This window comes from Oreochromis niloticus, linkage group LG4, assembly GCF_001858045.2.
Source record: "Oreochromis niloticus isolate F11D_XX linkage group LG4, O_niloticus_UMD_NMBU, whole genome shotgun sequence".
Classification (NCBI taxonomy): Eukaryota; Metazoa; Chordata; class Actinopteri; order Cichliformes; family Cichlidae; genus Oreochromis; species Oreochromis niloticus.
The window spans coordinates 32,623,818-32,737,408 of record NC_031969.2 but is presented as its reverse complement, the minus strand read 5'-3'; the positions used below and the strand labels follow the sequence as shown (position 1 = coordinate 32,737,408).

Here is a 113,591-nt window from a genome sequence, read left to right as displayed (position 1 = left end):
ATCAAAAAAAATTATAAGTTTCTCTTTACTTTTATTGAAAAAAGCGTTACAGAAATGATGTCACCATTAAAATTAAAGGCATGCTCATTTTTGCGCTTTACTGACACTTTCTGCTGAGAAAATACACGTTTTTTATTGCATTTTATTACAGTTTAAAGTTTGTAATGAAGTATCTGCAGCGCGTTAACACAGTCCAAAAGCCATTAAACAGCCCCCTCTACAGGATAAAGATCATTTTTAAATTCCACATCCACCTCGGTCTTCTGGGACAAGTAGAAACTTGAAATGTTATCAGGTTAATGAAAACTACCATTTATTTTAATTTGGGAGATTTTATAAATTAAAAAGAAATCAGTATTGTAAAATGAAAGGAAACTAGTTCACTACAGGAAGGTCTTGCTTTGTTTCTTCACGTGATAATCCAGCTTCTTTACATCCTCTGCTGTGACCTCTATCTCTACGCCTTGGTGTTGTACCTACATTATCATAATAATGTTGATCAACATTGCAACTAATGAATCATGTTGTTGTCATAGTTTTGCAATATGATAGGATTTTTTTTTAAATTCCTTTGTTTATATAAAACTTTCTTCTGGAACAAATGGTCTGCAGTCCAAGTGTTTTTATACAATTTATACAATACAATAAATATATGATCAATTCTGGTTTAGTGTTAGCCACCGTCATTTAATGCTAACTGCACGCTCAGACAACATCACTGGTCAGTTGTGACGCTGATCTTGGACCACCATCGTTATGATGATGTAGGAACAACGCCAAGATGTCAGATCATGCTACTGTTACGTCCGTCTCCCTCATTCACACACGTGTAAAGCATTCCTCCCTACTCTCACTACAAATCACAATGTTGTCTGTAAACATCATAGTCCATGACCCTGTGATCTCCCCCACCTTGAATCTCATGCCTGCACACCTCAGGACCCCTCATCACTGTCCTCGTTCATCCTCTTAACATGTCACATAGACATAGACAGCATGAAAATAATTTATTCCAGCCTTGTGTTAAGACAGAAGGAAGGGGGAGTAACAGAACTGTATTGAACATTTTAAAAAGGAGAGAGATGCAGCTTGTCTTCTGTTTTTGGCACTCAAAGGACACAAACCTAGTTAGGCCTATAAGAAATTATGTTCTCAATACATTTCTCCTCATATTTTTGTAAATTCTTCATAAAATAAACTCATGTTCTGATCTATATATAAATAATGTCAAAGAGATTTGACATCCCAGGCTCATCTTTACCAAAAAGTGGAGTAAAAGGACTTAACATCCAGCTCCTTTATTGTTAAAGACACACTGAGTTTTAAAACAGAGTACATGATTTTGAAACAGTTAATGATTTATAATTATAATCAGAAAATAATCAAGTATAAGTCTGATCAATATAATGAATGAGAACTGTAGTTTGAGTTTAGCGTAATAACGTCCCTTACAATCCAAATTTCAGTTTTTGAGATGCCTGATTTTTTTCACCCAGATTCCAGGAGCATTGTTATGACTATGATGTATCCTTGACTCAGTGTGTATGTGTGTGTGTGTGTGTGTGGGAGAGAGAGAGAGAGAGCACAGTGGATAGAGTGTGCGTGTAAAAGAGTGAAATGTGACTCCGGCCCATCATCATGCATGATTCTGAACAAAACAAGTGATACTGAGTATACTGTGAGTCACAAATGCCGAGTCATGCAGAGAAAAAGTATTCCTAACTGAGTTAAAAAGAGATCAAGTTAGAATCATAAAGAGTGATGATGTTCATCCTACAACAACATAAAAACTGAATGAAAAGTAAAGTATAGTCATTTGTGACTGATAATGAAAGTGACTGAACTTTGCTTTAAATCATGTATTTGAAAGGCTGTAGAGAGAGAGCAGCATAGAGTGATGTAGGTGTCATAGATGTCTCGTGGAGATCAAGGAGGGGAGGATAGAGAAGAAGAACATGCACAAACACCCCATGCAGACGGAATAAGCTGTTCTTCCTCTAGTTTCAGTATCAGAAGATCTGGGATTGGGAATTCACAGTTGGAAATTACAGCAAAAAACGCCAGCTGATCAAAGTGCAATACTGTGGACTCACAAATTGGATTTATATATTTTTTGGCCTTTTTTCTGCTTATTTTTGTTGGATTATAACGTCAAAGCATTTGTCTGTTTCCTGCTGGATTGCAACTTCCAAGGATTTGACTCCCTTCCTATTTGGATTTTATCGACACGGAACGGATGATGACGGATGTGTCTGAAGGACTGCAGCTGACCTGCAAGGCCACCCAGGCAAGCACACCTTTAGAGGGAGCAGGATCGACATTCAGAGGACTATAAAGCTGGCTCCATCCAAGGTATGCAGTGCCTACTGGATGATACCCATAGGATCAGAGACTCGGACTTTGCAAACAGCCGGTTCCAGACTTTCATGTATTGGGGATAACGACAGAACGGTGTAGTTTTTGTTTTGTTTTGTGAATATGGTTCTGTCTTTCAGAACCTGAACGCGTCAGTCTTTATCCGCGCCTGCGTGCTTCTGACGTCACTGTGAGTCTCGTTCTTCCTGCGGTTGGAGACCAGAGGGGCTATCTGAAAGCTAACGGAGCTAGCAGCGTTTCTTTATCTCTGCATTGTTTTAAAGACACTGTTATTATAATCTAATTTCTGTGATCGTGTGATTGTAAGGGACCTTATTAACCGCCAAATTATCTCAGACGCCGTTTTCTCTTCGCCCCCGCCCGGAGAACAAGCTGGTACGTATCAAACACGTTAGCTATATTAGCTTCGCTGTGTGTTGAGAGGCCTTTAGAAACATGGCGTTACATTCGCCAGTTGGTAAGGAAACCAAATGTCAGAGAAGCTGCATTTACTCCTTTAATATATATATATATATATATATATATATATATATATATATATATCTGCGTATCACTTCGGTTCTGTTGGCGCTAGTCATCATAATTGAGCTTATTTAACAATCAGGCGCAACAGCGGGCCTGTTATGTCGCACGTGTTAGTGCGCCAAAAAATTACTGTTAGCGGTAATAAATTCAGATCAAATGAAGAAGAATTCACGTTAAACACGAGCGGAGACGCACACCGGCCCCCACAGCGTGTGGTAACCGGTTCAGAGGCTGCTCCAGCCTGCGGAGAACCGAAGCTTCAAACAAACCCGTGTCAACAAAAAACAAAAAGAGTGCGAGAAACGGATTTAATGACACACCTGTGACAGTCTGAGGCTTTAAACAGGTAGTAGCTAATAATCTTCAGACACTGCCAGTTTTATAACGTCTACCATTGCATCAGAATATTTGGTTATTAGCAGCGGAAGCGTTTTATGAGAAAAGTTCTTGTTGTCGAACCGTAACCACATCCTGAAAGATTTCTAAAAGTTATCTTACCTCAGTGAGAATTTCTTCAGCTGCTGTTCAGGATCAGGGAGCTGTCGGCATAATTGTAGGAACAAATACTGTCTGTACAGGTTTTCCTACTCCTACCTTTTATACTATTGTTTTATTTTTATTTATTGATTTTAACCCGTATAATAGTGTCTTTATTTTTACACTAATCTTGTTTTTTAATTTAAGTTAAAGTATTTTAAGATTATTTTTTTTTTAACGTAATTCTACATTTTTGTTTAATATATTTTTACTTTGGATCTTTACTTGTACAGTACTTTATTCCACACACATTTTTAAAATTTATTTAATTTTTCGATTTTTTTTTAAAATTTTATATTTACTTTAATTGCTTTTGCAGACTTTTATTTAAGCATAAAGAACAATTTAAAAAAGTTAAACATGCCTTCCAGCACTTCACAACAAAGCCAGAACATGGAAATGACATAGACAGATAGATCTTCTACTCTACGTGAGCACTCAAAGCACTTTATACAACAGACATATCTTAGTGTTTTCTATACATTCAGACTCCAAATGCATTAGAGAGCAACTTGCAGATCAGTATTTTGCCCAGACTGGAGCAGCCAGTGATCGGCCCAACCAACCTTCCTAATAGTAGATGACATGGTGAACCCTGTTCTGTTGTAATTGTGAGTTAATGGCTCAAACATGGCAGTGTGGTGGTCCTCTGGACAGCTTTACAGACAGTTGTCAGCACATTGTCTTGTTTGTGCTGCTGTTGGTCCATGAGTGACCCGTGAAGAAGAGCAGAGTTCCAGCATTCAAAGAGCTGAAGTGAAACCAAGTGTTAAGAACAATGAACAGTGTCCTTCGCAGCCACTGTTCATGTTTCTCTTTATATATTTGTTGGTGTTCTGGCATTTGTGGGGAACTCCACTGTTGCTCCCTTCCCTGTTCCAGCCCACTTTTCAACCAATCACCATTTGAGCTATTTGCATTTGTATTGGTCGGTATGGGTAGAATACACGCGTTTCAAAGTTTAAATCATTTATTTTTAGGTATTGTAGTTTCTAACACTGACTTTTCAGATGCAGGGAAAACACCAGGTGGCCTTTTTGAGACAGGAAACACTCATTCACATTAGTGTGGCAGTGAGTCTTTTTTTAATCTTCAGGTTATTATCTCCTTTCCAGAGCTCCATATTTGTTATACAGTGTTCACCTGGACCTCAACAGCATATCAGGTCCTTTCAACAATCCTGATTGTTGTTTGTTCTTTTTCTACTTGTGTTTATTACGTTTTACTGCAGCTGATATCTGATGTATAACCACTTGCTTCACGTCTTCACAGAGCCATGTACAATGGGATTGGCCTGACGACTCCGCGCGGGAGTGGCACCAATGGCTACGTGCAACGCAACCTATCGAGTCTGCGGGTCAAGCGGCCGCGGGATGAGCGCGGTGGCGAGCGGGATGAGAAGGACCGAGAGAGGCTGGAGAGCCAGCTTAACAGGCAGCCCAATGCCGACATCCTGGAGCACCAGCGGAAGAGGCAGCTGGAGGTGAAGTGTGCGGAGCTGCAGGACATGATGGAGGAGCAAGGGTAAATATGATTGTTGAACTGAAAATGAATCTCTTTATCTAAGCTGCTGTGTGTTTGAAGGTCTCTGGTTCTTGAATCGTGAGGATTCAAGAAGCAGAGAATGTTTTAAGCTTGTTCTTAAAAGCCAAGATATGGAGGACCTACCCCAACTTAATTTTGACCCAGTCCTTCTAAAAATAAAAACAAATATAGAAAAATGGGGCAAATTAAAAATCTCACTGTGGGGCAAAATAAATATTGTAAAAATGATCATAGCTCCCCAATTTAACTATGTAGTAATGATATTACCAATTGCGATACCGTCCGGTCTTTTTAAACAGTATGAAGACTTAATTAAGCAGTTTCTGTGGGATGGGAAAAGGGCAAGAATCAAGCTAAGTAAATTATATGCTCCTAGAGAGAAGGGTGGTTTAAGTTTACCCGATCCAAGATTATATTCAGTCTCATTCGAGATGGCAAAATTGGTTAATTACTGGGGAAAAAATCAAGCAGGAATGGCTAAGTATAGAGTCTGAGATTTATACTCCTTTTGATCCAAAAGGTATGTTGTCTCAAAGCTGCACTTCAACGAACCCAATTTTGTTTTATTCTAGACAGGTTTGGCTCAATATACATAGAATCCTTAAAATATCACCTTATGTGCAGTTTTACTCATCTCTTTGGAACAATCCAGCTATTCATATAGGGGAAAAAAGTTGTGTTTTGGAAACTGTGGCAGTCTCATGGCATAAATGTTATTAGTGACTTATTTATAGATGGGGAAATTATGTCTTATAAAGACCTTGTTCAAACATACAAATTGGAAGGGAAGGAAAATTTCTGGAGATATTTGCAAATTAGACATTGTGTGATGTCGAAGTTCAGAAGGGGACATGAAAATCTTGTTCTAAATTTTATAAATATGCCTCAGGAGCACCACACAGCATCATGTTTTTATAGATTGGTAAACGATAATAGAAGTGGGGAATGTTCGAACATTAAAACCTTGTGGCAGAAAGATTTAAATGCACCAATTTCAAACGAAAAATGGATGGGCATTTTGGCGGAAAATGGGAGTCATGTTAAGGAGGCGAGGAGCAAATGTATACAATATAAAATTCTGCATAGATATTATCATACTCCAACAAGATTACATTGTATGAAGCTTATGCCTGACTATCTTTGTTGGAAATGTAAAACTGAGGCGGGGACTTTCCTACATTGTTTTTGGGAATGTTCCCTTATAGCTCCTTTTTGGAAGGAAGTCGTCACACTCTTAAAAGGTTGGTCAGGATTAGAAGTGCCCCTAACTCCTGAATTGTGCTTGTTAGGAGACCGTTCTCATATTCCAAGAATTCATAATAATATTTTTACGGTTGTTATGGTCGGACTGGTAACTGCATCGAGGATTATCCTTAGGCACTGGAAGACTACAGTACGTCCTGAACTGAAAGACTGGATCAGAGCAATGGTAGAGACTGCTTCCTATGAGTCCATGCTGAATAAACTTAAAAATGATACAGAAGTCAAAGATGAACATTGAGACTACTTCTGGAGCTATTTGAAGCAAACGGGAAATCATGACCATATTATCGTAATTTGAAGGACTGTTAACTGTGACCAATTTTATTTGCTTATTTCTGCGTTTCTTTTGTTCGAACCCATTGTTACTTACCCTCTTCTTTCTTTTAGACTTGTAAGGGTAGGGGTTTTTGGTTGTTTTTTTTGTTTTGTTTTGTTGTTGTTGTTTTTTTTTTTTCTCCTTCCTCTTATATATAGGTTTAAGTATGTGTTGCAAAATCAATAAAAAACTGAAATGTCAAAAAAGCTTGTTCTTAAAACATTAACTGAGCCTTTTTTTTTCTTTTTTTTTTCCTTTTTTTCTCACAAAAATATTGAACCGTGTTTTTAGAAATGTGTAGTAAATCCATCCAGATTGCTTCAGTGGGAGAAAGAAAGTACTGGTAGTGCAGTGTGCCGTTACGCTGACTTCTGCATATTGCTAAATCCTCTTCTTTGTTTGGATGCTCAGGTATTCTGCTGAAGAGATTGAGGAGAAGGTGAACAGTTTCCGCATGATGCTGCAGGAGAAGGAGGAGCCTGCACCTGCCTCCACTGAGAGACCAACGTAAGCATTTATGTCCACATTAACAATTAAAGAAATCACAAATTGGTTCTTAGAAGCAACTTTGTTTGCCTGTTTTCTTTTGTTGGTTGCAAGAAACATATTTTTCTATAAACCAGCACCAGGCTCGTACTTGCTGACCTCATATACAGTTTGCACGGAGGATAATCACACCTGTCAGTTTGTCATTTCCTGTGGTTCTTTACTTACTGTCGGCTCATTTGACAGCAACAAGGTTGCAGCGGAAGGAGTAAGGCTAAAATTGTCGTGTGTTCATTCATGTAAAAGAATGTCCAGTTAATTACATATGTAAAATCCTGCCATGTCTTAATATTAGAGCCACAGTTTGGTGTTCAGGGGTACCGATGCTAGTGCAGCTCATTATTTGCAGAATTTACAGGAAGTTGGTCTGCACTTTCTACCCAGGTGCCTAAACTCTGGAAAACAGCATGACAGAAACTTCTAATCCTTCAGAGCATGTTGTTGGTTTTTACTGTTTCTTCTCAGGGTGACAGAGACGCATGCCCTCGCTGCAGCCAACCAGCAGAAGAATGACCGCCTTCGCGCTGCTTTTGGCATCGCCAGCGACTACGTGGACGGATCGTCCTTCCACGCCGACCGCAAGGAGAAAGAGAAGGAGAAGAGGGAGCAGGAACGACTGGAGAGGGAGAGGCAACAGCAACAGAAATATACGTGAGGAGCACATAAAAACACCTTCAGAGCCTGAGTGCACATCAAATTAATGATTAATTAATAATGTTTGGATTATTATTTAGAATCTGGTTGGTTTGCTTTTTTTTTTCTCTCTCAGGTTGCTGGAAGATTCAGATGAATCAGATTCTCCTCCAAAGAAGCGCAGTCGCAAGAAGAAAAAGAAAAACAAGAACAGAGACAGGTGAGACGATAAATGAGGGGAAAGCAGAGAAGGTTTTGGCTGCTGAGCGGGGGTCTGATGGTTTTATTTCTTCTCCAAGCAGCTCAGAGAGTCCCTCCCCATCACCTCGCAGAGAGAAGAAGAAATCTAAAAAGAAGAAGAAGAAACGGTATTATAACACCATTTATTTTTTCATTCATATTCATTTATATCATACAGACTGTCACTATTAACCTGAAAATCTGTTTTTCAGAGAGGTGTCAGAGGAGGAAGAAGACAGGTATGTGTTTATCAGACTCTCGTACCTGACAACCAATCAGCAGCGTTTGATTTTGCCGCTGTTTGAACAGCGTTGTGTCTAACTTTGTTCCTCGCCCTCTTTAAAGTTCCTCAGAGGAAAAGGAGATGGTGTCGAAGAAAAACAGAAAAAAGAGTAAAAGTGCGAGTCCTCCAAAAGCAAAGTCAGGACGAGGCAGGAGCGCTTCCTCCAGCTCTGCTCACAGGTATTACACAGGAGAGATGCAGTGCTAACTTTGAGGAACTGGCTATTCATAATTAACCTACTCTCTTACGGTGCCATGCTTTCTCAGTTTGACAACACTTAGCTTCCCTACTGTATATCATTTGAGGGGGGTTTTTCTAAGTAATTTTCTCGTTTTTATCTTTTTGTTTTTGTCTTTTCGAAAAAAAAAAAGCTTCGTTATTATATTTGGTAAAATCGTGTCCTCCTGGATCTAACCAACAAGGAATAGCTTTATGTTTCATGTCATTCTGACCTTGACTTAAAATGTGACATTCATGTTTTTAATTCCTAGTCATAAGGTCATGATCTTGTTTCCTTTTGACTTGATTCTGCGTCATGGATCATCACAAAGTATTGTTCTACATTTTTAGACTGAAAAATAGATAAAAGGAACAAATTGGGGGGAGAGATCATGTTTCTTGCTTATAGTTTCTCAGAAATGTGAGGATGTGAAGACTTTTTTGCCATGTCACAGAAACCCGGATAGAAAGTTTTACAGACAAAGAAATACATCAGTGAATCTGCATATTCACATCATCAAAAATGTGTTTTTCCTTAATGTTAAAAACAGCTTTGACATTTTGGATCAAATTATTAATTATTAAATTCCTTTTTAATCCCCCTACATTAGCAGTAGCCCATCTCCGGCGCCGCCAAGATCACGCCAACAGGACCAGACTGGAAGAAACGTTGAAGGTAGAAAGGGCAGTTCTCCAGACAGGAGGAGACGAGGCTATGAGGAGCAGAGCCCAGAACGGGGCGAACGGGTAAGGCTGAGCGTGTGTGGTCACTAATACTACTTAAATATTGATCAACACCTTAAAGTGACAGAAACACTATTTTCATGTCATCTAGAAGAGGCCCAATCTTGAGAGGGAAAAAGAGCGACCAAGCGAGATGGAGAGGACCTCCTCCAAGAGGAGACACGACTACTCATCCCCTTCTCCCCCACCACAGCTGGCAAAAGCCACAGAGAGAGAGAGAGGAAGGAGGTCCAGGAGCAAGCAGAAGGAGAGTGAGAAAGGGAGGCGCTCAAGAAGCAAAGAAGTGGAGAAAAGAAGGCGTTCCCAGAGTGTGGAGATCATGGAGAAGAGGAGGCGCTCAAGAAGCTTAGAAAATGAGAGGGAAAGATCACGACGTTCAAGAAGCAAGGAGAAGGAGAGAAGTAAGCGCTCCAGAAGCAGAGACATACAGAGGGGGAGACGGTCGAGGAGTCGGGAGATGGAGAAGGGGAGACGGTCGAGGAGTCGGGAGATGGAGAAGGGGAGACGGTCGAGGAGTCGGGAGATGGAGAGGGGAGACGGTCGAGGAGTCGGGAGATGGAGAGGGGGAGACGGTCGAGGAGTCGGGAGATGGAAAGGAACAGAGGGCAGCATTCAAGAATAAGAGACACGGAAAGGGTAAGGAGATCAAGGAGTCGAGAGATGGAAAGGGGGAGACTATCAAGGAGCAGAGAAAATGCAGGGGAGAGAACTAAGCGCTCCAGAAGCAGAGACGTGGAGAGGGGAAGATCAGCAAGTCCAGAGATTGAGAGAGGGAGGCGTTCAAGGAGCAGAGAACAGCGGGACAAAGGAAAGGAGAGCATCCCTCAGAGGACAAGACATGACTCCTCCTCATCCCCTTCCCCTCTGAGACAGGAAACCAGGATGGAAAGGAGCAAAGACGGAAATAAACTGGACAAAAAGTCAAGACATGACTCCTCCTCCACGCCTTCACCTCCCCCTGAAAAAGAGAGAAGAAGGAGGGAGAGGAGTAGAGAGAGGGAGCGCAGAACTAATGATCTGCATTCAACAGTGCCAAACGAAAGGGACAACAGGAAAGATGCAAGGAGACCTGAGAGGGAGACGCCTCCTCACCAGCAGAGAAATGACAGGAAGAGGGACGGACAACCATCCCGTGACTCCCTGTCACCTGCTTCCCGCTCTCCTGTCACCAATGGACGTCAGAGGGAAAAGGAGAACGACAGGAGAGGAGAAACAGACAGAGAGGGCAATAAGGAGAAGGACCGGCATCTGATCAAGCAGAGGGAAGAAGACAGAGTCCAGGAAGGCAAGAGGAAGCGGGACGAGGTTCGATTGTCCTCAGAAAGCAGGCGAGATGAATCGAGGCCTGCTGAGAAGGCGGTGAGTGAAAGACCGGAGGTGAAGCAGAGGGAGAAGGAGAAGCCTGCTGATAAACGGGAGAGCAGCAGCAGCAGCAGCAGCAGCAGTAGTAGTAGTAGCGAAAGCAATAGCAGCACCGACAGTGACAGTGATAGCTCCTCATCTTCTTCGTCATCTTCCTCCTCCTCGTCCTCATCCTCTGAAGATGAGGGCAAGTCAAAAAAGGCTGGATCCCCACAGAGGGAGAAGGACAGTCTAGGAAAACCTGCACCGTCCGCCATCGGGATTGCAGTCCAGAGACATTTAGCCAATGGTAAACAGCAAAGCTCGGCCTCTGAACGCAACACACCCAAAAGCTCCCAGAGGGAGAGAGGAGGAGGGGGAAGAGATGCACCCGAGAGGGAAAGACTGCCTCAAAGAGCTCCGACAGAGGAGTGCTCACGCCGCACCAAAGGTCAGGAACGCTACAGCCCCACGCAGATGGACAGTCCTAGCCCACCTCCTTCCCCACCCAGCAGAGCAGATACCAGAGGAGGCAGGAGATATTCTCCTTCTGAGGCTGATGGTGGGAGGGGGAGAGCAGAGGTGAAGGCTGGGGAGAAGGAGAGAGGGAGGGACAAAGACACAACCAGGGGGGCCACAAGGTCTAGCCCCTTGGTCCGGAGGTCACGCTCTCCACCCCAGAGGAAACCTACCGTCTCACCTGCCCATCGCACTCCACCCAGGCAGTATCAGGAACCTCCAGCCCGGTCCAGAAGAGTTTCTCCACCTCCTCCAGCCTGGTCAGACCGAGACAGGGACAGGCAGAGGCAGAGGGACAGAGACCGGGAGCGGGAGAGGGTCGTTAGGAGGACCAGGTCCAGAAGTCCAAGGAGGCGCAGCAGGTCTAGGTCCAGAAGTCCACGGAGACGCAGCAGGTCCACTTCAAGAGGTCTGAGAAGACGAAGCCCCCCCAACAGGTAAGAGAAAAACCTACACATATGTGTGCGGGGTCTGCAGGGCAGTGTTATCTCATGGGGCGGTATTGTATTTTTTTTTCTGTGACTTTGCTTGAGCTTGTGTAAGTGCAAGACACGGATACAGCACGCATAAAATCCTAAGAGTTCCAGTTGTCGGTCACAGAAGGGAAATTTGTACAAAGTAAATCTTGAGTAGGTAACAGATCACATGATGAACATTTAGGGGACAAATTTCCAACCACAGTTCCCTGATAGCTGGGACGCTGAATAAAATGTAATTAAAATAGAATGTAATGATTTGCAAATATCAAACTCATTTTATTCACAATAGAACAAATATCAAACGTTTAAGCTGTGAACATGTGCCGTTTTAAGAGAAATGTCACGAACGGGATGGCAGCTGCATTTCTCTGAATCAGTTTTCTCCAAAGATGCAGATGAACTAATGTGATCTCTGAGTTTCCTCGTTGCCTAAATGAAAAACGTATTACTTAAACTCAAGGTTTAACTTCTTTCAGTCTTTTTCTTTCCTAATATTAGTCAGTTTGCAGTGCTGGTGATCAGGTGGGGGTGGGGAATGCTGGCACACCTAAACCTTTAGTGAGGGTCCGCCGGAAACATGTGGCAGAGGCCCGGGTCTATGAGCTCTTCAAGGGTGGGTGCTGCAGGAGCTGCAGCTGCAAGGTGGTTGTTCCCTGTTGGGGTAGTAATCCACGATACCAGATGGTGGACACTGGAGGTGAAGAGATCCATCAAGCTAATGGAGTCCTATTGGACTTGGTTAGCCTGGGGTGAGGTCAGTGAGGCAGCTATCAACTCGTTGGTTTCTGGATCTCTGGGGTGGGTAAAGTTTTCCCCTGAGTTCCTGTCCTGGTTGACATGCCTCTACAATGTCACATCTGGGGTGGTGTCTCTGGATTGCCATGGGGGCGTAACCAGCTGGCAGGAGGCTTCCAGTTTGGCCTCAAATTCTCAACTCTGGTTTTTGCAGATGATGCTCTTAGGCTGGCTTCAGCTCACCTCCAGCTCGCATTGCAGCAGTTCACAGCTAAGTGTAAGCGAGGATGTCTCCTGGGCAAGGTGTTTTAGGCATGTCCTGTCAGATGAATGTACCAGGGCAGATCCAGACCATGCTGGAGAGATTACCTGGCCTAAAAACACCTCGGTCCTGATGTATGAACATCAGATCGGCCCCCTCTAATATTAATTAGGGTTCTGAACTCTTGTATGTACTAACATGTCGTTATAAATAAAAACTTTTACTTCAAATGGAAGTTTATAATCTGACATCATTGTTTATCATTGTTTTTCTGTTTAGTGAATTGTGAGTGGAGATCCAATGATGATTTCTGCCATGCTGACTCTGTGCAGAGTAACAGAGTAAAGCCTAATGCCTATTTGTTTTGTTTTTTTCTTTTCCCACCCAGGCCTCGGCGGTCTCCGTCTCCACAGCGGCGAAGGAGGACAAGTCGCTCGCTCTCATGCGAAAGAGAAAGAGAGAGGGAACGTGAGAGGGTCAGGAGGAGGGAGGTCGAGCAGGAGCGAGAAAGGGAGAAGGAAAAAGAAAACCTGCAGCCAAAAGATGTTCCCCAACCCCGCAGGTCCTCTTCCTCGTCATCATCTTCCTCCAGCTCCTCTTCTTCCTCTGCGTCCTCACAGTCACCACCGCCAGAGAGGAAAGACAGCAGAGGACCATCAGAGAGGGACAGGAGAGCCGATCAGCAGGACGAGAGGAGGGAGCAGAAAAGCCGACCCCCTTCCTCACAGGGCCCTTCTAGAGACTCTTCTCATGCTCCACCCTCAGGTGGGAGGGGCTCACAGTCGGATTCTCGCCGTTCTGAAGTGACCCCGCAAAGATCTCCAGGGAGGAGCCAACCAGACGCCAAGCAGCTGCACCGGGGTCAAAGCGGAAAGCAGTCGCCGCCAGCCAGCCGCCAGCCACCCGAACGAACGGGCAGAAGCGAGAACGCTGTAAACGGGAAGGAGACAGAGATGAAGAGCAGCCGGAGCAGCAGCTCCAGCTCCTCTTCATCTTCTTCCTCCTCTTCATCCTCCTCCTCATCATCATCTTCGTCCTCTTCAGACAGCTCAGACTCTGAAGCCGAGCAGGGGAACGGGTGAGCAGACTGATAATCTGAGCTTTGGGACGGTGGCGTTTACGTCACACCATTAATGAACTAAGACTGTTTTCTTTTCTCTCCAACAGGAAGGCAGCCAAATCTAAGAGCTCTGCTTCCTCTTCCTCTTCCTCTGACAATGAGAAGGAAGCAAAGAAGAGAAGGTAAGAAGGGAGGGCCACACAAAAACTAGCGACTGTTTAATACAGGGGTGTCAAACTCCAGGCCTCGAGGGCCGGTGTCCTGCAGATTTTAGATCTCACCCAGGTCAACACACCTGAATCAAATGATTAGTTCATTAACAGGCTTCTGGAGAACTTCAAGACATGTTGAGGAGGTAATTTAGCCATTTAAATCAGCTTTCTTTGATCAAGGACACATCTCAAACCTGCAGGACACCGGCCCTCGAGGCCTGGAGTTCGACACCTGTGGTTTAATACCTTCACCACAGCAACGACACCTTTACACCAGTGCTTGAAGTGAAAGTCTCCGGAAAGATGGGAAAAAAGAAAGAAACAGTCGTATAGGAGTAGAACAAGTAGAAACAGGAAGTTGCAAAATAGTTTTGTTGTTGTTTTTAATCAGCAGTTGTGACATGACTTTGGGCAACAGTGGCGAGCTGGAAGCTAGCTTAAAGATTTCATGAAAAATATCACACTGGTCCTGTAAAATGTTAAACTACATTAACAGGTAGATAAAATGAACTGTTGCCCAATTAATTTTTTCCTGCGTAGTCACCACTTCTCTGGAAGTTATGATTGTTTATTCTAGATGTTCTCGATACTCGCTGAGCCGTTAGGCGAGTACCGGCCTGTTTCAGATGTAATGGTTACAGTGATGTTTGATTATACCGAGGTTGCAGTGCGGTAGTCTGATGACAGATTTGTGTTTTGCTCGCAGCCCCGTCAGGCCTCAGCGGGTGCCGGCTGATTCGCTGAGAGATTCTCGCTCCCTCAGTTACTCTCCTCCACGACATGTGAGAGCAGTGGCGTCCTCACCGAGCCGCAGGTCTGTAACCACCCAGGGACATTTGAACTTTACATAGAGTGACAGTGGAAAAGGTTTGGAAATGATTGATTTTGGGGGTTTGTTTTTGTTGTTGTTGTTTGTTTTAACTCTTCTCTGGTAGGAGTGGCAGCAGACGGTCACCGAACCAATCATCGAGCAGCAGACGAAGGAAATGAGCCAACAGCAGACGCCTCCCTTCTTCTTCTGTGGTGTTTGAACTGGACTACAACACAAACTCCAGAGCCAGCAGTCAGCAGATCTGCGTCGTCGGGAGGTCTCCAGTGTTAGTTTTTTTTAAGCAGCGATGGCTGGAGGCTGGCATGTACATCTCTTTTTATGAGCTCAGTAAAAACCTCACACAGTTAAGTAAAGCGTAACTCTAGCACTGTTCCTCTGTACCTGTACTCTGTGTTGCGTTTCACTTGTAGATATGAGCTGTCTGTATTTTGGTTATCATGTGTTCCATTTAATGTGAGCGGAAACTGAAACGTGGTTAATTTCTTTGTTGCAAATGATTAATAATAATAATAATAATAAAAGGCAATTGTACATTTCATTTGTCTGGGAGTTTTCTGTTGCTGTGCTTTGTGTCACACTTTAAAGGTACTTTTGTAGTTTTTCTGCAATTTGTGACTTCAACTTTAACCACTGGGGGGCAGTGTTTGAGCAGCAGGTGTGTTGCTGTTCTTTTAACTTTTGGTTTTTCTTTTTAGCCATGTCACCGTTTTCTCAACAGCCCTGGTGCCCGCTGCAAATAAGAATGTGTTTAACAGCTAGCTCACTTGGTCCAATAAAGGTAACATCGACTCGCTGCGACATCTTGGTATGAGAACCGAGCATTATTTAAGTTTGCATTTCTTGACAGTAAAAAGATGTTTTGAAACTTCCTAGCAGTCACGATCTGTTAATGCCTAGTGTTACAGGAAATGCACCTTTTAAGTAGCAGTAGTAAAGGTTCAAAATAAAGCTCGTAGGCTTTTTGTTGTAGTGCAGAAAATTACTTCAGTTTGCTTCTTTTGACTGAGCAATTTAAAACTTTTTGTCCTCTTATTCAGAAACTGTAACAAGCAATTTTCATACATTTATCATTGTTTTTAATTTCCTAAGATGACATTTAAGGCTTTAAATTTTAAAGTATTTGTACTGTAGTAACAGATGTAATTAAAAAATATATATATAGCACGCGTTTATTTTTATGGTGGTGTCTGTTAACATACTGTCATAATTGCTCATTCAATTTTCACCGCAGTTGTTCTATAAAAAGCCACAAAAGTCTTATTATACTTTTATCATGAATAAAAACAGGAGCTGAGCAGTTGTTGCTCCATAAAGCTTTAGCAATCCATTTTCCTGAAAAAAAGTCATGTTCATTCAGTTGAGTTTCACTTCATGTTTCCTTCTTGTTGCCCACGCCCCAGAGTTTGAGAACCACTACAACACAGTTTAATAAAATGATGGTAACAGTATAAGTGTCATTGAGCAGTTAGATTGTATAATTACCCCAAGTTTTCCTGGAAAAACGAGTGACTCGTTTTATTAATGCAGTAATTTTAAATACGACAATCAAGGCCGCTTTCTGCCTGCTGTGCACAGATGATTCACCAGTGGAGCAATAAAACCTCAACACCAAATGCAACACGGTGTGTTCACGCATTTTTACATTTCTCACATAGTGACAGCAGACCAGCCTCTCACTCCAAAACATGAGCTCAGCTGGAGCTGCAAGTTACTGAAAACTACAAGTGTGAAGAAAAAAAAAGGTTTAACACAAAGTATTAAGTATGTAACAAGTGTAATGTTACAAAATAAAAGCTTTGAGCTCTGAATTTCAAAATAAAGAGTTTTGCAAGAGGATACTGTTACAAATCATTTACAGATATAGGGTCACATGTGGGTCACCCAGCTGATTTATTTCCTGCAGTCGTTTGTGACATTTTTCCTTTGGTTTCATTTCTTAAGCAGCATTTCAAGTGTCCGTAGAATTTCTTGTGAAATACCTTTTTGTTGGTAAAAAGTGATCTGCCAACGGAAGTCTTGGTGTGACCGGACATAAGCGCAAGCTGCTGTTGTAACACTGAAACTGGTGACACGCCAACGTTCAGTGTGTGTTTCTCACTACTTTAACTTCACACACGACACAGACACAAAGTTCTGATTCTGAGCTCCGTGTTTCACATATTTTGGTTAAAGTTCAAACTGTGAATTTCATTTTGTGGATTTTAGTTTTGGTTACACTTATTTAGCATTCAGTCTTTACTGATCACAGAGAGAAAACTCATTAACAGCGTGTCATCTCAGTGGACTTTTTCTGTTCCTTTCTTTTGGCATTTTCGTGTCTTTGTAGTTTTATTATATCCTTTTTACTCACCCTATGTCCTTTTAATTTGACATTTTTGTCTGAAGGATTTGAGCCTCTTTCAAGACAACTCCTTTCAGTAATTTTTGTAATTCTTTTTGTTGCTTTGGGGTCATTTTAAAGTGTCATAATGACTGGTTTGCATCTCTGTTTTTCACCATTGATAGTATGTTATTTGTCTTTCTGCACTGATTTTATTATTCATTTACTTCTCTCTGTCTCTCTCTTTTGAATTTTTCTTAATTGTACCCTTTCAAAAATAAATCAGTTAGCACTACTACCCATGTTTTCACTTTAACAAATAAATCTGTGTTATGTTATTACTGTGAAATTATTGTTATTATCATTTTAACTATGTTCCCACTGTAGAAAATGAACAATTCATTATACTGAATGGCTCATTTATAATGGGGGAAACATTAAGTATTTGTCAGTAAGAAGGCTATACAACTTATGATTATTCAGATGATTCAGATTTTTTAAGTTGTAAATTAATTTGTAAAAACCTCCAAGATTCAAGAATCTATTTGTCACATCCATAGTTATACGAGTACAACACGCAGTGAAATGTATCCTGACACGCTCCTCGGCTGTGCAGAAAGAGAGAGAACATTATATACATTAAGTGAATGTATACAGGAGGACATTATATGCAGCAAGTAAGTGAATTATGTACATTAAATGCATGAAATAAAATAGACAATCTGGAAATTTTAAATTGAGAACCTGAAAAAATACATTGTACAAGTGGGTGTTAAAGTGTCTAGCCCAGGGGGCCAGATTGGACCCTTTTGTGGCGCCGATCTGCCCCCCCCCGGTCGTATGCTGGACGCCCCTGTTTTATACCAATATGTTGCTTTGTAAATATTTTGTCTCCTTATCTCAGTACATGAGTAACGATGATTTTATTAGACATTAAAAAACGAAAGAAAGAGCAGCTGTAGTACTCTGTGTCGGTGTGCACTTTGCGGTTGCAGGCTGCAGGGTTTTCCCACATGACCGTGAACGCAGCGTCAGATGATGAGAGTGGGTCATCAGCTGCAGTCAGTCAGGTGTGGTCGGCGGGGAGACGGTCAGACCGTCGGAGCGGCGATCCAGCGGAATCAACGGGCACAAGGCAGAGTGTAGCACCGGTCTGTGAGCATAACCCACCGTCCGAGCACCGCGTCATGACCACAGTAAGTTCGTTTTTTAAATAAACGGCGGCTGGTTGAAAGTTTCTCCGAGCACTGAAGTTTCCCGACGTCTTGGCAGGCCAGCGTCAGGCCCGGACACCGTCACTCCAGGCTGGATGAACAAATCTGGAAGTTTGAACGTTTTCTTGCTAGTCTGCAGCTGTACACGCAGTACCAAATACACATTTAGCCTTTTAACGAGCTGTCATTGCTTTCTTCTTTATTTACACCCGTTGAATTAACGTTAATATTTATTTATTTGCCATTTTTGTCCCGTTTTTGCCTCACCACCTACAGGTCGGTGGTTTGGCCATCGAGCTCTAAACAAAACTACAGTTTAACGTCAGCACTGTGTTATTTTATTTGTGCCGTATTGAAGCACGTCCCTGATTCATTTTTACAATGTTCACAGAAGTGACTCTAAATTTGAATTGACATAGTTTGATTTAATTTAACGGAAAATGAATATATTTCGCATGGAGTCAGGCGTGTCGCTCCACCAAAACCTACAACGCTCGCGCAATAAGACTTTCGAACGTGTTGTCCCAGCAGCGGGTCAGAAACTGCCAGTAAAGGCCATTTAAGATTTTTAAAGCTGAATCAGTGACCTGAGGCCACCCAAAGACCTATAGCCATCTCTTCTAATGTTCCAGGGAATTATCTGCCAAACTGCTTCCAAAATCTAAGCAAAAACATCAGTTTTCTACGCCCAAGCGTCTTAAACCCGAGTCACACAGATTTGGGACTTCTTTGCTCCAACGTTATGTATTATATTTCAATTCGGCATGTATAGACACACAAGGTTGCACGTAATTTATACTTTTATTCAATAATTTGCGGTGCCTTACATGGTTGTCGAAGTCTAGTCTAAGGAGCCAGTCCGTTACTTTAAATTTAGATTTATTTTTCTTTATTCAATCACATGTAAATTTCGGTGCTTGGTGTGAGCCGAATGAAAGACGATCAGTCCAAGACTTTCCGGGGTGTGTAGTTTTATTGTTGAAGGCATTGTTTCTGCCGCCACATTATGAATATTTACATTTGCGTTTGTTGGAGTGGAGATTGGCGTCGCTCTACTCACGACAGAACAGCGTCCTGGGGCTGGATTAGCTCGCATTGTCGAAGTCCAGCCTTTCCTGTTTTCACGGAAAGCGAACCCAGCATTAGCCAGCTCAGCTCTACTGTTTTACCTGAAGAATTTAGAAAAACAAAATCTGGACGATGGTCGTCAGTGAGCTGCTGTTATTGCTAACACAGATAAGGCATTGGATGGGGGTGGATAAAGCAGGAATAGGAAGTTATATTTAGTGACTCAGCTGCTGTTTGAGTAACAGGCAGGGAGTTAAGGCGGGACACAGCAAGCAAAAAGTTGTGAAGTCTGATGTGATTTGGTCTGACTTCTCATTACCTTTTCTCCTTGTGTTTGTTTAGCTCCTTTTGGTGAACCCTCCTCGTGCAATGAAACAGGGAACGGGTGACTTTTTAGCCAACCACCAGAGGAACCGAAGGGATTGAGTCAAAGAAACCTGTGCAGATGTAACCGCTGCTGTTAAAAAAGAGGAACATCTTAGTTTCTTTCAAGTGCAACTACCAAAAAAAAACAAAAAGAGGAGGGGGTGGAATTCTGAGGAGTTGAGGGCAGTAACTGGATTTATGATCAGGACTACCACAAAATGCCAAATGTGTCTATCCTGGAACCGTACACGTGAAGACTGAGCATCCAGAGGAGGAGTGCTGGAGCTGCACTGACACAACTGTGGAGGAGTTGTTGGAAATCCCCCGCAGGAGTGTTGCTGGGTGGAACTGGAAGTAAGGTGGAACCACGGTGCTGGCCCTCGCCGTCGAGCGTGAATCATAAATGCAGAGCTCTCGAGAAGTGCCACCTACTCTGCCGGCTGCTGCGGTTTTGCTTTTAAAACAATGTGAACATCAGAACTGAAACTATAGTGTAACTGGAAATGTCCTCACGCCCAAAGGGGAATCGAACCTGTGATTTCTGGACAAACTCTTGAGGTGGTCAGCGTTTGGAGGCGGAACAAGGCGAGCGCCGCATGTGCACTTGGAGGGAAGGAAGCTCACCTTCCTCCTATGAAACTGGTTTTACTTGGAAATCCAAAACAAGGCCGTCCAAATGGCAGGGAAAGACTACAATCATCTCTTTAAGCTGCTCATCATTGGAGACTCCAGTTAGTACACTTTAACTTGTTTACATCTATCTGCAGTCAAAGCTTCTCTTTTTTTTCTTCTTTTTTTTAATGGAGCCCAGCAAGAAACAGATGTGTGAACAGACACTTCCAGTAAATTTAGGCTGCCGTCTCTGTGGCCCAGTAGAACCATAATAAACCTATTAATAGGAACGTTTCCATACTGATGAACTGGTGAGGTCTTACTGGTTGAAATCACACCATCACCATCCTGGCTTCTGGTTTGTTTCAGAATTGGTTTGAACTGATTTTTGCCGATCACCTGGTCTGGTTGTCACCTGTATGTGAAAGAAGCTTGATGAATGAATCTCAAAGGTGTTGGCGTTGTAGCCCTCAGGACCCCTCACAGACTCAGTGGCTTCTTACTGCCTGCTTTTATAGACTTGCTTTAAAGAGGACCTGTGTTCATTCCCAGCTCCATGTGTTTGTCCTTGCAGTTAAAGTAGCTTTATGTGATTTAAAGTTAGAAAACAGATTAAGATTAATTTTATTATATTGTGCACAGCTCATACAAATTAATCCTGAGCTCATGCCAGCCCAGATGCAGGGTTTGGATTAAGGACTAAACGTATGCAAAATATAAGTGTAGGCTACATGCATTTGAAAGACAACCTGTTCTTATTTGTAGCGCCATAATCTCATTTCTCGACGCAACTAAAGCAACTTTGCATGATTCACAGTTCAAAATAATCCTCCCTTAAATCATACTGAGCCTCGGTGCGGCCCTTCAGCTCATCCTCTGACTGAAACAAGCTGTTTAAGCCCCGCCCCCTTTTAAATCAGTTTTCTTGTGATTGGCTGCCCCCTTGCAAAGCAAAGGTTTGAGCTTTGGGTGGGTGGAGCTTTCCAGATTAGAGAGATCGCCTCTTTATGACATCATACAGATCCAACAGCAGAAAAAACTGTGAAACAGAGCTGTCGGGGATCACGTTCCACAGCAGATATTTCAAATTTTTCTTTGTGATGTTGTTTCCTAATGTGCTACAATGTCTCAGATATGAAATGTAGATAGAGCTCACTGCTCAAACCAAGCACAGAAACCAGAGACGTGTAAGACGTCACAGCTCGGGTATCGGACTCGGCTGTGGTGGGCGTGTCTGATGGAGTGCTGAGCTGTGATTAACACTAGCTAGATTGGTTAGGAAGCTCAATTCATAAACTGTACGGATGCCTCACATGGGCCCAGATATCTGCTTATAGTACAAAAATACATATATTAATAGATTTTCAGTCACTGAAACTTAAGCACAAACTTCTTAAACTGTCAAATAAATCCATAAAATGTGCTTTGAAGGCACCAGCAAACACCGCCCATAGGTTTGGGCAAAGGACGTGAATATTGAAGGCTGCAGACTAGGTCCCGTGAGGGGCGGGGTGCAGCTTTTAGTTTAAAAGGTCATCGGTAAAATAAAGAGTCCAGGACTGGGGTGGTGTGATATATCTGAAACCAGTAAGAGTGACTGAGTACCTAAATAAAAATAATGATAATTAAACTTCAACATTTCATGAATCCAGATGTTGTTCGAAAGCACAAAGTCCGAGTTCAAACGCTGCAAAGCATGTTGGGATGCCAGCACCGCGGGCCTCAGCAGAGCCTGGTTTTGTGTTGGGAGTGCGTTCCCAGGAAAACTCCGACTTGTTTAATGTCACTTTCTCAGCACGAGAACAAGAAAACAAACTGCCTCCAAGCTCGTAGTAAAACAAAGATGAGCTCCATAAAACAAATGAACCTGATACTCTGCTTTAGAGAGAGCAGGCTGCAGTTATTGATCGAATGTTGTAGTTTCAGGGCTTTTGGGGTCAGGCCTCCTGCAGGAGGTGCTGAGTCACTGTCAGTCACCTTCCCTGCAGGAACTTATTTTAGTGCAGTGGGTGGATTTCATCGCTGCACATGAGACGCGTGCCTGGATGGAAACACGGTTTCAGGAAGCTGCTGCAAGTTTTCAGCTTGACATAGTTCTCATGCCTTTAGTTGGCAGAGATGTTTCTGTGAGGAGTAATGCTGTCACATTTATCGTCCATCTGTTTGTGGCGTAGCAGGCAGAGGTTTTAGTTCCCGATAAACGAGCTTCGTCTCCGAGCCTGCTGAACAAGTCTAGTCGAGTCTTGTTTTGAAAAACCACTTAAATGATTGAACCAAGCAATGATTTTTCTTTTTTTCCTCCAGCTTCTGGAATCTGATTTTGATAGACACCACAAGTTTGAGCTGCAAACATCCAGCCTGCAAAGCAGATGCAGGACTTGTTTTTACAGGCGTGAAATCTTTAACGCGTTAATGCTCTGAGAATACTGACTTTCCCATCGATTTCTCCGTTTATTCCGACGTCTTTCTGCTTCATCGGCTCACCTCTGTCAGGTTTTTTTTTTCTTCAGATGAAACTCTGCTTTTCTCACATGTCCAGTGCGAGTTCAACCTTTGCCCTATTTTGTGTTGTTTCACTTTCCTTATCTCACCTCCTCCCATCTGTGTATTTTGCTGGTATGTGGCTGTCACTAAAGTTACAATGGAGGACATAATAGGCTTTACTCAAACAGATATTAATCTCGTCCGTCTGATCTTTTCCCTCCCTTTAGATGTGGGAAAAAGCAGCCTCCTGCTCCGCTTCGCAGATAACTCCTTCTCAGGTGAGTTGGTTACATGAAAGGTGATGCCTGCTCACACTAAACACACAGCAGACTCCAGTTATAGGCCGAGAATTAAAAGCATTTTATCAGGAGGAGTCATCTCATCTCCAGGAGTCATAAGAGCTGTCCTAACACGTCAGGAGCTGCAGGAGGGGCAGATCTATATCCTCATCAAACATTTAAATGCTTCATCCATTTCCTCTGAACGGTCTCGTGTGCTCGCACCCAAGTGTCAAACAATAACTGCACTCCTTTAGGAATAATAATAACCTGTGTCAGCATTTTGAATTCACTCTGTAGCGTGAGTACACAGCCAAGGACGTGGAACAGAAGCAGAAAGTTGCTGAACTGAAAGCAGAGGTGAAACTAGTGTAAAATGTCTCTCGTGAGCCAAATCTCAAAGTGATCAGGCTGTAAAGACGAGTTTGATCCCAGCAGAGGAAGTGACTGCGTCTGGCATTTTCTAACAAGAGTCCAAAGTTTATTTACAGTTTGTAGTTTTTTATTTGTTGACTGTTTCATAACAGGAAGCTCAGGTGTTGGAGAAATGTGGTTGTTGAATGTGTTATTAGTTATGAAGCGCTACCAGCAGCATTCTCACTCAGGCTTGTTTACAAAGTGTAGGCGGCTCCATGGAACACGCATCTTACGGTCGATTAAAGCGTGTCACTGGACGGTTTGTCCGGCCCTGACGGGACTGACCAAAAGTTCTCATGACGGCTGGAGGACGGAGCCAAAAACACACGGCTCAGTTTTTTCTTGCTGGAATCACAAACATGTAAGCTGGGGTGGTGGTGGTGGTTCAGTGGGCTGTAGCTGCGGCCACAGATGGTCAGTGTGACAGCCAGCTGTGATCCCGTCTGAGAGACCGTTTTGGAGCCTTGGCCACGTTTCTGTAGTCTGTGGGGAAATATCGAGGTTTTGGAGCGGAGTTTTTCCCACATACTGCTGGAATCAAATATAGTCCTCGAAGGCGGGGAGAGGATGTAAACGGGTGGAGCGAGTGGAACTGAGCCAGGCGCTCCTGACAGGACGCCAAAACATCTGAAGTGGTGGAGTTGGTGCGTGGGGGGGGTTACAGGGAACAAGGGCCTGCAGCTGCAACAGCAGGGAACACACACACACACACACACACACACACACACACACACACACACACACACACACACTTAAAGGTATTTAACTTTTAACTGACTCCACAGTGCACAGTGTGTTTTCCTGTCATCGCTGTTATTTGAGTACGACGCTGTGTGTCTGGACTCGCGTTGTTGAGCAGTATGTCTGCGTCACTCTGATGGCTTTTATTTTTTCTCTCGTGTCGTCTCGTGCAGGCAGCTACATCACCACCATCGGCGTAGACTTTAAGATCCGGACGGTGGACATCGATGGGGAGCGGGTGAAGCTGCAGATCTGGGACACGGCGGGGCAGGAGAGGTTTCGAACCATCACCTCAACGTAATGATCTCTGAAACTTTCTCCCCTGAGTTTCTCTGAATGACTGTGTGCAGTGCACTGCAGCATCATCGCTGAGGTCATCAGTTTATTCCGCTTCACGTGTCCCCAGGTACTACAGAAACACCCACGGCGTCATCATCGTGTACGACGTGACAAATCCAGAGTCGTTCGTAAATGTTAAGAGGTGGCTGAATGAAATCTCCCAGAACTGTGACAACGTCTGCAAGATCCTGGGTAGGTCGACCATAAACTCATCCTGACTATCAGTGTTTCAGTGTGAACTCTGACCCGCTCACAGGTGTGGCGAAAGCCGCTGAGAGGCTCCGTCTGCTTCCAGGTGACGTACAGTTTGTTAAAGATGCGGCTTAATTCATTCAGCTCCATTATCCGCTTTAAAACATATCCAAACTCAATTTTCCAAGTCTGGACATTAAAGTCCACATGGTGCAGTAAGCTGGAACTTTATTTTTTTAAACTCGAATATGTTATTTATGATATCATGCAGGCAGATTTCTGGTGAGGAGAGCCTCTTTGCTCTCACCAACAGTTTAAATTCCTGATGGTGAAATGCTGAAAGTACCGTCCGCTGAGTCTTCATAAACAATTTTGTCCTTTTGTTGATCCACTGTGAAATGTTTATTAAGACAAACTGTTGTTATTGCACTCATGTGTTTTTTTAGATTTCTCAGGTTCAGTAAATGTGAAAGTTTTTCTACTAATTTTAAAAAGCAAGGTTATTCTGCAGGTCTGACTCTGGGGAGGTGAAATTGTTTACAGCCCATTAACTAAATCAAGTTTCAATCAATCAACACTGACACTTAAAAGTTGCTGTGATTCATTTCAGACCTGCAGCATCAGTTATTAATATCTTATTTTACATATTAATTGCAGATAATTCTGCATGCTGAGTTTTTTATGGTGCATTTGAGTTTCACCCTGGTTGAGGAGAGAGGACGTCTGCAGGAAGAGTTTAAAGATGGATTTTCCTTCTTTCCTCAGTGGGGAACAAGAATGACGACCCTTCCAAGAAGCAGGTGGATACCCAGGATGCTTTGCGTTTTGGGGAGTCTGTGGGTGTCCGTGTCTTTGAGACGAGTGCCAAAGAGAACATAAATGTTGAAGAGGTGAGGCGAAGCTTCAAATGATTAACATCCTCTGATTTAAAATGATTTTTTTTTATGTGCAGTTTTTTCCCATTAAAAGGTTAAAAGTCTTTGTTCCTAATGTTTTGTCTGTAAGGTTGGTAGTGAATCCTTTAATGACAGGCTCGTAATGAAGATTAGAGCGTGGTGTTGTAGTTCTCAGTGTGACCTGATGGGTGCAGTGTTGTTTCACTGCTGTCATCCAGGCACAGTGACGCAGAAGTGTCTCGTAATGCGATGGCGCTGCAGGTTTAATGCAGCGGCGCTGCAGGTTTAATGCAGCGGCTTCCTTCATACCGGACGGTCCAGCCCTGCAGATGAAGATCATCTCATTATTACACTGCAGAGGGTAACGATGAGGAGGAGGGGTCTGTTTTCAAGCTGTTTAGTTTCTTTAAAAATGGAACGAAAGCACGCCAAGAGTTCCGAGCAGACAGAGGGAGACTTTGGTAACGGCAGAGATGGCGGTTTGTCCTCAATCCTGCTGATAAACACAAACAACAGCAGGGACACTGTGACTGACCTCAGAGCTCCAAGGTACAAATATTCACGATGGAAAGCTCAGACTAGACTCATGTCCTTACTCGTGTTTTAATAACCGAGACTAAAGTAAAGGCAGGATCATATGTGACTGTATGTGGTCATTCCTGTTATTTCTATCCAAGAGTATTTGCTTTATTTTTAAAATGTCTTCAGTGACACAAACAGTTTCGTGCACGGTTTCACTCCTGTTTGAGGGTCGGGGGGTGGGACATCGAGGCCGCGTCAGATAATCCTGAAGTCTGAGTGTGTTGTTTCTGCTGCTCTGCTCAGATGTTCATGGCCTTCACCCTCATGGTGCTCCGGGCCAAGAAGGAGAGCCAGAACAGAGTGGAGAGGGAGCGGGAGCGGGAGAAGGACACGGTGAACATCAACGCCCAGCGAGACCGAGACCGCAGGAAGAGAGGGAGGAAATGCTGCTGAGACGCCGCTTCCACCCACGGCATTCAGCTGAGACTGAACTCTGTGCCTTAGAGGCCGTCTCTCACTGCAGATATGAATGTTAGCAAGTGTGGAGCTACAGCACAGCAGGCTGTAGCTCTCACTGTACCTGAGGGTCTACAGTCTGCCAGCACTGAATGCAAGTAGCAGCCAGGAGGTCACATGACCTAAAGGATCATTCTGGTGTTTATGCTTTTTTTTTTTTCCCTTCCTAACCACACTGCAGCGTTCCATGTTTGTTAGACTGAAGCTAAAGAGTGACTAACGTGCAGGTTGGTTTGTGGATGCTAACCAGAAAAAATGTATTTTCTGTGACGTTTATTCATACGAGTGGATTCCTGAGCTCGCCTTAAATGACTCGTTCAGTCTGAGCTACACTGGTTTATGAGGAGGTGTGTGACGTTTGATCATCAGCACCTTTAAAACTGTCTAATTGAAGTTACACCACAAAACAGGAAGTTGGTCTGAACCTCTTGAGCGTACATATATCCCGCCTTCTTCTTCACCCCTAGTGACGAAAGATTACAATTTTCAAACACCTCAATGAGCAGGAAACAAAACCTAATTTCATCATTAAAACTGATTATTTTATGACTCATCTCTCCAAAGACGGAATTAGTATATGGTCACATGTAGCCAAAGAACTTTCCACCAACATGGCACCGATGCTTGAGCTCACGAGCCGGGGACTTCTGTGGTGACCAATCAAACACGTTCCACCTTTTTGCCGTGAAACGTGTTTGATTGGGCACTGCGTCAGTCAATAATGCGTCCTGATGGAAAACCCTGAGATTTGGTCACATGTCGAGTCTGTGCTCCCACCACAGCTGCACAGCTCTTTAGGGAGAATCCATTTTTATGTTAAAGTGCTGCGATTCTGCTCGTTTCCTCCATGTTTTTAAAGCAGCTTTGCATGATTGTTTCAGACAGGCTTCATCCTGTCTGAAACAAGCCGATAGCTTCTCCCCTGTTAAGTCAGTTTTTCTCTGATTGGCTGCCCCTCATCAGCAGAGGTTTTGAAAGTGGGAAAATAATGACCTCACGACCTTTCCTCCCCTGCACAATGACAGGTTATAATTGTATGTAGGTTTCACTGAAGCTAAAGTCAAACTGCAGGGATTTGTTTCCAGTTTGTTCCTGTTTACCTTCTGTGACACGTGGAAGATGAAAGCCATGTCACGCTCCACGTCTTTAATCGCCAGTTCTCATGTTAGTGGGAAAAAGGGAGAAACACTGAGAAACTCTACATGTGTGTTTGCAGTGAACTAAAACATGCAAAAAAACACCAGCATGGTCCTTTAACTTTGGTCTTAAACCACTGTTTAGTTTTTTTTTCTTAATACAGAACATGTATTTAACCAGTGAAAGGGAGCTGTTTGTTCAATTGTGACATTAACGTGTGTGATGAGTACAAACTGTCTGTATGCCTTATTTCAGTCTGAATGAGGCCAGTAATCCCAGCCTACAGAACGAGCCCAAAACATGTTTTAATGTAAATCTGATGCCAAGCAAATGTGTCCAAATACAATAAAAGCAATAAATTCAGTGATTCTGTGTGCAGTGATGAGACTATATGCAATGAAATCCTAGAATTTCACTTGCCTTTAGTATAGTGACCTCACAGCAGCCATATTGTTGGTTAGATGATGTCGTTAAAATGCCCCAAAAGGCTGCAGCAGCACAAACACGGCCCAGAGTTCCAGCTCAGGTGAAGCGTAGCAGACAGCCACAGTCACCTGTGCCACGCCCCTAACAATGCAAACCTAAACAGGTGAGTTATAAAAACATCATCCCCTGTACAGGTGTTATGAAGGGGGAAATTATCTACAGAGACCAAACAGTTGGTGTGTCAGACGTTTTTATTACATCATCAGTCATCAGTTGGATTTGGGCAGCCTGTAGACGTTGCCGGACATTATGAGCTGATGATCCCTGACCTTCCTCTGCAGGAACGCCTCAAGCTCGTTCACGTCCATCTCCGTGACGACGGGTCCAGTGGCGACGAACATCCGCAGCATGGTGTGGATGCGTTCCAGCGTCATGGTGTCCAGGTTGGTGAGCATGGCCTGGACGTAGACCCAGAACAGCTGCAGAGACAGAGACCCAGTGTGCTTACTGTAAGAGTTTAAGACTAGAACGAGCTGGAACTTTTCAGCCTGAAGCGCTCACTCGAGCTGGTTCCCCAGCAGAGAGGTGATGTTCCAGACCGCTAAGACATACGCCACGCAATTCACAATGTACTGAACCCCTACGGCCCCTCCCACAAGAGGTGGGCGGTCCACAGCTGTGCCTCAATGGCTAAGATCCCGGCTCTCAGGCGCTCTCCCATGAGCGACCTCCTTAGGAGACCCTACCAGGGATGAGTTACCCTCCTGGGATCATGTGGGTGCACCAAGTCCTCCACAACAATAAGCTCATGATTTATGGAGCACATGATAGCTAAAATAACTGTGACCAGTAATCCTAAAACGCTGACCGTCATTCATTATTAAGTGATTTTTATAATGATTGAAAAGAAGTGGCACATCACCAGGTGCCAGGTTTCAAGTATTAAAAGTAACTAAGTAAATAATCCTGAAACAGCAGGATGAATGAAGTGCGTGCGTACCTGCAGCTTCTCCTCCCTCTGCTCGGACTGCGTGGCGGTGTTGGAGTCCCTCTCCTCGTCGCTGTCGATCAGCATCACGCCTCTGTCCAGCTTCTCTTTCGACGAACCCTTCTCCACCACGTAGAAGCGGCCGCCCGCCTCCTCCCTCAGCACGCCCTGCTGCTGCCACAGAGCCAGCTTCCTGTGCACCAGCTCCTTCGGGGCGCCCAGCTTCACACTCAGCTCCTCCAGCGTCCAAGAACCTGAGAGGACGAGCAGGTACACAACGATCAAACTGCATCTCCCCCTGACTCCACGCAGCGTAATGATCGATGTCGGAGCCGATAGTTTACAAGCCTGACATCCACCATGTCAGGAAAACATCAGGGGTGATCGCAGAATTACATTTCACAGCATGAAAGCGCTCTGAAATGAGAGTTCTTACTCTTCTCTTGGAAGTACATGATGGTGGCAGCCTGGATGGGTGAGACCGTGAGGTTGGTGAGGACGCGGTCCTCCAGCTCCACGTCCAGAGTGACCGAGCCCAGGTGAGGCTTCCAGCTCAGCGTCCTCATGGCCTGAAACACAAACAGGACTCGAATCAGCAGATAAAAGCGCAGCTGTGCATTTGATTTCTACTGCAAACGAAACCGGAGACTCCACCTTCAGCTTCTCGTAGCGGTGGGTGTAGGCCTCCATGGCCTGGCAGACGACAGGAGGGAGCTCCAGCTTCTCCTCCTTCAGCGTGGGCCAGAACTCAGATGAGAGGATGATGGCCGACAGGGGCAGCGGCGGCTGCTCCTCCTCGCTCAGCTTCGACTCCTCCTCTCGGATGTTGCTGTTGATCCTGCGAGAGTCCGCCATGTCCTGCAGACACAGGCACCCATCAGGTAATCACGTTCTCAGAAATTCATGCTTTCAGGGAATGTCCTCAAATATGTGGTTAACGATCCATATTCCAGATGTTTACCTTCAGCATGACCTCGCAGTAATGCATGTGAGACTCGCCGAACCGCAGCTTCAGCAGCTCCACGTTACGAATCTCCCTGAAGACACAGAAAACAGGACGGGCGTGAGGATCTTGGGACAGTTTAGGCAGCATTTACTTTGCTATCAGTGACCCGACATGTTCAAAATACCAACACTTTCTCTCATCTTTAAGCCGGGCGCTGGTGCGGTCGTACCTGGCCGTGTTGTAGTTGAGCTGCTGCAGCAGCCTGTCGGCGAGCACGCCTCTGTACTCATCTATGAAGATCTCCTTACTGCCATAGATGCTGACCAGCAGGCTGATGATGTCGGATGAGCGGCGCTTCGAGCCCATTTTATCTGAGAACAAACACACGAGTAAGATCTTTCTCTTCATCTGCGGTCTCCTTCTCTGCGGTTAGCACGGTGCGTTCACTGACCGGGCATGGCATCGGTCGGGTCTGGAGTCCAGTCCTCGGGGTCGTTGCCTTCTTCATCGCTGTCCTGCATCTCCAGAGTCACCGGGTCTCCTCGGGACAGCTCAGAGGCAAGGTCGGTGCAGCCCTCTGCATCTCCAGTCAGACCGGCTACGATCTGCCTCACTGTGTCCTCCCGGGTCCTGAAACACAACACGGACGTTTGAGCCTCTGCTCGGGACGTCGAATTTTAAACTCATATACAGGGAGTGCAGAATTATTAGGCAAATGAGTATTTTGTCCACATCATCCTCTTCATGCATGTTGTCTTACTCCAAGCTGTATAGGCTCGAAAGCCTACTACCAATTAAGCATATTAGGTGATGTGCATCTTTGTAATGAGAAGAGGTGTGGTCTAATGACATCAACACCCTATATCAGGTGTGCATAATTATTAGGCAACTTCCTTTCCTTTGGCAAAATGGGTCAAAAGAAGGACTTGACAGGCTCAGAAAAGTCAAAAATAGTGAGATATCTTGCAGAGGGATGCAGCAGTCTTAAAATTGCAAAGCTTCTGAAGCGTGATCATCGAACAATCAAGCGTTTCATTCAAAATAGTCAACAGGGTCGCAAGAAGCGTGTGGAAAAACCAAGGCGCAAAGTAACTGCCCATGAACTGAGAAAAGTCAAGCGTGCAGCTGCCAAGATGCCACTTGCCACCAGTTTGGCCATATTTCAGAGCTGCAACATCACTGGAGTGCCCAAAAGCACAAGGTGTGCAATACTCAGAGACATGGCCAAGGTAAGAAAGGCTGAAAGACGACCACCACTGAACAAGACACACAAGCTGAAACGTCAAGACTGGGCCAAGAAATATCTCAAGACTGATTTTTCTAAGGTTTTATGGACTGATGAAATGAGAGTGAGTCTTGATGGGCCAGATGGATGGGCCCGTGGCTGGATTGGTAAAGGGCAGAGAGCTCCAGTCCCACTCAGACGCCAGCAAGGTGGAGGTGGAGTACTGGTTTGGGCTGGTATCATCAAAGATGAGCTTGTGGGGCCTTTTCGGGTTGAGGATGGAGTCAAGCTCAACTCCCAGTCCTACTGCCAGTTTCTGGAAGACACCTTCTTCAAGCAGTGGTACAGGAAGAAGTCTGCATCCTTCAAGAAAAACATGATTTTCATGCAGGACAATGCTCCATCACACGCGTCCAAGTACTCCACAGCGTGGCTGGCAAGAAAGGGTATAAAAGAAGAAAAACTAATGACATGGCCTCCTTGTTCACCTGATCTGAACCCCATTGAGAACCTGTGGTCCATCATCAAATGTGAGATTTACAAGGAGGGAAAACAGTACACCTCTCTGAACAGTGTCTGGGAGGCTGTGGTTGCTGCTGCACGCAATGTTGATGGTGAACAGATCAAAACACTGACAGGATCCATGGATGGCAGGCTTTTGAGTGTCCTTGCAAAGAAAGGTGGCTATATTGGTCGCTGATTTGTTTTTGTTTTGTTTTTGAATGTCAGAAATGTATATTTGTGAATGTGGAGATGTTATATTGGTTTCACTGGGAAAAATAAATAATTGAAATGGGTATATATTTGTTTTTTGTTAAGTTGCCTAATAATTATGCACAGTAATAGTCACCTGCACACACAGATATCCCCCTAAAATAGCTAAAACTAAAAACAAACTAAAAACTACTTCCAAAAACATTCAGCTTTGATATTAATGAGTTTTTTGGGTTCATTGAGAACATGGTTGTTGTTCAATAATAAAATTATTCCTCAAAAATACAACTTGCCTAATAATTCTGCACTCCCTGTAGAACTTTACTCACAAAAAACTGCACAATTAGAGCCAAAAGATCAGAGCAGGACTGAAAGCGAATCCCGTCGGCGCCTACTTGGACTCACCTGAGGTACTTGCGGATCGGCTGGGAGACGACCTGCAGGATGACCATGGACGGGTCGAGCTCTCGGAGCGCTTTGATGGCCGAGATGTAAACGGTGAGGATGTCCGACGTGTGAACGCCTGCAGACAGATCAGTCAGTTTCACAGACATTACCATGGAGACCAGCTTCCTCACACGATGATGAGGATGATCTGAGAAATTGCACGTGTGCACGACGAGCTGAGAAATAGCTTCAAAATGAGCAAATCAACAAATGCTGTTTTTAAACAGCTGCATCAGCTCTAATGTCTGCCTCCACCTCCTCCTGTCACACCGACCCTCTGCACGTCCTCCTTCACCACCTCGCTGAACCTCCTCTGAGCTTTCCTCCTCCTCCACCTTCATCTCGTTGTTGTTTTCTTCTCTAATCCTGACTTTAAATGTTGAATTGTGTTTAACTTAAAAAATCTCCCACAGCGTCTCATCAGATCAGAAAAATAAACCCCAACAGAAACTGACCCGGGTGCAGCAGGCGGCTTTCGAAGGCAGATTTGAGCGAAGTAAGGAGCTGCTGTCTCTGATTGGTTCTCTCCAGGCAGAACTTCAGATCCTCAATAGCAGCTTTGGATTCTGGGAAATCTGAAAGAAAGAACAAGAGTCAAAGAGAGTTTAAAATGAGAGGAAATTTAGGTGAATTATTATAATTATTATTGTTTATTACTGTGGCTTCGTTACAAACATAAACGTCTACACTGATTAAATGACAGAAAAACTAGAAGTTTTAAATGTTTATCTACTACTTTATTACTTTGTCGTAGCATGAATGACCACCGGGGAGATCTTTATACAAAGTCCAAACTTTATGCGCCCTCCTTTATTTTTTTCTAATCCTTTCAGTGGACCAGACTGGATTCTTTCCCGGGCCGATTCTGTCCCACAGGCCTTATGTTTGACGTCCCTGTTCTATAGCGGTGGCTAGCTGAAACGCTCTGTCGTCCTGACTCGAGCTGAGCTCTAAGCGATGAGAGGAAACGCTGCTGTAGAGGAAACGAGAGCTCCGCGGCAAAGAAGACTTTAAAGAGTCTTAGCTGTAATCACGGCTCAGAGGTCAGAGTTCAGCCTGGCGGATCTGTAAACCTGCTGCAGACTCTCACCTCTGATGATGCTGAAGAGCTCCTCGATCCTCATGTTGACGTAGATCCTGCAGAAAAACTGATGCATGTGGCACCTCCACTGCTTCAGCACTGAGCCGCCGCCCGGGACCACCTGGACGCCGAGACCGCCGGGGGCCACTGGGAGCGAAGCGGCGTCTCCGTCCACTTCACTGGCAAATACTTTAGCTAGCCAGCCCAGCACCAGCTCCAACCACTGCTCTCTCACACACACACACACACACACACACACACACACACTCTGTAAATAAAGAGCAGGTGACAGCGAGTTTCGGCATTGACAGATGCTGCAGATGTTTCACCTCCTGGAACTCCAGCAGGAAGGAGCGCTCGTACTCGCCCCGGCACAGCTGCTCCATCCGCATCTCGATGAGCTTGTGGAGGATGGTGGTGACGGCCTCGGAGCTCACCCACTCCAGCAGTTGCAGCTTCGACCTGGAAACAACCAATCAGACGTCAGTGTTTCAGACCAACAGAAAACAAACAGCTGATCCGAGCCACGCTTCAGCATCGTAAAGAAAACTGTTAGAAATAATCTACGATTTATTATATTTGTTATATAGTAAATTATTATTATTTTATTCACAACTTTATTATTATTTTTTTTTACTCTGAAAATTCAGAGAAATTATGCCGACTTCCTGCCTGGTTACATCAATTGTTTCAAATTGAAAAAGCCTGACTCACAGGATGTGGCTGAGCTCCTGCAGGTGTTCCAGGGCCTGCTGACACCAGCACTGCTGCAAGGGAACCCAGCAGCCCGGCAGGCCCCGCCCTCGGGGCCATCGGGAGCCTCGGTGGCGTCCTCGCTGCCCCCCTCCCGGTTCATGTAGACAGAAAAGGTCCGGCTGTAAAACTCCAGCACTCGCTCCTGGAGGACGGGAGCCGGGGAGAAGAGGAGGAGGGCCCTGATGGTGGTGAAGGCTCGCTCCTTGAGGGCTTTGGATCCTGGGCCACACAGACCTCCACGGCCCTCATCCTGCCACGCCCCCAGCTTCTCCAAGCCAGCTGTAAGGAGGAGGAGGAGAAGTCTGAATGCTGCTCATAGAGAAAACCCATTAACTCTCTGACGGTCCACTCACCCAGAAAAGGTTCGAGCCGGTCCAGCAGAGTCCTGAAAGCCGTGAGCAGAACCCAGACCCTGTCCTTCTCCTCCATCTCGTTCTCTGGCTGCTTGAGGCCAGACCAGAACTCGGGAACCACACAGGAAGACAGACGCATCTGCAGCGTCTCCAGCAGCCAGCTGCCCAGCAGCCGGCCCAGACCCTGATCATTCAGCAGGGCCAGCAGGTCTGAGAGGCTCTGCTCCGACGCCGAGCTTACCGGAGACACCTGAACGCAACCAAAACACAGAGTTACACAAACACAGCCTCACCTGGATGCACAGGTGCTGGTGATGGCTGACAGGGTTTCTTCACAGCGAGTTTCAGTTTGGATTTCTTAGACTGACCAATGACCCTCAACAGTCGTACAAAGGAGCAAAACTACGAGACTGGAGGAGACCAAAGCCGAGTTCGTGTCTCAGCTTTGGTCTTTTGTTCAATTTGCCTAATCTTTGTAGTTGTTTTGCTTCTTTTTGACCCGATCTGCATCTTGCTCCGTGTCTCTGTGCACTCCTTTTGTCACTTTGCACTTGTTTTATTAATCTGTGTTCATTTTACATTTATTACAGTTGAATTTGTGTTGCTTTGTGGTCTTTCTCTAACTGTGAAAGTTCGTTTTTTTCACACACTTGTTTCACCTTTGTGTTCATTTTTATTCCCTTTGTTTTGTAACTTGTAAGTTTGGCTGTTTATGGACATCACGTCACAGTTTACTTTAAATTTCTGAAGATTAATAATGAACTCAGTAGGAAGGAGACAGAGGAAACAACACAGATTAAGACCATTAAGAAGACATCGACACATACAAGCAGAATTTAACCGAAAACTTCTCCTGATTAATGTAACGTCTTAAAACCTCTCAAATTGAGAACAAACCACATCTACGACCAACAAAACGTTAAATCGAGAGATTTTTGAATGGAGTTCGGTTGCTCGTTATGCTACAGTCACTTAGCTGCAGGTGTCCAGAGTGGGAAGCCACTCACCAGCGCCGCAGTGACGGTTTCCCAGGCTTCAGCGACCCCGGAATTCGGTCCGGATCCAGACATCTCCACTGAGTCCGGTTCCATCGCACTTTCCTCCATTTTCTCAGACTTTTCCTCACAAACCACGAAGCAGCTTCTCAGTGTCCCACATTTAAACTGTGGAGGTTTTATCCGGTTATAACGTCGCTCCCGAACATCTACAAACACGCTTCATGTTTCCGGCGGGTATTACTCACGTCCAAGAATAATATTGCTTAAAATCAGCCCCAGTTTCTGTTATTACTCTGAACTAAAACTACGTTCTTCAGTATCGCGGGTTTACTTCTTCTTCGTGATCGCGAGCTTCTTCTTCTTCTAGCGATTGTGTCGCTAAGGCGCCGTATGCTGCCCTCTACTGTCACACAGTGGACATTGTAAAGCCTCGCTGATTTTATTTTGAAGTTCACAGGAAGTGTCTCTGTGGGCTGATGGTTGTCTTAACAGTGGCGAACTTGTCATGAGGATAAAATTGTCGCTATAACGTTTTAAAATGGCTTTTTACTCAGTTGTTTATATCCACAAATTATCAAAGAATTAATAAACACAAATAAAAACAGAAAAATCAACATTTTTTTTATGGAGAAATAAAAAAACCACGGTCACTTCATGCATAATGCACTTTCTATGTGTATGGACGTGTGCAGGTATATGTGTATGTATATGTATATTTAGATGCACACTCATATTACATGTGAGTATGCGTGTACATGTCTATTCTTATAGATATCTATTACTTATATAGGAATAATAGTGGTAGAAAAATTATGTTATAACTATGTAGTTTATAGTTTATGTCTTGCATATTGCTACAACCATATCCATAATCACATACTGTGTATGCTACCGTTGTATATAGTGTATTATCTTACTGTTTGTATTTTATTTGTATTTTCTGTATTATCCTTCTGCTATCTGTACCTGAGCTGAGGTAATGCAAAAATTTCCACACCGTGGGATTAAAGTCTTATCTTATCTTATCTTATCTTATAACAATTAAATATTAACACACAGAAAATTACAATCAGGAACTGCAACACAATTTACATTTATGGCACAGATCATTTTTATAAATATAAATACTCGATTAATAAAATTAATAATGAATATCAACTCATTGTAAATGTGTTATTAGTAATGTATTGCGGTCTTTATTAATCTGCTCTCCAGTGGTCAAACTGAGTAACTACAGCTGTCCTAACACGCTGACATAAGAAAGCTATAACTGATCAATTTTTAAAAATTTTTTTTTTTAAAACACTACAAATGATAAACAATACAGTTTTTTTTAAACACATTTTTTGTACAATGCACTAAACCATTAAAATTAAAATTAAACATTAAGAAGTTAAAATTTCTTAAATCTGCTATGATCATCTTGAATTTCTTCATAAATATAATATGTTTTGCATTATACATTAAATCTTGAGAGTTGTCTGCCGCCTGGTGGTCATTTGGGGAACTGCATACATCAGTTTACATTAAGTACAGCTGATCATAGATTTCGTAATGATATTACTAAAAAATAATTTCATCATTTAATCATACATTTTTTTCCCATTAAGCAGATATTGCTGCAATATTTTAATATTTTCAAAAGTTAACTGAATTTCTCAGTATTTGAAGTCACAAGTCATTCAGGAATTTTATGATTGACATAGAAAGTTATCATTATTATAAATGTTAATGTAAATGTTAATTAAAAAAATAGAGCTATAAATTCAACAGTACACCTTTAAAAAAAAACGGAAGAAGGAACCAAAAAAAAAGAAATAAAATTAAATGCAGTTACACCGGAGGGCAACAAAAACTCGTAAATCGTCACAGTCAAGTCAGACAAAACAGCATAAGTTTACTTCCGGTAGATAAATTTAAAATAAAACTAGTAAGATTAAATTAATAGCAGTTGTGTTCTGTGGCCACTAGAGGGCAATATTTACAGTTTAATTTACAATTAAAATAAGTACGGATTATTTGCATTTATATATGTACATTTTCAGTTTTTCTGAATTTATTTAGTTAAGTTAAAACGAAAATGTAAGATGTATTTTTATGAGTCAGTTTTGAATCAGAGTTTTGATTAAACATATTTTATTTCATAAGCATATTTTGAACACACTGACCCTCTCACTGTGGTTTCCTTTTTAGAATAGAATAGAATAGAATAGAATAGAATGCCTTTATTGTCACTATACAGTTGTACAATGAGATACAGAGCATCTCCTACAGTGCAAACATGCTGGGGGGCGGGTACAGTTCTGCAGCGCTATATGGACAGTATTAACAGAGGGGAAAAGATATATACAGGGCTCTAGAGTGCGACCAATTTGGTCGCAAATGCGACCAAATTTTTCAGTGGTGCGACTAAAAAAAAATATTTTCGGGTAACAAAAAAAAAAAAAAAAAAAAAAAAAAAATCTCTGCAACTCTCCGTGTGGTCAACAACAGACACACATTATGCCAATACTAAACCAATCAGAGATAGTCAGGGGCGGGACCTCTCTGATTGGCCGTGGTCCAGTTGAAAGTGCAGGTGGAAGAGAGAGGTGAGTAGCTTGAATAAAGTGACATCAATTCATTAACGGATTCCACACAAAGACGTAAACACAGAGCGACCCGACGCATCAGGATCAGCTTTGTCTTTCTCGGCTTTCTCACCCCACGGCCGAACACGGACACGCTGTCGGAGCTCAGCGATTCTGATGCGTCGGGTTGGCGCTGTGTTTCCGTCTTTTTTGCGCTGATTCTGAGCTGCAGGTTTTGTCTCTCCAACCAAAATTTGCCGAGCCAGCAGCAAAAGAAGCAGCAAACTACGCTTCACATTTGATAAACATCGTCATGAATTCCCTCTGACTTTTGCTGTTTTGCTTCCACCATGATAAAAATCACACTTCATGCACAGCTCTCTCTCTCTGTACTTCAAGAACAGTTTCCCGTCTCAAATCTCTGTTTTCTGCATTATTCATTCGCTTATTACCCACCAGTCTACGTTGTTTACAGCGCTGTCGGCCGCTGTCTTTTTCTTTTCTTTTTCTTTTTTTCACTTAAATGACCTCGGACAAGAAAGCCTAATTTCTGCTGTTCAATACTGAAGAAATTTAAACTTCTTAAAATTATGCAAAATTACAGAATATTGCAGAATATTTTTAAGGTTATCTGCTATAAAACGCCAGACCAGGAAAATCTCCTTCATGTTTTTCTGTGTTTTATCCTCAGTTACTTTGACACAAAGGCATCTGCTGTGATGTTCACAATTCTGATGAAGTCTCACATGTATCAGTGCTGATAAATGATCAGAATTATAATATTTCTGACCAATGTTCCCTCTAATTTTTCATGTGTCTGAGCGAACACACAAACTCCCTGAGCGTCCCTTGGACCACTGTGAGCGACAGCAGACGTGTGCACTGTGGTCACGCCAGCATCAAACCCATCCAAGTTACATGGTTTATTAAAATAATCAAATCACAGCATTTACATTTATGTTAGACTACTTTTAATTAACTGCTTTAGCCCACTTACAATGAAAATTTAAAAAATCTTGTTCATGACCTGTGTAGCATGTTAACACTATTGGAAGTAAAAATAACTTTAACTCCAATTTTGAAAACACAACTTTTTCTTTTTTTTCTTCATAAAGCTCTGACTTGTATTATGAGTCTGTGGTCTGGGAGAGAGTCTGTAACTCTGTCTGCCAAATACAGCATATAATGACCAATGCTGGGCAATTAATTATATAGTTACTACTTCAAAAAAGTAACTCAGTTTGGCAAACAACAAAGTTTTTTGCAGCTATTTATTTTTTTTAATGCAGCCAAGGCGTTTTTTAAATAAACATTTCAAACTATTTACAGAACAATCAGCTGTTCTGCATCAAATCTGATGCCACACAAATTATTTGTGCCACTCCAAAAATAATTTCTGTCCACTATGAGATAAAGGAGAACAACAGCCTGATACCTGCAGGCCTGACAGCAGGAGATGTATCACTGCTGTAACACCTGTAACATTCAGCAGCCGCCTCATTGTTCTGACACACCAACAAAACTATTGACTACACTACACACTAACTACACACTAACTACACAAGATTTGCGCTAAACGTCTCAAATCTCTCACATCTCAGAACACCGCCGTCACTCCTAAAACTTCCCCCCGTTTCTTAACAACTAGATGCCACGTTGCCATATCATTTTTTGATTGGTCGACATGGTACTTTTTTCGACCAATAGGGAAGGCTGGGGGTTTTTTGGTTTTGTTTTTGCTCACAGGCTTTCGAGCGTTTTCCTTATAAAACGCCGTTTTTACCGTTTCTTCCCACAGTAAATATAAACAACGACAGTATTCAGGAAGAAAACCAAACATTGCAGATATTTTTATCACAACTCTGGTTTTACGTGGCCGATCAACACAATTTAAAAACTGGTATAAAGTCCACACTTTTTCCGTCAACTGTTCCGTCTGTCCTGCTCACATCTCCAATGGTTGGACACGTTGTCATTAACGTGGCTTCACTGCACATCAGCCACGCCGCTTTGCTAGCTAAAACACCGGTGTCGGCACATAAGGACGCTGTCATAGCCTGTCAGCGACGTTGATTGGCTGCGTATATACGAATGTGAATCGCATTATTGGCTGGACTATAGGATAAGGTGGCATCGTTCTAATCCCATACAGGAGCAGCCAGTCACTCACTGACTAACACTGCAAAACAGAATTGTTAAAGTTTTAATTTTAATTTCAATTCAGGTTAGATTTTTTTTTTTTTGTGCGCAATGCAGATTTTCTGTGCGCAGAGACCGTGCCAGCAGTGCGCAATTGCGCACGTGCGCAGCTTAGAGGGACCATTGTTTCTGACTGTCTGAGGCTAAATTGAATCGAATCAGGACTTTGAGAACCGGAATCGAATGGATTATAGAAATCAGTGATGATTCTCAGCCCTAGTGAGCAGCCTAGGCCCCACAGAAGTGGATGTAGCTGTGGGTAATAAGAAAAGATGAAAAGAACTATTGATAACTTTTGTGTTAAGTTAAGGACTGATCCGTCTGAAATTCATAGCCAGCTCTGACACGGTGCCATCAATCTTTGAATGCTGAAAAAACAGCAGTGTATTGTTAAAATCTCCCAATTCTTTTAATCTTTGGGCTGAAGGAAGGACAATACTCGGTGTATAAATGCTCAATCAACACTTCTTTATTTCCATACAATTCAAGACTTATGAGCATAAACCATCCGGATGGGGAGAGATGCATGAAGAGGGTCACAGCAAATCTCAAACTGGTGGAGGGTTACTCAGCCTCTTATAGCCTCTAGTGGCCCCCACCTAGTCGTAAAAGCCTAAACATTCACATTGTTTCTCTCACACGGCGCCTAAGTTATGGCCTCGGCTCCTTGTTTTATCTCCTCCTGATGAGATGGGGCAGAAAACCTCTCTGGTATGTTCTGTTCTCTTCTAATCAGACAAATAAGGCCATGACTCTCTGAAAACGGTATTTCTTATAACTCAGCAGTATAATGCATCATAAAACAATATCATTCATTCACAATAAATCAGCAGTCTAATCTAATACAAATCAGATTAATAAATCTAATAGTTATCACCTCTTCAGGAGAATAAAGCAAACTACTACTACATAATAATTTCACAATCATTAATCAGGGGTATAACATGGCATAAGATAATATAATAATCTCACAGTATCCAGAAAACACATTATATGCTGCAATAAATGCACTGCCCAAGTGTCCCCTCTCCCCACTGCCTTTCAGCAGCAGGCAGCAGCAAACAGGTCGTCAGAGGAGCCGATGATGATGATTAAGTTTAACATTTTCTACAATATTGACAAAGCACTTTAAGCACAAGTTTGTTAGTTAATAATTTAGAAATGAATATTGTCTGTATGGACTTCCCCCCCAAAGAAAGTGCACATGTAAAACTGCGGTGTTAAGCGATGCGGTTGAAAAATTTGAGTGCGCCTAACTTTTGTGCCGGTATGCCTGAATTTTTAAAGTTAGGTGTACCGGTGCGCCCATGTCAAAAAGTTAGTCTAGAGCCCTGTATATATATATATATATATATATATATATATATATATATATATATATATAAATAAAATGTACAAATATACAAGCCGGTTTTAAAAAAAGTAATATGTAATAAATAGTGTTGTGTACATACAGTTGGGTTATTGTTATTGGGTTTTTGTTCGATATCACATGAAGTTTGTTGCTTTTTTCACTACGATCCAAAGGTTTCGCAGCCTCAGTGTAGTTTTTCATTATATGATGTTTATTGTGATAAATGTCTGAGAATCTGTCAACAAATATCTTGTACGTTGTATTGTGTTTAGCAGTCTGTTTTGCGATGCTTTTATTCTGAAAGGTCTGTGCATACGCCACCTCCGATTAGCCACAGCTAGCTGTTGCCGGCTCGCACAGCATCATGATGACGGCGGCCGAGTGCGAGTGAGTTTGTTGGCTGAGTGTGTGAAGTGTGACTATTAAGCTTCTCTAATGTCGTGTCAGCGTGTGTGTGACCCGCGGCTAACCCGCTCGGTGCCGCCGTACAGTAAAATCTGACCGCAGGTCTGCTGCTGTATCGAGCTAAGATGCTAGGGCTAATTTTAGCCGGTTACGAAATGTCGCAGAGAATCAGCCGCACACACTAACTGCGCTGTTTTCTTGTCCGCAGCGTCCAGTCTGAGATCGAGGTGCTGCAGTCCATCTACCTGGACGAGCTGCAGGTGGACAGGAGAGAGGACAGGTGAGCTAACAGCAGCTGGGTTTGCTTTAGTGCTGATTTGTGTTGGACAGGTGAGACTCGTACAGGTGTTTAATGTCATCAGAAAAGTCCTGCGGAGAAACTAACTGGACCCCACCCTTCAGTAGAACCTCCTTTAACAGCAGTGAGTTTCAGTGGGGGTTTCCTGTGTGACTTCATCAGCCTGTCGCGTCTCTGTGGAGGAAGTTAGTCCTCTCGGCTCTCTGAAGGTCCCAGCTCAGCCTGAGGTGTGGACTCTGGATCACTGCAGCTCCTTGTTTTTAAAGTTGGAGATTTGCTGCTGTGGGATAATCCAAAGCCCAGTTTGGTCCAAGCTTTAGCCGTGGGTCAGATGGCCTCACACTCTAGAACACTTTGGTGTGCAGAAGAGTTTATGGTCCACTCAGTAACTGCAAGGTGTTCAAATCATCATCATCATCATCACCCACCACGTGCTGACAGCTGGTCTGAGCTGTTTGTGGTCACATGCTTAGTTTGGTTTTGTGCACTTTGGTCTCGTCAGTCCAGACACGTTGCTCCTCAAGTCTCGTTTGTTCACACGCAGCTCTGCCATGCTGCTATGGCTTAGGGTTTCTCCTGGCAGCACTTTGGGGTGAATGTGCTGGGACCTCCGCTCCTGGAAGCCTGGCTGATATTTTGAATGTTTTCCATTTGTGAATAATCTCTAATTGCAGAATTCTTGACTTCATATTCTTTGGAATGACCTCTCCGGCAGCATTTGCTTGTCTGAAGTCATTGCTGACATTTGTCCTCAGTATGCACAAACCTCTGACCTTATAGAGGCGCTCACACTCGATCAGTTAACCTTGCTTTTGATTAGCAGCACCTGGCTGATAGTTCACCCTCTGAGTCTCATGAAAACTGTTTGTCACATGACCGTGTCTGTCTCACAGCAGGTATTTTGAAGCGTTAGCCTTCATTCATTTCACTTTTGATGATCAGAGGAGACACAACGTAGGTCCAGATGTGGACAGCAGTTTACCACATCTGGAATTGTGGCATTGATGATTATATTTGACACAGACGGCTACGTACCAAAGGCTGCAGGAGAATCACAAGTCTGAGTAAAACTCACTTTTTCTGATTTTGCCTGAGATTAGTTTAAAAAGTTTTTTTTATGAAAGTTGGGGGAAAAAAAATCATCTTTACATTTAAAAAATTTCACTCCAGGACTCTGAGAGTGTCCCGTCTCTCTTTCAATGCTGCTCACTGCGTTTGGAGGAAGTGATGTTATATTGACAGAGTTTTGAAAGGAGTTTGGTGGAGGGTGTTTGCACAGAGGTCTGTGATGGGTGATGATGTTTTGTTTTTGTTTCAGGGGCTGGGAGGTGAGCCTGGACCTGTACCCGTCCACGGCCGAGGACTCCGTCTCACAGTTCGTCCGGCTCACACTGACTTTGAGCCTCGATCAGCAGGTTCGCCTTCACCGGCTCAGCTCGCAGAAACATTTGTTAACACACAGAAGACCATTAGTGGATGGTTTTGTTAACAGTCAAGTGCTGTGAGGGATAAAACGCTCATTTTTACATTTTTGGTGTCAACAAATGTCATGGTCACGGTTCGTGGTCACATGACACCCTGCACTGATTGAACTATTAGCCATCGAGAGTCCAGCTGACATCCTTCTGCAGTTTTCAGTAAACTGAAATGAATGTTCTCTTCTTCTTCTGTGTTTAGTATCCCTCATCGTCTCCGGGGATCTCCATCCGGAACCCCCGCGGGCTTTCTGATGACAAACTCAGCAGGTGAGGAAGTGACTCATCTCCTCGCGTCAGTCCCTTCTGCTCACAAACTCTCAGCACTGAGTGTAAAACCCTCTGATTCTTCTCTCTTAGTGTCCAAAAGTGTCTTCAGCTCGAGGCTGAGTCCTGTCTGGGTTCGCCCATGTTGTATCAGCTCATTGAGGTTGTTATACGTGCTGTTTGTTTCTCATTAGGATAAAAGTGTCATTTTGCTGGGTTATTCTTAAGGTCTTGCTCTGATCTTTCTCCTGCAGAAAGCTAAAGAAATCCTGACTGAAAGCAATATTCCTCATGGGAACTGTGTCATTTGTCTCTACGGCTTTAAGGTGAGTCGCTTCCCTCCATCAGAGTTTGGAGTTCCCACTTTAAATGTGGCCGGATTCCTGTGTTAAATGCTTCCCACGAGGCTGTTTATACATTTGTGGACTTAGTCGCAGCTCTTTGTTGTCTAAGGTACCTCAGGTTGTGTTTTGAGGTCATTTCAGCTCTGACCGTGTCTGCTCGTTTCTCTGGTTGCCGTCTCCGTACGGCTGCGGCGAGAGTTTGGTTTGGACTTGACGTCGGGCTTGTTCTCGGCGGGTGTTGGATCCAGCAGTGCTGCCCTGTGTCACCTGTTCTGTGACGTCTATGGACGGATGCTTTGGTGGCCTCAGCGTAGCGGCTGTGCTTTGTGCAGATGACGTGGTTCTGTGGCTTCATCAAACAAGAACCTCCACCTGTCAGACAGAATCAGCACCTCCACGTCTGACACCATGATTCTCAGGGAAAAGGGTGGAGGGCCCACTCATAGGAAATAGGTTCCTGCTGCCTGTGGTGTGTGGGTGGGTGTGTGGGTGGAACTAGGCCATTAAAATTACAAGTAAATTATTTACCAGGAACATCTGTGGTGTGTGTGGGTTTTATGTTTTTTAATGGCAGCTGATTAAACAGGATTACAAAACACTCAGATAACTGAGCGTGCAGGTTAGCGTCCTGGTGTTTGTGCAGAACGTGGTTAAACACGGTGGCCGAGCGGTTATACACCGTTTACTTCAACACGGCGTCACGCTTCGTGTCTACATCAGAGCGCTGCAGGGCTGTGCTTAAAGCACAGCGACCATCTGCTTAGTCTCCACCTCGCATGTTTGCAGCCTGGTGTCACAGACAGAGCCGCCATCATCATCATCATCATCATCTAGTTAGCCAGCATGAGTAAACGTGAATAATGTGTTTAACAGGTCAGCATCTCTGGTGCTCGCTTCTGTGAAAAGTGACACAATCAGGACAAAGACTTTTGTTTTTGTCTTGAATTTGTTGTTCTGGATGTTCAACAATCCTCCTCCTGACCCAGAAAGAGACGCCTGAACATTTTTTGTGAGTGACTGTTTGGTCTGTAGATGGTTCCTGAAATAATACCTACTCGGATCACCTCGGCTCGACTCGGTTTTCCATTAGTACCTGTTCTCAGGTACTTCTTTAGTACCTACTTGGCCGGGGTTCTGAGTGATCTAAGAAAATCTGAAAATGTGACATCAGCAGGTTGCATGCTGTCGATTGGCCAGTCAGGAGCATCGATGAGTCATGAGAGCGACTCTTTCACAAAAATCAAACCCAGCAGTGAGAGAGAAGGTTCCACACGCGGTCCAGATGCTTACATCGCCTCAGCGACCTCCATTGTTGTTGTTGTTTGTGCCAAATACAAATGAAGTCACAGGACTTTGGGCCATGTTACTATAACAACCCCAAGCACATTAGATTGTGCTCAGTTGTACTGGAAAACGACAGAGATGTAGTAGAGTCTAGTGAAAAAGACTCATGAGTAAACTCGTTCATGCTTTTGGTTTTCAGGAGGGAGAGACGTTCACAAAGACCAGCTGCTACCACTACTTCCACTCCCACTGCCTCGGCCGCTACGTGAGCCACTCTGAGAGGGAGCTCCGGCAGAGGGAGAAGGAGCTGGAGGAGGACAAGACCAGAGACCGAGCGGACCACCAGGTCAGACGTCAGCAGCTGCACCGATGATTGATCGCTTTGATCAGAGACGTTCTGACTCTGCCTTTGATTCTTCTGACAGGAGCTCACCGTGGTGTGCCCGGTGTGCAGAGAGCCTCTGACGTATGACGTCACTCAGCTTCTGTCATCTCCCGCACCTCAGCTGCCCGAGGTAAAGCCCGTTTTTAATTCGCCTGTTAACGGATGTTTGTCTGATGACGCCAGTAAATGTTACCGTGCTGCGTGTTTGTTCTGTCAGCTCGACGAGGCAGCGATCGGTTCAGACTTCCAGCAGAAGTGGCGTGAACTCCAGAAGCTTTTGGAAAGTCAGAGGTCTAGAGGAGGGATCATTGACCCCGAAGTGGAGTCCAACCGCTTTCTCATCCACATCAACGAGGTAAGAATGTGTGTGAGGCTCTCGGTCCCTGTCTGCAGTGGTTTGCAGGGACGTTTACAAGTGTAAACGGGGGTAACGGCGAAGGATGCGTCCTGAGCCTGACCGCACATACCTGAGTTCAGAGAATGTCACAGTAATCCTTGTGGACCAAATGCTCAGTTTCACAGTTTTTTTTTTTTCTACTCTTGGCTCTGAGTGATGTCATATGGTCATGTCAGTCAGAGATATTGAGAGCAGCAGCCAATCAGAAGAGTTGAGTTAAAGAAAGAGGAACAAACACCACTTGGTAACTGGAAATAAGCAGAACAAGTCGACTTCAATGTGTAACACGATGTTTTGAATGTATTCAATGTACAAAAACATTTTTTGACATTCGTAGGCTCCACCTGCTGCTGAAAATGGAAATCTGGATGCCGATGACCTTCCAGGCCTTCCGATCTCCTCAGCCTCTAACGTTCCTGCTGAAACTGGTGACAAAGCAGACCAGTTTGTTCCCGGGCTTTCCCACTGTAAAGGTGTTCAGGGACAGAGGCATCAGCACCAGGTGAGGGGGCAGAGAAGAGGAGGAAGGTCCAGACCCCATCACGAGAGAGTCGCCCCCATCACAGAGGACTTGGACAAACTCTCTGTGTCTTCAGACTGTGCTGAGAAGCCAGCAAAAGCTAAAGCTCAGGGTAATCGTGGCCAACAGGTGCAAGGAAACCCAGAACTATGTCCCTCAAAGACGGACGGGGGTGTCAAGGCAATGGAACAAGAGGCGCAGGTGCCCACATGTCAGTCGGGTTTGGAAACGGAGTTCCCAAAAGATGCTGCAGACTCTGCAGGCAGTCGAGGCCATCGTGGACGGAGAAGAGGCCACTACAGACCTGCCCCACACTCCGGGCTGCCGGACCTCCACGGCACCACTGGGACGATCGTGGCTCCAGGAGCAGAGGAGGAGCCAATAACCTGTGCGGCAGAGGAGGCGGTCCCCGTCGTGGTCACGGCAGGGGCTTCCAGCAGAAGGTGGTGGAGAGGGGAAGAGAGGAGGTGCTATGACAAAGGGCGACTGGAGGGCCAATGAACAAACTTACATGTGCCTCCATTGTCAGTGTGCATAGATCAAAGCCCTGCAGCAGAAAAGACGTTCACTGTAGTGTCTCATCCTCCTGTCCATCGCCATCACCCTGCGCTTTGGTACGCACTTTCACGCACGCTGTCAGGTCCAGATGGTTGTTGCTTTATGTTGCGGCACTATATAAATTAAAAGAAGTACAAATCCAAATTTCTCTGGATGGCAACTTTGGTGTTTTTCTCTTAGTTCAGTAAATAACTTGTATGTGGACCCTCTGTGATATACTGATATTGCATTAAAGTGCTGCAACCAGGTACCAGAGAGAAAACTGAAGGCGGAGAGAGTGAGTGTCTGTGTTAGTATGGCTGCTGCACCGAACAGGAAGTCTGCCTTTGATATCCATTAACTGGATGTCTGTTGGCTGACACAGAAGTTCTGAAACACCACAGTGATAGCTGATGGGTTCCCGGATCGAGGCATGATGGTTCCAGAGACTTTCAGACCTGATAGGGAACACCTCTCAATCGAACATCTTCCTCAGATTGTCGCATTATACTGACACACACAGCGGTGTGTCATCTGCATCATAGCAAAGAAATATAGAATGAGTGGCTTAAAAAGTGCAGTGGCAGGTAGACGAGCACATGTGAAATCCAGAGGGTAACAGTGGGCAAATGAAGAGTTTTAAGAAGCATAAGAGGATAGGTTGGCTTTGCCTTTAAAATATGCAGCAAAACTTTGATCCACGTTAAACTACCAACAGAGCAGCAATACTGGAAAACTCAAACTCTTTCTGAAACACTGGCACATGACTGTTAAAGTTCAGGTGAACTCCAGCTTGACATCTTGCAGTGATGCGTGTTTGTCACCTGGCAGTTGAGAGGATGATCTTCACTCAGCTTTGATTTTTACACTGCTCAGCAAAACAAAAGAATAAAAAGATCTGTGAAAAGATCTGCAGTCACTGAGCAGGGCTTTTCAAACATCAACTTCACTGTTAATATGTCAGTTTGATTAACATATTACTATAATTTAAAACTGCATATATAGCACGATCACTTGGTACCATTTCATTTATTACATTTAAAGTATTTATTTACCTCTAATCAAAAACTGATGCAAAGTGAAAAAAACCACAAAGAAAACCCAATAATAGTAATAAGCTACTCTCACATTATGCTGCAGCCACATTTTAATGACAGACTTTGACCTGGGGCAGTTCTGAACCATCTTTTGTAGTGTATTCATGAGCTTTTGCTTAAATCAAGTCTCAACAAGCGAAAATGCATAAGAAAAAAATTATTAAATTGTTTTATTTTTTAAACTTTTGGCTAGAAATGTGTTTCAACAGCCTTTAAGCAGTGAGGCGAAGTCGTCAACGTCACAGCGCTAAGGATCATGGGAGATGCAGTTACTTTACCGTGAAAGAGGCGGATCGTAACCTGCGCCATCTTGGCAGTTTGTCCCGTTAAGGGCCAGCCCCTCTTTAAACTACGCAGAGGTGTGTGTGGCTGTTTTTAAACCTCGGAGGTTATGACTGGCGGGAGCGACTTTCACAAGAGCTACGCTAATAACAAGGACTCGGAGCCCACGATGGACGTGGACATGGATTCGAGTCATATGGAAGGCGAGCGGGGTGAGCTGGACGGCAGCATTCCGGCTGCGTGTTCCTCCAACGGCAGTGGCGGGGAGGAGGATGAGGCGGAGGCCCTCGGCCGTTCCAGGGAAGCCGGGAGTTCGAGTAGTCAGCACACCCCTGACGGAGGAGGGGTGCTCGGTGGGAGGGAGCAGGAGGTGTCGGTGGAAATCGGAGAGACGTATTTATGTCAAAGAGCCGATAAGACATGGCGTGAGTAAAGACCATGTTCTGCTTTTCCCTTTTTCTTTCGTTGGCATGCTAGCTGTCTTATTATTTTGGATATGGACTCAGTCCTTTTGTTTTGGTGAAAAACTGACATCAAACAGTTAAAAATGCAAAAGACTCGCGTAAAGCCCCAAACGGCTTTTGTACAAAAACTAAAACGATCTCTTGCTGACTTAAGGTTTTTAGGGCTTTCTAGAAAATTCTCCATGGATCTTTAAACAGTGACACTTTAAACAACAAACGGCCCACATCTAAAAGTTAGCATTGAAACTCAATAAACACACTAAGGTGTTTAGTTTTGCTTGATTATATGTTTGCCGAATTAAATAACGTCTCGATACACATAAGGTGAGATTTTAACAGACAAATCTATACAAAGTTTATGGCTAATGAAGGCAAGCCCGCATTTAAGTTCCAGAAATCTGAAGGGAGTTCGGCAGGAAGTTGCTTGTACTGGCGGTAAGGCCCATCAGCTGATGGTTGTTGCTCCTTTCACAGACACAGCAGAGGTTATTCAGTCCAGACTGAACGAACAGGAGGGCAGAGAAGAGTTTTATGTTCACTATGTTGGGTGTAAGTACAATAATACTTTATAATATTTTTAAATTCTGATTTATATTGCATGTTTCTAGTATTTAATTCATGCTACACGTTTATATCCCACTGCTGTTTCTACATCTAATTTTTCTCTGGGATTCTTGCAGTCAATAGGCGGCTGGACGAATGGGTGGGTAAGTCTCGCCTGGCACTTACCAAGACGGTGAAGGACGCGGTTAGGAAGAGCACAGAGATCGGTGGCGTTGGAGATCTGGGTGACCAGCCTGAGAGGAAGATCACCCGCAACCAGAAGCGCAAGCATGATGAGATCAACCATGTGCAGAAGGTATAGAGTGTGTGTAATAACACCAGGAGCATTGCATAACTTACAGTTTTCTAATGGAGCTTTTCTTTGCAGACATACGCAGAGATGGACCCAACGACAGCTGCACTGGAGAAGGAGCACGAGGCGGTGTGTAGTCACAACCACTTTTCTTCCACAATTTTTCGCCATTTCCAGTATTTGGTTAATAAGCTAACTGTTTCCCTCACTTTCAGATCACCAAAGTGAAGTATGTGGATAAGATCCAGATAGGAAACTTTGAGATCGATGCCTGGTACTTCTCACCGTTTCCTGAGGATTATGGGAAGCAGCCCAAGCTGTGGATCTGCGAGTACTGCCTCAAATACATGAAGTACGAGAAGACGTTCAGACATCACCTGGTCAGTCCAGCTTTCACCTCAGTTCAGGACGTTTGGTAGTTCATGTGTGTCTCATAGAGTCATAACTGCTTTTTTGTTTGAGTCAGTGAATGATGGCTTTATTTGTGAGACGTGGGTAAAGTGACAGAAGACTGTTAAAGGATTGTTATTCAGCCTGATGAGATTCTTATTAAAACGTTGTGCTATTATGATTCTGTCAGCCTTCGTTTTACTCAGATATAATGTCAGTCATTCCCAAATCTGATAAATCTGATCTTGTGAAATTGTGTGCTGCAGCCTGGTGCCACAAAATAAGTAGGTAAACCCTGTGCTCAGCAAAGCGAGAGAGGTGTGACGGTGCTTCTCCACAAAAACCAAAAAAGCCATGAAGTGATGCATCTTTGACTTTAGAGATGTGCTGTTAGCAAGCCAAAGCTGGGTGCTTCTTCGTACGGCAGCATGTATCATTGTGTTCGGGTACATTAGGTGTTAATTACTTGTGGATCTGTCCTGGTGTCATTAAGTAATTCCTGCCACAATAGAAAGAAAAAACTTGCTGGTCCTGGCTTTGAAATCCCATCTTCAGAAATGTAATCCATGTTTTTCGTGACAGCAGTTTGCCGTCCTGTCGCTTCACCTGCACAGCAGCTGTCAGTAACGCTGTAGAGCCGCTGAGCACACACAACAACTCACCACCATGAAACCACTAAATCACTACCACTCAGACTCACTGTCACCTCCTGCTGCACTGAGACGGAGGTCATGTTTAAAAGCACTGCTTTAAATCCACACTTTTCCACCTCAGCCTTGATGTCTTGGATTGAAACAGTTAACCCTGAGGTTAATCGCTAAGCCTCAAATCTGTTCTTTTCCTCAAAGCTTTGTGTTTTACTGGAATCTTTGCAGCAGAGGTTTAGAGCTCAACATGAACTGCAGAACAGCAAAAGACACGTTAAGAAGGAATACGTCAGAATCCTTTAATGGAAGAAATATGACACTCTAATGTTTCTGTCTTTGTTACCTGCCTCATTCATACATCCACAACTTGTGTTTTCTACAGTTCAGCATGTTTAGATCTTATATTTTAATGCTGTTCTACATAAACTGTCCTTATTAAATAAAAGTGTCAGACTTTTGTGTTAATCGAACCCACCAGTGTGAAATTCTCTCGTAAAAGCTGCGGTTAAGGCGTAAAACAAATGAATGTGTAATTTTATTCGTATGTATGTTTTTCCTCATTTTTAGTTTCACTTGTTAAATCAAACTCCTGCAGTGTGTATTTGACCTTTGACCTTTTCCTCCTCAGTCACACTGTCAGTGGAGGCAGCCTCCAGGCAAAGAGATTTACAGGAGGAGCAACATATCTGTGTACGAGGTGGACGGGAGAGACCACAAGGTGAGCCCGGCTGAACACCCGAGCCTGCTGACGTGGGTTCGTGTTCCTGCTGCTGACTGTCGCTCTCTGTCTGCAGATCTACTGTCAGAATCTGTGTCTACTAGCCAAATTATTTCTTGACCACAAGACGCTTTATTTTGATGTGGAGCCCTTCATCTTCTACATCCTCACTGAGGTCAACAAACAGGGAGCGCACATCGTCGGCTACTTCTCCAAAGTAAGTCCACAGCGCACGGCTCAAAGGTCGTTTCCTCGTATTCATTTCAGACTGATCATCACGACTTCTGTGGTTTTATTTTTCAGGAGAAAGAGTCTCCGGACGGGAATAACGTGGCCTGTATTCTCACGCTGCCGCCTTACCAGCGCAGAGGCTACGGGAAGTTCCTGATAGCTTTCAGTAAGTGAGAGTGAATGAATGATGAGGGAGCGTCCTGGAATACCAGAGCCTGGAGTTTGTAATCAAAGCTTTTTAAAGATGTTTGCAGAAAATTTTTTCAGGCGAAACAGGATTTCAAATGTTAAGTTGGCTGTTTCAGATGGACGCGAGATGACACAAATAAGTCTTTTCACATTTATAATAAAACTGAAAGCTGCAGTGACATCGACGGGAAGTTAGTAAATCTACAACTCCTGACCTCCATCAAAGAGCTGATGTGATTGGTTAAGCTTTCACATGAATGAATGAATGAATGAATGAATGAATGCACATCAGACTGAGAAAAGATAAATTAGGAGTCACTGTTTTAATCTCACAATGGTATCACAAGCTGATCCAGATCCAGGTGTCCTCCAGCCTGGTAACTTCTCAAGCTACAAAACATTTGCTGTGTTTTTTGTTTTTTGGCATATTTCTATAAAATATCTGATTTTTGGAGTTAAATTATCAGTTATCAGATTTCTGTCTCCTGTAGAGATATTCTTTGTGGATTGGGGCCCCAAGAGATCAAACGCACTGCAACTTAAGAAAACACCAGCAAATAGAAAAACCCTGCAAAAGCACACAAAACACAACAGATGTTGAGTAAAATACAGTGGAGATGGGAATAATGCAGCAGATGGATGGATGGCAGGGGTGTAGTCATTACACCAACAGAACGAGTGACTGAAGGAGAAACGCTCGCTGGCAGCAGCTCTGATATCGTCTGTTTCTGCTGCAGGCTATGAGCTGTCTAAGCTGGAGAACACAGTGGGGTCTCCGGAGAAGCCGCTCTCTGATCTGGGGAAGCTTAGCTACCGAAGTTACTGGTCCTGGGTCCTGCTGGAGATCCTGAGGGACTTCAGAGGAACGCTGTCCATCAAAGACCTCAGGTAGACACACAAACACGTGATTCGGCTTTGCTTTTCCACTGTTTTTGTAGATGCTGTGAAGGTTAAGAACAGAAAAGATGAAATGATTGTTTGGCAGCTCAGAGATGCACTTAGTGTGAAAGTATAAGCTCTGCTGTTTTCATTTTTACTGCAGACAAACTTTTATAACTTTACATGTTGATGTGAAAATTGGTACACGACGAGTTTCTGATCAGAACTTTAAAAAAAAAAACAAAACCCGGAATTAGAAAAAAGCCTCCCAGCCGTCTCTGATTTTAACATTCGTGTCCGTCTGCGTCTCCCAGCCAGATGACCAGCATCACACAGAGTGACATCATCAGCACGCTGCAGTCGCTCAACATGGTGAAATACTGGAAAGGTCAGCACGTCATCTGTGTGACGCCCAAACTGGTGGAGGAGCACCTGAAGAGCGCCCAGTACAAGAAACCACCAATCACAGGTACCTGCACACCTGCACGATTAACTCAGATGTTCTAAAGATCTAATTATTCTATCACAAACATGGCCTCAGTGTCGGGTTTTTACCCCGCAGCTGATTTGCTAACGTCAGGTGTGTTTGTGTGTCTCTCGTCTCGCTCTCAGTGGACACGATGTGTTTAAAGTGGGCGCCTCCAAAAAACAAACAGGCCAAGCTGTCCAAGAAGTGAGGAATGGAGCCGTGGACGTGTAATCATCACCGGGCTTTTCTGTCAGCGCTGTACATAATTTTTAGTCTCTCCTGTCTGTATTTTTCTAAATAAATCTCTAAAATAAAGCTTCGTCTCCTGATCTGATTCCTACATACGTTAAACATCACTGAGGAAACGAAATATTTGCAGCAAGGATGAAATATTCCTTTAATTAGAAACAGAAGATCTTTACGATCGAATAAAAACTCATCCTAATTAAAAGAATCCTTTTAACCTTTGTGTTCTTTTTAAATCACTTTCTCGCTCATCAGGAAACTAAACTAACGGTGATCACACTTCACTCTGGTTTCTAATGTTTCATTTAGTTTGCTCTCTTTACTTTCTGTTTAAAAGATATTTGAGGTTTTGTTCTTTCATAGGCTCGTAGGTTAGTGTGAGGGGGTGTGTGTGTATCAGGTGAGCCATAAGGTTGTTGGTTTGAATCTCCTGATTGGGGCCTCCCTGGATGTATGAATATGATTTATATAGTAAGGTAAAGACGCCTGTGACCACTCTGATAAGAAGAACCAGGCTGGGGACGGTTGGTTTGTGCTTCTTCTGAAGCCTTTTTTTTTTATTTTTCTCAAACTGAAATGTGTTTTCACGTTTTAAATATTTCTGTCGCTGTTTAGATTAAAAAACAAACAAACAAACAAAAAAACAGCAGTCCACGTTCCCAGCTCCAATCAGCTGGTATTTCTCACGATGACATGCTGGAGGAGCTAAATGGTACGCAGCCATCAGGACTAATGAGTTACACCTGAGCTCGGTGCTCAGGTACCGTCCCGCTGATGTGCTGAAGAACAGAAAAGGGTATTTTCAGACAGGTGAGTTTTACCTGCTGTCGCTGCAGCAGTTGGTTTAATGAATTAAGATGTTCTTGGTTTTATTTCTTGAGGCTTTCCGCCACTGCAGGCTGTAGCTGTAGTTTGTCACACGGCCCTCAAAGCAGCAGAAGATTTAATTTGTGAGACGCAAACACGTCCAGCCAGCTGTCCAGGGGCTGGTGTAATATCAGTGTTGAACACAAGAGGGCGGCAGTGCTGTTAGTGACTGATGACGGTGTAAAAAGGAAGAATTTTTGTCTTAAATTGAACAAAAGCTTTTTTTTTCTTCCTTTACTGTGTTTGGGATGTTCTGTGTTTTCACCCGACGTCTGAATGGTTGGTGCAAAATTTATACTTAAACAAGGTTATCACGTGATAAACTACAGGTGGGTGACGAAATAAAGTGTCCTAAATGGTGGACGGGAAGAATGAACTATTCCCTCCTTTGGTGTTTCGATGGTGGGACTTTGAAGAAGTTGCTCATTGTAAAGAACTTAGTTTTATTCCTACAGCACGCGCTTAAGAGATTAAATCGTTTATGTAAAAAGGGAAACATATGAATTAAAATGGTATTTATTAAAAATGTAAAAACTGCCTTTAAGCATAAATGTGACTTGTTTGAGATATAATCGGTGTCACGTGGTCACCCGATCATCAGGCCTGTCCTTCCGGCTGCGTGTCATCGATCAGCTGTGTTGTTGACTCCATCTCCTCTGACTGTTCTTCATTCACTGCTGATTTGAAATCCTCAACATCTGTGCTATTTCTGACCCTCACCGAGGAGCTCACGTGATTATTGTTATTAACAGCATCACTCAAAGTTGTATTCAAAGTGCTTTAGTAGATACTTGGACCAAGGATGAAACAATCCAGGAGAGCTGGGGCCTGTTCTTCGTACCTCGCTTACTACATCCAAGATCAAATGACACATCCAAGATCAAATCATCGCGCTAACTTTGAGCTCGCTAATCCGGTTCTCCGAACACACCTGTTGTTGACGATTAGTATAGCTGGCTGAAGTAATCTGAGATCACTGGGTGGCTTAAAAGGGGCTACGCATCGATAGTAGAAACATTGATCGGCAACCCTGTGATTGGTCGGCGAAGATGTCGAAGGAGCGCGCACAGTATTTCACGGCAGCAGACCAAGAACTCTTGATTGAGGGATATCAGGAGTTTCAGAGTTTAATTAAAACGCAAGGGAACACCGCAAAGGCTGCAAAAGCAAGGAGAGAGGGCTGGCAGAAAGTTGCTGACAAATTAAACTCGTAAGTGATCCGTGATATTACATTATATCATGTGATATTATATTATACCACATTATATTATATTACATCATATCCTCTTTCACATTAGAGCCACAACAGGACCCACTAGAACATGGGAAAAAGTAAAAGTGAAATATAAGAATATTCTACAGAATGGTAATATTTATCACTTATATTGCTTTTAGTCTATGACAAGAGACCCTGGAATAATCTGTTTGTTTATAACAGCAACCAAGAAAAGGGCAGAGCAAATAAAGACAGGTGGTGGTCCTGCACCCCCTCGTCACACCCCTTTTTGTACTGTGACATTTATTGACATTGTGGGTTTTTTTGTGTGTAGTTTGACATAACACTCCATCACTTTTACCTGTTCCCATGCAAGGGGTGACTGAAGCATGCACAGTAAGTCGGGAGTAAGTATATACAGTACAGTAAGTATATATATATATATATATATATATATATATATATATATATATATATAGAGAGAGAGAGAGAGAGAGAGAGAAAATAATACCCTCACGGGAGAATCGATATCTCTCTATGAGCACACCGTCGCGCTGAGCTAAAGGATCCCGTCTATCCCGCAATATCCGCTAAATTCTGTAAACTCTCCTTATCAATCTTGCACCTTCCTTGCTCGCGTACAAACGGACAGGACATGGCTGCGACAGACTTCCCAAATCCACCTTCGCTTTTTTAGCCGTGGTCTGTCATCTTGATTGCACGTAGTAATTTACTATTACTACTCTAAAATATGAATTACATCTGACATGATCTACTACATGTAATAGAATGATTAATAGTACATTTCCCTTTTTTTCGGAAATGACCTGTATGTATCTGTATGAAATCAATAAAAGAATCAAAAACATTATCTTTAGTTACATTGATAATATTTATTTATGGTAAAACAGTGGCGAAATATCGCTCTTGCTTTCATATAACTGCAGCGGACATACCTGAGAGGCCGCGATCTAATCCTGTTTACATAAAGTAAACCTGCTCCCGAGCAGGTTTACGCTTACGGATCTGTTGCTATGACAGCAAGTCCCAGATGAGCTTCGGAGAACCGAACGATCCAAGATCACGCGAAATCGTCAACATTCAAATCCGGCTAACTTACTTAGCGAGGTACGAAGAACAGGCCCCTGATCCCAGATTATTTATTCATTATTTTTTTTTTAAAGGCTTTTTATTTTTTAGATCTTGAAGGAGAGCAAAATTGGATATTGCAGTATATCAAACTGACAAAATACAAATAAGGAAACTGTTTGTTCAGGATCAGCACATCCTTCTGGATCCTGAGAAATCAGGTCATCTCTGGCAGGGAGAGGATTTTTATCTTGGCTTCTGTAGTACAGCAGTAATAGTATCTGTGGTGGTGAATTTGAGGAGGATGATAGAAGTGTCGTACCTGGAAGAGGAATTCTGAACTTTAGTGGTCATATATTAAAATGGCAGGATGTTTATCTTAAACTAGTGAGTAATAATTATCTTAACTAGTGATTTAGACCCAATAAAGTCAGTAATAACACAGTTTCACACATGTTGCATTAAAGCAGGGGTCCCCAACTTCAGGCCTCGAGGGCCGGTGTGCTGCAGGTTTCAGATGTGTCCTTGATCCAACACAGCTGATTTAAATTGTTAAATGACCTCCTCAACATGTCTTGCAGTTCTCCAGAGGCCTAGTAATGAACTAATCATGTGATTCAGGTGTGTTGACCCCAGGATGAGATCTAAAACCTGCAGGACTCCGGCCCTTGAGGCCTGGGTTTGGCCAAGCCTGCATTAAGGTGTAAAAGTATTGCATGTTTTAGTTTTGACTGTGAATCTGCGAACTAACAAATGCAGTCATGAAACAGGTGACATAACTTGTCAGTCGAAACCATCTGCCTCCACAGGGCGACGCAGCATCTAAGATCTACAAGTGTTTTCAATCAGCAAGCTTCAAATCCTGATTTTACTGAAGATCAATTCAACGCCATTATGTTCAACTAAGACTAGACTGAAAAAAAATTAGTTAAAATTAAACTAGACTGTAAAATTGAAACAATTCTTGTGACTTAGAAAACAATTTTAAAAAAGAAGAGTAAATATCGTTAGTTTTCATATGTTTGATAAAGTTATTACAATTTTCCTGATGAGGTGTTGGCGGACGTGTGATTCTGGATGTTAACAGACAGAAAATGTAAGTTTTTATTTATTATTGTAACAACTCTGATTTTCCTAAATCTGGGGTCTGACATGCCCTCCATACATTATTAAAAAGACTATAAAACAAAACTGAATTAAAAACCAAAAGAAATGAAAAACATTAGTAAATACAAAGCTGCACCGACTCTGGGCCACATGAACGTATGACATGAGCTCAGACACAAACTAAAGGGAGATTGTTTTTATTTTTTAGAAATTGTACTTTAAAACCACCAACATCATTTATAAGGCATTCGCAACAAATCTGTCTTTAATTTTTCAGTTTTTAGACATTACAGATGCTTTCAGATGCTTTCTGGAGGGTTTCCTAAAGACAGGAGAACAGCTAAGGCACAGCAGCACAGCTCCCAGCGAGAGACGACGATAAAGAGGAGACGGAGGGACAGGCTGGTCGGACATATGAACGGAGCCGCGGCGAAGCACAGCGGGACGCCCTCGGCTGGGACCGTCCTCCAGAGTCGGAACATCTCAGGAATGTTTTCACACCAGCGACAGGTCTTCAGAAACGTCACATCTGCACCTCTGCGTCACATTCCAAACATCTACATCTTAATACTCATTAACTTAAAAACTGTACATCATCTGTCAGGTTTTTACAAAATACAGCTTTACATAGATTCATTCGATATATGAAAAATACACACCGGATGTAAAAATGTCTCTGAATCTTCAAATTAGGTTTGAATTTGAATAGAAAAAAATAAATGAGTTGAATTTGGTATTAAACTGCGGAGGTTTTAAATTCAACACATGATGGCCGCTTAATGTAACCGTAAATAAATGTAACCCTTACAGAGCAGCGTGGAACCGACACGTCCTGTTCATGCCCCACACACACTCAGAGACTCTTCATACTCATTCAGAGCTGCTGGGCTCCAGCTTTGGTCCCATTTATGTAAAAAACAAACAAAAAGTGTTTTATACACTTTGCTGGTTCAGTTTTTACATGTTTCTGTGTTACAGTAATGAGTAATCCTAACAGTGCTGACACTTCATTGTTAAAACTCTGCAGTTTTCTGGACTCTTTGTTTACACTTGATTGATTTAAAACTCACGACTGCAGCCATTCATCATCATGGCATAGTTTATTTATCCTGTAAGGGTGATCTCTCAGCTCTGCTCTCTGACGTGTGCGATAGAAAAACCACCATCGTTATCAGCTCTGTTTAACTGGCAAATTTTATATAAGGTGGGCCATTTAGGCTGCTTTAGCGCACATCTGCAAGCTGCTTTGCAACCCACGTCCTGCTTTTTCTGATTTTATCACATTAACACTGATGCTAATCTTCTCCTAAACAGAGCCACAAATAAATAATGGAAATAATCTTCATAAGACTACAGCAGCTCTGACTGAACCCAAAACTAGCTGGAGCCAACATCTGTCAGGCTTTAGAAAACATTTCAGTCACTGACCCCGCCCCCGAAAAAACAAAACAAAAAAGAAAGAAAAGTTCTGAATAAATTAGTCGGGTAGCCGTTTGTACAGCAGAAAGTTTGTCGTTTTTTAATGTGTGCAGATTAAAGGAAAAAGGAGGCGGATCTCTTCCAACATAGCGGACGTCTCACTTCAAGTCTGAGGGATTCAGACATGGCACAGAAAGAAAACACGAATCGCACACAGAGCCCGAACAACTTAAGAAAACTCATTAAATATATTCTGTCCATAAATTAGCACTTTAAAAGATTAATCATAATTTCCCCTGATACCCAACTGGCTCTGTGTGAGAACATCTGTGGTTGCTGAGAACTGATTTTAGGCTCATTATCTCTGGAAAGGTGGTTAAAGGGAAAATCATTGGTACCGTCGCTGCGGTGAGATTTCCATCTACAGCTGATTCTTACTGGCAGCTGCTTCTGTGGATCATTCATACAGACACAGCATTGATGTAGAAAAAAGAACATTTTCATAGTTAAATGTCAGCAGTTATTGGTTAAATATTTCTAAATGTTACTTAAACCGATTTTCCTTTTTAAAGAAGCAAAAACACGGAAATTTTTCCAGCTAAACAGGACATAAAAAAAAAAAGCTTTCAGAAATCACATACTGTGCTTTAAAGTGGGCTGTTCTGCTCCCTTCCAGCTCGATATTTTTATTCTTGGACTCCATTAGAGTAGCTTTGCATGATTCAATGTTCAAAATAATCTGTTTATCTTACAGGCTTTGTGCATATCCTTTCTCACTGACGTCACACTGAGCCAAAAGGGAAAAAAAAACAAAAAAAAAAAACTGACACTGTTTAAATCAGATTTTATTTTTTAAGAGGTTGATTTTGGATTTTAAACTAGTAGCGTGGAGAAATCTCATTCTGAGGCGATCCTTAGAGGCTTGATTCAGGTTTATGTTGTAGTTTTTAAATAATGGGCCTAAAGAACGAGCAACCGTGTCTGTTTTCAGCATGTGACCCTAAACTCAGGGAGACACTCAGACAACAAGAGGTATAAAGTTCTTCGAACACTCTTAACACACTCTCACTCACTCGAGCACGCACAGCTTTGTAGTCCTAAATAAAAGTGAGAGCAGACCGAATGAGGACTGAAGGAGAAGATTTTCCTCAGTGTCTCTTCCCACCGTTCCCTCTGATGCTCCATCTGTCCTCTCTGTTCACGCCCACAGACTTTAAATAAATAAATACTGGACACAAACGGGACGTCAGCCCTGTGTTTTCCTTCATTTTCCCTCGCCTCGTTCTCCCTCAGTCCGTCCGCCTGCTACCTTATCCTCCCGTCCTCTCTGGGCAGGCTCAGTTCGGATTTCGGGTCGGGGCTGGCGGAGCTCCACGCGGTGAGGCGGCAGCGCTGCATGACCGGACAGGCGCTGGGGCCCATCGAGCAGACGTCCGAGGCGGACCAGTAGCCCTCCAGCAGCCTGTCCAGCCAGCGACGCAACGGTGCCCCCGTCAGACTGGCGTTGGCCTCGGCCTCCTCGACAGCACCCAGGCTCACCGGCAGCTGCAGGACCGGGTTGAGGCCGTGGAAGCTCTGCTCCATGTAGGAGTTCTTGGCTGGTCCACTGTGCAGACGCAGAGCGTCCTCTGGAGTCCAACAGCAGAAGGACAAAGAAAGTCTGAGTTAAACTGTAGTCGTGATGGGGGAACTGAGCTACCACAAAAAGTAACACTGTCTACGTAAGACGCAGGTAAGAAATAAGAAAACATCCAAAACAAGAACACAAACAGACAAATCAAACATTACAACAGTAAGCACAGAAAATGTTTATCCGAACATAGACACACGTTTCAGATTATTTACAGGTTTCACCCCAACCGGTCGCAGCAGATGGCCCCGCCCCTCCCTGAGCCTGGTTCTGCCGGAGGTTTCTTCCTGTTAAAAGGGAGTTTTTCCTTCCCACTGTCGCCAAAGTGCTTGCTCATAGGGGGTCATATGATTGTTGGGTTTTTCTCTGTACCTATGAAGCGCCTTGAGGCGACTTTTGTTGTGATTTGGCGCTATATAAATAAAATTGAATTGAATTCTTTGGTTCCCCTCGGCCCAAAACCAGACTGAGGTGGTCTGGTCCAAAGACCGTACTATTGCTTCCAACTCTTATATACAATCTGAATGAGAAACTAACAGATGCTGCACACGAGGTTAGCATTCTGTAAGCTTCTGCTTTATCATCCTTCAAGTCATGAAGAGGGTCTTTCTCAGAGTCAGTCTCACAACCAAGACTCGCCCCCTGCTGGCCATTAAAGGGAATGCTGGTTTAAGACTGGCTTCACTACAGAACAAGTAGCCATTCAGGAGTTATAACAGCTTTTTATCTTTTATACATTTTTCTGAATTTTAAAGGGTTTTTTTTGTCGTTATTGCTTAAAAATGTTTTGTAAGTTTCACAGTAAGTCTTCATCTTTTTAATTACGGCAACATGAGGCATATTTCAAGAGTAAAATTTAAGAAGCTTACAATACAAAGAGCCACTTTTTAAAGCCTGCTGACCCGCAGTCCTGTGCATATGCACCAAAGGCTGTGCGGACAGATCTGACCAAATCCAAACCACTTAACATTTTTAGTTTATCTTTAATTATAAAAACCATGCTAGGGTGGACATTTCAAACAAAAATGCAGCAAATTTTACTGTGAACTGTTTAGCTTTTTAATAAAGTGCTTAAATGTAATTAATGATTATTGGCGGAACAGTTCATTAGCGAGAAGCTCGAGGAGTCTTCTCTAAATTAATTGAAGGTGAATGCTGTCATTTTAAAGTACAGCCACCAGTTACAGATGCCTGTGCATGCAACAACAGTCCGATCGGATCACGTCACGCACCACCTGCACTTCATAGCAGCGCCCTGTAAAACCTCGGTGTCTATTCGTGCACCGAGCTTTACTTAGTCCTGCAGTTATCCCCTGAATACCCACACATGGCCCGAGGAGGTCAAACAAACCGAGCGTTAACCCGGGGCAGGCTAATTCGGACAGAGGTGACCCCGTGTGGGCGCGAGAGGGCGATTGGATACGACACTATAAATATATGTTTGCATGGTGCTGACAGCTGTGACAGGAGGGCCTCTGCTCTGTGTAATTTAAGTACTGGCTATTATCTGCTGTTGACATGAACAAGTATGAAGATCCTGCATATAATTTTAACACGTGTTTCCAGGAGAGTTTCTGAAGGCCGACACTTTGTGCCAGGTTTAAGCCTAACTTGCTGTGCATGTAAGTGAAATGAATCCAGTGGATAAAAGTACTCCGATTACTAAGAACACGTTTTCTTTTAACCAGCAATGAATCTCTACTAAAGTATGAGGCTGTAAACTTTAGTTTCTGTCCACCTAGTAGCCAAACCGATGAGAAAACTTGCAATGACGTGTAAAAGTCCACGTCTGATTACAAATACAAGAACAAAACAGACTTCCCATCTCAGGAAGGTTTTAAACCTGCACTTTTTCTTTACAGGTAGAGCTGCCTTGGTCCTGTATATTTCCTGGAAACCCTGCACTCGTGCTTCTAAGCAAGTCTGATCACCCACCTTGCTGTATCGGCCTTTGCCTGTGAAACTCCAAAGGAGCTACAATGAAGCTGGTCTGGCCCAGCGGGCTCCAGTGGTGCAACACCCTCAGTGTCCACACGCCAGGCCTCAGCGGGGAGGTGAGAGGCGGCCGGTAGTGTGTGACCTCAGCGGAGGCGTCCACCAGGATGTCGTAGGTGGCGGCGATGACGTTGGTTGGGTCGATCCAGACAATCGTAGCCGTCAGGTTGCTCTGGCTCCGGCTCCAGCGCTGCACGGCCACCGGCTCGTCCTCAGGTCCCAGGAGACGCCCCCAGTTCCTGAAGAGACGCTCCTTAGGATCCCAGTCGGTCCCCACCTGAAGAGCGGAAAGGTCAGAGTCGACTCTTAAAGCTGTCTACACGCGTGCGCTGCAGCTTGATCGAGTTTAGACATTGGTTAGAGAAAGGTGCACGGGAGACGCGTTTACTGGTAGGAGACCCTAAGAGCCAACCAGCTGTTCTCCAGCCTCGATTACTCCAACTCTCTCCCCTCTGGTATCAACAAAAAGTCACTCTCTCACCTCCTGTTAGGCCAGAATGCAGCAGCTCAGCTTCTTTACTGGTTTTAGTACTATGCTGGTTTTGACTTCCTGTAATTTTTTAGAGTTCATTTTAAAGTTTTACTGATCACTTTTAAAGCATGTCGTGTCTGGCCCGAAGCTACACAGCAGAAGTGTCGAGTCCTGGGCCTCAGAGCTTCAGGCTGGTCCCTCGTGGCTGACCCAATCTGAAGCTGGCTGGTTTTGCCACCAGGGCCCCCGGCTTTGAAATGACCCGCCCGATGAGATCGCGCTCACACAATCAGTGACCTCCTTCTATCCAAGAACTCATTTTTGTAGACTTGCTTTTACGTCACACTGTTACACTGATGTCTTTTCCTTCTGGCTGTGACAAAGGAAAACTTTACAAAGTATTCCAACTGGTTTCTCCTGAAACTGGCTGAAAATAATGTGTGAAAGCTGCTCTAGAATATGTCAGCGTCACTGAAGGGGGCTGATCTGTTACTGTTCACTGTTGGTTTGAGCTGCAGTTTTTAAGGTTTCCTGTTATGTTTAAGGTGTATCACATCCTGGGCCTGATGTTCATTTATGAGCTTTCTGCTTGTTTTACCTAGAAAGCCTGAGCAAAGCAAAACAATCCTGGTCAAGGAGAGAGGAAGAGGAGCTGCTTTTATGAACCTGTTCTAGCCGGTCATAAAACCACAACTTAACATTTCTGCAGCTGAGATATTGAACTGTTGGAGTCCCAGCATGGTACAACTGTCACATCTACAGCTGTTTGAGGCTATCTGTCGTGTGTGTGAGATGCTCTTGTTCACGTCTCTGCTGTCTTTCATTTCTCTGGGGAGTGTAATCCTGTGAGACTGGAGATTCACTCTAAATTTTTATATTTTCACTTATACATTATTCTATTTACCTGCTTTCTAATTTTTGAATATTTGCTTTTAGTCTTTGTTTTTACTTCCCTGCTGGAATCAATCGTTTCTTACGCTTAAAGTCAAAACATTAAAGCATCCTGGGACATTTATGTAACTGAGAATCTAACGAGGCATGTAAACTGAGGTGATAATAAACCCAAAACAGTGACTGCAGAACGATGTCCAGGTTTATGTTTAGTTAAGAGAGTCCTCATAAAGACACAAGTCTGACCTGGATGTGTTGGAGCCTGTTAGCGGCATGTGGGGAGCTGGTCAGGGTGAAGTGGTCTTTGGGGGCCACCCAGGTCTCCAGGGTTTCCAATTGATTAGAGGCTTGGTTGGTAGCCACATGATGGACTAGGTAGCCCTGGTACTGGTCGGACAGGAAGTAAAGGTGCACAGACACTGGGTGACTCACGCCGACGTACCTGAGAAAGGAGAGAAAAAAAAGATAAAAGCCCCAAAACGTATTTAAATCACATATACAATAAAGTAGATACAACTTCCTCCCCTGACCCCTAACTGGTCCCAGCAGATGGCTGCCCCTCTCTGAGCCTGGTTTTTCCTTCCCACTGTCTCCAAGTGCCTGCTCACAGGGTCCTCACCGTACAATATAAAGCACCTAGGGGCAACTGTTTTTGTGATTTGGCGCCATATAAATAAAATTGTATTGGATACACACTTTTATTTTCCCTGTGTTGTCCACTAGGGGCAGTCTCAAAGCGAGTCGGTTAAAATACCCAAGTCAAAGGAGTTTGCAAAGAAAAAAAGACTGAGAACCTTCACAGACAGACTGAGAACCTTCACAGACTTAAAATACCCAACTTTACAAGTAAGATGTTTACAGACTAACACAAAAACGTTTGTTACGTTAATTAATTTTTTAATTTAATTTTTCAGCCGGTGTTTATTTTAAGGACCAAAGTTAAGGATCTCACTAAGTTGACTGACAGGTGGATGGCACAAGTAACTGTAGCTGTGAGGCTTCACCTCACTGGAGTCCCTGAATTGGACCTCTGGACCATTTTAAGCATTTGTAATACATCATATGACCAATAATATTCCTGCTGTGGAGTTAAATGTACCGACATGCCACCCAAGAAGTCTGAGCTCCAGTTTTGATGAGTGAAATTCTAGGATTTTAATTGGATGTTATTCAGCACTAATTAGCAGGTATCTATATCTGCCTACATAGTCTATGAATGCAGTTTGCTAACCAAGCCGGCTAATTATCTGGCACTCCACCCGCTCGTCTACATATGGTAATCTCTGTTTCTGAAAAAAGCCAACATGGCTGAAGCAGTAATGCTGGGCCTTCCAAATGTAAGTGAGGTTTCCACAGATGGTCTGTGTTCAATACAAACGACAGGTACAGGAAACGCAGCCGAGATGGGGAACTCCAGGCCTCGAGGGCCGGTGTCCTGCAGGTTTTAGATCTCACCCTGGGTCAACACACTGAATCAAATGATTAGTTCATTACCAGGAGAACTTCAAGACATGTTGAGGAGGTCATTTAGCCATTTGAATCAGCTGTGTTGGATCAAGGACACATCTAAAACCTGCAGGACACCGGCCCTCGAGGCCTGGAGTTCCCTGCTTTACAGCGTATCGTCACTGGCAGCTGCTGGATTATGGCTCCAAATTACTCCAGGTTTTTTCCAAAAATATTTTTAAAAACTTAAACCTACATTCTCCTAAAAAACTCCTTATCCCGTTTTATTTATTTATTTATTTATTTTCTTTTTTTTTTTTCCAAGTATTGTTGGACAGGTAGAAATTCACACTCCCTAGGAATGATGCTGATACTCAGGTTCGCTGCCTGATTGGCTGTCGTTAGTCACATGTCCCCATCGCATGCCTCTTTTTCCAGAAGACAACAGAAACATCAGCTGTGACTGTGGTTAATTCAACATGGTAGCAAATTACAGGTATTGCTGACCTTGTTGTCTTTGAGAGCAGACATGTCCCCAGGATGTGACTGTTCTCAACATTAGTGCCAATCATTTGGATGCAGCCTCAATTACAACATTCAGAGCTTCTGATAATTAGATTTTAAGGCTTACAGAGTCGGTTATCTCCCCTTCTCCTGTTTCCAGGCAGTGTTTTCTGCATTTCCTTTTCTTCTGTTGTGTACATACTGTTGTAGGAGTGCTCGTATATAACAAACTCAGGCTTTAAACTCAGATTCAGACAGTTTTCTGCTCTTTAATCTGTACGTAAAAGAGTCCTTAATATGTTAATGTCAGGCCCCCTGCTCTGATTGTGAGCACGCACTTCACCCCATCCTGCTACGATTCAGACTTTCTGCTCTGAAGGGGAAGCCAGTCGCATTAAAGACGACTCAAAGAAAGAGAGAAGGGCGCTGAAACGGCTCGTGTCAGACAGAGGATGGACCGGGCAGTGTTCACTGACATAGATAAGGATTATTTTGAACCACCAATTATGCAAAGGTCCTTTGCTCCAAATGTGAAACCAGCTCTTTGAAGAATGACATCAGGTCAGCTGTCATTCATTTCCTGATGAATGGCCTCACGTTATTATCAAAATCGTCTTTCAGGTGTTTATGTCTGTTTCTCCTTTTTCATTCGGACTGGCGGGCGAATCTTTTTCCTGGAAAACTCTTAATGTGACAGCTCGTATCCCTGAATCTCTACAGAGGATGTGGAGAATCTCCAAGGATCTGTTAAACCAACTAAATAAATGCATCTGTGTTACTGCAGACATGGTTTTAGAGGTCTCTGACTGAAATCACAGGTTGAAGGAAACAGACTGGCCCTTTCTAACCACCCCCTACTTCCCCTTGCACACACGCACACTCCCATAATGCTGCCCCCACCCATGCCAGCCACCAGTCCCCACCCAAGCTCCAGCAACAAGTACCTCCTTGTACCTACTGTGAGAGAGACGGAGCTGGAAAAATCTAGCCTGTGCAGAAACTGAAGCCTGATTGTACAAAGGAACAAGCTCGCCTTATCTTCATATTTAATTTGGACTGCACAAACACCAGCGGTGGCCAGTTTGGTGGAAAGACATTTCATCTGCGAGTCCTCCCCTTTCCCCTGAGAAGACGACTGCACAGTTTCTTTCTCTGCGAAAAGCACAATTTACTGGTACGGCCAATAATAACAGTGTGTTACACAGAGAGTGATGGAAACTGATGGAGGTGATACCTGCACCTCTGCTCCAGCCTCTGACAGCCGTGCAAACAGTGAGCTGGACCTGATGAGACGAATGCTTCTCTATGTTGAGTTCAAACCAACAACAGCTTCATCTTCGTTTTACAGTTTCAAATATCTTGGAGTTCAAACCTGAAGGCTCTGCAAACACTGCACTGCATGGCCGATCACGTAGATAATAAATGAGAACGGTGGAAAAAAAGGGATCCTGCGGACACGATTTCACCCGTAGATGGATGCTCTCCCATGCAACACCTGTGCTATTCCCAGCCTGACTGCCCCTGATAAAGCCAAGGCTTTTATCTCATTTCCTGCCTGCAGGTGAGGAGCTGAGCTCGAAAAATAACCTGAGCAAAACGACCCCAAATTCCCTCTTTACAAACCAAAAAGAGGCTGTTTGGCCTCTTTAGGTAGGCCAAGTTTTCAGTATGATTTTAATTAAAGCTTGCACAGCGCTACATTTGATTAATATAGAGAAAGCAGTAAACCTGAGCAACATAACTCATTTTCACACATCCTTTCCAGTCTGAGCTTCTGTAAACATCAGCTGACAGAGGTGTGAGAGAACGCAATGCCTGATGCAGATGGATCATACGATCATACGTTAGCTGGTTTGAACCTGTCAGACTGGGCCAGTGTGCAAATACTGCAGCTCACAGTCGGGCACATTTACTGCTACTGAGTGGGCATTATTCCTGCAAGCTCCATTCATGCAGACCCCTCACCGAAACCACTCGGAGCATTTCCAGTATCGAGTGGCTCTGAAGTGGACCGATTCCTGCTGTGTGGCATTTGTGGAAAATATCCTCACAGAAGCGTCCATGTGTGAAACGGTGACAGTCAATAATCTGAGCTGTGAGAATCATTTTCTGCTAATCTGAAAATGTTTTTCTGTTGATGCCGTGAAGCAAAACACTTCCTGTTTCTTTGTAATCTACCGTGAAGTTACACGTCATGATTCGATGCACTCTTCCCATCAGTCTGTGTTAACAAAAGAACCTTTGGATGCTTCTGGGACAACCCCAGTGTGTGTACACACACACACACACACACACACACACACACACACACACACACACACACACACACACACACCTGGGATTTCAGCAAGTTTTCCATGTGGTTGGTTGGGCTCTGGTGCAAACACACTGCCACACATATCAAAGCACTCTTCATGCATCACAGCCCAGCACCCTTGTTCGTACCTGCAGCTGTTGTCGCTGGGATGTCCCTGCAGCGAGCTGGCAGCGCGGGACAGTCCCATACGAGCAAAGGCGTGGTAGTGGGTGAGCGCCGAGTCCGACAGGCCTGCGGGTCCGTCTGTCTCTGCCTCGTAGATGTTCTCCCAGTAGGCCTGCAGACCCGGTGTTCCCGAGGCGAGCGCTCCGAACAGGTAGGCGTCCAGCTGGCTGATGATCTCCTGACTGACGCTGGCCTCAAACTTCCGGGCAAAGAAGGTGGGTCTGGACGCTTGCTGCGGTCAGGAGAGACAAGATGAGGAGGGATGAAGATATGTGCACAATAAAAGGCAGTTTGATGGGTCACAAAGAAGATATTTTACTTCTTTCACTGACTCACTGGTTGAAATGAGTCCAAACACAAGGAATACAATCCCATGGTGCCTTGCTGTCACAAACAGGCTTATTCATGCTGTTTACGTCCAGCATACCTGCAGGATCACTGATGTTTACCAAGAAAAACATGAAGCACAGCAGCCTCAGTCACTGCTTTCTGCAGCTGTGGTGCAGTGAGATGAATGTTTTAATGAAATGCTGCAGTAAAAACCCTGAAATGAGTCAGTTTCTGCAGTGTGTTTACCACCAGCCTGTCCAATTATAGCCAACAGCTTCAACACTGAAGCAATTACTTTTACCCACGTTAACTTCACAGCTACCTCTGCTTTCGACCATTAAGTCGATGCTTCGCCTCTTTTATAATGTCTCCACTGTACTGTGAGCCATTTATCCATCAACTTCACTCACAGATAAAAGGATAAATGGTTGAAAATGTTAAGTATTTTAACAATTTATCCGTTTACAGTTTATGGCGTCTATTCAGATATTTTGTTTTCACTTGTTTTTAGTCACACAACGACATGTCCAGATGTTTTAGCTCTGGAATTTTTATACAGATAAATAGAAATTAAAATGTAAACAAACATCAACTCATCACTCGGCAGCTACAGAGTCACCGAGCTCATAATAAGGACAGTTTCAGTCAGCATATCTGATACTGATGATCATTATTTAAGTCAGAAGTCTCCAGCATGCAGCTTCACACAAAACTGTCATTGCAGTAAGAGACTCACCATCACACACATTAGTTTTTTAAACACGCACTGAGGGAAAAACATACTTTGCATCATTTCATTCTCAGTGACAGGACGACCGGGCACCTCCCCGGGAACACATTAGTCCATGTGAAAACCTCTGAGTCAGCACATTCCCAGACAGCTTACCCCGGCCTACACCTGATTCTAACCTAAAACCAAGTCTGGAAACCAAAAGCAGCATTTTGAAGGTCTGCCATATGATGTTCTCACTCCCAGGCTCCAAAACTCAAACCACTCCCAACAGACAGACACCAAGTCTGACATCATGTTGGGATCTCAAAGGAGACATGAACGGCTCCTTCTTTCCTAAAATAGCTGCGATGGGAAAAAAGACACGAAAATGATCAAATCAGACTGTAGTAATAAAAGTACCGAGCGAACATTCGCATTGACAGCTTTATGAAGTCGCCACCTGGACTGGTTTCCAGTAAAAAGGTGGATCATGTCAAATATTGACTGGTGAAATTTCTCGTCTCATGAATGTAATTTTTATGCCACAGCAGAGAAACAGCTGCTGTAATAATCTGTATTCTGGTTCAGCTCCTCAAAGGAATAAACATTTAAAACATTTTGAGGTTTTTGAAGGCACAGGCGGCGATGGGACGGCATCACATCAGGTCTGAGCTCTGCTGGTTTTCAGCAGAGACAAATCAGATCTTCAGGTCCTGCGAGGGCTATCGATTCATGCAGGTCATAAAAGTCTGGAGTTTAGGAGCTCTTTCATAAAGGTGGTCCAGTGTATCACCTGCACTGATAAACTGGATCCTTATTGAGAATTTAAAGACCTCTGCCGATCATGAAAAGCAGAAGTGCTCAGAACATGTGGGACAGAAGTGACAAAGAGGCTGAGAGGAAGAAGAAGAAGAACTCTTCCAGACTGCAGGAAAGAAGGGCGTGGCTATATGATGTCACCAGGAGGGTGTGACCTCACCACTCGGTGGGCTCCGGCTGCACCGGCAAGCCAGGAAACCCCAGACTAATGAAAAGGCCTGAGCAGCCTGCAGCGGAGCGCTTTGTTCCTCTGAGAAGTTATTCTGGGTGATTTGTAGCTAAACAACAGTGGAAACCACTAGTTACAGAGTCAGGGAGCCTTTTTGTTTCATCCATCATCAGATCAGAGAGAAATCATATAAATCTACCTTAACTCCATGCTCTCCACTGTGCCTACAAAGGTCAGACAAGACTCTTACGCTTTATTTAGCCAGGATTTATCATCTTTAACCCTTTTATCCTTCAGGTTATTCCAGGAGAGCCGTATTCCCTCATTATTCCCATTACTGATTATTGTTGGCAGCAGTTTGTCCAACAGAAACCAAACTAAGCCTTCAAACTCCAACCTGGCATTTAAAGTGACAAATAAAGCCAAACATACTCAAGCTTCCCATTAGAGGAACCTAATGAAACCACAGTGTTCACATTTCAGACGCTGGCACCAGTGAAGTCTTTGCTTTTATTTATTTGAGCAGAAAAAAAGCCTGAACATCATCTGTGAAATGGTTTCCAACTGATTTAAAGAAGTCAATAACTAAAAGAGCAGTAACTGATGAGAACTAATGCTGTATATGTAAACAGTTTGCTACAAATGACTGATTTTTCAGTGCATTTTATTGTGGCCCAGTCTAAAAAGTAAAGCGTATGTACATATATGTCCTGTGACCCTTACATCCAGGACTCTGAGCTGCTTTTCCAACTGGCAAACCCGACATTATAATAATGACAACCTTGAGAAACCTCAGCAGTGAGTTTTGGGGAGCTACCGAGCTCTAAAAATATTTTTGCCATAAGTGCAGAGCCGTTTCCAGGATCATCTCTCCTTATAGAAGCCATCAGCAGCCCCACCACAGGCGCTGTCCTCAGGTCTGTTGTTACAGCGAGCTGAGGACCGCCTGCTGGAAGTAAAAGCAGCACTGCTAATTTGTGAATGCGAAGCTATTCTGGTCTCTGGTGACCTCAGGAGGAAAAGAAGGCGGAGCTTCTGAGACATGATACGGCCACAACTTTACCAGATTTTATATCAGTAAATCTCAAAAAAGTGTCAAGTGTGGATTTATCCAGACTTCATGTGTTCTCAAACCACCAATAATAACTGTGACTGTGACAGGATTCTTCTTACAGTCACTCATAATGGCTGAGACTCTGTTTTCAGAGGTGGAAAAGTTGCATCAGTACAAGAGATATGACTTTAGGTCGGGAACAGCAGGAAAACGGGAGGCTGGGTGGGTTCCAAAGCAGCTTGCAAACTGTGAGCTTCACTCGTCACTGGTCTGTGTAAATTAATGATGTAAATCTGGTAAATATTAGGAGCAAAAGTTTCCTCTCTATCAGGGAACTATTGTTGAAGGGATTTGGTTGGTTGTTACGAATTTTTGAGGGATTAATTATTTGTTCACATCAGATCGGGTCTCTCTTTTCTGTGGGCATTCAAATTCCGTTCAAACAGATTTCTCTGTAGGGCTTCCCAAGGTTTAGGGGACAGTACACATTAATCAAGAGACATTAAAGAAAATGCTAATGTTTTAGCAGCTAATTCATTCACAGAGTCGACCTAAAATTCACAAGTTTAATTAAACCCCCCCCAAAAACAAACAAAAACAGCCACTCACACAAGTTTCCCACCAAAATGTAATCCACAATAAGATGTCGGAGTGAACCTTTCTGGTATTCAAATCAGGTTTTTGTGTAGTTCTGCTAAAAAAAAAAAAAAATTAAAATAAATAAAATAAACCCCACACACAAATGTCACTGGTGTTGCTGTGCTGCCTCTTGTGTGATAGTGTTTAAGTCACTTACAGACTAATGTTAATGATATTATTGATGTTCCAGGAATCATTAAAGTTGTATTAATATGTGAAAATGTAATGCAATGACTTATTTTCTGCAGTAACCAACAGTTTACAGAGAAAATCCCAGCAGGGAACCAGGCAATGCTAACGTCCAGGTTAGCCTACAAAGGACGTCTGTGCACATCATCCTGACAGAAGAAACAGGAAGTCCAGCTGTGTGCAGCTGGTTCAGGCTGAGCTAATTCTACTAGACCATCATATTTCATAGACACAGTCAGCAACTCATTAAACTCAGACTCAAGTGGAAAGTGTTTGCTGGGATGTGAGCCGGTGTTACAGGACTACTCATAACCACAAACACAAACCTGCGTTCACGCGTGTCTGTGCTGGTTTTACACCTAAAGTCTCCAAATATGTTTTTTTGAAATTATGTACATTTTATGCTGGGCCCTGATTGGCTCTAAGCCAGGTTGGATGTCACATGATGCTGCACATGAAACGTGGCGTCCTACCTGGAAGCGCGGCAGATCTGAGGGCTTGAAGTCGTTGGGCGAGCAGCCGCACCAGTCCACGATGTGCTTGTACTGGCACTTGCATCCCAGTTTGCGGTTCCAGTTGGTGAGCCTCAGGTTGTTGTCCACCATGGTGTCACAGTGGGCGCTGTTCTCCAGCACGGTGTGGAAAAAGGACTGCAGGAGGGAGACATACGTTTATCAATCATCATCGTTTTATGCATTTAATGCAGAAAAAACCCCAAAAATCTCATTTTGCTTTTTGACTCATCAAATATAAAAAACATTTTTTGTGATGATAAAGAGACTCATGTGAAAAATTAGAAGTGTTTCAGGTCAAAGTGAGCTGAAATAAAGCTGAAATATTGCCTCATTTTAAGAGAAGAGACTTGGAGGATGTCCCGGGATCATTTCTGCTGGAATACTTTATATGTTTTCTTGTTAAAATGACAGACTCTGTATCGGCGTGGCGTGTCTGAAGAGTTCTATACATATGTGTGCGTGTGTGTTACCTCGGCGGGCAGCAGCGTGTAGGCGTAGAAACGCTTCATGCTGCCGACCAGCTCATCCCTGGAGTTGACCACATAATCCACAAAGCGCCTGTTGAGCAGGAACCAATCAGAGCCTCCATCCACAGAAATGCCCTCTGGGATCTTTCGATCTCCAAGACGCCACATGTGGGTGTCGCACTCGTAGAAGAGACGGTCCAGGCCCTGTTTACGGATGAAACTGAGAGGACGCTTACGATTATTCAGCCTGAAGCGTGCTGTAATGAGGAGACAGCTAAAGACTTACAGAATAAAGACTTCTTAAAAAAGGCCCTAATATTGACACCCTTTAACCTTTAATGTTATTTATTTTACTTAATGCAGAGTAGACCAGTTTTTATTGATGTCCAGGTTCAGAAGAGTTGTAAACTTCTTCCCTCAGTCTATTCTCTGTCTGAAATCCCGTTTTAGCTCCCATCAGCTATTCTCTGATTGGACGTCGTCTGGAAGCCTGGAGGATGAGGGGCAGCACCCAGTGCCAACTGTAACCCTAACAGAGTGTGGTGTTTAGCCCACACGTTGTATTTATATCTGTTTCTTTTAATATGATATTTCATATCAGCGTCTGACACTGCGACACACACAGGCTTATGTAAAGAACCTGAAAGCAAGCAGTGTTTCCTTCCCACAGATTTCCTTTCTGTGAATCCAGCCAAAGATGTTTCAGTGGAACTGCGCTGGCCCCTCAAGGGCTTTCCAGGAACCGAGCTTTGGTTAACTTGGATATAATTTTGGGAAGCGCAGGAGCATTTCCAAGTATCTCCCCGCTCCTCGCTCACAAACGCCGAGAGCTTCAAATCCTTGTTCAAAGAATCAACGATTCAGGTTCACCAGCTCGGCCCGCAGCCCAACGTAACACTGAGTTATTGTGCAGCTTGTTTTTCACTTCATTGCACTGTTTTAATAAAGGCCCGTGGGGCACACAGCAGACTCTCTTACCGCGCGTTGTCTCTGCCGTGAGATTTGATGAAGTTCATGTTGCGGTATTTGGACAGGAAAGCCACCAGCTGGTCGTTGGTCCTGAGGAGAGACGACAGCTGTGAATCATCAGATCAGACTCCATCTGACCGGGAGGTGTGGGTCACAGAAACAAACACACCCCGGCCCCATGCTGCGAACACTGCTGTGACTTATGTGTTTGGACCTCAGTATCAACAGTTTCAGTCTGTTTATGTCTAGAAGACAAGCAGTTTGACAGCAACAAGGTTTATAGTCGATGTTCATGTTGTGACGTCACCATGAGCTTCAGTGCTGCTGTTCAAAACGTAAAATTACAACAACTACAAAGATGAAAATGAAATGCAGAGAAGATGTTCACATTTCCCCTCAGGATGATCGTGACACTCGGCGCCATCATCAGGTCAGAGCGGTAAAGTGAAACGTCTGCTGGTTTTTAATCCCTGTTGTTAGCAAACAGTTTAACAAATCTCGGCTAAACGCAGAACTCTGATCTCAACATCATGCAAGTTAGACTGCCGTGACGAAAGGGGAAAAAAGGAAAATATATCAGATATACAAAAACACAAAAACCTAAAACCAAACCTGGATTAAACAAGTCTAACGTGAGTCTAAAGCCCGGCCCACACCTCGTGCAAAACCAGCTGGAGCTTCATCCAAAAAAGAGTCTAGGTGTTTGTTTTTACAGTTAAAGTAAAAGCTGGCGTGTGAAAAGTTAACGTAATCAACTAAAATAATATAAAAGCTATCAGAAACAACACCGTGCTCTCACAAAGATAAAAGACAGTTAATTTTGTGTTACTCTCTAAATATCCCCCTTTAGAAGATAAAAACACTTTTAAACAGCAGCAGTACTAATCCAGGCTCAAACCAGGTGTAGTAATAACAACTCCAACATGTTGGAACAGCCCACCGGTCATGTGACCCCAACTCTAAACTCTTCATAGGACTATTTTTGAAAGCATCCAGACTTCAGCTGCTCGTAACACCAAATCAGACGGACACTGAAACAACACGGCAAGAAATTTTCATGCTTTTATTTCATCTATCGAGCACCTTTTTATCTTAGAGCTAATTTATTGTGTTATTTTTCTCATCTACTCTTTTGGTGTACTGTGCTTATTTTTATTACATATGGTAACTATTTATTCTTTTTTTGGCTTTATTGCACTTTTTGACCTATTTTACTTAATCGTTCTATATTCAGCCTTTACATGGTGTTCGATTGTTTTTATTTAGATTTTTACTGACTGCGATCATGTATTTAACTTTATTTTTCTATTTAATTCTTTTGTGTAATTTTTACCTCAGAGTTATTTTGTCATAATGAGCTGTTCTACTTAAAATAAAAATATGTTATTTTATTTCCTCCTATTCTATTTATCAAACCATTTTTACTCGAGTAACTCTACTCCATTAAGCTGTAACTTTATTTTTTTAAACGCAGGAATTTCCCAACTTTTGGAATAATCGGATTTTAACTCCTCCTGTGTAATCACAGCAGTGTCCTATTATGTAATAATTCATTCATATCTGATCCTGTCATGATGTCGTGAGCGTTTGGCCTCCTGAAGAACAAAAACAACACCAAACCAAACATTTAGGTGTCTGATGAGGACTTTAATTCCTTTAACGGCCGTACGTCTAAGCAGGATGCTGTTGCTGACGAAGGATGCAGCTCTTGTTGTAAACTGTGCAAAAACAATCGAGGTGATGCTGCGTGGCTGTTTTTTGGGACAGCTGCCCCAGTTTATTTACTTCCTCTTCCAGGCTCGGCTTCAGCGCGAGGCCCGAAGCGAAGGCTGCACGCTCACACAGACTCTCCCAGCACGCACAGCGTGAGCCTGGTGTCGGCCCGAGCTGCAGACAGGACAGCAGACGCACAGATCGCTTTGATTACAGCTGATTACAGTCGTTAAGACGAACCGCAGGCGTGCATGTGTGCAGTTGTGGCCGTGTTCGTGTTGCTGCTGTGCAGAGGCACAGCAATCTATAGCTGGTCGTATATCGCTAAAGATTTCTCACATGTACTTTGGTAAATTATATTTAGCTATGTTAGCTGAGGAAAACTTTCACTTTTTGACAGCTGGTGGTCGTTTAGTGACGTTTAGCTAAAAAATAAAAAACCTGGAAACAGGTTTGGATGCATAGAAGCAGAATTTGTAGCTTGGGGCTGCTGTGGATTCGGATGCTTTGACATCTATTAGAGCTGAAACTGTTTTGTTCCCTTCGTGTTGAGACACACGAATTCGTGTTTCTTTGCTGACTCACTGTTTATATACACTGACCTTTTTTTCTAAATAATGTGACCTTAACTATAAATAAATCATTTTAGAAGGAAACTCAACAATAACAGAATAGTTTCATGTTATCGTCTTATTGTTTTCTTACGTTTGTTTCTTAAATGTATGAACGACACATTTGTAACATAAACAGCTGGAAATCATCCGTTTGTATTTAGCTCCTAATCTGAGCTGATCACAGTTACTGGGTTGGCACATCTCTCAAACTGGCCAGCAGTGGTGAGTACATACAGTCACTGAACGACGGTGCGTCTGTGGACAAAGCACTGCTCTGTGGGATCATGTTTTTATCTTTGTTCTTGGACAAAATGAAAGAAAAAGGTGATTTTAGTGTTGTGTCTCTTCCTTGGGTGAGGCCTCTGGCCCACAGCTGGCCCACAGCTGGCCCACAGGTTTATGAGGGCCAATCTGACTACGTAATTATTCATGGAAACATACCTTTAACTTTTTATAAAACAAAAAACAAAAAACTGTTTGTTGCAATCTACATGCAAACACTACAACTTGTTTTAAAAAACATCTGATTAAGTTTTTGCCTGCAGACAGACGGGCCGTCCATGACTCCTGCCAACGTTCAACACACACATGTGCAAAGATAGCGTGACGATGAAAGCTAAAAGAACTGCATACGTTAAGTTTATTTCACCTTCCTCCTCAGCTGGATGAGGGCGTTCCCCTCTCTGCTAAATCGGAGCCTCCGTCGTTTAGCCGTCTCACTGTCAGAACAATATAGCCTTATTCTGCCAGTGTTCATCAGGACCAGCGATCAATAAACTCATTCACTACTTATCCAGATCTCCCAAAACCTTTCCTCACCCCTGCTCCAGACTCTGGACACTTCATGGCACCAGAAACTCCACAGTGGATCTTAAGACTGACTGCATGAGGCCACGAGAAAACAGGTCTCGAATCTCCTGATCTGTGACCTTCCTGATGGTTTTATGGTCTCAATCTCCAGTTTCAAGTCTGATTAAATTCAAAATGATGTAATCTTTATGAATTATGGTCCACATTAGGGTCCAAGAATCAGATTATGCTTTTGGGCGGGTCTAGTTATGACAGACATGTTGCAAACATCAGAGCATGTCGCACAAACACTCTGCTTACGAGGGGCAGCCAATCAGAAGGTGGTTTGCTTTAAGTGGGAGGGGCAAGAAGATGAGTTGAGGGGCTGCACAAAGAACCGTGAGAAGATAAACGAGGATTATTCAAAGCACCTCTAGTAGAGTCCAAGAATAATATAGAGTGTGACGGGTTCACTTTGAGCTCCTCTCTGTCCTGATTAACTGAACGTCGTCCTCAGAGAGCGGACTTCCTGACGCGCCCTCCTGCTGTGCTCATGCACATTTCTGTCTGCTGCTTTAACAGTTTAAGAGCTGAAAACTGCAGAGACTGATCTGCAATCTTACCGTTTAGACATTTGGAAGAAACGTTTGAATGTTTAAATGAAGAAAGAGAAAGCTGTGTGACCCCCTCTCCACTGCTGCCATCGCTCATGACGTCACAGCTATCGATGGATGCTGTGGTGCTAATGCTGCAGCTGTGTTATTGATTTTAGCCAGAAGCATGTTCAAACCATCGCTGCTATGGAGGACAGCAGGCCGGTGCTGTGTCTGCGTGAGCTCATGAGGACGGAAAGATGGAAAAAAAAAAAGACTGAAAGATGAACACGTGTCATCAGTCTGGAGCTCTCCACAGAAACAGCTTCGTTTAGATAAACGCTGGCTTTAAACAGTCCTCTCAGCATTAGGGCTCCAGCTCTGATTTGGAGAAGTAAATAAATTTGATTGCATCTGTGAGGCTTTTAGCTCTCGGTCCAGACTCCAGGGTGTGGAAATCTGAAAACATCACTTTGGAGTTTCACTGTGTACAAAGTCAACAATGACCTCAGCTGCTCAGCCGTCCACCAGTAAAGTTTAAACAACCTTCAGCCACCTTCAACTTTCCATTTAAAAGCTAATATCAGAGTAGCCTCAGGCCTTTCAGGGTGACAGCTTTCTCTTTGCTTTTCCATGCATGGTTTGTTTATGTTTGTATTTCTGCTGTGTGTGACTTAATTAGTTCATGTATAGTTGATATGTCTATTAAAACAGCAAACCAACCGCTGGAGGTAATAAAACAAATGAGTTACATCCTGAGAGGAAAGCAGGACGGAAACTTTCAAGGATTTTATCAGAGAAACTGATTGATGCATTACAAACGTTGTCTCTTCTTCCCTCACAGAGAAGAATGTCATTAGCAAGGGCCGCAGCCACATGCTAATGACATGTTGGTGTGCTGCGAGTGTGCACGCCATCGTGCTATGCTCATGTTGTGGACCGTGGCCGGTCACTGCTCAGAGACAAACATGCAGGAAATCTGGCTGATTGATCAGCTCTACAAAGAGGTTCACTCAAACTGTGAATGTGAAAAAGTATTTTTGGAGTGATACTTTTACCTGTTTTTACAGATTATAAAAAGTGGGAAAATGAATAAAAGCTCACTTGAATGTGAAGACTGTAGTTCTTATTTTGTCTCTTTCTGTTAACGACCAAAGGACAGATTATCTTTAAATGGTAAATGGCCTGGATTTGCATAGCGCTTTACTTAGTCCCTAAGGACCCCAAAGCGCTTTACACATTCAGTCACACACACATTCACACACTGGTGATGGCAGCTACATTGTAGCCACAGCTGCCCTGGGGCGCACTGACAGAGGCGAGGCTGCTGTCAGTTATCAGTTATCAGCAATAACTGATAAAGAAAATTTGGTTTCTCTCTTTTTCAGACTATTATCTGTACACCATAGATATGGTCCTGTGGGAAAATTCCACCAGAGCAGCAGATCCTGGAAGACTCAGACCAGCCACGCCACATCCAAAGTAGACACGGAAACTAATGGTAAATGGTAAATGGCCTGCATTTGTATAGCGCTTTTCTAGTCCATAGGACCCCAAAGCGCTTTACACTACATTCAGTCATTCACCCAGTCACACACACATTCACACACTGGCGATAGCAAGCTACATAGTAGCCACAGCTGCCCTGGGGCGCACTGACAGAGGCGAGGCTGCCGGACACAGGCGCCACCGGGCCCTCTGACCACCACCAGTAGGCAAACATGGGGTTAGTATCTTGCCCAAGGATATTTGGCATGCAGCCAGGATGCAGCCTGGGATCGAACCACCGACCTTCTGATTAGTGGTTGACCTGCTCTGCCACCTGAGCTACAGCCACCACAACTACCTGCGTTTCTGTGTCTACATCCCTAAATGAGTTTCTGTCATGCAGCTGAACAAGTGTACCTGATAAATTGGCTTTGAATGTATATATGTGTACACATACTGTTATGCTGGTCGGTGCAGTTTTTATTCTTCTCTTGTAACTATATGATGTCACAGAGAGTCGTTATAGGTCTCTGGAACAGAAGCTCCACCCACCTGCCGCGCCGACCCTCTGTCACACCAGCACATACTGTGGATGCGACGGGTAGAGCTAAAACCAATTAGAACAACTGTGTGATGTAGCTCTGAATGCCAAAACATTAAGAACAGGCTTGAGTTTGGTTTTGTCCGAGCAGCGTGGGTGGAAATGTGAGCTCTGAGATTCGTCTGCTTCCAGGATTAAACTTCTCAACAAACTGGCCTAAAACTTTAAGTCATTCATAAATATTTACAAGAAATAAGAATGTGGATCAGATAAATACTTGATGTTATTTTAGAGCCTTCTCAGAAAGAGCACAAAGACACTGGCTATTGATTTGTCTGAATGCAATCATACTTTTCTCTTAAGATTTGCACCTAAATTTGGACTCTGTTGAAACTGATTAGGTCACAATGAAATCTGATGAACTTAAACCAATATCCTGGCTGAGGTGCATTAAAGTGCAGTAGAGCTGATTCCTTTCACGTGTCACCCATGTGTGACCCTCTGACATCCCCAAAGCCAGCTCACACTTGCTCCTAAATTGCTAGAAGACCTGCCTGAGGCGTTTACTCAGGAAGGCGAGAAGCAGCTGGATTCTCAACATCCCTGCACCAGTTCAAACACACCGATGAGCCAAAACTTATCCTCCACCAGCCTATTTATGTAACCTTGTTACTGCTGAGCGGATCACATAATTCAGGACTTCTGCTGATCAATGCCGATCCCTTCACTCAACAAAAAAAAAGATCCCATCAAACTGAGACATGGGACAGCCAAGAAGAAATGCTCTGCTTCAAAGCTGCAGGCTCACGGCCCGCTCTGGTTTACAGTCGTATAGATCAAGTTACCAATAAACCACAAGAGCATCAACTCAAACAAACAAGGCCCACAGGACTGGGCAGATTAGTGGCTGTTAGCTGACATGGTGCTTTAACAAATCAATAACATGAGCAGCACAGCTTCCACAGCCATCTGGGATCTGTACTACGAAGCAAGCTCAACATACGCAGGTTATCTTCTCTACCTGCGGTACAGTCTGAAAGCTACACCTGCAGCCGAGGAAGCACGAGGAAGGAAGAAGCCAGCAAGAAACACTGGCAGAAAAAATGTGTCAGTTAACAGATTATCAGCATCACAGCCCCACAAGAAGAGCTGACTGTAATTACAACGCTGTTCGCTGCTAACGTTCAAATGATGACTGACAGTGTCAGGCTTTTACATTCAGGAGCAAACCAGACTGTTGGATCTGAGAGCAAACAACACATATACAACCTGATCTAGACCAGGAAGTAGCCTGACTTACAAATTTTATAAAAGGTCATCAAGTAATGACCTTTTAGACCAACTTTAGGTCTGAGACATCTTCCAGCATTGGGGCTACTGTTGTTCATGGGATTAACTGGTGAGTAGGTAGTTTTGGAAAAGCTATTAAAACCTTATTTTCACCCACTTTGTCCATTTAAACAGATCTGTGGTTTTTTATCCACCAAAGGCTGTTTGTATTTCTGCAAATCCACCTTTTCTTACATCACCAGAATCAGTCAGATCACATTTGCAAACGCGACATAAACTACAAGACACTTTCAGCTGGGGCTCATCTTCACACTGTCATCACATCAAGAAACACGTTTTAATATCAGGTGTAAACTTGAGTTCAGGCTCTTACCTGATGGGGTAGTCTGCAGCGCTGAGATTGATGAAGAAGTCCCAGGACCAGTCGGCCATGCTGAGGAGGTCCTCCATGCTGCGTAGGTACATGGTCAACAGGCTGGCCCCGCCCCAGATGGTGGCCATCCTCCAGGGAGTCACCCGCACGTTTGGATACCGGCTGGCCAGAGACACCACCTCTCTGTGGAGGTAGTTGGACCTCTGAGAGAGGGAAGGGATCACAAGTAAGAAATATGACAGGTGTGATAGGCTCCACCCCCCCGGGATCCACTGGAGATGGATTTTTTCAGCAGTTCAAACAGTTTCGTTGCTGTGGACATCGACAGAGCTTCAAAACTGCTTTCTCAACCATTTCACAGGATTTATAAAGCTCACTAAAAACGCACATTTAGCTCCATTTTTCAGACAGTGTTTTTTCGCAAGAGTGAAATCAAGGGTGTCGGATTCGTCCCAAGAGATGTAGACTGGGCGTCATACTGTCGACTTTGTAGTCACTGCTGCTAAATGCTTTGGTGCAGGTTTAAATGAGGCAACAAGCAATGTTGCCTGAAAGTGGCGTGTTATGATGTAAAAGTCTGATTATGAGCCGGTGAATGTGGCACAAAGTTTTAAAGCTTGTCAGCTGAAGACGTGAAGAAAATAACAGATTCAGATAAAGTACTGATGGACCGGCGGTGGGGCGCTCTCTAGGACTGTGGACAGCTTTGCAACAGAGCGTGCAAAGACTCATGGGACTGTTAATGTTATTTATTCAACCTTTATTGTAGCAGGAAGTCCTGCTGAGATGAAAATCTCTTTTCCCTGGGAGACCTGTTTGAGCCTGAAGCCACGCAAACTCTCAATATAATAAAAATGCAACAGATACAATTTATAGTGGAGCTTACACACCATGATCTAAAACAACAACAGCAGTCTTAAGATAACACACAGTCTCTGCATTCTTTACATCAGAAACATGTTTAAGTTTAGATGTTTTGCAGGATTAGTGTTATTAAGTATTCCATAGAAAACTCTGTCACGCCCAGACAAACAAAAATCCTTGTTTAAGTTGTTCCACAGCGAGTGTTCCATCATTACTACAGTTTGTTCTCTGATCGTTGTCTTAATTATCGCTGACGACAGTGTTGAGTTTAGGTAGCAATGAGCTACTAATGACTGAGGCCACTGTGCTGACGTTCATTAAGTGTAACTGTTCTTTAAAGCTGCAGTGTGTCCAAGTCATGCTGCAGAAGTGAGATCTCTGTCCCAGTGTTGGCATCAATTATTATTAATTACGTTTTCTTCCCTGTTTTATGCTTTCCTGCTTTTTTAAAACCACACATTTTAATGAGTTTGATGTCTCAGCGTAGCAGAGCGAAACATAACAGGTTAAAGGGGATTCCCGCCTCGTTCCACCGACAGGTTTGTCAACGAAGCGTGACTTTTTTATCAAGTTCATCTAAAAGAAATGTGACGAGAATTAAAAGCACCAAGGCTGAAACAACAAACCGAGCAGAGACATGGTTCCACAAGTAGTTTAACCTGACCCCAAGTTAAAACAAATCAGACCTTTACCAACCCAGCGCACTCGATCACACAAACAGGAAGTACCTGAGCAAAAGAACGAGGCGGTATATACAAGAAAAGTGAATTAATCTGTTTATACAAGAAAAAACAAAGAATATAAACCAACCACGCGGACTAAACCTTACATCTTTTCATGAGGAATACACGACTGAAAACTGAAAGCAGCAGCCTTTTCAAACAGCCGGGCAGCTGCAGACGCTTCAGCTGCAAACCCACGAGTGCAGCCATTCAGGGGGAAGCCTGCAGGGAGACCCTCCCTCACACATCATTTGAAGCCAGTCTCAAACTTTCTCCAGCATTCCCATTTCAAAAACTGGAAAAAGTTCAAACCCCCACAGAGGACACAGTCTGGTTGTAACAGCACAGCACTTCAGTCCCAAACCTGTAGCTGATGCCTGGTTAAGGGATAAAAGCTGGAACTCCCTTTAACCCTTTATGCTGGGCTCCTAAACCTCTTTAATGGGGGCAAAACAAAGTCCCCAACCATGACCTCTGTGCACCAGTGGCCCCTGGACTTCTGGTTCCACCACCTTCTTCTTTTGCTTATGTTTGCTGTTCAGAAATGTAAAAATGTTTAATTTTGATCAAGAAAAATTAAGATATTACAAAAAAACCCTGCTCTGGGTGACGGTCAGCAGTCCTACCTGGTCCACGTGGATGTAGTAGTAATGTGAGGTGTGGTAGATGGCTTTGAAGAGACGCTGGAACTGACGCGAGGCTCGGCCGTGGACGACCAGCACGAAGGCGATCCGTACAGGCGGAGAAGCATCGGAGGCGTCCTCGTCCCACTGTACGTTCACATTAGCTTTACCTGGACAGGAGGAGGTCGGTTAACATCTCGCTGATAAATCCATGAATCTCTGCCTGTGTGAAAAGTGTTGATCCCATCCACTTCATACTAGCAGGTGAGTTTTATGGTCTTATGAATAATAGTCCTTCTTTTTTAGCAATTACTGACAAACAAAATCCATTCTCCTACTTCTCTGCTTTTTGATGCTAAGATGGTTCAATTCAAACAGGTAAGGTAAAGAGGGCTAATATTTAACTGTCAGTCATACAAAGATAGACTCCAAAAATAAAAATATGGACCTGAAAATAAGCAGAAGGTTTCCTTTTTAAGACATCAGCGTCACTTCTAAGCTGTCTGCAGCTGGCTGCGCCAAATCTTGTACATACAAACGCTCTGACAGCCTAATGCCTCCTCTTCATCCCGCGGGTCTTGGCTTGCTTGGCTTTAATTAGTGACCTTTTTGGGCTGTGGAGCATGCTGGGATTGGAGTTTGAGGGGGGAATGACAGCAATCAGGCAGCTGAGTCGGACGCAGAGGCAGAGATGCATCAAATACGCCCAGGGACGTGCACAGAAACACCAAACTCCTTAAAAGACCAAACGCATGCCCAGCTTCACTCTGAGGATACAACCACTGGTGTGTCATCAAAACAACCTATAATCAAATAAATTAACCCTCAAACGGCCCTGAGTAAATCGTTAGTCAGCCTTTCCAAAAATAAGACTACAAACTGCTTGTTTAATTAGGGTGTAATTATGCTGGATGAGCATCGTCCTCCTCTGTGTCCATTCATGCTTCAAGTCCCTGAAAATAGAGCTGGCACCCGTGAGGGATGCCTCTTTGCATCTACGGCACGTGCTCAGTTAAAAATGTTTCTGAAAGGGTAAATTTGGAAGGCAAAAATCCCTTTTCCACTTACTGCAATCTGCCACTTCAAAGCAGCCACTTGTTCATGTCCTTTCTGTCTTTAAATCTGTCGCCCATTCATTTGCTGACAAATGAATCACTATGTTAACATGAAAGGATATTTCAGACCTAAAATCATAGGTTAATACATGCAGACTATGAATAAATCTCGAGGTGCTCATACACGTGGAAATTTAGTCGCGCTGACACCCAGAGCAGACTGCATCCTGCAGGCTACAAGTGATGGATCGCACCGCCACAGCTGTCAGCTACGCGAGGTAGAGCACATTACAGGACGTGCAATTTACAGATTATCAAAGTAATCTTTTTATATCTTCATGCCAGGTTCAGACAAAGAGGGTGGGCAGCTCTCATCTTGATGCCACCTACACATCCATCCTTCAGATGGTCAGTAAAAACTATCAAACTGTCTCGGTCCTGTGTTTCGTATTTTTGGACACTCGCTCACGTATTAAAAACAAAGACATGCACATCAACTTATCAGGTTTTTCTTTATATCTTCATTATGTCACCATTTATACTCAGATGGCATAAACGGCTGTTCATAAACACCAAACAATACACAATAATAAATACATATATTTCTTCTTCTTCACAAGCTACATGTTCATTATATAAAACACAGTAATCATTTACAGGCACTGTTACCGTCACCGTTTGACGAATACTTATTTCACAGATATGCATGACACTACATTCCTGGTACCCTCACTGCAACTGATCACATGTAAATAACAAAAATATTTTATCACCTTTGCCACATTAAAAATAAATAAATGCCTGTGAGACAGCTCACAATGTGAAAGCCGTCTGAAGTGACACATTTATTCGCCCCGTGCAGCCGTCTTTGGGTATTTTCTTAGAAAGATTTATCGTAAATAAGAAACGCACAGCTTTAGAAATCAATGAAAAATCGATCGGATGCTGTTATAAACTGCACAGCCAACATGTACTGTAATGTATGTGCATTAAATATAGATTAAATCTAGATGTGTATAATCCTGGTATCCAACACAGTTTATACAGTAAGTTTCATCCAGACTGAATAATATGTCTACATACGCTACAGTCATAGTAAGAGTAAGCATGTCTCCATCTAACGTCTCCATTAACGTCAAGTAATCTCTGTAATCTGATTCTGTTAGTGTTTAGCATGTCTGACTTTTTGGGTCTTCCTGCATCTTGCCGAGTCTTCGTCTGTGTTACTTGTTCTGTTTAGGTTACTTCCTGTTTTATTTTGACAGTAAAGTGTCTTGCACCTGCCTTTGATTAGTTTCAGCTGTTTTCAGTTACCCAGCTGTTTCCTCTCTCCTGTTTTGTGTGTTTCTCTGAGCTTCTTGGACTTGCTTTGTGTTACTTTGTGTCCTTCTGTTTTATTTTTGGACTTTATAAACATAACAGATTGTTTGACCTCTGCTTCATCACATCGATCGGCTTCTGGAGCCTGCGTTTGGGTTTTTCACCCTTCACATTCCAATTCATGACAGTAATGAGGATGACTATGACTCACTTTTTCAAAAAAACAATTTATTTGAGGTCCACAGTCATCTCCCTTTATTCTGATTGGCTCTCCCTCACAAAGAGAAGGTTTGAACAACATTTATGCAGCAGAAAATAAAGAACACGTTCCTTTAACCTCCTTTAACCTAAAATTTAAGGATGTTTATGAGTTTGATGTTTTTTGTTGTTGGTTCTGTGAATAATATGAAACCCGTCTGTTGTTACCTGCACACACTGAGATGTGATCTTACCTTCTGCGGGGCAGTAGCGAGGAACTTTCTGTGGCATCAGCGTCCCCTCTTTGTGTTTGCAGTACACCTCTACTATCTGCTGCCGGCACTCCCGGCTCTTGGCTCTGGAAAGAGCTGAAATGGCTTCTTTACCGCTGATCTCACACTGCAGCTGCTCCTTCCTCACCTCCAGACCAGGCGGCAGCGGAGGAGAAGCCGGCTTCTTGGTCTGGTAGAACGGTGAATCCGGATTGGACCCCTGAGCCGGCGCTGCAACCGTTGGCAGCTTGGGGTGGGCTTTACGGATGTGGGTGTGGTTGCGATTGTGGCCCAGCCCTCTCGGTTGGATGGGAGGGTACTTGAGGACCTCGTTGGCAGATTTTCCCAGCATGCTTTGCGCTTGGCTCTTTTCCAGCTTACGTTTGGCATTTCCGACTGGCACTCGCTGGTTATGTGATCGGGCCCCCAGGTTGCTGTTGCTGTCGATGGTGTCAAAGTCTTTGGGGACCGAGTTCTCATTATTGTTGCTGTCCAGGTGGACTTTCTCTTTGGGGCGGTGCGAGTGGTAAACGTCCTGCAAGGTATGACAAATATAAATCTTAAATAAGATCAAACCAAACTCTTCTTTAACAGTTACAAAGACAGGCTGTGTACCCATCTACAACTATATGATGCATTTTTCAAGAAAAAAAATTTGCATCATCATTTTGAATCCAAATACTAAAGTGATGGACGTGGACCAGAGCCAGCTGCAAGAAAATAAAAAACTTCCAGCTAAATCTCAAAGTGATGAGGCTAGAAAGGAAAGTTTGGACAGGGCGGGAGCAATGCTTAAGTCAGGAAGACCATTTGGACCCTTTAGGCTATCCCTACTTCACATACATGTTAAATGCAGCTTCCTGCACGCAGCTCCACGTGTTACACCCACGTGAGCTTGTTTATCTCCTTGGAATGAATCAAATGTTGTTCCTGCCCATCACAATAAAACAGACAGCAGAAGCAAAGACTCGTCCACACGCCGGGTCCACAGCGCTATAATCAGAGCCTGGTGGTCGTCTGTGTTTCAGCAGCATCGCCACATGACCTCGATGAGTATTTTAATCCCACAGATCTCCCCATATCTGTCTTACCCAGCATAAAGAGTGTCCACACACACACACACACACACACACACACACACACCCAGCAGGAAGACAGTAATATCAGCTCTTGCCACCTGCTTCTCAGTCAACCTTTCATTATCTCATCTGTAATATCAGCTTAGAGGAAAGAGTGTGTGTGTGAGTGTGAGTGTGAGTGTGTGTGTGTGTGTGTGTGTTGCCGCAGTGAACATTTTCAGCTCTCCTGCCATTATTATAAGTGTGAAATCCAGGAATAAAACCTCCAGAGTACAGCAAGAGACAGATTTCTCTCTCACACACACACACACACACACACACACGCACACACACACACACACACTTTTGCTTTTCCTTCTTTGTTATCTGTCCTGAAACATCTGACTGGAGGTTTTTTCTTACCTCTGAAATATGTCGGTCTGGACCAAAGTCTCGAAATTTAACAGAAAACTGTGAAAAATGTCTAAACTCTTTAACCTGCTAACAACAATTTAAACACAAACACAAAATAACCACCAAAAGATGCAAAAGACACCCCCCCCCCAAAAAAAAACCCAAAACACGATGAAAACCAAACAGCCACAAACACAAAGCCATCTCAGAGGCTGAAAATACCACAGAGACACAAAACAACCAAAAGAACAAAACAAAACCTCAAAGAAATGCAAAGTGACAACAACAGAATGCCAAACGCACACAAATCATGTCAAAATGACCACAGAGAGGAAAAACTGTTACACAAAAACAAAGGTAAATGGACTGATTCTTTCTGACTCCACCTGAGCACTCAGCCATTTATACAACATCCCTCATTCACCCATTCAAGTGTTTTCTATCCAACATTCACACTCATGCATATTCTGATGGATGCATTGGAGAGCTGCTTGGAGTTAAGAATCTTACCCAAGGACATTTGGCATGCAGACTGGAGCAGCCAGCCATCCAACCACAAAATAACCTTACAGACAAAAAACATTATCGGAAAGAAACAAAAAATGACCACAAGAAAAACAAGATGCCGACACACTCGGCTCAGAAACACTAATAAAATGACGCCAACTGACTACAAACAAAAAAAGCAGGACAGCAGGTAGAAAACTGGCATATGATGATGATGATGATGTTGTTGTTTTTCCTAACAGCTAATATTACTCCTTCAGTGCAAACAAGAAGATCTGTCAGAGATTTGTAAATGAAATGATTTTTGTAATGAGGCCGATTTGATGCCTTTTCGGAAGTTTTCCAAAATGTCCTCGAGCGTTTCTGGCTGTAATTCGCTCGACACAATAATAGAAGTTTGTCTCTCCTTCACAGATCCACCTCCAAAGAAAAGCAGAGCGTTTTTTCCCAGAGGGCCGTGCATTCCATGGAGACCGGCCACAGCTAAAATACCACCGCTTACCTACAAAGACATCATTCTTTACACTCACAGAGCGACTGAGTCACTGCTTTCTTGCTCGTGGTGCTCCTGTGTGAGTCAGTTTGCTCTCAGCCGCTCTCCTTCTCAGCAGGTTCCTATTGAAGCCTTCAGACCTCCTGCTGCTCCGCGATAAAGGAGACACACAAGAGACAAGAGAGGCCGTTCCCTCGGGCGCCGGGGGCGAGGCAGGGAAAGGGTGGGAGGAAAGAGACCTGTTGCTCTGACATCTGTTGATTACAAGCCACGTTCACACTAATAAGGATAATCTGAGAATGCCTGGATCTGGTGTGGTGACAAGAATGTGTGGTGGTGTTTTCTGGGACTGTCTGAAAGTGAGGGAAGAGCAGCAGCACGTCAGGGCAGAACAGCCGCTTACACATGTGTGACTATCAGCGAAAAGCTGCTGTGGTCCTCATATTTATCTACATCTTGTAAAAGATCTTGTTGTGTTGACAAAAAAAGGCAACAGTGCACAGACACCTACTCAGAGATATGCACCAGTGAGCCACAACATTAGAAACGCCTGCCTCACAATATCCACGTTTACATTAACACATGACACTGGATTAAAAGCCTGACTGGTTATACAGATCAGTCGGATTGGTCTGTTACTTCCACCAACGACACCAGCACAACAGGAACACGATGCAGGTACAAAAGTCACAAATGTGAGCGAAGGCTGTGGCACACAGCAAAGGTGACCACGCAAAGATAAATGCAGGCGTTTGTTTACATCAGAACTTCTACTCTTTCTGCAAAGTTAGGCAATTCTCCACAGAATGATTATAGATACTAATGGACCTACAGTTCACATCAAATGCCACCTTCACCCTTTATTATCACCCAGTGAATCACAATAAAGTCATAATTCAGTCTTATGAATGAGCCCACAGGTCTCTGTTACTGCTTTTACAGTTCAGACCAAAGTCTGCATCCGTCCACAGAAATGGACATTTTTCATATCAAATGGTTCTTTAATGATTCCAACTACCAAATATCCAGTACCATCGTGTCTCTAATGTCTGCTCAAATGCCCCCCACAGGCAGTGAAAGGGTAGAAAGAGGCTGTTGTTTTCTTGGCAGCAGTGATTTGGTGTGTTGTGACAGACAGAGCGAGAAAACACCTTCATATAACGCGATAAAGAGCCCTTTCACATGGCTGTAGGCTGCATCTGTACACAGCTCTGGTTATGCATTAATCAAGCTCCTGTGTAGGTGTGTTTACCCTCAGTATACCTGCGGGAAAATGCAGACTGGTGGGCAGTGAAAATCTTATAGGCTGCCTTATGTTGGTCATGTTTACAAATCCATCCATGAAGCAGAAAAGGTTGGCAGAGCTTCCATGGTGCCTGAGATGTTTTAACTCACAGATGGTACGTTTCATAAGGCCTGTAGATTTCTATATGGCTCACAGTGAGAGCCATTGCGCAGACGTTTCTAGTTTTTCTACTGCATCTTCATAATGTCTTTTGTAATTAATGTATGCTGAATTCAAGCTGTGATGGTTTCACTTCTGCATGAAAGTGGAGCCTAAACACAGAAGACATGAAATGCTTTAAAGAAAATGATGAGGTACTAGCTCATGTGAACATCCTCTCGAGTAAAAAGAAAACATCAAAAGCTCAAAAAAGTTTGCCACACAACTAGTTAATTCCCAGCTGTGGCGAATGCATGTTTCTCCCAGAAACAGTTGTTTGCCAGATGGTTGCAGACTGGTCCCCAGGCCTGTGTGATTGCCACATTCACATGTTTCAGGGTCACATGTCTGCAAAACCTCAACGCACCAGTCAGAAGAATGACTTCCCAACTTAGGATTGTAGGAATAGCATGTTATATCGAGTCTCTTACACCTCTGCATTTTGTTTTTGTTAACATTTATCTTGTTTAATCAAGTGTAGGAGCTAACCTCATCTTTTTGCAGCTAAACGTGACTACAAAAATAATCCTATTTAAGCTAATGTTCTAGCTTACTTCATACAGTTTGGGCTAACTTAAGTTCTGCTGTCAGGACTAACATAGCAGTTAACTTTATCTTGCTGAATCCAATGTAGTAGATAATCTGTTAGGGTAAATGTCATAGCTAACCTCTTCTTCATGAGGCCAAATACGACTAAACCTTATCTTAGTTAAGCTAATGTTCTAGCTTACCTTATTGGGTTTTTTTGCTAACTTTATGATCAACTTTGAAACCAGACTGTCAGTTCTTCACTGTTAAAGATTTGTGTGAATATTGTATGAATTACGCCTTGATGCATGCTCAATCATCCAGGTAAGTAAATCCCCAAAAGTTGATTCTGTTCATCTGGACGTAGCGCTGTCAGAGGGAGAAACGCTCTGACAGCGCTACGTCCAGATGTATGAATTAAAAATATTTTTCAGATTCAGCCATTCTTAACACACACAGTTGGTGTTTTGTTTTTTTGTTTTTTGTTTTTTAAAAAAGCTCAATTTTTCTGATTTTTGGGGTCTGAATAAACAAATCTGACTAATCAGACCACTATATTTGGCAACAAGTGCACTGTAGCTCAAAACACACACTGGTACTAAATACACAATGCTATGAGAATAGTAAAATAATCATATTCATCATAGTTTAGTAAACTATGATACTGAGTGGCAGTTTTGGGGGGTTTTTAAAGCGTGATTAGGAACGCTCATTTATTATCCATACAGGATGATCATTATCTCATCTTTAAAAAGAAACTGAGTCTGCCAAAGCAAAAAAAAAAGAAGAAACAAACTGACAAAGAAGAGCATCACGTCCCAAAGGAGATGAATGGAGTAATCTGTCTAAATAGAGAGATTGACAGACAAAGGAAAAACAGAGCCAGATGGACAGAAAGTAAGCTAAATGGACTGTAATGAGGGTTAGGATGGTGCTGTGAAACCTGGCTGAAACCACCCCGGCACCAACAGGGCGCCCCAGGATTACAGCAGGGATTTACATCCATCCATTCCAGATTTACTGAGAATTATATCAAAGAAAATACAGAAAAACATAAAGCAGCTTCATGGTTCTGACAGCGGTCTACGATGCTAAATCACATATACTGAATTAGATTTGGACCATCGCATCAATTTACTTGTGTTATGCTAAGCGGCTGCTCTGCTGGTTTCAAGCACTGCTACCAGACTCTGCAGGTTTTTCCTTAAAAAAAATCAAACTTTAGATTTATATGCATCATTAACACCATCAGAGAGACAGATCATCCCAAATTAATTCTGCATCTGTAAGCACAAATATACAATCAGAGTCAAACAAACCATCTTCAATAACTAGGAGAGTCCTGCAACAGATGGTCTGGAAACCTTAGATCAAACCTGATTGCTTGATCTCAAATCAATGTGCAAATTACCATAATCAACAAAAGTCCAACACCGGGTCCAAAAACACAGCTGCAACGTCCACACCACAGAGTCAGGACCCAAGATTATAACATTTAGTTTTTTCCAAATCAAGTCCAAAAATTTTGCTCTGATCTCATCATCATCATTTTGTTTGAAAGCCCCCCCCCCCAACCAAACCAACCCTAAAACAAAGCCCCAAATGTTTCATAATGAACCAAGTCCAGGAACAGAACCCTGATCTCAACATCATGGAACCACTCTGATGATCCAAAAACAGAGCCCCGAGCTCAATGACCCTGTCAAGGAGTCCAAAAATAGAGACATGCCAGCATCAGTGAGTCAGGAACCAAGTCCAAAAACAGAGCTCTTATCTCAACATAGCAGTGTTTAAAAAACTTAAAACAACGCTAAAATATTTACGTAATGGCATCATGACCCAAGTCCAAAAACAGATCTGATGTCGAGTCCTGACTGAGTCTTAATAAGCCCCATTACACCATCAAACACTGTCCAGGTAAGAAGTGTTTGTTTTTTTTAAACTAGCTTAAAATCTCAAATCCATGTAGAAAATACTGACATGACAGCAGATGCTACGGGCCTGTAGTATCTGTAGAGCTCCCGTCTCATTTTGTGTCTGTTAAGAACAACTTGTTGGTGTGAAACACAAATATTTTACATCATTCTGGGGCCATCACAGGTTTACAGCCGGTATGAAGGATATCTGAGACTCCTGTGCGTCACGGTCACACGTTCATCTTCATGACAGTCAGAGAGGCAGACTGACAGATTCCTAATCTGAAGCCTTACTGTCCTCACGCTCAAACTGTTCTCACTCTCCTTTTTTAACAATGTTCGGTGCAGAGACACAAGCGAGGACACACAGACACACAAACACAGCATTTACGGATTATTGTACAATCTAAACTAGATTAGAAAGTATAAATCCCATCAGAGAAACGTGATCCAAAGAAATCCTCTAATCTGATCTGACCTGGCTGTTAGTCTGTGTATCGGCTCTGACACGCACAGCGCGGTCAGCACTCTACACGTGTGCGCACAGACAGCTTCACGGGGCTTTCTGAGGGTTCTCGTTTGATTTAAGAGCTCAGGTTAGAATCAGGATTAGGCTGGGGTCAGCAACCTGGGAAAGCTTCATGTCGAACAAAGTCCTCACAAAGACAACTGCAGATTTCAGAGTTTAAATACCAGCAGTGTTCGGCTGTGTGTGTGTGTGTGTGTGTGTGTGTGTGTGTGTGCGTGTGTGTGTGTCCAACACACTGCAGCCTCGTTTATAACATCCAGTCAAGTGTGTTCACTACAATCCCGAAAGGCGCCACTGTGACAACTCTCACATTCATCGCACCTTTGAGGTGGAGCACCGCACTCATACCTGACTGCTATAACTGTGTTTCACTGAAGCAGGTTTCCTGTTTCTGCACATGCCCAGATAAAAATGTAACCAGGGTTAGGGGCAACTCGTCCCAGTTCTGATGCTTCCTAGCTATGCTCAGAATATCTCGTTTTGTTCCAACATCCTGCAGTTAATGTTATAGAAAAGTTACAAACCCAGAAAATATTCACCTTTAAAAAAAATAAATAAAACCTTGGATATTTGTACTGAAAAAACGACATCAAACTGATAAATTAACACACCATACAACCTGTTGATATTGATATTTCCATTACTATTCAAGATGTTTTTGAGGTTCGATGTCCAGAAAGATCTAAAATATTTCATGCAAACATTACAGATTCAAAAATCTTTGAAGTTTGCTAAATTTTGAATAAAAAACCAAAAGATTTTCTTGAACATTTAACAGTTAGAATCTGTTAAATATTTAAATATATACAACATAAGACAAAGAAAGGTAAAGATTTGGGAACTGGCTCTTGGGCACATTTAAAAAACTGAAACAGGACGATGGATCCTGAACTCTCTTTTAAAAAGCTAAAGCAGCTCCTGCCTATTTAACCTAATGGGACAAAAGTTTAATAAATCATGATTATGTTGTATTAAATAGCACTTTAAACTACTGGTTGAGACCAGAAGATCATCAGGAAAGTGTTTACTGAGCTCATAGATCAGGGGTGAAGTAGGGTAATTTTCCCACAGACTTCTATACAACCTGAAATCTTCTTGAAACCAGAGTCACTGCCTCCTGCTGGCCATTGGAAAGAATGCAAGTTTAAGGCTTATCACCATTGCAGTGGTTCCCAACCTTTTTTGTGCCACTGACCGGTTTAATTTCAGATAATATTTTCACGGACCGGCCTTTAAGGTGTGGCGGACAAATACAACAAAATAAAATAAAATGCCTGAGACAAAAACTGTGGTATTTTGTAAATATAATAATAAATGTGAATTCGTTGTGTAACTTTATTAGCAGCATCCGCCTGAAATGCGCCAACAACATTGAGAGTAACATCCTCCTCTCTGTCACTTAATGCTCTCTGGTCGCTATGGTAACGCGTAAATATTTTTTTCAAAATAAGACACACAACTACAACACGGGAAACGACCCAGGGAAACCAAGTAAACAATAAAAACACTGAAAATCACAAATTTCACACCCGAGTCTCAACTCTGGCCTAAACAGTCGCTGCCTGGTGGTCCTGCTCCACTCTGACAGGAAGTTCAGATGATAGAAAAGTAGATAACGCTACATGTAAACAATGAGGTTTCTGTAGGCTGCCAACTATTAAAAATAGGACATTTCTGAGTAACGAAAGAATTAAATATACTTATTTTATTTCCTTCATTAAAGCACAGAAAGGCTGACCCGTCCAAGTCTGTAACAGACAGGTGGCAGGATGCCGGGATCCTCCCAACTCATACAGTGGAACGACTTGGATCAACAGCCACATTAATACAGGCTCAGCATTACAGTCATACCTCCAGTGCGATCAGAATGTGGGATAAATCCTGTGCCTTTCCAATCACCCCCACCATCACCATCACAAACAAATGCTGACTCCCACAGTGTTCTTCAGTGAATCGGCGCTATCAGTGTTCTCCCGAGAAGTCCAGACTGTGGCTGTTTGGACCCCGTAAACATTCTTGTTCTCTGACATGGATAACACGTCATGTATTTTCTAGAACAACACCAACATCTACTCTTAGATATCAAACAGCTTTTTAAGGAACGGGCCAACATGTTCTCACAAAGATAGGACATAAAAGCACACACTCAGTGTTTCAGGGGGAGGAAGCTGTTCTCACGGAGTTCCTTCAAGTGATATTTTATTGGAAATGGGATACTGCTTCCTGCTAACACACACACACACACACACACACACACACACACTACATCCATGTCATTAAAACATGTGAGAACACCTGGATCCCAACAGGTTTTTCTGAACATAAGAACACAAAGGAATCTCCGCAGGATGATAACGAGTACTGTGCCTGAAATGAGCTGTGGAGCATTCACGTGGTGATGAAGATGGAAATCTAATTATGAATGTGAGAAGACAGAAAATTACTAAAATAGAGATTTTTGGTTTTTGCCTTTAAGGTAAAACTGCTTTAAATTTTAGCTTTTGGGTAAAACCTAAATACAGGTTTGCTTCAGAAATTCTACACAAAGCCTCATTTGTAAAAGTCATTTTACAACTTAATATCAGAGCAGACCAGCTTCCATTAATAATACATGGTTAAATCCGTTTTCCTAGTTCCTTAAGTGTCGCTACAATCCCTTAATTTTAGTAAGGAAACCCAAAATTCAAGCTTAGAACATTTTCCTCTAATAACTACTGATTCTGTGCAAAATTACATGACACTAAAATAGGTGTTAGAGCTTCAAATGAAACAATTTACCAAAATATGATGAAAAAAATTACACAAAAAGTTCTATTGTTGCAAGAATGGACTCCATCACCAAAACTTTCACTTGGTATGCTGTGTCTTTGTCATAATTGCCAAGTTTCACACAGGAGACCAGTTTCCACAAATAAAAACAGACAATTGTTACCTAATTTCCTCAAATCTGATTAAAATTTATGAGGAAAGGGAGCTTAATTTGAGAGCCCCTTTAATTTTAAAACCTCACACCCAAAAAGTTGCTTTAAGGAGTAAAAGTGTTCATTTTAACTTAATATATTAACTTAATATTAAATGTTATGTTTTCCCTTTATAAACATATTTCATAAGCCAATATTACAAGGGAGCAACTTCTCTTAACCAAAACTGGCTTAATCATTTCCTAAATTCCTCAAGTGTCGGTGCAATTCTTCAAGTTTACCAAGGAAACCCCGAACACCTAAACCGAAGAGCATTTCAGGCCCAAACCTCATTCTGTGCAAAAACACCAAAGTACGAGAAACTAAAATGACTGCAGGCTTAGAATGAACAGATTCATAAAAAACACGGTGACCTTTCACGCTGAAAGTAACTCAAATGACGTTTAAAACGTGAGACGCTGCCAAACCAAACTCCACTAACAAAAACAGCCATTTGCACATTTTCTCGGTTGTCGACCCTTACAGTTAGATGGTAGAACAAGACTGTGGACATTTCTTTTTAAATGTCTGCGTTATCTTTAATTCGGCATTGATATTAAAATAATTAAAGCGCGTGATCACCCGTAGCTTTCGTTTCATTGTCACAGCAATCAGCTGTTATGAAGCGTTAATGAAAACTGGCTGAGGCACACAGCTTAAAGTGATTAACTGATGTGCCGACACGCTCTTAAACTGTAGCTACGAATGCGAAGGTGGCGCAGTTTACCTGCCACAGCGGCCAATAATCGACACCTTAAATTGGCTGTTTTTTAAATTAAGTTTGGCCTACAGACCCATCTCCCAGACGAAGCGGGCAAACTGTATTGACGGAAAGCCAAAACAACAGGCAGCAGCTGCAGCATCCTCTCCGCGGCTGCCATGCGGCTTCCTTCGGCTCGTTCCCCGAAAACACGCGTGTTAAAATCTGATTAAAGCGCTTCGTGAAGGGCACATCAGTCAAACCCACCGCCTGCAGCTGCTGCTGAGCGGCCGCCTTCCCGACCAGCGGCGGCGAGTCGCCCCTCTTCTGCAGCCCCCTCCGCGGGTGCTCCCTGTCGGCTTTGTTGAGCCCCCCGGTCCGGTCCTCTCTCTTCTCCCGGCTCCTGGCGCCTCCGTCCCCGCCAGCAGAGTCCAGGCTGCTGAAGTTCCACACGATGAGAGTCTGGACCAGCAGGACGGCCAGAGCGGCGACCAGCAGCAGCGCGGACCTGGAGCGCCGGGCCAGCCTGCGGGCGCACGGGTTACCGTTCATCTTCTCCTCCTCCCTCCCTCCGGGTCAGACTCAGACTGAGAGCTCCATCCGCTAAACGCCGACAGCGGGGTGTGAATGCTCCCCTCCGCGGCCAGAGGGCTGCTACTGGCTGGCAGAGAGCAGGAGGAGGAGGAGGGAATTTGGCACAGACTCGAAATGAGGAGAGGGTTTTGGAGGCGGTGAAGAGGACGCAGAGGCCCTCATGCGGCCGTTTAACGTCAGCAGTTCAGAGAAAGTCTTTAGACTGAGATTCCCCGAATGCACCAGTGAACGACTCAGGAAATCCTTCCTGCCTGTGGATACATCTCTGTACGACTCCTCCATCCAGTAGCTGCACCCTTTATCACATGCTGCACAGTGAAATAACACAGTTTTACAGTTTACAGTAAAATGTCTGTAATATTCTGGATATTTATAAGTAAGCTATTTGTATATATTAGAGCTGTTTCTTATATTTTGTAACGTTATAATATATAATATATACGGCCTGTTGCTGTTCCTACTGTCTTGGACCGACTGTAACCACATCATTTCTTATGGGATTAATAAAATGTTCTGAATCTGATTCTGTAGTGACACCTCAGCAGTGCCGGAGCTGCATTTCTGTAGACAGGAGCAGAAAGGTGTTGTTGGGCCCCTCCTCCCCCCATGAAACCACACACTGAAAAATTATAAATTAATTTTTTTTTTTTTACTTTTCGAGGAAAAATACCAACACATTTGCCTGAATTGTAATGCTGTGTGATACTGCAAAAATTGGAATCAATGTGATACCAAATAAATAAAACACTGCTGATACCAACAGAAACCAATATTTTTAACCTATAAGAGGAGCTTATACAGAGGAGAGCAGTGTTTCATGATTTATGAGGTGAATCATCATCAACACATTTTAATGATCAGTAAATCACTGTGATTTTCACTTTCTGCCATAAATAACACAGTGAAACACATCTTTCAGCTTTCATGTATGTAATTAAACAGATTTTTTTGAGACCTGGAACATAAATGTGTCTGTGTCTAAAACACTTTAGGCCAACTTCTGTTGTTTAAATGTGCTATAGACGTTAAATAAAATAGACGTGACAGCGAACACTGAAAAGTTGTGACATTTTTCACAGTTCCTGTTTGACCTATATTTTATTTTACTTAAAAAATAATGGATCATTTTCAGTGGGCTACATGCTGAACTTAGACGATAGAAACAAAGTATCGATCCAACACCGAAACCCGTGTGGGTGTTGATAGCATCAATATGAACATTTTGCTGCTTTTTCTCTGTTTCTGTCATCGTGATCACACTGGAGTTTTTTCACTGCTGTTCCACAGTTTTCTTTTATAAAGCAGCCCCAGCACAGTTGGTCAAATTTTGGTTTTTGAATGAGCATATAGTAGGAGTCAAACCTAATATTCGACATGATATTTAAGTAATATTTGTTACCACCTTCATTGTCTGAGTGCCAGCATGTTCAACCTAAACATAGCCCCCACCTGCAGTTTTCTCTGGTTCACATGTGGCCTTGACTGAGGATTTAGGCACATGTGAGTCTTTCATGGATCAATTGTGTGGTGACATCTGGACCACATCTGGATTCAGCACTAAGAAACAAATGAATTATTATCAGGACATCCTTTCCTTCTCACAGTAACCCTCACAGGCACATGAAGGTGGTTATCAACTCTGTAAGTTGACCAATGGTTTCCGAATATAGCTATAAAAAAGAGAATATGTTGACTTCATATGAATGATCATAAACAAGCTCCTCTAGCAGCAGGGCAAAATTAAAATGAAAAAACACTTTTTCTTTTAGGGAAAGGCCGTATAACTATTGTAAATGACCACGGCAGACCCGGTGACATTAACATGCTTTGCAGCATTCTTTATTAGCACACACGGTTGCTGTTCACAATACACACAGAGCTGCAGCTCTCCCGCTGCCAGCTCACCAGTACCACAACAACAACCCCAACCACAGAACCCAGTGCAATATTTAAGTCGGCGGGCGTGACTGCAGATGCCGTGCAGGTGCGTCTGCCTTCCCTGCATGGCACCACAGGCCACGCCCCGCCACAACTACAGTTAAGCCCATAATTATTCATACCCCTGCCAAATTTTGACTTAAAGTTACTTTTGTTCAACAAGCAAGTTCTTTTTTGAGCAGAAATGACACAGGTGTCTCCCCAAAGATAATAAGACGATGTACAAGAGGCATCATTGTGGAAAAAAATATTTCTCAGGTTTTATTTATATTTTAGCAAAAAGTATCATGTCCAGAATTATTCATACCCTTCTCAATAATCAATAGAAAAAAGCCTTTAGTGGCTATTACAGCAATCAAACGCTTCCTATAATTGCAGACCAGCTTTTTGCATGTCTCCACAGGCATTTTTGCCCATTCATCTTTAGCAATGAGCTCCAAATCTTTCAGGTTGGAGGGTCTTCTTGCCATCACCCTGATCTTCAGCTCCCTCCACAGATTCTCAGTTGGATTCAAGTCAGAACTCTGGCTAGGCCACTGCAAAACGTTAATGTTGTTGTCTGCTAACCATTTCTTCACCACGTTTGCTGTATGTTTTGGGTCATTGTCGTGCTAAAATGTCCACTGGTTCCCAAGGCCAAGTTTTTCTGCAGACTGCCTGATGTTGTTGTTGAGAATCTTCATGTATTGCTCTTTTTTCATGGTGCTGTTTACTGTGATTAGGTTCCCTGGTCCATTGGCTAAAAAACACCCCCAAAGCATTAGGTTCCCACCACCATGTTTGACAGTGGGGATGGTGTTCTGTGGGTTGAAGGCTTCTCCTTTTTTATGCCAAATGAAGGCAACATCATTGTGACCAAATAATTAAATTTTTGTTTCATCTGACCATAACACTGAAGACCAGAAACCTTCTTTGTCCAGATGAGCATTTGCAAAGGCCAAATGAGCTTTTGCATGCCTTAGAAGTGCCTGGAGAAGTGGCGTTTTCCTTGGTCTGCATCCGTGGAACCCAACAGTGTCCGTTGGACTGTCTGCCTTGAGACATTGCCACCAGCAGAGCCCAGATTCACCAGAATGGCCTTGGTGGTGATCCTTGGATTCTTTTTCACCTCTCTCACTATTCTCCTGGCCAGCACAGGTTTCACTTTTGGCTTCCGACAACGTCCTCTGAGATTTTCCACAGTGCGGAACATCTTGTATTTTTTAATAATACTTTGCACTGTAGCCACTGGAACTTGAAAACATTTGGATATGGCCTTGTAGCCCATTCCTCACTTGTGAGCAGCCACAATGCACAGCTGCAGGTCCTCACTGAGTTCCTTTGTCTTAGTCATGAATGTCCACAGACCACCTGCAGAGAGCTGCTGTTTTTCACCTGTTGAGTTGATCAAAACAGCTATTTCCAATTAATCAGGGTAATTGGGATGCTTTAGAACAGCTTTGACTATTTGGAATGGTATGGAACTTTGGATTTTCCCAGAGACTGTGACAGTTTGTAAAGGGTATGAATAATTCTGGACATGATACTTTTTGCTCAAATGTAAATAAAAGCTGAGAAATATTTTTTTTCCACAATGATGCGTCTTGTACATCATCTTATTATCTTTTGTGAGACGCCTGTGTCATTTCCAGTCAAAAAATAACTTGCTAGTTGAATAAAAGTAACTTTAAGTCAAAATTTGCCAGGGGTATGAATAATTATGGGCTTAACTGTATATACCTTTGTGGTCTCCTGTCAAAAACATGGATGTGGGACCTGCTGTTCTGCTAACCACACCTCATGAATACCATGACGTGTGACTTACAAGAAAATGTACAAGACCTGAAACAAAAGTGAAACATGGATATAACAGCTTGAACAAGCTAACAGATGGCTGTGTTACTGAGAAACAAAACTACGGGCCGATGATTTTTATTCCCTGTCCTCCCTTTAGATCTGCTTCTCCTGCTTCCTAGTGTTCGTCACCTTAAAGAAGAAACAGAGCATTTTTCAACTCCTACTTCTTTTAAAGTGCATTTATTGGGTGTATTTGGCGATTGAAGAATATCCCATTTCTTTGCCTGGAGGTTACTTTTGCAGTTTGCTGTTTGTTATTGTCCACTTACACTGTGAAGTTCTGCTTGATCAGTTTCACAGCATTTGTCTGAATTCAATTCAATTCAATTTTATTTATATAGCGCCAAATCACAACAAAAGTCGCCTCAAGGCGCTTTATATTGTACAATAGATCGCACAATAATAAATACAGAGAAAACCCCAACAATCATATCATATGACCCCCTATGAGCAAGCACTTTGGCGACAGTGGGAAGGAAAAACTCCCTTTTAACAGGAAGAAACCTCCGGCAGAACCAGGCTCAGGGAGGGGCGGGGCCATCTGCTGCGACCGGTTGGGGCGAAGAAGGAAGACAGGATAAAGACATGCTGTGGAAGAGAGACAGAGGTTAATAACAGATATGATTCGATGCAGAGAGGTCTATTAACACATAGAGAGTGAGGAAGGTGACTGGAAAGGAAAAACTCAATGCATCATGGGAATCCCCGGCAGCCTACGTCTATTGCAGCATAATTAAGGGAGGATTCAGGGTCACCTGGTCCAGCCCTAACTATATGCTTTAGCAAAAAGGAAAGTTTGAAGCCTAATCTTGAAAGTAGAGATAGTGTCTGTCTCCCGAATCCAAACTGGAAGCTGGTTCCACAGAAGAGGGGCCTGAAAACTGAAGGCTCTGCCTCCCATTCTACTTTTAAATACTCTAGGAACAACAAGTAGGCCTGCAGTGCGAGAGCGAAGTGCTCTAATAGGGTGATATGGTACTACAAGGTCATTAAGATAAGATGGGGCCTGATTATTTAAGACCTTGTATGTGAGGAGCAGGATTTTGAATTCTGGATTTAACAGGAAGCCAATGAAGGGAAGCCAAAACAGGAGAAACCTGCTCTCTCTTTCTAGTCCCTGTCAGGACTCTTGCTGCAGCATTTTGGATCAGCTGAAGGCTTTTCAGTGAGTTTTTAGGACATCCTGATAATAATGAATTACAGTAGTCCAGCCTGGAAGTAATAAATGCATGAACTAGTTTTTCAGCGTCACTCTGAGACAGGATATTTCTAATTTTAGAGATGTTGCGCAAATGAAAGAAAGCAGTCTTACATATTTGTTTAATATGTGCATTGAAGGACATGTCCTGGTCAAAAATGACTCCAAGGTTCCTCACAGCATTACTGGAGGCCAAGGTAATGCCATCCAGAGTAAGAATCTGGTTAGATACCATATTTCTAAGATTTTCAGGGCCGAGTACAATAACCTCAGTTTGATCTGAATTAAGAAGCAGAAAGTTAGCGGCCATCCAGGTCTTTATGTCTTTAAGACATTCCTGCACTTTAACTAATTGGTGTGTGTTACCTGGCTTCATGGATAGATAGAGCTGCGTGTCATCTGCATAGCAGTGAAAATGTATGCTATGTCTTCTAATGATGCTGCCTAAGGGAAGCATGTATAATGTAAACAGAACTGGTCCTAGCACCGAACCCTGTGGAACACCATAATTGACCTTAGTGTGTGAAGAGGACTCTCCATTTACATGTACAAATTGGAGTCTATTAGATAGATATGATACAAACCACTGCAGTGCAGTACCTGTAATACCTACAGCATGTTCTAATCGCTCTAATAGGATATTATGATCAACAGTATCAAACGCTGCACTGAGATCTAGCAGGACAAGCACAGAGATGAGTCCACTGTCAGAGGCCATAAGAAGATCATTTGTAACCTTCACTAAAGCTGTTTCTGTGCTGTGATGAGCTCTGAAACCTGACTGAAACTCTTCAAATAAGCCATTCCTCTGCAGATGATCTGTTAGCTGTTTGACAACTACTCTTTCAAGGATTTTTGATATGAAAGGAAGGTTGGAGATTGGCCTATAATTAGCTAAGACAGCTGGGTCTAGAGATGCTTTTTGAGTAAAGGTTTAACTACAGCCAGTTTGAAGGCCTGTGGTACATAGCCGATTATTATAGATAGGTTGATCATATTTAAGATTGAAGCATTAATTAATGGCAGGACTTCTTTGAGCAGTTTTGTAGGAATGGGGTCTAAAAGACACGTTGATGGTTTGGAGGAATTAATTATTGAAGTTAACTCAGAAAGATCAATTGGAGAAAAAGAGTCTAACTTAACATCGATGGTATTAAAAGTAGCTGTAGATAATATTACATCTGTGGGATGAATCTGAGCACACATCACAGTTCATCCTGCTGCCGCGATCAGCCATCACAATAATGACCTCGTTCTACTGGCAGGCCTACAAGCTCCTGCCCTAACGTTGCTTTCACCATGTTTGATGGATCATGTGGTATGCTTCTGTCTTTCTCCATACTTTACTCTTCCCATCAGTTTGGTACAAATTCATCTTGGTTCCATCTGTCCAAAGTATTATTTCTCTTTTAGATGTTTTCTGACTGAATCTGGACTTCCTGTTCCTGAGTACAGCCAGTGGTTTGCACCATCTTGTAAACCCTAAAGTTTTTCTATTTCTCAGTTCTCTATGTTTGTTCTTTCAGCCTAGTGATGACCTTGTATTTGGAAGCTGTTCACTAGAACTCTGAATACGAGGTCCAAAGAGATGTGATAGAGGCAAACATTTGGAATGAACTCCAGATCTTTTAGTCATTTAATTTGTCATGTTGGAGCAGGCCTAACCTGGCAGTGAAACTGCTCCTCCATCACTATCTACTAGTTTTGGGCCTCTAAAAAAGGGGGACTGTGTATAAAGATATCTGTCATTCCTAAGCAGTTAATACGATACTTCTGTTAACCTCCTTGAATTAAAGCTGAAGGTGTGCACTTTAATTTTACTCAGATCTTGATTTTTAAAAATCTTGACTGGATTTAAAATCCATTGTGGTGGTGTACAGAGGCAAAATTACAAACGTGTGCCATTTTCCAAAAGTCCAGGACCTAACAGTATGTCATCCATATTCCCATAAGATGTTTTATGTGGTGAGAAATGTAAGAGAGAACACAGCAGAGCAATGGAAACTTTGATATTGGTAGGAATGTAGTTGGACAGGGAAATTAGAGCATTTTTTTAGTTGATTACGTAATTTATCAGGAGAGATTGATACATCAGGTTGTATGTGAGGAGCAGGATTTTGAATTCTGGATTTAACAGGAAGCCAATGAAGGGAAGCCAAAACAGGAGAAATCTGCTCTCTCTTTCTAGTCCCTGTCAGGACTCTTGCTGCAGCATTTTGGATCAGCTGAAGGCTTTTCAGTGAGTTTTTAGGACATCCTGATAATAAAGAATTACAGTAGTCCAGCCTGGAAGTAATAAATGCATGAACTAGTTTTTCAGCGTCACTCTGAGACAGGATATTTCTAACTTTAGAGATGTTGCGCAAATGAAAGAAAGCAGTCTTACAATGGAAACTTTGATATTGGTAGGAATGTAGTTGGACAGGTGATTCCCGTTTGCACATTTCCTTCTGATATTTCTGACTGCCTGTAATTCATCTTACAGACCTATAGAAAAATATACATTTTGAAAAGGCAAATTTGTGCTAATCATAAATCTTTTGTGGAGGAAAAGAAAGTTCTCGTAAGCCCATTTTGTCTGGTAGACCCTGAGTGGTGTGCAGTTGGTTCTCAGGACTGAAACCTATAACAACTCCTGTACAGACCACACCCAATAAATAACATCATCTACAATCTGAAGTGTTATTTAAATGAAGCAGACTGAGACACAGACTGCACTTTCGGATGAACCTGGAGAGAGGTACGTGAACTCAGCTAACACGCTTTTCTTTTTTCTTCAAAGTCTAGATTTTCACAGATAGTTCTGTGGACATAAAGTGCCAATTAAAGTCCAGTTAGCTGCTTATTGACTAATCAGCTTTGTGACTCTTTCAGATGTATTGTTCATTTCTAGAGTTTCAGTCGTGATTTAGAGTTTATCAGCGTACAGAAACAACATTAGTGAAGGTTACTAATGACCTCTGTCAGAGGCTTTAAGGTTAACTTTACTTAAAGATGAATTTAAAGTACAGTCAAATTTCTTTTCTTCTTCATTTGACATATAATAACAATAAGCCTTTTTGAACAGTAACCCTTACCCTGTTTTTGTCTTAATTTGATGATGCGGTCATCATAATAACCCTTCTTCCTACAGGGACATTGACACCATTATCAGAATCTAAAAAATGAGCATTGAGAGGAGTCAAGTGGACTGTGAAGAACCAAAAGATGGTAAAACCTATGTCATGTACCATGGCACAACGAGGGCAAATGCTCGGTCGATCCAGTCTTCAGGTTTTCGCCAGTCTTCGAATGGGATGCTCGGTCGGGGCGTGTACCTCAGCAGGGACCTGAAGAAAGCGAGTCGCTATCCCATCGGTCACCCTGAGCATGACAGGGTTGTCATTAAGGTTCAGGTCAACGTGGGAAAGGTCATCACCATCAATCGCCAGAATCATCCACTTCAGAAGACTTGGCATGACCGAGGATATGACACCGCCTGGGTACCACCCAAATGTGGGATGGTGACAAGTGGCCTGGAAGAGGACTGCGTCTGGGATCCCAAGCAAATCACAATCCTTGAGACCATTGAACCAAAATCTGTTAGGGATACTGGAGCTGGTTCAAGACCGATCTCAACTTACTACCTCGCAGACCTCCCAGAACATAATTACTACGACTCAAATGATCCTGACGATGATTTTTTAAATGAGGGATTAAGAAAATTGGACATATTTTGGGATGAACTACAGGTAAGTTCCAGAAGCAGTTAATATTGTATTTTGGATATTCAGAAGTGTTTTATATATTTTGATGTTTAAAAAAAGAGACATTGAGTTTTGTATGTGTCATTGTAGGCCAGAAAGACATCAGGCCGAAGTAAACGCAGTCATGATCATCAAGATTATCAAGATTATCAAGATTATCCTTGGTCCGTGTAGCCTTTGAATGACACTTTTTGGTTTTGTTTTGGTGTGTCTTTCTTTTGGGGTAAAATACAGGCTTGTGTGTCTTTTTTGTTTAGTTATTAATAAAACCTTTATTCTATTGTCAACTTTGCCTCTCTGTCTCCCTTTTCAAACTGGATATTGTTATCTCTGTAACATGAATTCAATATTTATTCATATTAAAACATTTTTAGTGTGTAAGGTAAAGACCCTACTATCTAAGTGAGAAAACCCCATCAGTGAAGCAGGACTTGGTGACAGTGGGACAGAAAAACTTCTAACTGGAAGAGACTTTTCATACTTTATTCAAAATGGTAAACTTTCATATATTCACTACTATATTTAAAAATAAATAGGAATACATTTCTATCTGATCAGACACTGTATAACTTGGTAACACAAAATATTTATAAAAATGCATAAAAGTAAAACAGTTGGAGACATGAGCACCACAGACATGACGAAACTAAAAAGACATCATAATCTTAAAAAATATAAAATCATTAAAAAGACACATAGGGGATCTTGTTCTTTTTAGGAGGCATGGGTTTGTCTTTTCATCTTAAAAAAAAAAAAAAACCTCCTGGAAAATGTAAAATAATACTCAGAGACATTTGAAAGTGTAAATACAAAGTTAGCAGTAACCTTAGAGTTGCAGTGATCGCATTTATGGGAAATATGTCAGCCATATTCCCGTAAGCTGGTTTATGTTGTGTAAACGTAAGACAGCCTGCAGCAGAAAATGCAAACGTTTGCAAATACAGCAGGAATCTGGCTGGATGGGCGGAGCCTGCTTTGATTCTGAATGAGAGCATAAAATTGTCATCTACAGCACATAAAACCTGGAGTCATAGTGAAGACCTTTAAATTTTAAAGATCATTTTTAAAGCTCAACACCCTGAAAACTAAGGACATGGTCACTGACTCCAGGAAGTCATGCCCCATCCTGCACTAACAATAGTAAATGGTGCCAGCAGCCATTGAACTGGTGGACAGTTAGAAGTATTTGGAGGGTAGTTTTTGATGTTCTGCCCTTTGAGTCACATTTTGCTGCTACAAAAAAAAAGGTCCAACAATGGCTGTGTTTTTAAGGAAATTGAGTTTTTTATGTTTCATCTGAAATGATGATACATTTTTAATCTGTTCTGTTTTGTAGCATTGTTTGGTACGGTAATCTGTCTCTTTGTCACGGGACTGAACAGACTCAGGCTCTTAGAATGAAAAGTCAAATTTTCAGCTGCTTCCCTCAGGTCGTCAGTGTGAAGTGCCTGCAGTGAAGACCCCAAGACAAAGTGTCTTTTATACCTGCTGTTGTTTCCAACACTGTCATACACAGCACTTCCTTCAAGAGTCAAGATTCAAAGATTCAAAGTGGTTATTATCATGTGTCCAAAGAAAAAAAAGGCATTTCTCTGTGCAATGAAATTGTTTCTTTGCTGTCCACCCACAGATGCCGATTAATATTGTTGCGAAATCAGTTTTTACCCCGGTTCTTTTATTCGTCGAGGGATCCAGAGATGGCACCGGAACTCAGTAGTTATTTTTACAAAATCTTTATTCATCTTTATTCATCTTCATTTAAGCATGCACTTCTAGAAGGGAAGACGAGGCCGGTGTCCCTCTGCAACAATCTTCCCCCTTTGTTAGTTACGCCCAGCTTTATAGAAGCAACCCCATCATAAATCCCCCACAATGTGCTGCAAACTCTGTGTCTGTGTCTATGTGCACGAGCACGTGAGTGCCTGTGTGTGCGCGTACCCACGTGTCTATGTGAGTGCACGTGAGTGAGTGTGCATGTGGATGTGTGAGTATATCAGTTAAAACACTGTGGGTGTGTGTCTCTTCCTAGGGGCCATAAATACCATCTCCCCTCCAGACCACAGTTATCAAGTTAAATGTTGAGACCCCCACCTGGGTATGCCCTGAGGAATTTCCACTTAACATTAACTCCTCTTTGTCTTACTTTCACAGTTCAACTGGGGAGGGTCTCCTAAGATCTACTCCTAAGTTCATGACACAGTCAGGCCTTTATTTATATCCAGGGCAGTGTCAGTGTCTCTACCATAATTCTACATTCTATCTTAACACATTTCTAAACTCTAAAATAAGCTAAACATTTCTACAATATATGCAATAGAAATAGAACAGATGCAATTCAAATAGTAAAAATAAATAAATGAAGACTGGAAGGGAGACAAAAATATTGAATATTGAAGTCTGAAACAGAGATGTGTGCAAAAGAGCTGTAGCTTAATATGCAGGGTGACGTGATGTGCAAAAAATTATTATTACTGTTCAAAAATGGGTCAGCTGTTCAAGAGTCTGATGGCAGTGGGGAAGAAGGAGTTGTTGAGTCGGGATGTTTGGATTTCACAGTTATGAACCTCCGTCTCGAGGGCAGAAGTGTGAACAGTCCTTGTTGGGGGTGTGTGGGGTCTTTGAGGATGGAGGCAGCTCTCCTCTGGACTCTGCGATGGTTGATGCTCTGCAGAGAGGTCAGCCGGGTCCTGGTGATGTTCTCCGTGGTTGTTATCACTCTCTGCAGGCGTTTGTGGTCCATAGCAGCAGTGCTGCCGTACCATGCAGTGATGCAGCTGGTCAGTGTGCTCTCCACAGTGCAGCTGTAGAAGCTGCTGAGGATCTTGGCTGACATCCCAAATTTCCTCAGCCTCCTCAGGAAATACAGCCGCTGCTAAGCCTTCTTGACCAGCTGTGTGGTGTTCAGCGTCCAGGTGAGGTCCTCACTGATGTAGACACCCAGGTACCTAAAGCTGCTCACCATCTCCACATCAAGGCCCTGGATAAACAGCAGCTGGTGAGGCCTCCTCTTCTTCCTCGTGTCCACTATCATCTTCTTTGTCTTGTCAGTTGTCAGTGTTGAGGGTGAGGTTGTTGTCCTCACACCATGACACCAGACCGGCCACCTCTCTCCTGTAAGCCGCTTCGTCCCCTCCAGTGATGCAACCGATCACTGCGAACTAGAGGATGGGACTTTCTTGTAGCTCTTGATAAAACTTGGGCTGTTCTATCAGTTTGTTTTTTTCAAATATCTGTTTTGTTTGATGAGTGGACATGCAGCAAATCAATTTCCGATTGGGGACAATAAAATTATCACTGACTATTGTTATCAGTTCTATACGCTGACCCAGGGTTTCCCAGTCCACCTATGAAGCACAATCATAAAAGAAGCGCTGTTCACATCATATGACCGATCACACGCCTGGTCTGCCAACAACAGGACAAAGTTATCAATCAAAAAAACCTCTTTTTTGTAAAACAAACAAACAAACAAAAACAAAACAAAAACAAACAAACAAACAAACAAAGGCAGTATAAACATAAATCTGTGTGCCCTCTTGGGGAAAAGTAAAACAATGAACCTTTCATCTGAGTCTGCCACTCTTAACCGACACCATCCAGTCTGACTGAAAGTGAAAGACAAAGAAATCTGCAACAGAAAAATGAGAGTTAAACATGGATTTACAACAGGTTCAACGACATGACAGGTAGCTTATTCTTAAGCAACAAAACAAACTCACAGGTAAATTCATTTTTGAATTCCACTTTAATAAACTTCATTTCAAACCACTCTGAGACATCCTTCTTTCAGTTTTGTTTCACGTGCTGTTGTTAAGTCCCTCACTTTAGGCTATAGACATTATTTACTGGGTGTGGTCCTAAAGTGAGGGACTTAACAACAGCATGTGAAACAAAACTGAAAGAAGGATGTCTCTTTTTAAACAGAGCAGAGTGAAACACAGACTCCATTCCTGAATGAACCTGGAGAGAGGTACGTGTGCTAACCACACCTAATGAATACCATCTTATGTGTCTGAAAGACAAGAGAATGTGCAAGACATGAAACGAAAGTGAAACATGGACAGGTGACTTAATGTTTGAGAAACATAGGTGAGTTATTTATTCCCTTTCCACCCCTTCTTTGTACTAGGTCTCATTGGTCTTCCTCACCTAGACCACCTTGAAGGGAAATTAGAGCATTTTTTTAGTTGATTACGTAATTTATCAGGAGAGATTGATACATCAGGTTGTATGTGAGGAGCAGGATTTTGAATTCTGGATTTAACAGGAAGCCAATGAAGGGAAGCCAAAACAGGAGAAATCTGCTCTCTCTTTCTAGTCCCTGTCAGGACTCTTGCTGCAGCATTTTGGATTAACTGAAGGCTTTTCAGGGAGTTTTTAGGACATCCTGATAATAAAGAATTACAGTAGTCCAGCCTGGAAGTAATAAATGCAAGAACTAGTTTTTCAGCGTCACTCTGAGACAGGATATTTCTAATTTTAGAGATGTTGCGCAAATAGAAGAAAGCAGTCTTACATATTTGTTTAATATGTGCATTGAAGGACATGTCCTGGTCAAAAATGACTCCAAGGTTCCTCACAGCATTACTGGAGGCCAAGGTAATGCCATCCAGAGTAAGAATCTGGTTAGATACCATATTTCTAAGATTTTCAGGGCCGAGTACAATAACCTCAGTTTGATCTGAATTAAGAAGCAGAAAGTTAGCGGCCATCCAGGTCTTTATGTCTTTAAGACATTCCTGCAGTTTAACTAATTGGTGTGTGTTACCTGGCTTCATGGATAGATAGAGCTGCGTGTCATCTGCATAGCAGTGAAAATTTATGCTATGTCTTCTAATGATGCTGCCTAAGGGAAGCATGTATAATGTAAACAGAATTGGTCCTAGCACTGAACCCTGTGGAACACCATAATTGACCTTAGTGTGTGAAGAGGACTCTCCATTTACATGCACAAAGTGGAGTCTATTAGATAGATATGATACAAACCACTGCAGTGCAGTACCTGTAATACCTACAGTTATACCAGGGAGTCCAGCGCTTTTGATTTGAGGCTCTCTTTTTTAGGTGAGCCACAGTACTCAGGGTTGAAAACTATTAACAAGATAATCGACCTCTGTAGGAGTAGAGTTCAGGTAGTTGCTCTGCACCGTGTTGGCACATGGAAATGAAGAAGATAAAAGTGGAGGAATCATATTCTTAAAGCTCTTTTTCACTAGTACCTACTCGGCTTGACTCGCATTAAATCAGTTCCGGTCATGTTGATGTCATTTCTGTGAGAAATGAACACCACAACAAAGAAGCACGTTGAGGTGATGGTAAACCTGCTGCTCGTCTTTTTGTGAGACCACGTACTACCACCTAATAGAAAACCCCCCAAAAATGAGCCGAGGCGTGCAGAGCCAACTCGAGTAGGTAGTAGTGGGAAATGGTTATTAGTTACAGCACTTTCAGAAAGACATCTGCTATAATGAACTGTATACCCCACAGCACAGTTAATTTTCTGTGCTATCTGTCAGAACAAATCTGTGACTAAAGAGACTGATGGGGTCTTTTATATTTTGAGATAAGCCAATTTAGTGTAATAATAAATTGTATTCAGGCTGTCATTTTCAGCATCTGCAGCTTCACATAAATGCAAAGTTAGCAGGAGACCTAGAGCCACAGCAGGAGCTAGGTATATGGGAAATATATCAGCCACATTCCCGTAAACTTTCATTGGTCCAAATGAAAGACAGTCTGCAGCAGAACAATGGAAACATTTGCAAATACAGCAGGAACCTGGCTGGATGGGCATTTCCTGTTACGTGTTTCTTTTATAATCTTTTGATAACCTGTTATATAACTCATCTGCATCTGAACAAGAGCATAAAATTATAAATATTAAAGAGACAAATTTCCTTTAATATCACAAAACTTTTATGGAGGAAAATTTGAAAGTGCCAAAAGTTTCACTCTGGCTGAAAACACCTGATCTGTGTGTTGCTGGGTGGCAGGAGTGAAACCTAACTCACACACTGACCACACCTAGTACATATTGTCTGTAACCTAAAGCAAAGGATTAGCAACAGCACGTGAAACAAAACTGAAA

At 43.0% G+C, this 113,591-nt stretch overlaps 7 protein-coding genes and 2 long non-coding RNA genes across 12 annotated transcripts in view; 6 read left to right on the top strand and 3 right to left on the bottom strand.

Moving 5' to 3' along the window:
• Positions 1-2,507: 2,507 nt before the first annotated feature.
• srrm2 (serine/arginine repetitive matrix 2) lies at positions 2,508-15,205 on the top strand. Its single transcript, XM_019357598.2, is given in 15 exon segments — positions 2,508-2,751; positions 4,711-4,962; positions 6,974-7,069; positions 7,574-7,759; positions 7,878-7,961; positions 8,044-8,109; positions 8,194-8,220; positions 8,327-8,443; positions 9,095-9,230; positions 9,319-9,846; positions 9,849-11,524; positions 12,952-13,641; positions 13,731-13,805; positions 14,542-14,649; positions 14,771-15,205. Coding segments are annotated over 14 exon segments (4,092 nt in total). The 5' UTR covers positions 2,508-2,751; positions 4,711-4,714; the 3' UTR covers positions 14,826-15,205.
• Positions 15,206-17,988: 2,783 nt separating this feature from the next.
• Positions 17,989-28,136, top strand: si:dkey-16l2.16 (ras-related protein Rab-35). The gene is made up of 7 exons (XM_003442572.5): positions 17,989-18,183; positions 19,612-20,366; positions 22,959-23,009; positions 24,341-24,464; positions 24,574-24,698; positions 25,464-25,588; positions 26,420-28,136. Exons 2-7 carry the CDS (start codon positions 20,312-20,314, stop codon positions 26,567-26,569), a joined length of 630 nt encoding a protein of 209 aa, XP_003442620.1. The 5' UTR covers positions 17,989-18,183; positions 19,612-20,311; the 3' UTR covers positions 26,570-28,136.
• Positions 28,137-28,428: 292 nt separating this feature from the next.
• anapc2 (anaphase promoting complex subunit 2) lies at positions 28,429-36,082 on the bottom strand. Its single transcript, XM_003442471.5, is given in 15 exon segments — positions 28,429-28,674; positions 29,196-29,437; positions 29,620-29,752; positions 29,838-30,041; positions 30,145-30,220; positions 30,359-30,500; positions 30,581-30,759; positions 32,474-32,591; positions 32,971-33,090; positions 33,606-33,819; positions 33,926-34,058; positions 34,311-34,386; positions 34,389-34,631; positions 34,706-34,955; positions 35,713-36,082. Coding segments are annotated over 15 exon segments (2,439 nt in total). The 5' UTR covers positions 35,812-36,082; the 3' UTR covers positions 28,429-28,464.
• Positions 36,083-42,078: 5,996 nt separating this feature from the next.
• rnf25 (ring finger protein 25) lies at positions 42,079-48,006 on the top strand. The gene is made up of 10 exons (XM_003442472.5): positions 42,079-42,213; positions 42,440-42,511; positions 43,848-43,944; positions 44,207-44,274; positions 44,365-44,434; positions 44,526-44,597; positions 46,099-46,245; positions 46,325-46,414; positions 46,502-46,639; positions 47,019-48,006. The coding sequence occupies exons 1-10, from the start codon at positions 42,191-42,193 to the stop codon at positions 47,700-47,702; spliced, it is 1,461 nt and encodes a 486-aa protein (XP_003442520.2). The 5' UTR covers positions 42,079-42,190; the 3' UTR covers positions 47,703-48,006.
• Positions 48,007-49,069: 1,063 nt separating this feature from the next.
• Positions 49,070-54,275, top strand: kat8 (K(lysine) acetyltransferase 8). The gene is made up of 11 exons (XM_003442573.5): positions 49,070-49,542; positions 50,056-50,130; positions 50,262-50,440; positions 50,513-50,566; positions 50,653-50,817; positions 52,103-52,192; positions 52,269-52,409; positions 52,496-52,589; positions 53,350-53,500; positions 53,806-53,960; positions 54,104-54,275. The coding sequence occupies exons 1-11, from the start codon at positions 49,227-49,229 to the stop codon at positions 54,166-54,168; spliced, it is 1,485 nt and encodes a 494-aa protein (XP_003442621.2). The 5' UTR covers positions 49,070-49,226; the 3' UTR covers positions 54,169-54,275.
• Positions 53,352-53,799, bottom strand: LOC112846632 (uncharacterized). Its single transcript, XR_003219720.1, has 2 exons — positions 53,675-53,799; positions 53,352-53,553 (listed from the first exon to the last, which is right to left on the bottom strand). It is a non-coding gene; the product is annotated as an uncharacterized LOC112846632 (long non-coding RNA).
• Positions 54,276-54,593: 318 nt separating the features above from the next.
• LOC112846631 (uncharacterized) lies at positions 54,594-65,130 on the top strand. Of its 2 annotated transcripts, XR_003219719.1 has the most exons (4): positions 54,628-55,016; positions 58,763-58,995; positions 63,397-63,821; positions 64,604-65,130. It is a non-coding gene; the product is annotated as an uncharacterized LOC112846631 (long non-coding RNA). The 2 variants fall into 2 exon arrangements; XR_003219718.1 differs by lacking the exons at positions 63,397-63,821; positions 64,604-65,130 and having other exon boundaries at positions 54,594-54,730; positions 54,822-55,016; positions 58,763-58,975.
• LOC100703873 (xylosyltransferase 1) lies at positions 57,471-99,300 on the bottom strand. Of its 3 annotated transcripts, none has more exons than XM_025906472.1 (11): positions 98,459-99,300; positions 87,625-88,177; positions 84,801-84,967; positions 82,589-82,791; positions 75,197-75,277; positions 74,222-74,438; positions 73,710-73,886; positions 69,288-69,556; positions 65,139-65,334; positions 63,470-63,806; positions 57,471-57,700 (listed from the first exon to the last, which is right to left on the bottom strand). In XM_025906472.1, exons 1-11 carry the CDS (start codon positions 98,741-98,743, stop codon positions 57,486-57,488), a joined length of 2,700 nt encoding a protein of 899 aa, XP_025762257.1. In that variant the 5' UTR covers positions 98,744-99,300; the 3' UTR covers positions 57,471-57,485. The 3 variants fall into 3 exon arrangements, with proteins under 3 accessions (XP_025762257.1, XP_025762258.1, XP_003442622.1); XM_025906473.1 differs by lacking the exon at positions 57,471-57,700 and adding an exon at positions 58,667-59,022 and having other exon boundaries at positions 98,459-99,299; XM_003442574.5 differs by lacking the exon at positions 57,471-57,700 and adding an exon at positions 59,982-61,532 and having other exon boundaries at positions 98,459-99,299.
• Positions 99,301-106,895: 7,595 nt separating this feature from the next.
• The window catches only part of LOC100699194 (uncharacterized), an 8,537-nt gene continuing 1,841 nt past the window's right edge, over positions 106,896-113,591 (top strand). The window contains exons 1-2 of the mRNA XM_019357601.2: positions 106,896-107,338; positions 109,048-109,057. Of these exons, the coding sequence (XP_019213146.1) occupies positions 106,922-107,338; positions 109,048-109,057 (427 nt within the window). The 5' untranslated portion in view covers positions 106,896-106,921. The remainder of the gene's footprint in view (positions 107,339-109,047; positions 109,058-113,591) is intronic.

Excerpts from the sequence above, each read along its gene's own strand:
- si:dkey-16l2.16 (XM_003442572.5), top strand. The coding sequence starts at position 20,312 with ATGGCAGGGAAAGACTACAATCATCTCTTTAAGCTGCTCATCATTGGA. Across the intron at positions 24,465-24,573 it reads TTTCGAACCATCACCTCAAC|GTACTACAGAAACACCCACG; the intron begins GTAATGATCTCT and ends ACGTGTCCCCAG. Across the intron at positions 24,699-25,463 it reads CAACGTCTGCAAGATCCTGG|TGGGGAACAAGAATGACGAC; the intron begins GTAGGTCGACCA and ends TTCTTTCCTCAG.
- rnf25 (XM_003442472.5), top strand. The coding sequence starts at position 42,191 with ATGATGACGGCGGCCGAGTGCGA. Across the intron at positions 42,214-42,439 it reads ATGACGGCGGCCGAGTGCGA|CGTCCAGTCTGAGATCGAGG; the intron begins GTGAGTTTGTTG and ends TCTTGTCCGCAG. Across the intron at positions 44,435-44,525 it reads TGTTGTATCAGCTCATTGAG|AAAGCTAAAGAAATCCTGAC; the intron begins GTTGTTATACGT and ends TTTCTCCTGCAG.
- kat8 (XM_003442573.5), top strand. The coding sequence starts at position 49,227 with ATGACTGGCGGGAGCGACTTTCACAAGAGCTACGCTAATAACAAGGAC. Across the intron at positions 49,543-50,055 it reads AAGAGCCGATAAGACATGGC|ACACAGCAGAGGTTATTCAG; the intron begins GTGAGTAAAGAC and ends CTCCTTTCACAG. Across the intron at positions 53,961-54,103 it reads CAAGAAACCACCAATCACAG|TGGACACGATGTGTTTAAAG; the intron begins GTACCTGCACAC and ends TCTCGCTCTCAG.
- LOC100703873 (XM_003442574.5), bottom strand. The coding sequence starts at position 98,743 with ATGAACGGTAACCCGTGCGCCCGCAGGCTGGCCCGGCGCTCCAGGTCC. Across the intron at positions 84,968-87,624 it reads TCGCTACTGCCCCGCAGAAG|GTAAAGCTAATGTGAACGTA; the intron begins GTAAGATCACAT and ends CCTCCTGTCCAG. Across the intron at positions 63,807-65,138 it reads ACAGGCTCCAACACATCCAG|GTGGGGACCGACTGGGATCC; the intron begins GTCAGACTTGTG and ends TCCGCTCTTCAG.